Consider the following 144,179-nt stretch of genomic DNA (forward strand, 5'->3'; position numbering starts at 1 on the left):
TGAGGCTCAACCAAATATGAGCTCACCCTGATAACTGCAAAACATATGTCCGGAATCCAACTCCCTCTTACTTCTGCAAAGGAGAGGGTCTGCACCTGTCAGAAATAGTTCGTTCGCATAAGGTGCTAGTATGAGAGGTCTATCATCCACAACCTTCGGGTAATGGTTTGGATTGGTTTCATTCCTAATGAATCTCAGCTTCATCAAACAACTATCAATCCTCTCATACTATGCCCGGGGTGTTTTGCTTCAAGCCATAGAGGGCTTTCTTCCACCTATATACATGAGATTCCTGTTCATGAATCTCAAACTCCACGGGTTGTTCCAAACCTGTGGATCTGCTACATGAGGGGAATGGTCCCCTTGTAAGATTTTCCTTCGGTACATCTCAGACATGTACCTTCATGCTTTTTTTGAATTCAGGCATCCTTGTCACTATCTGACTCACAGACCTCCGGTGCTGTGTTAATGGACATGGTCCCCAGTGGACTTGATACAACCCTGAACTCTAAAACATCTTTGAAAAATCTATTTTCAAACATGTACCTTTCCATCGATGAGTGCCACCCTGAAACGTTAAACTTCCATTTCCGAGATGGACACCAGGTTCTTCTTGCGATCAGGTACATAAAAGAGATTCTGGGGTTCCTTGCTTTCTTTGAAGAGTCGTCCATTTCCTTGATGACCTGCATTACTTATCATTCCTCTTGATCATTGAAGATGTCCCTAGAATGATTATTATCTCATCAAGAGATGTGTCCTTGTCCTTCGGACACTCCTTTGCATGATGGCCGAACTTATTGCAACCAAGGCATCTGCCTTTCCTTCCACCCTTAGATCCGAACTTCCCAATGAAGTGATCTTTAGGTAGGCCATCAGAACCTTCCGCCGCGCCATTCTGATAATATTCTCTGCTTTGACTTCACCCTGGGTGAATTATGAAGAGGGATGAGGAACCCATTGGTCCTTTTGTCTTGACCCAACTGTCTTTGGTGATTGCTCTTTCACTCTTGCTTGGGCATTGTCTTCACCTCAGCTCTGATCCCATGTTAATTTTAGGTATGTTTTATGCTAGAGCAATTTATTTAATTTTTCACGGTTAGCAATCACATCATCATTAACGTAGACTGCAGATAGAACATAAATATAAATCGCAGAAGACAAACCAAGACGAGAGGACATAAGATGTGGCGCTAGCCAGGCACAAACCCCACAATGTGGGGAAATCCTTGATCAATTCTTCTTTTATGTTCTTCAAAGTTCAACAGAAAAAGTGAGAGAGATAGTACATTTACAACAAAAGTCAACCCTTTGACTTATCTAGATCAAAGCATAGATCATCTCCTATAACGATGTTACATGAGATCAGTTGAAGACATTCTGCTTCAACTGATTCTCCAAGGTGACGGCTTCACCTATCGTAGCGTTGCATTTCATCCATTTGCTGCACCTTACCGTGTAGCACCATCATGCTGCGTCATGCATCATCATGCTGCTCATGATCACTATGCTGCCCATACATCATGCTGCTCATGATCTCATTATGCTGCTCATGCATATGCAGTCTCATAGATCATGCTGATATACATATATATGATGATTACCTATAATTAACGTGATCCTTGTCACTGTTCTTTGAAACATGATGAGACTGCTGTATGCCAGGACTGTAACTTCTAACATAGTCTTTATTGAGCCCAGAGAATAGATCCATCATGCTGATCATTGTGCTGCTACAGGTATGCCACCGAGGTTTATATACCAAGACAATATCACTGCTGTTCATTGTGTTAGGGCTGCGTAATAGTGACACCTTCATACTGCGTAAGGTATTCCTTTTGGCAGCTACAGGCCTCCCTTTTAACTGCGGCCAGATCTCTTTGACTTGCTGCGTATTTACCCTCATGTATTGTGACTAAGAGCAATCTTAAATGCTACGGTTATGACCTGCATATAAATGATTCCATGGACTGCGAAGTGTCCCTCATACCAGTGTAATAGAGTTTCTATGACTGCGTTAAGGTGTCATCATTGACTGCGTATCTGCTCCTCTCATTGACTGCGTTAACCTCTAAGAACAACGTATATCATCCAGCGTATTTGTACAACATATTAAGGTATCCATTGACTGTGTTTTAATATTACAACGGCTACCTTCATGTGGCTACCTTCACATTACTGCGGTTACCCTTCATATTACCTACACTACCAGATCCGCATTCATTGATTTGCTGCGTGCCATGACTGCACCATACCCTACTGTGCATTCCTTCATATGATCTACGCTGCTAGGTCCGCATACATCAATAGTGCAACGATTGCTGCGTGCCATGACTGTGTAGTTACGAAGAACTGCGTAGTTACCATGACTGTGTAGTTACCATGACTGTGTAGTTACCATATGTAATTGTGGGTTCCATATATGACTGCATTCCATATAGCTGCGGGTTCTATATATAGATAGGGCATCATGTTGACTGTAATTCATCACAGCGTTTAGGGCTTCACATGCCTGGGATCTTCTCCCCTCATCTGCGTCTAGACTTCTTCATGACCGTTGCTCTTGCGTTTTAGATCTAGGGCATCATTTGTACATAGGCTAGCGTATCCTCTATGTGTTTTTCCTTCTCCAAAAACCCAAGACGTGGAGAGGAGATCACACATGAAGAGGATATGTCTGAAATGACTTCACATCCTCTTCTATTTATACTAAAACATGGATGATGAATAGACACGTCTATTTGGCTTCTGGGCCTACTCAAGTTGCTGGTTGGCTTGATAATAATTTCATAATCAAAATAAATTCATATCTCCATAAATACTTATCGGAATTGGATTATCTTTAGATCAATCCTACACCTCTCGATGAAAGGGATCTAATAAAGATATCAGCTGCCATAAATCAGCTGACACACATGGAGTTTGGCCCTAGTTGCCAATTTTAACACATTTGAATACAGAATCCTATATGAAGCAATATTAATCTCTATTAGAGCCAAGATGATATATCATATGCCCTAGGGTGCTTGTTCTTTTTTCCTCCATAATTGATTTGCTTAACCCTTTGTCAATAATCAAGTTTAAAAGTGATAGAGGTTATCTTTGCCTGAAGCTCTCTAGGAATTAAGACCGGAACCATCAATTAAAACAACAAATGGGATAAAATATGCTCCTTGAAATCCAAGCGACCATTTGAACACAGAATCCTATATGCGGCAATACTAATCTCAAATAGAGCCAAGGTGATCTGTCATATGCCTAAGATAAATCTAACTTAATGACCATTGCATTTACCCTCTGAGTTTTGATTGTGTAAACCCTCCTGGCCTTTCTCAATAACTTCATGAACCTGTCTACCATGCCAGAGGTAAAACTGTTTTCAGAATGGACTGATAAGATCTTCTTCACCCTGACAGAGATAATTTATCTACTATCTTATTGATGCAATTGCATAAGGAAAGAGGCCTAGAGTCATCAAATGATTCAGGACTATCCTTCTTAGGGATTAAGGAAAGAAAGGTGGAATTAAATGTCCCAAGCACTTTTCTAGTTCTTCCAGTATCTTCCACAACCCTCAACAACTCCTCTTTCAATAAGTCATAGAACCTTATAAAAAGCCAATGTCCACCTATTAAGCCTAGGGTTCATATTTCTCTAGAAGGAAGCCACAACAACTTTTAATTCTTCCTCGTCACTTCCTATATTAGGAATTCATTTTCTTCTGCTCTACAAAACTAGGGAACAAGGAGGTAATCTGCACTATTTCAGCAATGTTGATCTGATTTGGCTCTATATAATTTTTAAAATGGGAGACCCCCATATATACCAATTCCTTGAAAGGCTTGGCCTTAATTCCATTAGAATTTAGGCTTTTGCATTTCCTAGATAGCCTTGATGTTTTCCTTTGGCTTGCATAATTATGGAAGGTGCTTGTATATTCATCCCCATTGGCTAACCAAAGAGCCCTTGTTATATGATCCATGCATTAAAAAATGATAAGAACCCATAACTATAGTCTACTTCGAGGGGGAACTCCTTTTACAATGAATACAATGTATAAGACAAGGTTTGATGATCCTAATACTAGCTCTCCTTGGAATATATATAGAAGACAAAGGGTACAATTAAAATCAAAAACTAATAATGAATGCTTATTAGGGCCTTAGTATAGGGGCTCAAGGGCCTTAACATAACCTCGCTCTTTAAATAAAACTTTTCCCTCAAAGCTTGTAATTGACGACGTTTCTTCATCAACTGCTCATTTTCCCATGTAGCTTCTTCTAGAGGCATATTCTTTCACTTGATTAGGTAACTCTATCATGGTTCTGTTATGAACAGATAGAGAACACTAATCCATACATTTTTCTCATTCAAGAATCAACTTTCCTTTTTCATCTAATTCTGGAAGTTCTATTTGCACTAGCATAGTTTGTCCCACAACTTTTTTAGGCAAGATACATGAAAAACACTATGAATGGGAGAAGGCAAATCTAACTCATAAGCCACCTGTCCAATTCTACGAATAATCTTGTAGGGTCCATACAATTTTAGAGCTAATCTCTGATTCTTATTTTGCTTGAGAGTAGATTGCTTATAAGGTTGCAGTCTTAGAAATACTCAATCACCCTCCACAAACTATCTTCAACTTCGATGTTGATTTGCATACTGCTTCATCCTATTTTGCGCCATTTGAAGGTTTTCCTTAACAGCTGTCAAAATTTCTTTAGTCTTTTCCATATGTGACTCTATTGTCTGTACTTTGGATTTATCTTGTAAAAGTTTGGAATGCTAGGAATTGGGTATACATAAAGAGCCTCAAATGGGGTCATTTTAGTAGATGTATGGTGGGTAGTATTATACCACCATTATGCTAGAGGAATCCACTTCATCCATTGAGATTGCTTATCTGAAGAATAACTTGTTATGCTCTTGACCTGCGAGAAGATACCAGAATACCAAATATGCGAAGAAATATACCTAGAACACAGAACAATAAGAAATAACAACATGTATTTTATTATTCAGAAAGGAAAGCAATGTTCACTTGCCTCTTCGAGGGGGCAACCTCTAATAGAGCTGGGCTCAATTACAAAATAAGACACGACCCTCCTCAAGGGGAGTCTCTATCCTTTATATAGGATTCATACATGCAATACCATGGGTCAGTACCATGGTTCTTATTGATACCATCTATCTAATACCATGGCCCATTTGCAACTAACTGTGGTCCCTTTTTTAAATGCGGGTCAACCACTTACAATTATTAATATGGGCTTTATTGACTCTTTAACTAAATATAACTATGACTCGACCCTATTACATAAATAAGGCGTTTAGGGTTGGACCCTAACATGCCCTCCCCCATAAAAATAGCCTTGTCCTCAAGGTTGAAGCTGCAGAAACTGCTGAAGAACAGTGGCTAGTTCCCAGGTCGCATCTTCTGGAGAGGTGTCTTTCCACTTGACGAGGACTTCCTTGATCGTGCGGCCGCGCAGGTGTTGTTCTCGCGTGTTAAGAACCTGTTTAGGTTGGAGCCAGATTGAACCTTCTTCATCCAATTCCGGTAGACTGGTTTGAATTCTGCAATGGTTCCCAACCACTTTCTTGAGGCATGAGACATGGAAGACGGGATGGATTTTTGCAGTGGGTGGCAAGGCTAGCTTGTAGGCTACTTCTCTGATGCGCTGAAGTATTTGATACAGTCTGTAGAATTTTGGAGATAATTTCTGACAACCCTTGTCTTTGAGTGATGTTTGCTTATATGGTTGCAGCCTCAAGAATACTTGATCCCCTTCTTGAAATTTGCGCTCTGAACGATGTTGGTCTGCCTGTTGCTTCATGCGATTTTGAGCTTGATGGAGATTCTCTTTGAGGTGGGCCAGCATGGTTGCACGGTTCTGTAGGAGTTGATCCACTGCTTGTACCTTCGAGCATCCCTGGATATAAGAAGTAGGTGAAGGAGGGAGTTGACCATAAACTGCTTCATATGGAGTCATTTTGGTGGTGGCATGATAGTTAGTATTATACCACCATTCGGCTAGAGGTAACCACTGTACCCATAGATGTTGCTTTTTTGAAGTGAAACACCTGAGGTAGGTCTCCAGACATTTGTTGACTGCTTCAGTTTGACCATCAGTTTGGGGATGATAAGAAGTATTGAGTTGTAGTTGGGTACCTTGTAGTCTGAAGAGTTCCTGCCAAAAGTTACTGGTGAAGATTGGGTCACAATCAGACACAATGGAAGTGCGCATGCCTTGCAATTTGAAGATTTGGTCCATGAAAGATTAAGCCACCAAAGCTAGTGTAAAAGGGTGGGGTAGGGCGCAAAAATGAGCATACTTAGAAAGTTTGTCCACAACCACCATGATGACTGACTTGTTGCCTGACTTCGGAAGACCCGTAATGAAATCCATAGAAACCTCCATCCAGATTGAGGCAAGGATGGGCAATGGCTGTAATGTGCCTAGGGATTTGACTGTTTCTCCTTTGTGGCGCTAACACACATCACACTCAGCTACAAAAGTAAGAATGTCCTTTTTCATGCCTGTCCAAAAGAATGAACATCGAGTGCGAGCATAAGTCTTCTGAAAGCCTGAATGGCCTACAGTGGGAGATGAGTGCAACTCTGCCAAAATGCGACTTTTGAGGGTGGATGTTGGTGATATCACTACTTTGTCCTTGTAGCGAAGAATCTCATCCTGCCAAGAGTAGCCCGCTGTGGAATTTGGATCTGCCTGCAATTTATTAATGAGTTGGGAGAGCAAAGGATGTGAAAACCATTCCTTGTGAGCCTCTTCAATCCACTTTGGAATGGGAAGAGAGATTGCTAGTAGGGTGCTTTCCTCCTCAAATTGGTGTGATAAAGCATCCGCTACGACATTTTCGCGCCCTTTCTTGTAAATTATCTCATAATCATATCCCAACATTTTGGCTAGCCATTTATTTTGTTGTGGTGAGGATAGGCGTTGCTCCAAAAAATATTTAAGGCTTTGATGGTCTATGCGGATTTGGAAACGCCACCCCAATAAGTATGGTCGCCAGGTATCCACTGCATGTAAGATGGCCATCATCTCCTTCTCATAGGTAGATTGTCCCAGATTTGTCCCACTTAGTTGTTGGCTAGTGAAGGCCAAGGGTCGACCTTCCTGCATTAAGACAGCCCCAATACCCGTACCTGAAGCATCACATTCAATCACAAAAGATTTGGTGAAGTCGGGTAGTGCCAATACGGGAGTGGAACACATGGCATGTTTGAGAGCTATAAATGTCTGTTGCGTTTCATCATTCCAGAGGAATGAATTTTTCTTGAGAAGGTGAGTGAGGGGTCTAGCAATGCGACCATAATTGCAGACAAATTTGCAATAGTAGTTGGTGAGACCCAAAAATCCTCTCAAGCTCTTCAAGGTCTTTGGTTGAGGCCAATCCTACATTGCCTGGATCTTTTTGGGATCCACCTTGACACCTTCACGCCCCACAATGTGGCCCAAATACTCAACTTCTTCCATGCCAAAAGAGCACTTGGACAATTTGACAAATAATTTATGCTTCTGGAGCAGTTGCAAGAGCAGATCTACATGCTGAAGATGTTTTTCCCAGGTGAGGCTATAGATGAGGATGTCATCAAAGAAAACAAGGACAAATTTTCTGAGATATGGTTTGAGCAGGTGATTCATGAGGCTCTGAAAAGTGGATGGGGCATTACAGAGACCAAATGGCATGACCAGGAATTCATAATGGCCTTCATGAGTTCGGAAAGCAGTCTTTGGAATGTCTACTTCTTTCATGCGAATTTGGTGATAGCCCGAGCGAAGGTCAAGCTTAGTAAAGAATTGAGCCCCATTTAGTTCATCCAGCGAATCATCAACAACCGGGATGAGAAATTTATCTCTGATCGTCAGCTTGTTGAGGGCTCTGAAGTCTGGACACATATGCCATTCCCCATCTTTCTTGAGCACCATGACCATAGGCGATGAATAAGGACTAATGCTAGGATGAATGACACCGGCTTCCAGGAGTTCCTTGATGATTTTTTCAATTTCATTCTTTTGGGCGAAAGGATATCTATATGGGCACACATTTGGTGGTTGTGCCCCTGAGACCAAAGTAATGCTATGATCATGTTCCCCTCTCGAGGGTGGAAGCTCATGAGGCTTGTCAAAGACCTGCAGATGGTTGTTTAAGACCTATTGCATCTCAGGATGAATATGAAGAGAAGTGGGTTCAAAGGCCTGAATGGCATTAAATTGGGCTATAACTCCATGGTGGCCCTTTTTTAACAGTTTTTCCATCCTATGCGAGCTGGAGCACCTGCCTGGAGTCCGCGGAGGGTATGTGTGTGGTTATTCTGCTTAAAGCTCATATATAACTCCTGGAAATCCATTGTGATTGGGCCGAGTGTGCAGAGCCATTCAACACCCAAGACAATGTCACACCCACCCATGTTGATGGCAAACATGTGGGTCTTTAGGTGATAATCCCCCATTTGAAGTTTGACATTTTCACAGCGGCCTTCACATTTCATTGCCCCCCCATCAGCAATCTGGACCTGGAAATTAGAGACTGCTCTGACAAAACAATGCACTGCTTCAGCGACTCTTTGATGGATAAAGTTATGCGTACTGCCACTATCAATCAAGACTACTACAGGGCGATGCTTAATAAAACCTCTGATTTTGAGAGTTTGGGGAGAAGAAATTCCTGCCAAAGCATGAAGCGAGATAACTGGTTCTCCAGGTGTAGGTGGGAGCTCATTGTCCCGCTAGTTGTCCTCATCTTCCTCCTCTGGTCCCTCAAATGGTGGGGCTTCCTCAGAGGAACTATGATTAGTAGCATCAATTTGAAAGAATTTGGGTTCCTTGCATTTATGCTCAGGGGAGTATTTCTCGTCACAGTCGTAACACAATCCTTGCTTTCTTCTTTCCACCATTTCCGCTGGTGACACCTTTTGAACCTTAAGTGTTTGGGTAGTGCTCGGAGCCTGGGTGGGGTGTCCCTTGGCTATGAAATTTGGACGAGTCGACTGGGCCGCTAACGCACGTTCTACTTCACGAGCTATCTTGCAAGCTGCCAGCCATGAGACTGGGTATTGCAGTCGGACGTGGGCTTGTATGGCGTCTTTGAGACCATTGACAAAACATTCCAAGTAGAATTCATCTGCTAGACCTCTTGTGTGGAAGGCTAATGCTTCAAAGGCTTTAATATATTCTTGCACTGTGCCTGTCTGTCGGAGCTTAGTAAGACGACCCAAAAAGTTAGATTCATGGTCAAAGCGATCAGAAAGGAATTTTGAGAATATCTGCCAAGTCATTGGCCTTGCATAGTAGCGTTGATGTCACTGCCACCATTGCCATCTTTCTTGGTCCAAGTACAGGCTTCCCACACTTAGCTTAGTTGCATCATCTCTGATGTGATTCAATGTGAAATATTGCTCCATTTATGCTAGCCATATGGCCGGATGAGAGCCATCAAATTTATACATGTCCAGCTTGGGTGGTCGAGGCTGGGACTGTTGGTGGTTTCCATAGAAGTGAAGAGAATGGCTAGACTCGCCCTCAAGGTTTTCATTAAAATCATATGCCTCCGATTGTTCTCCCGACTTGCCTTTTGTGATTGTGTCATTTAAGGTCTGGATTTGCTTCGTTAATGCCTCCAACTTTTGTTCAAGGGTGTCTATCTTCTCATTGGCCATAGCTTGAGTTGTGGTTTGTACCATGCACAGATTCGGTGCACTTGTCGTTACTGTGAAAAAAATTTAGGACCACCCGAAATTTTGACGCTGACAAGTGAATGGTACCACCTTGCTCAGCGCATCGACCTGATTCTTATGGGCTAAGTCTCCTATAAGCATCCCGTGAGGGTCTCAGATTTTTTGTTTGTTTGTTATATTGTACTTTGAAAGGAGTTTTACTCCTCGCTTAAGAATACTGCAGTAGCCGATTCCCAGAAAAGTTAATTATGCCCAATGTCCTGCGAGAATCACGCCCAGGTATAGGAGCCACACAAATAGTCAGATTTGTCGGCGAAACCCTCAACTGCAGAGTATGAGTAGGAATGTGGCAGTGATCGAACCCTTGCTGCTAGATCTGAATGGCGGATCTGATTGTTGCGACTGCTACAGAACCCAAACTGCTGGATTTGAATGGCGGATCTGATAGATCTGATTGGCGGATTTGATAGATTTGAATGGTGGATTTGATAGATCTGAATGGCGGAACTGATTGTTGCGGCTGCGACAGAACCCAACCTGCTAGATCTGATCTGGCAAAGATGATGCGTGATCTAGAGAGAGACAAGGGAACTATGGTCTCAAGGAGTGTCAGGTGCTACAGATCGCAATATACATAAGGGTCCGACAGTAGTACTCGGCCCAATCTTTCAGGGCACTAACCAAGGAGGATCAACCGTACCCTTAGCCGTACAACTCGACTACCCTATCGTATGCGCGAGTAATCTCCCCGAGTGCTGTTCTCGGTGTACTGTAGCAGCAAGATTGCCAACGGTTTATCTATGGCGAGGTTTCAAGCACTGTTGATAATATTGGCGATATATCGGCGATATTCGAAAATATCGCGATATTTTCGGCAAAACGATATATCGCCGAGAAAATATCGCGATATTTTCTGTTTTGATAATATCGCGATATTTTCAAAATATCGGCAAATATCGGCAAAATATCGGCAAAATATCGGCTATATTTAAAAATTTGAAAAAATTATTTTTTATGCTTGCCAATATTTGCCGATATTTTCGCCGATATTGCCGATAAGATATTTTCTGGACCCTCGCCGATATTTTGCCGATACCGATATTTTCAACACTGGTTTCAAGAGAGCCTAGGGGGCATCCGATATACCCAGAGGGTACTTGGAAGACAGTCCGTGCACGGTTTTGTCTAATGCACTACTACTCGAAGGGGTACCCACAGGGGTTATAAGGGAGTCCAACAAGCGTGACCACCTCTTGTATTTCTTGCGTGCATGCCTCCCCAAATCCGCAGGTTTATGCGCTCAATGATAGATCCCGTGGTTTAAAGATGCCGAAACACATCTCTAGCCAAAAAAGAATTCTGCTAAAAATGGAGATCCCACCGGCCCTGGAAAGTGCTCTGATACCACTTGTTATGCTCTTGACCTACGAGAAGATACCAGAATACCAAATATGCGAAGAAATATACCCAGAACACAGAACAATAAGAAATAACAACGTGTATTTTATTATTCAGAAAGGAAAGCAATGTTCACTTGCCTTTTCGACGGGGCAACCTCCAATAGAGCTGGGCTCAATTACAAAATAAGACACGACCCTCCTCAAGGGGAGTCTCTATCCTTTATATAGGATTCATACATGCAATACCATGGTTCTTATTGATACCATCTATCTAATACCATGGCCCATTTGCAACTAACTATGGTCCCTTCTTTAAGTGCGGGTCAACCACTTACAATTATTAATATGGGCTTTATTGACTCTTTAACTAACTATAACTATGACTCGACCCTATTACATAAATAAGGGGGTTAGGGTTGAACCCTAACATAACTTCATAGATAACCCTCTAAAGATTTGCTAACTATTTATGTCTGACTATTTGTTTGTGGATGAGATTTTGAACTCATTGCTAGTGTTGTTCCTCTCATTTTCCGTAACTCTTTCCAAAAATTACTTGTGAATTTTGGATCTTTATCACTCAGGAAGATCATGAAGTCTATGAATTTTCTTCATGAACATTTCTGCCACTTGGCTTACTATATATGTACTTTGAATTGCACAAAAATGTGCATACTTTGTGAGTCTATCAACAACCACAGAAATGGAATCTTTACGTCCAGATTTCGGTAACCCTCTAATGAAGTCCATTGTTATTTCTTGCCATCGTTGATTATGTATGTGTAATAGCCGAAGTAACCCTAGAGATCTAATTGTCTCTCCTTTATTTCTTTGGCCAACTCGATATTCACTTACAAAATTTTGAATATCTTTCTTCATTCCTTACCTAGAGAAAATATTTTTTGATCCTCTAATATGTCTTGCCATCGGAGAGTCCCAAGACTCCCTTAATATTTGTTGCTTCAACTTTGATTGAGGGTATAAAAATATTCTACCCTTGTACCAAAGTATATCTCCTTTCCACTCCCAATGTTCCATAGAGTTCATTCCTTCCTTTATACATTGCATTTTTTGTTTAGTATTGTTGTCATTTTTCCATTCATGGCGAGCTTCTTCTAGCCATACTGGAATAGAAGATGTAATAGAATATAAACTTGAGGCTTCTTCTATTCTAGAAAGAGCATCTGCTACCACATTGTCCTTCCCCTTCTTGTAGATTATTTCAAAATCAAACCCTTGCATTTGTTTTGCTCTTATGATGACAACCTTTGTTCCAAAAAGTACTTAAGGTTATCATAGTTAGTCTTGACTTTAATGTGTCTCCCAATGAGATACTGTTGCCATTTTTTATTGTGTGTAGAATTGCTTCCGTTTGTTTTTCATACATTGATTTCACCAAATCTTTTCCCTTGAATTGTTTGCTTTCAAAAGTCGTTGGTCTCCCTTCTTGCATCAACGTTGCTCCAATTCCTTGTCTTGATGCATGAAATTCTACTATGAATGCTTTGCCAAAATTTGGTGTTGCCATTATTGGTGTAGAAGACATGGCATCCTTTATGAGAGAGAATGCTAAAGTAGCTTCATCATTCTATACGAATGAATTTTTCTTCAAGAGAGATTTCAGTGGGGCTACAATGTGTGCATAATTCTTAACAAATTTCCAAGAATATCTTGTAAATCCCAAATATATTGAATTCCTTTCAATTCAAATCTCATGAATAATTCATTATAGTTTGTAGAAATTGTATCCAATGTTTTTCAACCATTGAATCGCTAGACTGATATCTACACCTTCAATTGGAATGGCATACATTAACCTTTCCAAATTATATTCTCCCATACTCATTTTAGCGTTGTGGCATTTTCCCACACAATTAATACTCCCTCCATTGGTAACTAAAACTTGAAAATTTGTCACTAGATATATAAAACAATTGAGATGCTCTACTAATCTTTTCTCAATGAAGTTCTGGGCACTACTTGAGTCAATACACATTATGACCATTTGCTTCTTAATGTGACCAACAATCTTCGAGGTTTGAGGAGTTGAAGAATCTGCCAATGCATGAACATATATATCACACCTATCTAAATCAATGTTGTGCACAATTTCTGTATCTATTTCCTATTCTTTTAAGTTGACAAGTTCTTTCTCACTTTTTATGTAGATGCCTCCATTTCCTCTTCATCATTATTTTCCAAGGTGAACAATTTTGTTTTTTGACATTTATGCCCTTTAACCATTTGTTTTTACAGCCAAAGCACAATCCTTTTGCTTTTCTTTCTGCCATTTCCTCTTGTGATATTCGAATAGGTTGAGGTAGGGTTATCTTATGACCCCAAAATAATCTTTGCTTCCTGTGTATGCTCGCATGGAAAACTTGTGTGTAACCTTATTCTTGGCTTGAATATAATGAGAAAATTGCATAGTTTCCATAACATTTTTTAGATGTTTTAGGAAAAGCTCATGTTTAATTCCTTTTTCTAATCTACCTATGTAAGATTCCAACAAATGTTCATCACTTATGTTATCCACTGTTAGATTCTGGTAGCATTAGACATGTGTTCTAGTCTTGATTTGTGTCTAAGAGACTAAGGAACACAAGATCTCCAAAACCCAGAAAAGGTTTCACGAGATAAGCTTGCGAAACACCTTAATTAAATTAATTAGCCATCATTTAAATTTTCCTAAGTCTAACTTAGGAAATCTGGTTAATTAATGGGAATTAATTAAGGATGATCAAGAATGCTCTAGAGACTCACATGGATTGAGTCTAGATGATCTTCGCCGTTGACGAGGATCTAATCATGGCTATTGAAGCTCTAGCGAGAGGTTACAAGAGCAAGTTGATGGGATGGAGAGAGAGACAGTTTGACATAGTTGACACAAGAAGGGAGTGAGTTCCTTTGCAGATCGAGCTATCCAGTTGCATAGATTCAACAAGGAAGAGAGTTCAAGCTAGAGAAGGAGAGCATCAATGATTGAGGGAGCAACAAAGAGTGTTACGGAGAGCCAACAGAAGGGAGGCCGGAATATTCTTCATAGAAAGCTATCCAGGTGGTGCGAGTTAGCCAGTCTAGTTGAGCGAATCGCTGGGAAGGGTTTGGATCAGTTATCAGAGGTCAGAAAGACATTCTGGAAGGCAACATGAATTTTGCCAGAGGCAGGAGGAGGCTAGACTACTCAGTTTGAGGTTGATTTAGGGGTCATACTACTTGCATCAGGCCAACACTGTGAGTAGCTAGAGAGGCAGTGTGAGTAGGCCAGAGGGAGGCAAATTTATTTTGCAGAGGGAGAAATTTCTCCAAATTATTTTGGTGAGATTATTTGCTAGAGGATTGCTAGTTGGGTAACTAGATATTGTACTCAGCTTTTTACTAAATAATAATAAAATAAACCCTCATTTGATGCATTGGATTTCCCTTTGGGGTTTTTTCGGGGACTATTAGTCCTAAAATATTGGTGTCTATTTTATTGTGTGTGCATGATTTTCTCAGCTTCCAGTTTATTTTCCGCAGCATATTTTATTTTTGGCGAAGATTGCCATTATGAGTTTATCGATATTTATCGTAATAACAAATAAACTGCAGAACAATTAGGAGACAAATTTCCATTAATTGCATGTTGAAATATGTAACTAGGTTCGATCTTCATAATGACATATGTAATCATGATTTTATGTATTTAATGAAAAGAGAAATAAATTTATTATTGTTATTCTTGAGGCATGGGTTTCCTGCTCAAGGGAGATTTATTTTTAAGTCAAGCACCCATTGAGTGCTTCTAGGGCTTGTCATAAAGTCTACAAGTCAATTGAGTCATTGTCATGTATGAAAGACCCTTTTGGGCATGTTACATATTGTAAAGAAAATTTATTTGAGTCAAAAGAAAGTCAAAATACCCTCCAAGACCTCGTCATGGTGCAAAGATCAAGTCGGCATAAATGAAGGCACAAGTCGGCGTAAAGATAACAATTCGTACCTCTCAAGAACCTATAAATGAGAAGCAACTCGACCCCATTTGGACACACTCTCAAGCAAGTTTGATCTCCTCAAGATAGAAGCTGGAAAAGGACAAAGAAGAAGAAGAAAAAGATCGAAGTTTTGGGCCTCTCTCTCTCTCTCTTTTTGTTAGGGTTTCTACAATTATTGGGCAAGATGAAATTCTGAAGCTGCATCAAAGCTGTGAAGTTGCATCGAAGTTGTGAAGCTGCATTGAAGCTGTATCAAAGTTGTGAAGCTACATTGAAGTTGTGAAGTTGCATCGAAGCTATGAAGCTACAGCTAGGTCGAAGCTGTGAAAGGTCGAAACTATGAATTTGCTGGAGAGGTTGAAGTTGCAGTAGAATCTACTAGTCAAAGTTGCAGAAGAATTTGTTGGGCAAAAGAATTTGCTGGAGGTCGAAATTGCAGTAGTTGCTAAGGAACTGCTAGAAGGAAAGCTCGTCAAGGGACTTGGTCTTGGAGGGTCTTGGTCAAGGGTCATAGGTCTTGGAATTTTTCAATTGAAGATTCTATAAGAAGAGAAGAATTCTTGTGGGTTTTCCTCTCAAGTGGAGAGGTTTTGGCCTTGGATGATTGCCTATATCTTGTGTCCTTTTGTCTCACTGTTCTTTATGGTTTGGTAGTTGTTTGATGAAAAGAACACAATAATAATTAAGGTGAAAAAGAATCTAATCAAGATAAGCAAAAATACATCACAAGCAGTTATCAAAGTAAGAGAAATCACATAATCTAGCTGCCCCTAGATTTCTCAACATGGTATCAGAGCTAAGGTGACAAGACAAGGAAAGGCAACTAAAAGGACACTCAAACGCTGAAGCAATAGAAGGACTATCAAAAGGAGCATCAAGAAAGATCAAAACATTGACATCGTACCATCAAGAAGACATTCACAATGACCAAGTACAAGCAAAGGTTTCTCACTTGAAGCATTGTTTGGAAGCTCGCACATCATCATCAAAGAAGATCCCAAGGACTCTACCTAGAAGGACTACACATTGAAGCATATTGAAGTCTCTACATTCAAGGGAAGCAAGAAGAGGTGTTGTCATCATCATCAAGGAATCAAGGTGATCTCCCTCTTTTTGAAGGATCACTTTTGAAGGAAGACATCTTCATCAAGAGGACATCTTCTATTATCAACATCATCATCAAATCAAGAAGGCACCAAGTTGAAGATATTGTCATCAAGGAACATCTGCACTTGACAAGTAAGTACCTTTATATTTATGACTAAATCGGCTATCAAAATGAATTCATTTTGAAAGGAAAGCAACAAATTGGTTGGATTATCAAACTTTCTTGCATGGAAGAAGAGGACAGATTTGATCCTCATAGAAAATGAAGTTGTTGAACATGTCAAGGAATCAATTACCAAGCCTCCAAAGGAAGAAGCTCAACCTCTAGCAAAGTATATGAAAGGGGAAGTAAGGGCTCAAAGGATTCTCATTGAATCCATCAAGGATCCCCTCATACCTTATGTATCAAAGTTGGAGACATCAAAAGAAATATATGACAAGTTAATAGAATTGTTCTCCATAAGTACTGCAGGAGAAGTGATATCTTTGAGGAACGAGCTGTACAAAATGAAGATCTCAAAGGAAGATGGAATAGCCCCATATTTTATGAAGGTATCAAAAATAAGAGACCAACTACAAGAGTTGGGAGAAATAATGTCCGATAAAGAAATGACCACCATAGTGCTCAATGCACTTCCAGAGGAATGGGGCAACTTCACATCTAGCATCTTTGGAAAGAAGGAAGCCACCCCATTCAGTGAACTTTGGTCATTGTGTAAAATTGAAGAAACCAGGTTGAAAGCAAAGAGCGATGTGGGACCAGGTGAACAAGTTCAAGCATTTGCTACCATGGCTAAGAGAAAAGGAAAGTTTGGGAAATCTGGTTCTCATAAAAAGAAGAAGAATATGTCAAAAGTCCAATGCTATGGCTGTCAGGAATATGGGCACTACAAGAGAGATTGTCCGAAGTTCAAGAAGGACAACAAGAGGAAAGAAAGAAATGAAGCTCATATCACCAAAGAAGTGGAAGAACTTGATGAGAAGAAATCCAAAGGGATAGATCTTCACTATTAGGGTTTCTCCACTGCATAGCAAGGAGAAGTAGGAGGTGAAAAGATATCCACCATGGTAGTCAAGATGAGAAGTATTATGACAAGATGCATCTTTTAGTAGAAGATGTCATCACATTAGAAGCATACTGTTAAAGCAAGAGCTCATGACATCATTAGAGAAGCTTGAAAAAATAGCTGAAGTAGAAGTCGACAAAGATGTAGCAGTTATCATATAAAGGAAGTAGCTCTTGGCAGCCTCATTAAAATCATATATAGTACATATGATAGAAGGAATTCATCATACATCATCATCATGAGAAAGGAGCATTTGCTGGATGAGGATAATCAAGATCCTCTGTTGGAATCTTCACTAGAAGGTTCACCTCTACTTGGAAGAAGCAAGTGTCTCGCTGATCATTCCACCTTGTGTGGGATACATTGTTTAGAAGGATGATGGTATGGTGACAAAGGAGTGCAGCAGGTCAAGATGATTGAAGTACTCTCAATCAAGGAAAGGAAGTTGCTGAAGGAAGTCTAGATGACCAAAAGGAGAAAAGAGGTATGTATATATTTGATAGATTAAGTCATGTCATCATATAGTTGCAGATACATGGGTAAATGTTTTACCTCGTGAGCATGATCACGTGTCTCTTCTTTTGAAAAGATGCATGAAGGCATGGTTCACATATTGATAGATGGAATCAACATAATATGTCCTCATATGGAATATGAGGTAGTTGACAAAGATGAAGGAACTATGTATGGAAAGTTCCTGGGAAGCAATATGTGAAGAAAGAAAGAAGAGATTGTGAAAGATGCAACTACGGACACATGAAATCAACATCTGACGACTAGAAGAATTGATCATGACATCTCCATATAGAAGAAGGCTGTGATAAGGTTTGTAAAGAAAGGAGACCCTTGACATATGAAGTCTTGGAGGTGTGTTTATGAATGTGCAGGATGTTGTAGGCAAGCAAGATGTCATGATGAAAGGCCATCACAAAAGGTAACTTTGATTTGATGTTCATTTTTATTTTTATTTTTGAGCAACATCTGGATGGGTTGATACAGGGCTATTAAAAAGAGAGTTGTGGATGTCACCTACAACTAGCTTTCATGTGGTTGGATGAAAGGTCCTGGAGGAAACATGACTTGAAAGAGGTAGCTGTATGAGGAAGAAGTTAGATGGGGACTAGAGGATCACTTTCTGACAGAAAGAAGGATGACATGACTGATGTGGGTCGTGAAGGAAAGTGATGGATGAATGATGCCATGCAAAGAAGTCCCAAAAGATGAAGGCTACACAATGTTAAAGATGAACTTCATCACATCAAAAGAAGGATCCCCACAAGCAGCTGATAGTCCCATGATCTCCACTTAGAGCAGAAAGCTGCTAGAAGCAAGTCCCTGGTTAAGAGGGAGCTTGGACAAGCCCCTGGATAAGAGGGAGCTTGGATACATTCCTTTTATAGGAGTGGGTATATAATATCCTCCATAGTTGAGAGGGAGAGATAGACACATCATTCTTATCTTCACTTTGGAAGAAAGAATGGAGGGTTGGGTAAGCATCTAGCATCTGATACTCTTTAAGGATGAGAAAGGGCATCCAAGATAAGAGTAGTCGTAGAGGATTGATATTCTTTGAGGATTGGGAATCCAAGATAAGAATAGTTCTGGAAGGACATACTCTGTGAACACCCGGGGGGGTATGTGCCTTGAGAGACAATGATGATGGTGTCTATAAGTCATTGGTCTCACCAACATTGTGCTTTGATCTTATGGAGAGATAGAGTTGTTAGTCAAGGGCTTGCTTTGTGACAATGCTGGATGATATGATGCTAAACAAATGTGTTACCAATCCGACTCATCTTATGAGAATTTTGAGAATGTCCAAGTACCTTGTATGGATTATAAATACCTCCCTAGTTAAGAGGGAGTGTTGAAATATGTAACTAGGTTCGGTCTTCATAATGACATGTAATCATGATTTTATGTATTTAATGAAAAGAGAAAAATATATTTATTATTGTTATTCTTGAGGCGTGGGTTTCATGCTCAAGGGAGATTTATTTTTAGGTCAAGTACCCATTGAGTGCTTCTAGGGCTTGTCATTGAGTATACAAGTCAATTGGGTCATTCTCATGTACGAAAGACCCTTTTGGGCATGTTACATATTGTAAAAAAAATTTATTTGAGTCAAAAGAAAGTCAAAATACCCTCCAAGGCCTCGTCATGGTGCAAAGATCAAGTCGGCCTACATGAAGGGACAAGTTCGCCTAAAGATAACAATTCGTACCCCTCAAAAGACTATAAATAAGAAGGAACTCAATCTCATTTGGACACACTTTCAAGCAAGTTTGATTTCCTCAAGATAGAAGATGGAAAAGGACGAAGAAGAAGAAGAAAAACAAGATTGAAGTTTTGGGCCTCTCTCTCTTTCTCTTTTGTTAAGGTTTCTACAGTTTTGGGCAAGACGAAATTCTGAAGCTGCATTGAAGTTGTGAAGCTACATCGAAGCTGCAAAGTTGCATCAAAACTGTGAAGCTACATCAAAGCTGTGAAGCTGCATCGAAGCTGTAGATAGGTCGAAGCTGTGAAAGGTCAAAACTGTGAATTTGCTGGAGAGGTTGAAGTTCCAGTAGAATCTGTTGGTCGAAGTTATAGAAGAATTTGCTGGAGGTCAGAATTGCAGTAGTTGCTAAGGAACTACTAGAAGGAAAGCTTGTCAAGGGACTTGGTCTTTGAGGGTCTTGGTCAAGGGTCATAGGTCTTGGAATTCATCAATTGAAGATTCTATAAGAAGAGAAGAATTCTTGTGGGTTTTCCTCTAAAGTGGAGAGGTTTTGGCTCTAGATGATCATCTATATCTTGTGCCCTTTTGTCTCACTGTTCTTTATGGTTTGGTAGTTGTTTGATGAAAAGAACACAATAATAATTAAGGTGAAAAAGAATCTAATCAAGATAAGCAAAAATACATCACAAGCAATTATCAAAGTAAGAGAAATCACATAATCTAGTTGCCCCTAGATTTCTCAACGTTGCAGTCAAGGAATTTTCACATCCACCCTCATGGCCAAAACTTGAAATTCTAAATTATAATTTGCAATATCACCAAATTGCTCGATTCTTGTCAATTGACTGTAGAAGTCTTGTTCCTAAGCTTTTCCATATTTTGCTTCTAAGTCTCTTGTAAATAAGCCTTGAGTATAATGATAAGAATGAGGCTTCCTTTTAACTACCCATTGATACCATTGATAGGGTTTTATCTCAAAGTTCAAAGTTTCTATGTGAATCCTTTGCTTATCATCTATAATATTATGCAATTCAAAATATTGTTTTATTTGGTGCACCCAGGTAAAGACCTTTATTCCATCAAACTTATTTAATTCAACCTTGGGAAGGTTCACTCCTTTAGGAAACCATCCATGAGTAGCTCCACAATTGGAGTTAAATCCACTTGAAAAATTCTTATTATTGGCAAGTTGTTCAACTTGAATATTACCTTTATTTTCATGAGTTCCTTTAAACACATTATCAATTTTAAGGAGCCTCTCATTTACAGCTTCTATAATCTTTTGTTATATTTGTTTCATTTTGTGATCCATTTCTTCCTTATTTTCATCCATATCTCTTTTAACCGATTCTTGCATTTGTGACAACCGACTTTCCAACTTGGATACCCGGTATTGGACATCTTCTATTTCTTCATGAGTTATGGATGAGCCTCCAGGAGTTTTGATTGGTGTAGTAACTTTTCGATCTTTCTTTGGAGGCATGTGAGAAAATAATAACAACACTCTTTATCACAATTTGCAGTCACTAAAAGAATGGATCTTCCATCAAAAGTTACATCACTTGTAAATTATGTACCTTTAAAACCTTATGTTGGAGACTTTTTGAATCTTTGACCTTTGTCTTGATATACCTTTGAGATTTGAGCCCTTCTGAATTTGAAAGTTTGTATTATAGTACTCTGGTATATCTTCATCGCAGTTCCACAAGTTTAACCAAAATTTGATGTGGCAAGTGAAAGTCATGGTAACCTTCCCAAAACTTGTTGCTTTTTGACCTCTTCCCAAGAGTGAACTTGTAAAGTGTGGCATGTGTCCAATTTTTCAAATTAGATTCTAAATTTTTTACTTGAAGTACTTTGGTATGTCTTTATAAATCTCTGAAGAATTCAGCTTGAGGTGTCCCAGAAAAAAGTTATAGTGAAATTGCTAAGATCACTTGTGTGAAATTGAATTAAAGACCATTCACAAACCCTAACTTCCATAGGGTTTAGTTCTAAAAGTATAGCAAACCAAAACATGAAAATTTTACTAGATGTACACTGATTTGTTTCCTTAATATGCTCAAAATTACACGGCCTAAACCATCATAGAAAAAATTATAGCGAAAATTCCAATATTACTCGATTGAAACTTATTTCAGGACCATTCACAAACCTTAACTTCCACATGGTATATCTCCAAAAATATAGCGAATCTGAGTTTGCAATTTTTCCCAGATATTCTCAATATCTCATATAAATATGCTCAAAATTCTAATGTCTGAAACTTCCCTGGAAAAAAGCTATAGCGAAAATTTCAAGATGACTATTTTGAAGCAGCAAAAGCCTATGTTCATTATGAACCATGCACCTTAAAAATGATAAGACACCAATTATTATGGTCCACTTCGAGGGGGAAACCTCCTTTTACGATGAATGCAATGCATTAGATAATATTTGATGATTCTAAGACTAGTGGTACAATTAAAATGAAAGAGTAGAATGAAAGGTACTAGGCGACCTCCTAATATAAAAGTAAAATAATAATGAATGCTTATTAGGGTATTAATATAGGGGCCCAAGGGCCTCAACAAGCCCGCTCTTTAGTCTCCACTAGGCCCCCGTTTTTTCTAGCAATTTCCTCTTAACATTTTCTAGATTCCTCATTTAAAGTCTATCATTATTGTCAAAAATTGTAGTGTAATCTTGGGAATAGATTTGAGGACTTCCCTTCTCAACTAAAACTTGTGTTTGCGCGCTACTCCTCTTGTCATAAGCCCATTTTGTTACAACAATTTTAACATTTTTGAGATTAGTTGCCTGCTGAAGGCTAGTTGACTCCCTTGAGGAGGGATGAAATTTCACCCTTTCCAAGTTGACAAAGTTTAAAGGCCCATCATCCTTTAACTATTGGGCATTATATTTAAAAGAGCTCGAAGGTTCTTTTGTCTTCTTTCTCTATTTTAATTGTAATTGGAAGTTGATATGAATCTTCCCCTCCCCTCTACTTGGGACCTAATTCTTTCAGGGTCATTTACAATTGATTTAGACACCAGAAAGTTGTCTAGCCTTTTCCAAATTTCTCATCCCAAGTTCTTGGATTCCTCCAAGCTGGGGACTTTGTAGGTTCCACATTTACTTAGAACAACATTTTGAACTTTTTTAGAAGAAAAATTTGCCAATGGGTGTCCTAGATGTTAGATCTTTTTGTCATGAGATTGAGTTCCCTCCTATAGTTAGCATTTCACTTTTTACAAACTCTCGATTTAACATATCCTCAAGGATCCTCTCCTCGTATGGCCCATATACATTGACTATATTGAAGGCTTTCTTGAGTTCCAGAGAATAGAAAGTAGCTCTGATCCTTGAATTCAAAAACACAATGTGTCAATTTGAGTGATTTTTTCCTCCACCTAGTCAACAAGGCATCAAATGACCTAAAAAGTCTAATCCTAAAAATTGCTGCTCCTTCCATGACATTAAAAGATCATTGATAAACTTTTACCCCTACCCCATAGTTTCTTGTATCGGAATAACATTAGGCTTGTGCTGATCCACAAGTCTACTCAAGGCAAATTTCTTAAAAGATCTGCCCAAACTCTCGATATTTAGGGAGGAATTAATCATTGTGGTACCTTCCCAGGGGCATGCCCTACTCTAAGGGCCCTTTTCAATTTTTGTTTTATCCTCTCAATAACTTCCGTGATGCCTTATTTTTGGCAAGAGATATATGTGATTTCTAGTCCCTGCCATTAGGTTCCTTACTCCATCTTTGCTTATTCCTCTTGCTACTCTCTAAAAAACTTCTCTTTGAACCCTTTCCTAGATCTAAAAGGACATCTGAAGGGATCACTATCAACTACTCCTCTCCAACATGCTTAGTTATACTAGATCCTACAACCCATTTAAAATTGTACCTAGGTCACAGGGATAAGATTCTCGCCCTTCTAAGGATAAGTCCAAAGGTATATCCAATCCCAAGCCCAAAGGAGAACCTTCTTTCAGGCCCAATACTTCCTTGCCGGGTTTCTTGTGCCTTGTCCTCAACATTGTTCTATCTTCATAACTATCCAAGGAAGGCCACTCATCTAAAGAAAAATTCATAACAGAATTTTCAATATGATCTAAAATGGACAGCTCAAAGAAAAACTTATCAGTGAAATGCATAAACCTTAACTGGGTATGGCTCCGAGGGTTGTACCTACCATTCTTCGTTGACTAGATACATATTTTGCTAATCCACCAATGGTGGGCTGTCTTCCATTAGCATAACCCCTTTCATCACCTTCACTACCTTCACCTTGTCTTTTTCCTCTTCACTAGAGACCACAATTGAACAAACACCCTCTTTGATAAAATATGATCATCCCCCGACCCTTGCATGCATGCCCATGCCCCTACTAGCATCAATGTTTTACCCATTTCTATAGAGAGGTATGGATTCAGATCCATACCTTCCTTAAAATCCTCCTAAACTTCATCACTATGTTATGGACATTCATTGAATGCAGGACTAAACTATCTGTCGAGCTTTGTGGCTCTCCTGCCACTATGTTCATATCCATATCTATCGAATTTATTGATGGTAGACTGTCTTTCAGAGGAGAGAACCCCTCAACAAAATCCACAGACATCCCCTTGTGATTATCTCCACTGCTTGCACGGGATCCAGCACTACTCCCTTCCTTGATGACCCTGAGATCCTCCCCAGTGCTTTGTTCTTCCTCTTCACTCCCATCCAAAACCAAATCCTTATGTAATTCCATTAGAACCTCAACAGCTGAACACCCTATCCTCCTTAAAGTTAAAAGTATTCCTTTCCAACAACTTTGGAATAGAAAAATCCTTACTATGTTCTTTGAAGGAACCCTCTCCATAAGACGAAATTACATGAAAAATTTCAGCATACACTACTCGGGGAAGCAAAACTCAACTTACCCGAAGTTGTAGAGTCCAACAAATAGTCTTCAATTTTTGTGGCTCCCCTACCTTGACAACTTGTTGCAGATTGGTCACGTTTACCAACAAATGATGGATTATCTCCCATCAGACAAATCCCTTCGACAACCTTCATAGATTTCCATCAACTGCCCCCCTCCCCTCCCTCACTTGAAGCCATTTCTTTACACATCCCTTCTTTCACAATCTTCTACTCATCCCCACTCTTCCTATGGGCTTTCCTATCCTCTTTGAATAAACAACCTCAAAGCTTACTTTTGATTTGCAGAATCTGGTTGCTATCATTGTAGTTCCTCCTCCTCCACGCTTTGTTATGAAACTTTAGTATACAATCACTAACCAGATACCCCACAGTTGTAACAACAGATACATTGAAATGGTATACCAACATGATCTAAGCTTTAGACAAAAGCTCTATTCTCCACCACTAGCTCAATATCCTCTGATAGCTCCTTTTTTGAATCCAATTCTACTGGTATGTGAGCTACTGAGCATGAAGTTTCAGATTTAAATTGTTCACGAGCTTCTAGAAAAGTCCTAAGTGTGTCCCCTGTGGCCCTGAAGATCTCAACAATCCAAAACTTCAGAGACAAACTAGGCATCTTCACCCAATCAGGATGCAATGAGGTCCTCACCGATCAAGGGTCAAAACCTAGCTCCCATTTCCTTAAGATTAATGCTGTCAATCCAAAAACCATCATGACTTCAAAATAACTACAACATCATACTCAGCCTTAAGTGAAAGGGTAACTAAGCCCGCACTAGATTATGGAAACCTGAGACATACCCTAGAATCAATGGCCATACTTTCTCCATCCAAATCCCAAGATCAGTCTTAGAGATGAACTGACTATAAAACCTCCATCTAGGGTTTTAAACAACAAATCCACTATGCGCCCCATGGAAATATCTTGCCCTTAGACAAGTTGTGTTCTCCACTTCACCAACTTTATACATTTCTTCCTGTTTGACTATGGTTCACCTCAAGGCTACCTCTCTCTTCGTCTTCACCACATCTAGAAACTGAGTCTACTGCTTTCTCCACTAAAATGGCAGACTTTCCAATAGAGCTGTTATCAAGGCCCAACCCTAAGATTGGAGAATGATTATCCACTAACTTAGAACTTTGCCTCCCTACCTCGGGGGCTAGCTTATTGCCCACAGGTTGTTATGGGATTGGGACATTAAAGGTTTTACCTGACATGCCCTCACCTATTTATAATATTAATGAGGAATCCATACCTCTATCAGTATTTCCAATTGAGTCAGACTCCTTTGTGCCCCCATTAGTATTCAAAGTTTTTGCTAAGGGTGGAGACAAGATCATAGTCCCCTCCTACTTGGTGTTTCCTGTGTAAACCTAGGTACCCAACTGAACTCTAAGCAGTCTTATCCAACCCCGAACCACCATCGAACAAAGATAGGACAGCCTTCAATTGGGTCTTCTTAGTAGTTGGCTTGGAGTGTCTCTATCCCTAGCTTCGTCAACACCCTAAACCTCCAAGCTAGCTCCTCCATCTCTTCGTAAGTTATTATTTTAATATGATTAAAATTATGGTATCAATAAACAAGCATGAACATAGCTTCTTCTCCTTACCATTAAAAGAAAAGAATGTATTTTCTGTTTACGGCATCTTTATTAATTTCAGTGTATTTCCTCTCACACAATGGTATATTTAGGTGACTTGTGCCTCAGTGAACTGCTTTAAAAATTTCGATGATGGTAATGATTTCCTTTGAATAGTTTCCATACAAAGTACTCTTAATACACAAAACTAGTAGGCTAACAACTGTGAAATTGATAGCACACGACTCCTATCTGGTCCAATTGTTTGGCTGTGTTTTCTTCAAACTCTTCAGCCTCTGAAGTTTGGTATTTTGAAGTTTGAACTGCTGTTGGCTGGAGAGAGTCTATTTGGCAGTCACTGAAGTGCCTCATATATGCTGTGGTTCCATGCATGTGTTTTTTTGAAGTTGTACCATGGAAGCTGAGCATATTGTTTCATCTGGTTCTGAAGATGCCTTTCTCATAAATATGCTTTGAAGCTCCTAAATGGTTTTGATATCTTCCAGTTCTGGTAAAATCACTTTTCTTAAGAATCGCTGATATGTGTCATCTACCGTGTCAATATTTGATATCCATTGTTGAATCTGACCACGAAATTGAACTTTCTTTCAACGTCAGTCTCTGCTTTCAAGTTGTCACATCTTTGCTGGGTCTGCTGCTACTCTGGCTTCATCTAGTTTGGTTCTATGTTTCCATTCCTTTCCTGAATGCTTTTACCATGGAACTCGCCCTCTGCTCTAGAGGTTTAATACAATGAATCTATGGGCCTGAAACCTTTGCCAAAGATTTTCATTTGCAGAGACTCCATATTTTAAGAGGGCATTTGTCAAAATTTTGGCTGAACATCCGATGCATTCTACCTATGGCTTATTGGTGCTAGCATTAAAAAATTAAACATTAATTTGTTTCATACTTACGCAGCTAAAATATTTGCCAAAATATTATTGATTTTCACGATTGACAGCTTGCAGAATTCTTAAAGGGATTTTGTGATCATTGATCCTTAATTGGCATTCCCTATTGCTTGCTGAATATGAGGACGATGTTATCTCCAACCATGTTTCATGGGACATCCTACACAGCCGATCCCTTTGCTTGAAGGTTGTGATGAGAATTGTTCTCAATTCACTACATGTCAGTTGATTTGCAGGTGGTTATTTAGAATCGGTTAAAACCACAAACAGATCTTCTACATTCATAACAGACAAGTAAATTTAATCACTTATTCTGTTGAGACAACCGAGGAGGTAAATGCGATGACAATAAAGTTGGCTATGCTCAGCATTCTATTCTGTGGAGATGGAGGACGCTAGGTTAGATTGGTCAGTTTGAAGCTGGATTTGGTTTTAGTGTGTTGATACCATTTTCATGGACATCTACTTTGAAGGACAGGGAATGAAGCACTACAGTGCTAGAGCTTATTCCTACCATGGTAGTTTTGTAATTTTGAAGGAACATTTTGAATCCAATGTTTTCAAAATAATGACCTTCACATGAATTGCCTGAGTTCATGACTTAAATGGAATTTGGAACAGAATTTGGAGTTTCACCATTCATAATGTGCTAGTACTCATGTTACATGTTGCAAGTGAGATATTCATGAATGTGTAACCCCCCAAAATTCAAATAATGACACATTCAGACATGCGGAGTGTAAAAAGCCTAACTTAACCCCAGGAGTGTAGTAATAAGTGGGCCTGCTAATTTTTGAAGCGTGACATGAATATGGCTCCTATAGATTTGTTTCTTTAGTCTATACATTTTGTCTGGTCTATTATAAACCGAAGGCTAGAAATAGACCTTTTAAAAATTACTTACAGTGTGACTTTAGAGAAAGCTATGTTGTTTTTACCTTTAGCGATTTAAGTTATTTTGAAAACTCCCAACAAATAGTAGGTGCATCCACTTCCACTCATCTAATTATAAATTATATGATGGGGTATAGTCATTCATGCCATTTGATGCAATCTCCTATATAGCCGTCTTGTCTAAGACTGCTCTAAAGGCAGTTTTGGAATATTTCGTTCTCTGAAGGATGTTGTTGGACGCTGATCTATCCTGCAGGTTCTATGATTTTGTCTACACTTTGCTTCACTAGATGTCTATGATTGCATTGTATATTCCCTCAATCTATTGCTATTTTTGGTTTTGTGCCCATCTAGTTGCTTATTCTAGAGCTTCAGAGTTGTATTCTTAAATTAAAGCACAGATTGACTAAAGCATGATTCAGTGTCGTTAGAGCTACACATTGCAGTTTAGGAATTGCTATAGTTTTGAATATTGTCACACATGGCAGTTTAGGAATTGCTATAGTTTTGAATATTATCATACATCGCAGGGTTTACATTGCTATTGCAATGGCAGAGCATTTTAATGATATTTAGGCTGTTGTTTTCAGTTCTCTACTTTGCTGGCTTTTCAAATAAATTTACATTTCAGTGGTCCCATACTTATGTCTTTCCTACTTTGATTTTGGCTGACCACAAAAGTTCTTATTGCTGCACTAAAACTCACCACGATCTTATTAAACTTTAATAGCAAGTTTTATGAACAATTCAATAATTTCACATCAGGAAAGGAAAGAGAGACATAAGAATATATGGAGGGTATTGAAATATATCCGGTATATTCCACCATATGATCAAAGTATAATGCACGAACAGATAGTCCCGGGAACTTAAGAGGTAGGATTCATTGAAGTGGTTCCATGGATCCGGTAAGTTGGTTTACATGCATTCTAACATCTCTCCTTAAACATGATTGGGAGGGACTAAGAAAGTGGCATTACCACAACATTCCCTGCTTAACGATAGCATCGTGGGCCATAAGCATAGACTAGAGTTTGGCAAACTTTGCCTTTGTTAGCAGTTTGTGAAAATATAAACATGTTCATCTATCTTGCAATACTCAAAGGATACTGCACCTTCCTGTATCGGCTATGTGAGGTAGTGTTCATGAACCTCAATATGCTTGGTCTTGCTATATTCAACTGATTTATGAGCCACTATTGTATTCTAATTTTCACAATACATCGTAGATGACTTCTAACGAGGAAATCCAAGCTCATCCATAATGTTATAGACCCAAATTTCTTTCATGGTTGAATTCACTATTCCTTTATACTTGGCCTCATTGGTGAATAGAACAACAACCTATTGCTTTTTAAATGACCAAACAATGAAACTCAACCCAAGATGAAACACACAGTGAGAGGTAGATATCCATTATCAACATCACTAGTGTAGTGGGACTCTATATATACCACCATTTTTTTTTTAAATCTGCATAATGTATTTTTGTGGGAAACCTATCATGTACTTGCCCTCATTTTGTGGATGGTACCTAGGGTAAACTAGATTCTTTAGGGCTCAAAGCCAGGGCGATAGTCAATAATTGATTCACAAAGAGAAGAAGCATATCACAAAGTGAGATTTGAACCTGAGGGGAGGATACCAACTTTTCTTTTCAGCCACTTGAACTACACTCAATTGATATATCCCACCAACTTAGTATCCTACTTGTTGGAATACTTGATTCCCAATGGATAAGTACCTTTATGCTCCACTCAATCTTCTTTGTTGTGCATGTGTCTCCTTCGAGGTCTCCAGGACTCTCGATACCAAGCTAACAACAAATGCAATGTCAAGTCTGCCATTAGTTTAAACAAATAAAGATCCCAACAAGTTGCCTATACAAAGTAACATCAACCTTTGGAAAGTAACAATCCTTTGCCAACTTGACTCATTGATGTAGGGTAGAACGAGCCCTATAATCTTTCATTTTAAACCTCTTCAATGACTGAAGATCATCCTTAGGTTGAGAAATGAAACCATTATCCAAATATAAAATTTGGACGCCAAGAAAGAAATGAAGCAAACTTGAGTTTGTAATGTCAAATGTATCCTTTGACTTGGCCTTCAAACCAAGAATCAAAATCACCACTATTATTCAGAATCAAACCGTCCATGAATAAAACGGTCAAGAGAATCTCACCATCTACATTCTTAACATAAAATACGATGATTTAATTCACAATGCCTAAAACCACAATGAAGAACGTATCGATTTTCTCCTACAATCCTTGGGCACCTATTTTAAACCATATGAAGATTTCCCCAATTTGCACACAAGTGGAGGGTTACCATATTGCACAAAACCTGGTCATGGATCTATATATTCTCTTCAAGAAGATCCTCATGTAATAATGCACTCTTCACATCCATTTGAAGTAATCCCAACCAAAACTAGCAATAAGAGAGATCAACCTAGATAGAATTCATCTTAATCACGGGGGAAAATATCTCAGCGTAGTCAATGTTCTACTGTTATGAGAGGCCCTCTGCTACCAACTAATCCTTGTATAAAATTAGATAATTGTAAGTAGATTTTTCTCTCAAGAATTTAATCTAAAATTCTAGATAGCTAAAAGCCAAAAACAACAATCAAAATAATGACGAGCACATCAACCTTTAATGCATATTGTTGATAGTATGAATAAAAACACACAAATATGAACCCTTACAACATCATTATTTTAATATTAAATATGAAAATAATGAACTAAAAAATGTTATAGCTCTAAAAGCTCAAATGCTTGAACCACCACATCAATGTGCCCTACTTCTCTTTATAGACTAGGAAGAAGAAAAGGTACAATGAATTTTGATACATGCAATTGAAAATATTAAACCCTATTCTTAATGTGCTTTCCTTGCATGGATAGATGAGTCGATTGAAGTGCGTCTCTATTGGAGATGAATTGAGGCACACAAGCATGCATCCTCTTAAAGATATGCATCCTAACTAAGATTGGGAATCTACAAGCATGTGTGTCTAGTCTAACTGGTAATTGTAACAACCCTGGTTACCCAATTAGGTGATGCCACTCATGACCATATATACACACCATGAAAGCACGATACCATGTGCATATAAAATAACTCACGAATACATAATAACAATCATGAAATCATAAACTAGAAACAACATAAGTGTGTTAGCCATTTATTTGGTAAAATTCACCAACCCACTGCACGACTTAGGTGTACCACCTAGCCATAGACTGCATTGCTCCATCTCTCTTAGCAATCGGTCACCCACGAGTTGGGGCTGTGACTGTACTTTGGCAATGGCTTCTCAAGTCTGACACATATCCAATATCGAATATAACAAGGCCAAGGTACCAAATCTTGACAACCTTCAACCACCAAACTCACATCCCCCATCAACGCCACACCTAAGTAGTGTACCACCTTCTATGCACTCGTAGTCCCTTAGGTTGTGCCACTGCCTCCAAGGTGACCAACTCATCGGACTAAGGATGTTTAGAGTATTGTGGCTCCAAGAATACCTGCTACCCTCAAGGGTTTTCAAGTACCCTCCAGGCCCTCACACAAGGACACTTGTCCCTATTGATTCATATCCAACTAAATAGGGGAACCACCCTTTTATAGGCAAGGTGCCCTTTTCTTTATATTTCAACAATGTTATAATATTAGAATATATTTTCATATCAAGATGCTTTTCTAGTTAAGTCCAAGCCCCCCGCATTCTTTTTGTCCCTCGATTTGCAACAAATAATGTCTTGCTAGGCTCACTGGCTTTTACCATATAGTGAAGACAGTTTGGATGAGACAACACAGAAGCACAGATTCCTCTGAAATTTCGGTGATGAAGTACAGTCAATAGTTCGGTTACATCTCTGAGATTTTTGGATGGGTAAGGGAGGGACAACAAGTTTGTGTTTAAGGCTAATCGCAGCAAGTAAGGCTTAGACCTCTCTAAGATTCAGATCATAGTCACAACAAAAGGAAGAGATAAAAGTCAAATGCAAAGAAGGAACTCAAATAATCGATGGAGGAGCAACAAGGGTCCTTTTAGGGCTCAACAAAAGTTCTGTTTCATAAGATAAGGGTCTCAAGGTTACAACAAAGGAAGAGCACTGTGTGGTGCTTTGAAGAAGCTATTGTTCTGGGATCTATCACAATATTTCGGTGTTGCTACAGTGGTCACATTTTGGTGACACTACATTGACATGTCTCGGTGCCATCTCTAGTGTATCTACAACTCGTTGAGGAGATGATCTCAGGATTAAGAAGGTCGAAGAGGAAGAGGAGTCAAGAAGGAGAAAATAACAGAATACAAAGAACACGTGTCTTGGTCTTGGAGTGGCTAATAGGTCAAGGGTCTTGGTCTTGGTATTCGTAAATTGAAATCTCTATAAGAAGAATTTGTGCAGGTTTTCCTCTTAAAGAGTGACAGGTTTTGGCCCTGGATGATAGCCTACATTTTGTGTCTCGTCTATTTATGTTCATGCATTGGTTACTGTTTGATGAAGAAGAACACTAATAAACTAAGAAGAATATCCTAATATAAAGAAGTAAAAATCATTCACAAGCAGTGACTAATTGAAGAAAAATCACCTAATGCTAATGCCCTAGATTTCTCAACACTCGTAGTCCCTCAGGTTTACATTTGGATATGTGTACCCCCTTATATGCACTTGTAGTCCCTCGGGTTGTGCCACTGCCTCCAAGGTGACCAACTCATCCAACTAAGGACGTTTATAGTATTGTGGCTCCAAGAGTACTTGCTACCCTCAAGGGTCTTCAGGTACCCTCCAGGCCCTCACACAAGGACACTTGTCCCCACTGATCCCTATAAAACTAAATAGTGGAACCACCTTTTTATAGGCAAGGTTCCTCTTTCTTTATATTTCAACAATCTTATAATATTATAATATATTTTCATAACAAGATGCTTTTCTAGTTGAGTTATAGCCCCCACAGTCTTTTTGTCCCTCGGTCTGCAACAAATAATGTCTTGCTAGGCTCATTGGCCTTTAACCATACAAACTTGATGGCTTGATCATGCTAGCACTTTGGCCTTACAACTCGTATGTACTTTGTCGACTTACACATTATACATAACATATGCACACAAGCCTCAATGGAACTTAGCTTATCAACCCAATAATACAAGTTCTTTGACCCAAATACATAGGCACGCCAATCTTAAAACATATTTGTACACATAGAGGCATGAAAACCTTGATAGAACATGACCCACCAACCTAGCTATCATATGCACAATCATTTTTACAATTGGGGGTCTAACCAAGGGTATTACATTCACTGTGCCTTCTAACTAATTGTGCATGCTACTATTATCTAAAGAAAAACTTAGAAATAGATTTGAATGTCTAAATATGGAAAAACATCTAAACTAGAATTGAATTAAGAATGGCGTATGCATGTGCCCCCTATCTCTCTCTTCTCCATAAATGCCCTTTTTTCCTCATTAGCTACTATGTTGAAGCATAGAAGGATGATGTACTGCTATTTGTGTTAGTGCTATTGGAAAAAGGAAGGTCCTACAATAAGAACACAATCCAAGCTACACATAGCTAAAAAGCTAACACTCCCCTTAGTGAAGACAATGTTTTCCACCACTCCATACCTTTCTTTGAACAGCTTGAACTATTCCTTTTCTGGGGGCTTGGTTAAGATTAATGTGACTTGCTACTTTTAGCAAGAATGCATTGAAGAACAACTACTCCCTCGTGGGCCACATCTTTGATGAAGTGTGGCTAGATCTCAATATGCTTGCACTAATCATGAAACATTGTAGTCTCAGAGAGTTGAATATTTCTAGATGGCTTCACAACTTGTAGAGTTAGTGCCATGTACTCTCTGCCTCTGTTGATCTATGTGTCATTGAAGCCTGCCCTTGTTGAACTAGGAACCTAGACTTAAAATTGAAACTAAAGCACCACGTTGGAGTGCTCCTTTTTTCATTAGCACTACTTGCTCAATTAGAATCTATAAACCCATGCAACACACTCCATCATCCATGACAAACACACCTAAGACCAAAATGCACTATGCACTTCAAGTATTAGAGCACATGTTTTGGAGTGACCTAGTGAACCTACCTAAGCTCTACCATATACTAGTTCAAGGTGTTGATGTAATGTCCCTTACCACTTAGGAAGCTTATGACGGAGTCCGCTAGTCTAACATGGTTCCTGTAGGCTAAGGCGGGAAAAATTTAATGAGGGGACTTGATTTGCTTAATAAAACATTATAAAAGTCTAAGGGGTGAAAAGGGGGACACTTCCTAGGCAAGTGGAAAATCACTTGATTTTATAAAGTGAAAAAATTATAAAGTGACTTTATAAAAGTTAAAAGGGTAAAATGGTGTCAAAAGTGGTTACAAGTTTATAAAAGAGAAAAGTGAGGAGACTCTCCTAATTATTTCACTTGCATTTTGGAGAAAAGAACTCTTGAAGAGTTTTTTGGAGAAAAACTTAAGGTTTGAGAAACCTTAGGCACCATATCTAGTTTTAGTGTTGAAACTAGACACCCTAGTTGTTTCTAAGAGTGAAATAACTCAGATTTCACCATTGTGCTTTCATGGAGAAAAATATTGGTAGTAGATATTGAGCTTGAAGAGGTTTTATTAGTTGATTTTATTTTCCGAGATTGTAATTTCTATATTTCTTTTCACAATTGGGGATTCAAGCCAAATCCAAGGGTGTCATTTCCAAAGAAGAGGTCTAAGTTATGCCGTGTCACCATGGGTTGAAGTTCAGATATTCAAGGCCGAGTTTCTACAATCAGGTTATTTTCCTTTCTCATGGCTAAGTTTAGTCTAAATAAGAGGTCGAGTTTGCTATTGTAGCAGGCCATACTCTTTTTGTGTGTGGTTGGTGTGAGTAAAACACAAAAAGAGGACCTCCTTGAGGATTGTGCGAGTTGTAGTGAGAAAGATGTTGAAGGTGATGCATTTGTGACATATTTCTTCTAGATAGGGCCACACTCTCCCTTATCTTACTGGACGTGTGATTGTGGGTATATTGAAGGCCTTCCATATATATTTATGTGCCATGAAGCTGAATATGTTGCGTACATTATCACTGTAAGGATTTCTTTGCAATGTTGGAGGTTTTCTTGATATTATAATGTCCATTTATAGCCATTAATCTTCCGATCATTCACTGGTATATTCTACTTCAGATCTCTATCATTGTTAAAGAAATATATCAGAGGTATGTGTGTGTTCCTATTTTCAATGCAAGAATAAATATCAATTATTCTTAAATCTTCCTATCATGTGCACTTGGCATTTTTAATATTATTCTTAATGTAAATTGTTAAAAAACACCTACAACACAATGTTTACAAACTGTTTGTGAAAATGTTTCAGTGAACTAAACCACATGATTTCACAAAAAGCTCAATAGTATTTGGGTTTTTTCTAAAGGGGAATCTTACAGTTGACTATGAAACAAGCATCATGCCTAATATTTACCATATTCCACATGGAAACTTATCAACTACTTGTACATAGATGGATCAATCAAATCTAAAATGTAAATCAACAAATGACTTCAGATTTGCTACCATAGTAGTCATGGGCTTACGATCCATCATCTAAAATCTCTTTAGAATTGCCACTACATACTTACCCTATTTGAGGAAGACCTCATTGAGATTCCACCATACTCTAAACCTAAGAAATAGTGCATCAAATGAATGTACTTAGTATCAAATTTCCTAGCCAAATTTCCTTGCACCATGTGGTGAGTTTCTTTGAACTTCTGATAAGTATAAGATTGTCTACATACATGATCAAAAAAAGCATATTACAATCATTGAACAAATAATAAAAGATCGGAATATGCATATGTTTTAGAGAAACCCAAACCCAAAAGATACTTTTCCCTTTTGGAGTATAATGCACATGGTTCTTGCTTCAACCCATAAAGATCCTTCCTCAACCTATAAACATGGATCTCATGCCCATGTACCTTAAAGGTTCTTTGTTGATTTATATACATCTCTTCTATGAGACCATTAAGAAACACAGTCTTTACATCCACTTGATATAAGTGCCAACCAAGGATTAATGCTAAGGACATAATGAATATGATGTAAATATACCCAACAATAGGGAAAAAAGTCTGTTCATAGTCAACACCCTCTTTTTGGAAGAAATCTCTAGCCACAAATTGAGCCTTGAACTTCTTGGCACTACCATTCATTGCATGCTTAACTTCATACAACCACTTGGAGTCAACCGTTGACTTCCCCTCTAGTTTAAGCACACAATCACTCAAACACCATTATTCATGATGGAGTTGTACTCCATCTTGGCATCTTGTAAAGCCTACCATCTTTTTGCCTCCTCAAAAATAGAAGGCTTTGCATCGATGATGGGAGACAATAGTGCCACATAATTCAAGAACTTATTAATAGGATGACTTACATGAAAGTAGGTCCTAGGAGCTCCAACTTGATTAGGTGAAACCTATAATGTAACCACCTAGGCTTTGTCACTAAACTAGAGGGTAAAGAGGCATTCCATGCAACTCAAGGAGCTTGCTAATTAATCTATATGATTTCTATGGAGTCTATGGATCAACATTTGGGTTAACAAGCATTTCTACCTCCTTAATCTTTGTTGAAGGTTCTTATGACTTGGAGGACCATGCAACCTTGTGAAAATTGACATATTTGCTCTCAATTTTCTTTCACTTAGATGGATGTAGACACTATAAGCTTTAGAGGTCTCACAATAAACCACAAAAATACCCTTCAAACTAGAAGGTTCCAAATTTGTTATTTTCCCATTAGGGTATGAATATAGACATGGCAATAAAAAATGGAAGTGTGCTACTTGAGGCTTCTCATTTGTGAATGGCTCCTTTGGTGTCTTGTCCTTTAAAACTATATGAAAACACTTGTTCGAAATATATATATTTGTAAGACATGCTTTTGCCTAAAGACACATATACATATCTAGATTGCCAATCATAGATTTAATTATCTTTATGATGGATCTATTTTCCCTATTTGTAACCCCATTATGCTAAGGGTTGTAGGGCATTGTTAGCTCCTCGATTCCTACTTGCCTATAAAAGGTGTCAAACTCCTTGGAAGTATACTCTCCTCCATTGTCAAATCTCAACACCTTGATCTTCTTTCTTATTGATTTTCCTCATTTGAAATTTCTTGAAGGCCTCATACTTGGTCTTCATGAAGTAAATCTAGGACTTCCTAGAGGAATCATAAACAAATGAAACATAATAAACATCACCTGATAAATAAAGCTGAAGTCATGTGTCCACATACATGTAAGTATATCATGTCAAGAATCTCTCTTGAAATATGCTCATTACTTGACATGCTTGGTGAGTCCATAATCCTTGTGTGCTCCTTCCTTCTCAACCTTGAAATCTGACAACCCCTACACCATGTCCCATGAGATTGACAATGCTCCATATTGCAAGTGACTAAGCCATGCGCCAAAGCTTGCACAAGTTGACACTTCCATGCATTAGGTCTCCCATAGGATCTCCCTAGAACTTGTATAAACCACCTGTCTTGTGTATCTCTACCTAAAATCCAACTAGAATCCATGTGTCTCTTTTGGATGAGGATTTGCTGAGCGTCAAACTTAACAATGCATCCTAGGTATGTCATTATTGAAAATGAAGGAAGATTCTTAACTAACTTGGGCATGTCATTAAAACACCATTGATCCTAAAGATATCGCATTATGGTGTCTAGAATGAGATAAGATCCCACTAATCATTATTGGATACATGGCATCATCACCAAGCTCCATTTGTATGCTTTCCCCTTGCTCATAAAGTTGGCTAAATGCCTTATTGTGAGTCATATGTTTGGATGCTCTACTATCCACATACATTCCGACACCATACACGGTGTTGCATGAAAGGCATAAGACAATGGAGAGGTGTGTCTCCAACGTGGATGAAAGCTTATCCTCTCCATTAGATGCTTTTGTACTCGCAATTTATTTTTGCTATTCAACTTTCCCTTCCCCTTCTCATGACTGTGAGAAGCATAATGGCCAAACTATTGACACTTGAAACATTTGATATGGATCAAATCCTTCCTACCTTGATTAGAAGAACTGGAAACCTATTTCTTTCCTTTTTGACCCTTTTCGGGTCCTTCATTTTATTGATGAAGGTTAGATTCTTCTCTTCCTTTATACCTATAACACTCTCTGTTGTTGTTCCCTCTTGTATGAAATCCTTCCATAGTTTCTTAAAGGTGGCAAGTTTATCTCAGGCACAAACAACTTAGACAAAAGGCTACCAAGAAGGTGAGAACTCCTTCAAGGCTATGTGTATTAACTCTTCACTATCAACCTCTTCTCCAATCACTACATGTTGATCACGAAGTTTTGTAATTTGCAGGTGGCTATAATGTTTTCCAGATGTTCTCTCCTTGATATAGAGTGGTTAGAGCATAAAACATCTCCATATCTATGATATTCATGCAATGTGGGGGATCAAGTGATCGTTCATGGAGTTGAGGATGATTTTCTTTGTCTTGACAATGTTCATTTTATACTCTGCTAGTTGCATAGGATTGGTAGGCTCTACATCCTTGGCCTCCACGAAATCCCAAATGTCATGCTCCCCTAAGAACATAACTTGATACTTCCATAAAATGAAGTTGCAGGGACCTTACAATCCATATTAATATTTAAGATTAAAGGTAGTCATGTCATATGTGTGTTCCTTGCATGGATAGATGAGCCAAGTAAAGTACACCTACATTGGAGATGAACTAAGGCATGCAAGCATCCATCCTCCTATTGAGTTGTGTCCTAAATATTACTAGGAATGCACATACATGAGTGCCTAGTCTAACTAGGGAACTAGGCCTTCCAGCTAACTTTGCATGCAACTTTTAATTAAAGATAAACTCAGAAATAGAATTGAACCACTAAATATGGAAAAACATCCAAACAAGAATTGAACTAAGAATGGCACATGTATGCATTCAACATGCATGTGATTTCTTTCTATCCTTCATAAATTCCCATATGCATTCAAGAAATGTTTTAGAAAAATGGTGAAGGAGGGAATAATGATGATCCAATGTACACTATTGGAAGAGGAAGGTGCCATAGATGGAAGATAATTTGAACTACACAAGGTAAAAATTAATGCTTGTGTCTCTTCACAATGTCATCTGAAGTGAACTTGGTATCGTAGACCCTTTTATATTCTTCTTCATCAAGAGTTATACTCTTCATCTATGGTAATCTCCCATTCTATCTTGCAACAAACATCCTCATATTTTTGAGGATCACTACATCCATCGTTGTAATCATCAATGCGAAATTCATCTGTTGTTTCTAGTTTTGAGTCCTTTTGAAATCATTTATGTCATCTACATTTACACCAATAGCCTCTATGGTTTCCGTACTTGGGATAGTGAGCCTCATTTGCAAACAATATCTTTGTAATACTCTCATTATGGACATGATAAACCACATCATAAAAAATTTCAGCATGAGTAGCTTTAGTAGTCTCTAATTCCTCCTATGAGTTTGAACTCAATAGGGAATCAAGTGGAATAGTACAAGAAAAAGAAGAAAGAAACAATTGAACCTTAAGTCTTCTCATTGTAAATAACATATCTTCAAATGATCACCTCATGTTTACTCATATCATCCAATCAATAAGCCTTGGATTCTTCAACATATTAATCCATCATGATGGATGGATGACTCTTGGGATCTAATTTATTTCCAATTTTCATACAAAATATGAGCCCAAGTAGATGCCAAAAAGTGGGTCTATTCTCATTCCATTTCTCAAGAGGTGTCATGTCTCTCACAAATTTAGTGGGACCCCTATTCATAGTGTAATTCAAGTAAGCAATGATTTATTCCCAAAACTCGTGTGACAACCAATTTTTTGAAGCATATGTCTAGCTATCACAACTAATCTTTTGTTATTTGGTGTAACAAGACCATTATGTTAAGGAATATATACCATGATTGGTTCCATTTTGGACCATCTCTTAAATGCATGACTCACGTAATTTTTCCTCTATCAGATCTCAAACATTTCATGGGTTGTTCTTATTGCTTTTCAAAGAATGCCCCAAACTCGATTTTAAAGAAATACACCTTTGTATGCATGGAGAAATCATCAACAAAATTTAGGATATACCTACTTACTAGGGAAGGATATGCAAATCTCAATATGCACACTCTCCAACTATGAATTTTCCCTCTAAGCTTTGTCTTTCTCAAACTTTTCTAGGCGATTCTTTTAAGAACACATCCCTCACACTCACACCATTACAAGGAATCACTATAGACAGGTCATGAATCATACTCTACCGAATTATCAACTGCATACCCCTAAAATTCAAGTGATCTAGTCTCTCATGCCAAACCATGTTCTCATCATCTACTTTGACCAAAAGTGAAAATGGAATTCTTTACTTCTTTAGACTTTGAAAGCCATTTTTTTTTACAATTTCTCCTTTCAGTCAAGGGCCCTTAAATCAACAATAGAAATTGTGGTTAATCCTTCTTTGCAAATTTGTTAAAATTTTCTTTTTCTATCCAATTTGCGTGATTTGAATTATGCATGAAAATATGGCACTAAGTTGTGGCTCACGATAAACATCATTAATTGCCCCATTCTCACAATTAATATTTACCACTGGAAAGAAGAGTAAGTGCATAATCTTCTACACTAAATATATATTCTTCCTTACCCTCATTCAAAGAAAAAAAACATATGCATCCTTGGCCATGTGATGAACAACTAGAATCCATGATCCATTCCTTCCTAGAGGTGTGGGCATGTAATGCTTGGAAAGTGCTAACAGAAAAGACATGAACAATGTTACCATTACCTCCTTGATGGCTGTTGTTGATGGGATTCAAGCTTCTAAACCTTCTTCTCAATATCTTAGATCTTCTTGTATAGATTCTTCTCAATGTGCCCTAGCTTGCAAACAATAATAGCAACCTTTATTCCCTTTGATTTGCCATCATCGTTACTAGTTGGGAATACTATGTTGTTTCCTATCATCATGGTCTATGAATCTCATGATCATTACCATGATTCCCTCCGGTTTTCTCTATGATTTCATACTTGATCTTCCCCGGGATGGCCTTGATTTTTTAAAATTTGCTTGCCCTTTCCTTTGGTAAATTGTGCATATTCCTTTTTGCCAAGCTTTGCTTCTATGATAAACTTATCTTTCTCCTTGATAAGGTTTTCTTGTTCTTCAATCCTTAATGTACAAAAGGAATCGAAAGTGAAATCTTGACCATCTTCTTTCCTTGCAACCTCAATTGCTTAGAGTGTGAAACTAATGACATCATAAGGTGCCTTCAAATCACAAGAATAAATTCTATTAATTGTCCTTTCTTCATCTTGTATATTTTGTCCCACTCCCTTGGTCTCAGTTGCAACTCCTTCACACACACACACATACACACACATATTTTTCAATTTTTTCAAAGTGCAAGTGGATCAAGAGTGGCTAGATTTTTTTCAAGCAACTAATCTTGGTTCCCTGAATGTGTTATTCATAACCAACATGACATCGTGTCAACATGATTGTTGGAAAAATATTTAAATGACTTTGCCACTTGGTTGAATCCAATTGGTTGTTAGGAAACTTGTAACAATTCCCATTCTACTTCATGCCCATGATTTCAAAAATATTCTCTAAAATCTTGCTGCAATTACTAAGAAGAACAAAGAAATAGATAAAAAAATTCTCTCACATTGGTTAGGATTTAGCAAAGTGATAAACTAGCTAAAATAAAAGTACAAATTCACCTTCGATTTGTTTTTGAATATCTCTCTAGAAGTATGTGAAGCTTTATTCAAGGTTTTCTTCCATTTCTCAATGAATTTGACGATGAGCTACTAAATCCTCGTGCCAAATGCAACAACCAAGTTATACAATGAAATCGTAGCAGTATGAGGGCAAATGATAGTGACTAAAACCAAGAAATGATCACAGTGAGGATGAAAATCAACCTTTCAGGTAAAGTATTGGCTATCTTTCCTCATTAACCTTGGGAAATGGAAGCATCATGTTAGTATGCTACAAATCCTTTGCAAACAAAATAATTTTTAATTAGAAAGCACAAAACAAAGGGAGGAAAACCCTTGCTGAAATATTAACAAAAAATTATAACCCTATGAAATATTAAATTGGCAATGTCAAAACCCTTATTGCATGTTGTTTTACTACAATCACCTATAATGAATAACCAAAAGTTACAATGGCAATGAAACACTAAAATCGAATTTCACAACCTTCTAATGTTCATTCATAATTAAATTATAATTCTTACTCCAATGGCTTAGAAAGCCTCTTGACCTTTATCCTAGGACAAATAAAGCACATCCATCCTTTTGTCCCTCATAATTGGCAAACCTGGCACGATTACCATTCACTCAACAACATTGGTAGTAATTACATCATCATCATAGCATCATCACATAAGAAATCATATTGACAACATTTTATGCACTATCATGGGTTTTCCTAAACATTGCTAGCTCCATTTTTTGTGAACATCACACAAGATTGTGATTAGAAGCCATAATGCTTAAGGATCATGGTGGAGAGTAAAGGCGATGGACCCATAAATGTAGGGATAGTTGGATGGATTTTTTAGTAGTGTGAAAGAGTAATGAGCCAACTCAATCAGTGGATTAATGCCCCAACCATGATATATGACACATGAGTAATGCATTAATTCAATCAACATAGTTAACCAACTAAGAAAACGCATGGTTGGTGCGGTAGTTGGTGGAGTAGACTAGTGGCATAGTTGGTTTAAGTTTTGGTTGAGGAACGTGGCGGAGTAGGAATATTTTGTTATGTGCTTTTTATAAGAGAGAAATTTTATATGTAATCATGTTTGGCCACTTCCTTATAAAGGTCATTAATGTAATGTACAGTGAATTTAAAATAAATGAATAATCCCCATGTTGTCTCATGTTTTTTGTATTTCCATGAAGTGAATTGTGTATGATGTGATTGTGTAATGTTTCAATGGTTTACATGCCTAATTAAGTTCTTTCTATTTGTTTGTCTGTGACTTACTTGTAATAATATACTTACAAATAATAATAATGGCTTACTAGTATTAGACATGGATGTTCTATGTTCATACAAGTCCCCTCTTTATCATTAAGTCTTGACAATGCTTTGGGTGATATCTTCTTTCTATGGAGATTGAATATGCCCACACACTAGACTATGATGGACTCCCTTTTTGGACACCTTTTTAAAACCATAGTTTCCATTTTACAACAAAAAATGGTTTTGTTTTTGGGACCGTGCTTCATAAGAGGATATTTGTAGGATGAGGGAATGGTATTTTAAGTGCATTATTCGAGATTGGTTTGAGAATCTGGGTGAAAGCTTCATTTCTCATGTAGCATAGTTACGTGGATAGAAACTTAAGCAATGTAGAGAGAGAGAGAGATTTATGTATGAACACTTAAGTAGGGATGACTATGAGGTGTTATAATGTAAGTTGTTAATGACCCTACATAAGTGGTTGAAGAAGTTAGAGAAATCCCACAAATTTGAGAAGAGGTAGAAGAAGGTATTCAACTAGGCTATCCTCAACCTAGTTGCACTCCATTGAGTGGAACACCAAATTACCCATGCTATTGATTCTGGGTGGAGAACTACATAGAAGGGTACCTTATAGAGTTTACCACAATACTTTGTGGATTTTTTCAAAAGATGAAGAAGATATTTTGAGGGGATCCTCTTGAATATTGTTGAATAAATCCCTTGATGCATTAATATATTGCTAGTTGAGTGAGGGATGCTAACCTTCGAACCTGTTGATATGGGAAAGTAAACACCTTGCACTAGAGTTGGCGAGGATGGTGCTAGTGATGTGGTGGAGCTATGGTTCTAAAGGATGGAGGGGAAGATAATAGCACAAGGGATCAAAGAATTCTAAGCAGGGAAATAATTACATATTAGTGGTGGATGAACTAGATGAATGTGGTTAAGGAAATAAGTGAACAATTGGAGTAGAAGATTAATAGTGAATATTGCACTAAGAGTACAAGTTGGAAGAGTTGTGGGAGTTGAAGAGATGGAGAGAGTTGGGAAACTCATGGTTAAGGGAGGGAGATTTGCTTGGGTAAGGAACTATTGGGATCTTGGTGAGAAGAGGTTGATAACATATGAAGCATGGACAAAAAATGGACTACATATTGATGTTGGGAACCGGATCGATCATAGTGACCTACCCCTAGAAGGAGTTGTAGCATTGTTCAAATCTAGAGACCTATACGATAATGATACCAAAGAACACGTGTTTATATACATAACACAAATATTTAATGATAGAATACCGCCCATCTAAAAGCAACATCACCCTATATTAATGGAGCCAAACTACTCCTCACCCAATCCTTATTGTTGTTAACAGATAAAGGACCAATTGTCCCTTTTGTCGTTTTTAATTCATATCCCAGTAATAACCAAATAGGAATAGGTGGTGGTGATAATAGTGGATTATATTCTAGATTCAACTAGAGAGGATTAGTTTGTCTCAACCTTAAGTCAAATTATTGTAGTGCAACAAAAATATTGTTTTAGTAGGATTTCCATTTGGTAGAATGGTCAAAACTTAAGGAGGATCTCCTTTAAGGTTACTTAAATTTTGAGATAAAGGTGAAGAATATGTGGAACAATATTGGTTTCTATATGAAGCAAGTTGGTTACATAAGGGAACCATTGATCCTAATAAGATTGTGGAATCCCATACTACCTTCAAGGTTAGGGCCTTGTAGTGGAATTTGAAGTTTATAAACCATCTGTAGGGTAGGGTGCCCCTCGCTTTAGATGAGGTGAAATAGTAGTTTGTGACAAAATCCCAGTGGCCCAAGTTGGAATGACAAAGTATATGGGAGTTGAAAGGGATCAAACAAATGATGGGTGAAATAGAGAGGGAGTATGTGCAAATATTTAGTGATTTGACAAAGAGATTCACATTTATGTGATGTGATTGGTTCCTTAGGGGATTGTTACCTTTATCCTAGATTCCCTTGATGCAATAGAAAACTTCCACTCTTAAATAATCTTTGGAGTAGACCATGCAGATTAAATCCATGGTAGGATGTCCAATAAATACTAAAATTGGGGCAATTGGTTCAACTTCTGTCCTGAATCAATTTCAATCATAGATTGTAGTCCTAATTGAATAGATTTAGGAACTCACTAAGGCTAAGGTTTGTTGAGAAAATGTATGGTGCAATACTTTCAAGATTAAAGGACATCATGCAAATGAGTGTCCCCCATTTTTAAGAGGAAGTGTACTAGGACCATTGATTGGTCCCTATCAAGTTGACTTGCAAGAGGAGTTGTGAAAATGGCCACTACGACATCCTTTTGGCATGATACCCATTTTCATATGTTACCTCCTTTCTAGGGTGGTTAGCTAGGTAATTACAATGAGATTTTTACTTATGTCCATCTTGTGTAACACTGTCCCCTTTTGGATAAATATTAGTTAGTCCCTAATGTTGGAAAATGTAACTAGTTTCGGCCTTCATAATTGTCATTATACTCATGTTATTATGTATATATTATGTTATAAGAAAAATAAGAAAGAAAAATATCATTTTCTAGCATGAGTTTTATGCTCCATTTAAATAATCATCTACGTCGAGCATGAATTTCATGCTCCTAGGGTTTGTCAAGTCAAGAAAATATTTAAATTGAGTCAAGAGGGTCATTATATTTTGTATAAGACCCGATTGGGCAAGTTGTAACATGTAAATAATCTATTTTTTGAGTCTAAGAAAGTAAAAAAGACCTCCAATACCAAGTTGGCCCAGTCAAGAACTAGTTGGCGTAAAAGAGGCCTATTCGACCACATGAAAAAAGTATATAGGGGAAGGGAGCTCGATCACTTGGACACACTTTTGTAGTTCAATAACAAGAAAGAAAGAAGAAGAAAATGGGACCGAAGGTCTAAGAGAAGGAAGTATCTCAAGAAAAGAACACAAATTTGAATTTTGCAATTATTTTCTCTCACATAGGCAAAGAATCTAGGGTTTCTACATTTGTTGTAGGCCCAAAAGTTGTAGGCTGAAGTTGCAGACGTGATTGGAGGGCCGAAAATTTCATTGAAGTTGATCTTGAAGGAGTTGAATTTTGTTGACTTTGGTGGACCTTGTCTTGTCTTGAAGGATCGTTTGGAGGGCTGACTTGGTGCTTAGAGGAGGTTTGAATTTGGTCTTTGGGTATTGGTTTTCTCATTTGAATTGGTTCTATAAGAAATGGGACATTCTTACTGGGTTTTCCCCTGGCTTGGAGCCTACTTCTGGTGTCTTTTGTCTCTATTGATTATGCTCTTGATACTTTTTTGATGAAAGAATCTAATGAAGAAGAATAAGAAGCTAACTAAAGCTCACAAGAAATTATTAAGGATAAGGAGAATTGTTTAAATAACCGCCCTACTAGATTCTCTAACACCTAACACCTTGCACTGTGATATTTGTGGTAATAACTCTCACAATGTTGATAAATGCCAAGGTTTGGATGCTTTTTCCAAGTGAATGGAGAAGACCTTTTTCGAAGTTGTAGATAATTATGAGTTTCAAGCTAATGCAGGTTGAGGTCAAGGAAGAGGATATGGAGGGAGAAATAGTCTAGTCCATTGCTAGAATCATGATGAGTTAGGACATATTGTTGGAGATTTCCCTTTGCCCTAGAGGCATAGGTGTAAGCATTATATGATAGCTATTAATGCTACTAAATATTTCCTCGATCTCATCGAGTGATGGGAGACTTAAAATAGGTAATGGAACATAAACCTAGTGAAATATGAACCCATGTTAAATAGTGAAGAACTAAACCTCACCATTAATGCACTCACTAAGGAGGCACATGGAATGGTGCAGATGTTGATGGTGTGGAATCTAGAGAAATTAATAATGTTGCTCCTTGTGCCCCAAATTTTAACATTGAGAAACATAAAGCTTTTCTTCAAGTAGCTATTGAGATGTTCAGAAAAATATTCCCACCAAATGCCCTAGGATCTATACAAAACACTATAGTACCCATGTCACAATATGAAATTGGTGCTTATGCTAGGAGAATGAAAAAATTATTAGATCTTGTATTGTTATGGTTTTTATTATTGTTAGATATATTGGGTGATGATTACTGAGTTAGGAAATTGCATGTTTCTCTAGAAGGGGTGGTAGTAGAAGAAGAGGGCTTTGCTCATATTTTAGTTAATCTATTATAAAATAATTAAAGAAGAATTAAAAGGAAGAATAAAATAACAATAAAAGAGTTCCTGTTAGATGCTCAAGTGGATGGTTATGACATCAAAGTTGTGATTCTAGATTTGCGGTCTAGATGTAAACACTTTGCCAAAGAAATATTGGGAAGCTATGAGAAAGCCCGCGTTAGTTTACTCCCCTATTTAATTTCGGATGGAAAATCAATATATAATTTTTCACATTAGTAGGTTGGAGAAGGTGGAAGTTAAATTAGTAGAGGTCAAAACAATTATGGATTTGAAGTAATTGAAACTATGGGCTATTAGGATCATTATCCTACTTTCCTTGGCATTGAGTGGGCCTATGTTAACAATACATTGATTGACTAAAAAAGGGAGACCATGAATTTTTAGGTCGATGATACTCAAGTGACCAACCATTGGATCCCTACTGGGGACCATATACCAAGCCCATGGAGATGCACTTGAAGTTAACATATTGGAGAATATTTACATCTTGGTCTTAAGTAGGAGGGAGGACTATGTCAATTTGACAATAGATGGGTTGGTAAACTGGGAGAACATCCATTCCTTCAACATTGATTTAGAAGAAGCTATGTACCAATGACAAGGTCATCTTCATGAATTTTCTACGAGGAGGTATTCCTTGGTTAAAATTATGCATTGGATTATAATTAAATGTGGGAACCCCCTACTTATAATGGGATAGGGAATGCATATAATTTTCTGGCTAAAATGGAATATGGAATTGTGGATGAGCAATGTGTTATAGATTTGGGCATCATGTTGAAAGCTATTCCTACTCACTAATGAATTACACTCAAGGATGAGTTAACTACTTGGGATGCAGTTCAACTAGCAATGATACATAGGTTTGTTCCTCCTCTTGAGTTGGAATGCCAATATTTATCTTGGGACAAGGGAAAATATATTAAATTCTTAGATATGTATGAATGAAAGTAAAAATCTCTCTACCCATGTGGAAAATTGCATAGAGATATGGGAATGGGAAGGTCCGTGGCTTAAATTTTGGTTTCATAAGTTTCTACACACTTTAGGGCTCATCCCTAAAGGCTAGTATTTGTGTGAGGAAACTTGGAAGTAGAACAAGGATTGGGTAGTTACTCATAATTACTTTTTCACTATGTTTTCTTATGTTGGAAAGATCCTTGATATCATTGCAGATGTAAAGGAAATTAAGAAGGTGGTGTTCAACAATCCATTGTGCAATTTGTCCTCTGTTATTGTTTGTTCAAAGCACCACAAAATGCCCCCCCACCTAAGCAACTAGAGAGAAAATTGGACAAGTCATGTTTCCTAAATATAGAACAAAGAGATGAGGAAAGGGGAGATCTAGAGGAATTATGCCACCTTTTGTTTTAGGAGTCTGAAGGGTCTTAGGATATTAAATATGATAATTAACACACATAATGTGGGAAAAATCTGTGGTCAACCTTTGAAACATTGCAAAATCAATATAGGGAGTGAAGGGTTTCCAAAGTTTGCTTTAAATAGATAAGTAGATCATGCATGAAGTTGTTTCTTGTTAAGATAATAAATAAATTGTTTCCACAAAAAATTATAAAAAGAAAGGCATAAAGGGACAACTAGGTGAAATGAATATTGAATCATTCAAGGTTTCTAAACATTTGAAACATTGACCCTCTCACCTAAATCCACAAGTGTAGGACAAAGAAAGGAAATGATTTGATGTTGGAGGTGGGATTTGTCTTTACTACAAATGAGTTGGAATGGATCAATGCAATTATTATATAAAGTAAGAAAGAAATGGAAGATATCAAAGCTCATGTATATTTATATAGTCTTAATGTATCTTGCTAGCATGATCCTTTTCCAACTACATTTATAGATGATATATTGGATCAAGTTGCGGGGAAGGAGGCCTCTTCATGCACAAATGAATTATTGAGGTATCATTTGGTTAGGATAGAAAAAGAAGAAAAAAATAAGACCACTTTCACCACATAATGGGGATCCTTCACATACAATGTAAATACATTTGGACTTAAAAATACCCATATAGTTTTCTCACATGTGATGATCACTACTTTTAGATGTTATATCCATAAGTTTCTTGAATTTTACTTAGATGATTTGACAATTTATAACCTATTGAAGGAATACTTTTCCATGTTACGATTGATGTTTGAGTAGTGTAAATAACAATTTTTTTTTTTGAATTTAAAGGAGTGCATCTTCTACACACCCTTTCATAATTTTCTTAGGCACATTAACTGTTGGTAAGGAGTCTTGGTCGATCTGACAAAGATTGCCATAATTGTGAACTTATTAGCCCTGACCAATGCTAAGATTTTGTGTTCCACTCAAGGATGTAATAGGCATTATCGAAGGTTAGTTCACAATTATGTTGCAAGTACAAAAACCATAGAAAGGCCATTGAAGTAGTTTGAAGAATTTTGTTGGTCTTGAGTGTGATATCCCATGGCTTAATGTTTTATGTAATTAATTGTGCATAAGTGTGTTTACTTTTTGGAATGTTTTTAAGGCTGAAAGATATTTGAAGAATTTATTTATCAATAATTTATTACTAATAATGTTTGAATGTAAATTTGTAATTATGATGTTCTATTTTATAATTAAAGAAATTTGGAAAATTGATTTTTTGAGTACCTATGGCTGAAAGAGATGAGGTTGTAAAATTATTGGTGAAATCAATTACCCATTAATAAGTCCTAGGCATCTAATCTGGATGATTAGATTTATTGACGAATTATGAAATTGACCAATTAATTGTTTCCCTTAAAGACAAGGAGTTGTCTTTAGGAGTGGGAAACAAAAACTCATTAATGAGATGATAACTAACTGCCACTTGTTGGTGAGGTTGAGTTAGTTACTAACCCTCAAAAGAGTGGTAGATGGGAATTCATAATTTTTTTTGTATGCTTGCTTTTGTCTATTATGAAAAAATACAAGAGACTGAAGAGAAGCAAGTGTGAAGGAAATAAGAAAGAAATTTGCAATCTTGTTATGTTAAAGGGAATACTAGCTAATTTGCAGTATCAAGGCTAGGAGGAGCCAAGTACTTAATTATTAATTTTCCAAATAACTATTTCAATTCAGTATCTCTACCTACATTATCTGTTTGCTTTGACAAAATAAAATAATTAGCTATGTTTTATTTATAGATTTTACATAGTCAAAATGAAAAGAGAACCAATTATGTTTTTATTTGCAAATTTCGAAGTGTGAAATGTGTTGGACATTGGATAAACCAACGCTCCCTGTGTGTTTCACAACATGGACTAACCGCCTCTCATGGATCCTTATCTCTGGTGACGTGATCGTTTACTAATATTTGCGGGTTTTGGTCTAACGACAATCATGATTCCAAACAAGTGGTATTAGAGTGTAGGTCACGAGTTTGATACACACCTGACTTGCGTTGGGGGGCCAATTGTTGGACATTGGATAAACCAACGCTCCTCGTGTGTTTCACGACATGGACTATCTGCTTCTCGTGGATCCTTATCTATGGCGATGCGATCACTGAATAATACCTGCAGGTTTTGGTCTAACAACAATCATGATTCCCAACAAAATGAATGATCTAGCTGTATTTTAATTACGAATTTTGTAAAGTGAAGAGAAAAAGAATAGATTATTTATGCTTTGATTTATAAAATTTGTACATTGAAAAGAAAGAGAAGATTTATGTTTACACAATTAATCAAAACATATGAGTTTACATTGAAAAGAAAGAGAATATTTATGTTTACACAATTACTCAGAACACGAGTTTATTCATACTTGAGTTTGTATATATATATATATATATAGTATAACTTTGATTTAAAACATAAGTATTTACAAAGAGGATTTAAGATTATGAGTCAGAACACATCATCTTTAAGATGTAAGCCATGAATTATATATATATATATATATATATAATAGGAAACAAATTAATGCAAGAGTATATAAGTATACAATGGAAAGTGGTACTATATATATATCTATATATATATATATATATATATATATATATATATATATATATATATATATATATATATATATATAACAATTTTATGTATAGATTAATTACATAGAGAATATAAATAACAAAGAAAATTGTACAATTCGTAGGAAGCGTTTCCTTTTTGGTGGTACTAGTTTGAAACTAGTAATAAATAAAGAAATGTCATTTCTTTTAGAAATATAAAGGTTTAGAATATAAACAACATTATATTCACAATTGAAATGAGGAACAAATACTCGAAGACTTGGAACACAAATTTATAAAATGCCATATTTATAAATCTTTAAAGTACTTTGGAAAGGTACAGAGTTGAAGATTCATATTTTTTATAGAACAAAATGTCTGTAGGTTTTAACCCCGTACAGAAATTACCTGCATATGAATTCTAAAAACAGAAAATAAACAATGACGAGATCATAAAACATAAAACAAATATACACAAAGATTTTCCCCTAGATCCCAAAACTGGGACTACCAGATTGATTTTTCATTATACTCCTTTCAATGTTACAATACATATACATACATGTCGAAGCATCTATAAACCCCAATCCATTAACCCTGGATTAGAACATAACCGTAGTTCCCTTGACGAAATCTACAAAATACCATGGACAGAAAACCATCATGCCCAAAACCATGTGCGAAATCCATGCACAAAACCATAGGTAGGTCCACCACCAAATATAGGGTCCAATTTCTTTTTCTTGGGGCCCTGCCCCGGACCTATGTAGGGGGCTACCACCTCCCTACATACCCACCGTCAAGGGAGGCATCCGCCCCCCCTGTGAACCCCCGACAACGCCCTGCACAATGTATAGGGGTCGCTGTCACCCCCCTTGTGCCCCCCCTCGTGCATGGGGTAGTCGTGGAAAGAATATAACACAACCCAACATTCTCCCACTTGTTGTTTTATTTTCATAGGGGGCCACAATAGAGCTTAGATATTGATCCATCCCTGCAATGCCCATTGTTTCTCTACACCAAGAGAACTTCTCAGTGCTCACAATCTTTGTCAATGCATTTGCAATATTCTTCAAAGTGTCCACCATTACCAACAACACCTTTTTTTCCTCAGCCATATCCCTCACAAAGTGATACTGAACATCAATGTGCTTTGTCTTTGAATGATAAGCAGGGTTCTTTACCAAGAAAATTACACTTTGGCTGTCACAACATATCCTTATAGCTCGTTGTACTAACCCCATACTTGAACACAATCTATGCAACCAAACTGCTTCCTTGCTTGCATGAGTGGCTTCCATGTATTCTGCCTCTGTAGTTGAAAGTGCCACTATAGACTGTCTCTTACTCATCCAACTGACCGCACCTCCAAATAGGTTAAACACATACCCACTTATAGATCTTCTCTAATCTAGATCTCCAGCCCAATCTGCATCAACAAAGCCACGAATCTCCAAAAATCTGTCCAATCCTAGCCTTCCTTGGTAGCACAAACCATAATCACTAGTGCCACGCAAATACCTGAAAAATCGGTCAATGTTGTCCAATGCCCCTTTCCTGGTTTTGATATAAACCTGCTCAATACTCCCTCTACATGTGCAATGTCTGGTTTCGTACAAACCATTGCATACATCATGCTATCGACTGCACTTGCATATGGAACACAAGACATGTCCTCTTCCTCTTCTTGTGTCTTGGAACACTGTTCAACATATAACTTTACACCTACAAGAATAGGAACCTTCATCGGTTTACTATTCTGCATATTAAACCTCTGTAGTATTGTCTCGACATGCTTCCTCTGGTTTAACCAGAGCTTCCTCTTTGCTCGATCTCGTTTAATTTCCATGCCAAAAATGTAGTTTGTAGCACCAAGATCTTTCATGTCGAATTTGGAGGACAATTGGTTCTTCAAATCCTAGATAATTTCTTTGTCATTTCCAACCAGAATCATATCATCCACATACAAGACCAGATAAATAAGACGATCACCAATTAATTTAAAATACACATAGTGATTTAATTTGATTTTGGTGAAGCCAAGTCCCCGTATAAATGTATCAAATTTCTGATACCACATCCTTGGTGACTGTTTTAACCCATAGAGAGACTTTTTAATTTGCATACTAGTTCTTTCTTACCCTTCACTGCAAAGCCTTCAAGTTGCTTCATGTAGATCTCTTCTTCCAGATCCCTGTGAAGAAATGTTGTCTTCACATCCATCTGTTCTACCTCAAAATAAAAAGTAGCAAAAACAAATAAAAGTAATATAATAGAAGTTACCTTGGCAACAAGAGAAAAAATATCACCAAAATCAATTCTCGGCACCTGGGAATAACCTTTTTCTACCGAACAATCTTTGTCTTTCTCCACCTTGCCTTTTGCATTCATCTTCTTCTTAAACACCCATTTTCTGCCAATGTGTTTCCCTCCAGCTGACAACTCCACCAGATCCCAAGCCTCATTTTTGTGAAAAGATGCCATTTCATCAACCATGGCCTCTTTCTAGAGTTTTCCATCCTCTGAATCCACTGCTTCCCTCACAGTTCTGGGATCATCATCAGTAATAGATAGAGAAAATTTTGAACAGAAAGAAGATGGACTATACCTTTCTGGCTGCCTTCTTTCTCAAACTGATCTTCTCACAATTGAAGTTTGTGGCTCTTCATCTTCGATCCCTCTTCTACTGTAGAGTCTGATTCTTCCTCCTTTAGCTCAAACTCTATCTTCTCAGGTTCCTTTGGTAGGACTTCATGTTTAATAACATATTTCACCTCTCTAAACACCACATCTCAGCTATACACACTACAACAAAATCCTGTTATTAGCGTCCCTTTTTCTTCCTTTTTTGCATATAAAGCCCATTTTTGGTGCTATTTGTGTCCATTTATCAAATATGGTGCAAAATGTGATGCAAAGTTTGCACCGAGTTTTGCACCAAGTCTTATACCAAGTTTAGCACCAAGTATTGTAATAGGTTTTTCACCATATTTTTCACCATGTTTTACGCCAGATTTTATGCCAAGTTTTGTGCCATCCTTTGCACCATGTTTTGCATCAATTTTGGCACCTAATTTTGTTTCACCAAAATTTGCATCCTCTATTGCATCCACTTTTTGCGCCTACACTTGTGTCAACTTTTTCATAATCTCTTGCATCCTCTTTTGCATCATGTTTTAAATCCATTTTTGCATCATTTTTTGCATCCCCTTTGCGCCAAGTTTAGCATCGAGGTTTGTGTATAGTTTTGCATCTAATTTTGCATTTACTTTTTTGGCATCCACTTTTACATCTTGTTTTGCATCCATATTTATATCCTCTTTTTCATCTGTTATTGTGTCCACTATTGCATCCAATTTTCTTGTGCCATAATTTGCACCTAGTTTGGCACCTCCCTTTCCACCCATTTATTCTTCTAAATTTGTATCCACGATTGCATCCTCATATACATCTAGGTTTTCATCGACTTTAACATCTATTTTGCATCCCTTTTTGTATCCACTTTTGCGTCAAGATTTGCATAAGGTTTTGTGTTGCATATTGCATCTACTTTTGCATTGAATTTTGTTGCATCAACTTTTGCGTCCTATTTTGCATCCGTTGTTGCACCCATGTTTACGTCCACTTTTGCATCCCTTTTTGCATATTATTTTGCATCTTCATTTGCTTATTTTTTTGCATCTATCATTACATCCACTTTTTTTGTGACACAATTTGTGCCATGTTTTGTACTTACTGTTGTACCCACATTTGATTCCAATTTTGCATCCATCTTCACATCCTCTTTTGCATCTATTTTTGCATCCAATTTAGAGTTGGGTTTTGCGTCTCATTTTGTATCTTCTTTTGCATCTACTTCCATTGCATCCAATTTTGTTTCTCCTATTGCACCCATGTTTGAATCCACTTTTACATCCCTTATTGCATCTTGTCTTGCATCTAAGTTTGCATCTTTTTTTTGCATATGTTATTAGATCCACTTTCTCATCCAGTTTTGTTGTGCCATATCTTTTGCCTATCATTTCCACCCACACTTTCTTCCACTTTTGCATCTACATTTGCATCCTGTTTTGTGTCGAAGTTTTCATCAACTATTGTTTATGTTTTTCGCATCCCATTTTGTATCTACTTTTACATCCACTTTTGATGCGTCCAATTTTTCATCTAATTTGTGTCCACTATTTCACCCATGTTTGGTTCATGTTTACATCCCTTTTTGCATCCAAGTTTGCCTCCTTTTTCAACCAAGTTTGTGTCCTTTTTTGCGTTCGTTGTTGTATCCACATTTGTTTCACCACAATTCTTGCTAAGTTTTATGCCTACTATTGCACCCATGTTTTCTTCCACTTTTTTATCCATGTTTGCATCCTATTTTTTGTCCAAGTTTGCATCAACTATTACGTCTACTTTTTCATCCACTTTTGTGTCAATTTTTCTATCTAGTTTTGCATCTACTTATCTTGTGTCCACTGTTCATCCAAGTTTACGTCTATTGTTGCCCCATTTTTTTTGTTCAGTTTTGCATCCCTTTTCCAACACTCATCATATTTTTTGAATTGATGATATTTATTATGACATTGGCAACTATGAACAACTTATGACAATGTAAATAATTATGACGATGATGATAATGAAGATGATGACGATGACATGAGTTGTGATTATTATGATAATGACAATGGTGATAAAGACGACGGGGGTTACAATGACAATGATGATGCCGATGCTAATGACCTTGTCCAATCTTCCAAATTTTTAAATGTTTTCATGGTCATAATCATAATCATTATCTTTGGCGTCATCTTCCAAGTCATCATCATCTAATTATCATTATCATTATTTTCATCTTGGTCATCATCAACAACAATAATGGCATGAATGATGATTATGATGTTCATGACGAAGTTGACAACAATGATGATAGAAATTACATTAATTATGATGACGGGGATGATGAAAATTATAATGACGATGATAATGGTAGTGATGATGATGATCATCAGTCATCTCTCAAAAATAAAGTTGTTATTTCTCTTGCATATATCATGTGTCCTAACAACCCTTTTCGAGCACTCATAACATTTTTTGGGTTGATGATATTTCTTACAACACCTATAATTATGAATAATTGACGACAATGTCCATAATCATGATAATGATGACGACGACATGAATGGTGATTATGACAATAATGATGAAGATGATGGTGGCGATGATGAAAATAATGAAAATGATGACAGTCCCTCTAAACTAGGGAGGTACTCATAACGAGACAAAAAAGTACTCTCAAGTTGAAATATTCATATAAGAATGGATTGGGATTGATAAGCATCAATGATGATTTACATCATCATAGCCAACATTGTCAAAATAGTAAGGCCTTGAATAACAAGTTATATCTCTCCATTAGATCATAACACAATGTTGGGAGGCATAAATTTAGACACCACTGCCTCTCTAGGCACTTACCCCACCAGGATGTTCACCAGGTATGTCCTCACATGATCATTTCCTAATCCACTGTCATAATATTTGACACCAAGAAATGTTGATCCTCATGACTATTATTATCTTGGATTAATGTGCTTGACTTATGGAGGTTAGTCCTAGTCAAAGTACACATTCTCAAAGAATATTGGTCCCTGATGTTTATCCAATCCACCATTCTCCCTACTGTTGCCTTTACTAGGCTTACGAACGTTAGTCCTCGCCATAATACATGACACATGGATAATATGGTGTCCACCCTCACTCCCTCTCAATCAAGGAGGAGACATCCACAAGCATAAGATTTTCTCAAGAATACCCATCATTTTCATAGAGAATAACACCATTAATTTGTTTTCATCACATGATGCCTTTATGATTAAGCATTCATAGATTTGTGGCAAAATATTTCCCCTTTTGTCATTTGTGATGAAATAAAATCAAAAAGTGAAATCCAAAATCATTAAAGATACACTATAATGATTTATCTAAGTCTAAACTCTAAGGTTGAAGTGAAAATTCATGTAAATGTTATATCTATGAGTTGTGCGAAACTTATGAAAACCTTATTCCGTAAGTCCTATATAAAAGAAAAATAAAAAGAAAGAAAAATAAGGCCCAATGAATGGTAACTCATGTATTCACTCCCTCTTTGGGAAACATATGAATATATATGCTCCTAGTCACGCTTGATCACATGTTTGTTATTGTTAAATCATTAAGTCCTCTTTTCCACTTGCATTTTCACTTCATCATTTAAGCGCCTAATTGAGCATCTAGGGAAGGGTTTTTGCTTAAGGGTTTCATGTCTACTCTTGGTTTACTTATGTTACACTACGGTCAATTTGTGCGATGGAGTGAAATCATTAAGTTTGTGGAGTTATTAGAATAGTGTAGTAAGTTAGTCACCACACACACATGTATTACATCTCATTGATCCACATGTGTGGGTTGGAGACTCATTGCTTGAGAAATTTAATGGAGACTACTTTAGGGCCTTGATGGTATAACTTATAAAATCTCTTGGTAAACATTGTGATTCATCATTTCTTTTCCTCAAGACACTTGATAATATTGAAGTCACTCCCAATAATCTATGGAGATGGGGAGTATAAATTACTTGTGCTGGAAATAGAATTGAGAAATAGAGGTTTTCCATTTGCGATATTGGAGTCATAGACATTAGATACATGGTAGTAGTCCTCGATGTTAATTAAATAAAATTGTATTTTCATAATGCGAAAAGAGGTAAACATATTGGTAACCTTGATGTCCTAATCATTCCAAATAATAGCCATTCCACCCATGTATCTCTAAGCATCAATCGCTACTACTTGGAAATTCCTCCCCCATTTGCTAATTATATGAGGTAGAACCTCACTTAATATTTTTGTTTCTTACAACAACATTATTGATGGGTGCTTTGCGTGCCATTTTTCTTTTAGGAGTCTTTCTTTTCCTTTACAATTGAGGCCCCTCATGTTCCATGAGACTATTTTCATGGAGAATTTACATAGAAAGGAAGTATAATGTGACTAAAAAAAACATGTTTCAAGGTTTAAGTGCTTGGACAATGCCACTTCATGACTCTTATATTTCCTTAACCTGGGACCAAATGGTGAACTTGATGGCCTTAAGGGAAATTGACCAATGAAAATCTAAAAAAGATGTGACTTTTGACTTTATCACATACAAGTTAATATACTAAAACAAATATCCATAACAATTGCATCAATCAATGAATCATTAAAAAAAATATCCAAAACAATTTCATCAAGCAATGAATCATTACATTATAAAATACAATCTATAAACATTATGGGAACTTTTTGCTAAACCACGCTCAAAACCAAAATACTTAATATTAATATTTAACAATAATATGGACAATAACACATTTTCATAAATTAAATAACATGTTATCAAGCCGAAGAAATGTCACTAACAGAAAACTAAAAAGCATGCAACTAATGGGAGTGACCACTAAAGGCCACCATAAGACAATTAATCCATTAAGACCAAGATTAATGGGGACAAAGATCTACAAAGGACAAAGGCAAACCTATTTTAACTTTATTGTTTTATTAGGTACAAGTTGAACATCTCAAGATATAATGAAGAGAAGAATTAATTTTATTGAATTAAAAAAACTGAAGCACATTCTATAACTTAGCAAGAAAGAGATGTATAATACCCATTTCAGCGACACAACACATGGCATTAAGTTACCTTTTTTATATAGTTTAAACCTCTATCATAAAATCACAAATTTAGCATGAATGGAATGTTTAAAATCCATTTTTCTAAAAAAAATGCCAAAAACTAAATATATATTAAAAAAAAACTAAAACATAAGTGTGTGTGTGTGTATATATATATATATATATTTTAAACACTTCCCTCCATTCTAAGAAGCAAAAATAATAATAGAAATAAGGACAGACCAAAAATCTTCCTTTCCCTGGTAAGTGTTTCCCACCATTCATTCCGCTCACTTGAGTCATTTCATAAAACGGAGATAAGTGTTATTTCACTTTTTTGGAAAAGCCTATTGAGCTTCACGTGTGATATATCTATTCCTTGATGGAGTCCTTGATATATTTCTCAAGTTTTGATTCCTTGGAGATTAATTAGAGAAAAGAAAACACGAGTACTCTTAATTCCAAGTTCAATGCCTCTAATGGTGGACATGAGGCAAGAGAGTGGTTGCTATTGTGGTCATAACTCCAAGTTCATTGCCTCTGATGGTGGACGAGGCAACGGAGGGGGTTGTGGTCGTGGTCGTGGTCGTGGAGTTTTCTCTTTTACATTATATTTAGGGAGTTCAAAACAATTTGAATGGAATCATTGTCCCCACTAGGTATAATGGATTAAGTGTGATAATGGATAAAATGAAGTAATTGTTTGTGAGCATTTATTCTTGAATGAACATTAGGACCCATTTTACCAAACTGAAAAGTACATGCATTAAAAAAACTCAATATTTCATGTGACATTCATATTGTATGCGACTTTTTTTTCATTAAAAACAATTTACTTTTTTCATATGACATTCTTTTTTTATTAATTTTTTTTCTATATCTAATGTGAATTACAATTGTAATTTGAAATAAAGCTTCCAGTAACTCTTAATTTACCAATCGTGCATGGACATCATAAGAAACATTCATAATATAATATGAAGAACAAGTGGGTACCTACTTCATATGCATTAAAAAATGCTTCTCTACTTAATGTGAATTACAAGTGTAATCTTAGTTGGATTTTCAATATATCTTAAACCATATTTTCATTTTATTTTTTAGTACTATTAAACGTTATTATGTCCTACCTCATTTTATGGTTAGCATTGTAATAAAAATATGCATTGTGCCATATAATTAGTACTAACATGTAATATCGATTTTTTTTTTCTAGAACGCCACAGGTAATGACCATGAAGATGATGATACAACTATGTTTAGATTACATCATATATCAAAGCCGATGATGATGAGGATTGTGATGGCATTGGTGATGATTATGTGGATGATATTATCAGGATGGTCAGGATGATGATGATGGAAATGATCATGAGGATGATCTTGACTATGATTTTCGTGATCCTAGCTAGCCATGTGTTATCACTCAGGTTGTCCCTTGGCTCCTTAAGGGATACGGCCGAGGTAACCACAAACCAATCTTTGGGCTGCAGGTCCTAGCCTACCTGCAGTCAGAGAGGGCTCTCTCTTTAAAATTTAGCTTTGTTTTGGGTTGATTTTAGGCTAGTTATGGTTTATATGGGTTTTGTTTTGATTTTGGTGGGAAGGATGATGTTTTCAAGCAGAGTTGGGATGCATTCTCAGAACAGTCTAAACTATTGGGAAATGGAGTCATCGGTGGTGTACTGCTGTAAGTGTTTCACAGGAAAATGTGATGCTACAGAGCCAGACAGGCATCTATGGAACAATCCTTGAAATTTGAGATATGATGGCATGAAATCAGGGAATGAAAGGCAGTCAAGAATCTTTCACTATGCTGATAGAGGGAAAGTGTGAGAATATTATCTAGGAGCAATTAAGAATTCCTAAACAAGATTCATAATGAGAGAATTAGTGCAAACATGAGCAATTAAGAATTCATATTTATGACCAATTCCGAAGAAAACATAATTAGAAACATGGATTGAGCAGAGGGTGTATTTAAACAAGTCCTGAGCTATTCTTCTTCCCTGCTTCTGAGATTATGAGACATATGCGTGAATTTTGTAAACAAAGAAAAGACAAAACATGGTTTAGGAAGACTTGTTGTTCCGTTAAACGACACAGGAATTCTATAGCATAACACAGATCATCACTTTCACATCCAAACAGTGCAGAGACCATGAACTTTCCCAGCCATTTGTATTAGACAGTCTGAAAATTTACAACGCAGTGTCTTAGAGAGAAAATCACCAACGACCAACCCCAAATATGTTTTGTGGGGCGGTATATATACAAAAAATGAGTTACAAAATATCTAGTTGATGAGTTAATAACTCATAACTTCTTTACCAACTCTTGAGGAATAGTATATGAAAGAGTAAATGATGCAGTAGATATTTAGGGTATTAGCTATCCGTTCTGTCAGAGAATTTAGATTTTTGGGATCAACTGAGTCGGCTGAGGCTGTGCTTTTAATTTGCGTTTTTTGGGCCTGCTGCCCTGGTGCTTTGCTGAGTCACGACTTTGTTATCCTGCTTTCGCTATGCATACTTGGCTTTTTTATAAAAATTTCGTAGTCATATCTTGACTCCTTCTGCCTGCTGTCTTTTCTTAGTTCTCTGTTTCCAGTGTTGCCTCTTGCAAATTTTTGGGTTTTGTAGGTAGCCGAGCAATAGGAAGCTCTCCTTTTTGAGTAATTTTTCTTAGCGATGCACGATTAGCACTAATCGCGCATCGAAAACTGCCTCTGTTTCTCGTTTCAGGCATTCTTTGACGCGATTCTCGCCCTTTGCGCCTTTTCTGTGATGATGTCAGCATGACGTCATCGACGGGTCCCGGGTACGGCAGGGTGACATGGCAGTGACGTCAGCGGAGGACAAGTGGCAGATGACATGGCAGTACGGCAGGGTGACGTGGCAGTGACGTCAGTGAGACGACGTGGCACAGGACAGAAGGCGGTGTAGGGACGCTGACAGATGAGCTGGCGGTGACACGGAGCAGCGGCGGGTTGACGCGGAGGTGATGTGAGCGGCGACGTGGCGCTGATGTCAAGGGCGGAGAGACAGAAGGCGGTTTGTGGTTTTATCGGACCGCCTTCTATATGGGGGCGGTATTTGTCAGAGCCTGCCCGATATAATCAAAACGGGACACCTGTCTTCTGTACGGCGGAGAAATCGCTACGCTAACACAAGCTAACTGTCGAATGTCGGGGGCGCCTCGAAATCCACCGAGGGCCGTCGGATGGGGAGGGCCCGATCCGACGGTGGACGGAACTGCGAGCTGGTGGGCTGTTAACATACGGAACCCGCCCGAATATTCGAATATTTATACAATGCTGCGGGGGTTTAGACTTTGGGTAATATGGGTTTTATGGGTTTGTAAGTGGGCGCCGGTGGTTATTAATTTAACCAAATGCTAAATCAATCCCAGGTTTGAACGCGGAAAGGCTAATGCCAAGCCCCAAATGAACTTAGCATTTCCCCAAACTGATGTTATAGGGCTATAGTGCCAGGGGATGGGAATATGTATTATTTTTGGGTTTTTATATAATTTTTTGTATAATAGGGGATAAGGAAATGATCTAGGGAGCTAGATAATAGAGTTAGGAGTTAATATGACCTTGTGAAGTGAAAGTGTAGGGGCATGAAGCTAAGTTTACGAAATGAAACTTAGGCATAGTACTGAATGGAATATGGAGAAATGATCTTTACACAAGAAATGTGGCTTCTTTTCATTGAAGAAAGTCAAAGCTTGACTTAGTATTTTACAAAAAATGAAGTGATAACAAGACTGGTTGGGCGGATCCCAAGGTCTTTCAGGGGATATTAGTAAGAAACTTTGGGGGGGGGGGGTGAAAGGGAGTTAGACATGCTTCCATAATTCTGCCATCAAACAACTGCTTTGGAATTTCTTTCATTGATGAGACAAGCTGTAATAGACAATACATCAGGTGAACAAAACCTTGCCTTCTGCAACATCAAACTACCTACCCAGCCTAATGCACCTAACATTTTTTATCCTTCTGAATGGGTGCACTTACACTTGAAAACCCTGATTATCCTCTTTTCTTTTGACTGCCCTCCTATCTAAATGTACCCTTATCTCTTCCAAGGGGCCAGATTAAGTAGTTGGGCTCCTTCATTTCTCTACCTAACTACTCATCTGCCAAGCTTAAGCTGTTTGGACAGATATTCATTCTCTATCTTCTAAAACAAGCAATTTAAACCTTGGGGAGCCAAGATTACGCTGTTTGGCTTTCCCTTAGTTGTAAAACTCTTCAAAAATTGTATGATTCTTCAAAATGGAACTTCTTGGAAATATGGAACCTTGCAGCATGAAAAGATGACATATTTGGCATGTAAAACAGTCAATCATGAAATATGAAACCTATTGCAATAGGAGGCTAACAGTGGCTCCACTTGGGGATGGTTTTTCAAGATGAAAAGCCAAGAACAGCAGGTCAGAATGCCTTGATCTTCAATTGTTGTTGTAAACTGAAATTATCCTTCTTCTCAATGCCTTTGACTGAATTCTTATAAGCTGATATGCAGTATCCTTTTGAGCTGAATTGCAGAAAAATTACAGCTCTACTTCTTGCCTTTTGGGTGCTTGTAAACATATTGAAATCTGCTTGAGCACTTCTTTGGAATTATTTCAAAAAACAGAGATCTGAAATAGAGCTTTCTTTGATCTTTCCTTCAAAATTTGCTGCGTTGTTCCCTCTTATTGGCCTGCTATAAGAAAAAGTGCTGAAAATACAAATATTAATGTACAGATAGTATACAGAGCTGTGTTGCGTTCAACAAAAGGGATCATGATAGTGCTTTAGCATTCGGCCATTGACAGGGCCTTCTTCAGCTGTGCTGCCATCCAAACTCTTCAGAAAATATGTGTTGTTGCCTTGAACAACAGAAATAATAAAGGGGCCTTTCCACAGGAAATCAAACTTGCCATGCTTTCCTTTGTCCTCTCTTCTTGAATCCCATCTTAAGACTTTGTTGCCTATGTAGAAATCTTCAGCCTTGGTTCTTTTGTCAAACATTTTCTTGAGCTTCTCTTGTAAAATCTGAGCTCTATCGTACACTTGCTCTCTTGTTTGCTGCAAATGGATGGTTTGGTTTATTCTTCTTTGGATATCATTTGGCTCTGCCTGAATCTCTTGCAGCAATTTGATAACAGGGATTCCCAAAGAAGAGGGGAACTTGGCCTCCATGCCATAGACTAACTCATATGGGCTCATCCCAATGGATCTCTTGGTTGACAATCTGTCTGCCCATAGGGCATTTACAAGCTTTTTGTGCCAATTCTTCTTGTTCTTCTCCAAGACTTTCTTAATGATGTTAATCAGACTCTTGTTGGATGATTCGGCCAAGCCATTACCTTGAGGGTAATAGGCTGTGGAGTGACCTAAGGTAATGTGGAATTTGTGGCAAAAACTGATCATTTTCTTGGATTTGAAGGCAGCAGCGTTATCTGTAATGATCTTCTAAGGACAGCCAAATCTGGACAAAATGTTGGTTTCAAGGAATTGGATGATGGTGGAGTCATTGGCTTGCCTACATGGGATGGCTTCAATCCACTTGGTAAAGTAATCTGTGGCTGTTAGAATCCACTTATGCTGGCCAGAAGAGGATGGATGGATTTCTCCAATGAAGTCAAGACCCCATTGTTGAAAGGGCTTCTCGGTTGAAATGGGCTTAAGGGGCAAGGGCATAAGCTTTCTTTTGCCTTCAAAGATTTGGCATTTGTGGCATGAAACAACAAACTTTCTCACATCAGCAAACAAAGAGGGCCAATAGAAACTAGCACTTAGTATCTTATCAGCAGTGGACTTCCAATATAAGTGCCCTCCACAATCCCCTGCATGAAATTATTTCATGACACTGTCAGTTTCATTCATAGTTAGACAATTCAGCAATATTCCTTCATGATTTTTGCAAAACAGGGCACTATCTAAGACACAAAACTTTGATGCTTTCATCTTCAAAAATCTCTTTTTGGTTCTGGACAACCCTGGAGTAGCACACAGGTTTAACAATATAAAACATATATCAACATACCATGGGGATTGCAAAAAAGCTTCACTGATCTGTGGAGTCGCCAACTCCTGTTCATTGTCCAATTGATTAATGTCTAAGGCTTGAAAATTGGTTTCGGACTTTAGTTTGGATAAACCTTGTCCCTTTATCAGCTTGGTGGGTTTTATCTCAATGTCATATTCAAGGATATTGGCAATCCATTTGCCTCTTTTGCCTTCTATGCCCTCTTGATTTAATATGTCTTTTGCAACAACATTTGGCACATAAGCAATCACATGTGAATATAAAATGTAAATTCTGAAATCTTTGATTGCTTTAACAAGGGCATATGCTTGTTTCTCCATGATTTGGTACTTCAAGGGTGCATCTCTAAGGGCTCGGCTGAAAAATGCAATTGGCTTTTCATTTCCCTAATCATCTTTCTGCAAAAGGACAACAGCAATGGTGTGTTCAGATGCAAATGAGAAAATGATGAAATCCTTATCAAATTGAGGACTTGTGAGGACTGGGGCTTGGGTTAAGGCAGATTTTATGCCCTCAAAGGCTTGCTTGGCCTCTAAAGTCCATTTAACCTTGGAATCCTTCTTTAACATGTTATTTAGCATTCTTATCAGCTCGGCCAAGTTTGGGATAAATCTCCTTAGGAAATTGATCTTTCCTAGGAATGCTTGCAATTCTTTGATGTTTCTCGGATAAGGGATTTGCTAAATGGCTTGGATTCTTTCCGGATCTATTCTAATTCCATCTTTTGAAATGATATGGCCTAGCAATTTGCCTTCTTCTAGGCCGAAGAGAGATTTCTTAGGATTTAAGGAAATGCCATATTTCCTACAGGTTAGGAACACTTGCCTTAGGTGTTTAAGGTGCTCTTAATCAGATTTTGAGAAAGGAGTAAGGTCATCAAGGTAAACCACTAGGAAATCGTGGATTTCCTTGGCAAATGCAATGTCCATGGCCCTTTGAAAGGTAGCCCCTGCATTCTTTAGTCCAAAAGGCATTTTCACATATGTAAAGGTTCCCCACGACGTTGTAAAGGCTGTCTTGTCTTGGTCATCCGAGTGAACAAGTATTTGATTAAAACCTGAAAAGCCATCTAGCAAAGAAATTCTTGAAGACCCCACTACTCTTTGTAGAATGTGGCCCATTTTGGCAGTGGGTAGTGATCTTTAAGGGAGACTTGGTTAAGATTTCTTAAGTCCACAAATAGTCTAATCTCCCCTGTTTTCTTCCTTGTGGGAACAATATTGGATACCCATTCTGAAAATCTAATGGGTGCTATGATACTAGCCTCAAACATTCTTTTCACTTCTTTCTCAATCAAAGGGAGAAGCACAGGATTGATTCTCCTTAGTTTCTGTTTGAAGGGCTTTTGATTTGGCTTTAATGGAATGGTATGTTGAATAACAGAGGTGTCATAGGACTTAAGGTCCTCATAACTCCAGGCAAATACATCTTGAAACTCTTTAAATAAATCAACATATTTTGGTTTTTGATCGGGAGGCAAAGACTTGGAAAATTTAATCATTTTGGGCTTCTCTGCTGTCCCAATATTACAGTCTTCCACAGCAGCGTTTAAGGGTTGCATCTTTGGATTTTTGGGGACATCGTTTGAATTAAATATGTCTTCTAATGGAGTGAGGCCAGCAGGTAGAAAATTGTCTTTTAAATCAATCACTTCGGCCTCTGCTTCAGCTATTTCATCTAAATGCATTTGCTTCAGCGCTTGCATGTTTTTCTCATAAAAAATGTTTGGGTGCAGCATTTGATTTGCTGCTTCAGCTGTTATAGTTTGCTCATTTTGGCTCATTTGCTGTTATGGGTCATCCATGGCATCTTCATCAATGTTTAAGCTTGAGAATTCTTGTTGTAAGGTAAGAAAATTGTTGATTTGAGCATCATCCTCAAATACTTGCCAATCTTTGATATTGTTAGGGATAGCAGGGCTGTGCTTTATCTCAGTAGTAAAGTGGTGATTGGGCTCAAAGGGAAGCTTGCAAGTGCTAGCAAAAGTAGCTAGATTATGAGCATGCATGTTATGGCTTATAGAAATCTTAGCAAGCTTGGATTCGGTGAAGGAATTGAGTATTTCTGTGGCAGCAAACCTATAAGCTCTTAGCCCATTTTCATTAGTAAAAAAGTTACCTTTCATTTGTTGAATGATCAAATTGGAGTCACCTAGAATGGACACTTTTGCAGCTCCTAGAGCTTTGAGCAGTTTAAGGCCTAAAAGGAGAGCCTCATACTCTGCCATGTTGTTGGTGCATTTGAAGTTTAGTTTGTAAGCATGACCCTCTGCATGGCTGTTATGTGTATTGTGAATCCATATTCCTACCCCTGCTCCTAGCTTATTAATAGAACCATCAAACTCTAAATACCATGTGATTTCTTGCTTGTGGTTAGTATTAAGAGTTTCAGTCATTTTAGGATTGGGTGGACCTAGGTTTTGTGCTTCATTTTGTTCTTCTTGTATGCTGGTTGCACTAATTGTTTTAACAGTTTCACGGGTATAGGCAACCGACTCTTGATTGATGCATGTTTCTTCTTCTAAAGGCAAAGGCTTCTCATCAGTGGGAGGGCAGCTATCATCATTGAACAATATAAAGGAATCCATATCAGAATGGATCGAGTAAATGGGAAAGTTTTGGGGTTTTTCCTCACTACTTACCACATACTTCATCAGTGTTTCTCTATACAGTCTCTTTGGTTGCCCAAAGACTGAAATAGTGGCATAGGAGAGGTCTAGTTGGAGAGATCCTTGGAGTTTTGCTCCCCAAGATCTTGATAAGAGCATGCCATACTTTGGTGGAATGTCAGCAACCACCATGTCCATTAGGATCGTTTTGTTGGAATAATGGACTAAAGACACACAAAGGTCTTTGATTAAGCCTAAACACTTGACCTGACTAGAATCAAATGAGAATAAGTCTTTGTAGGGTCTAGTGACATCAAGGTTTAGCTTCTCCATTATAGCTTTGGGCATTAGATTGTGTGAAGCACCTAAATCAAACATAGCATTGTGCAACACTTTATCATGAATGTGAAAACTGACATAAAAGGGTAGAACAACTCCATGTCCTGATTTACCATTGACTTCAAGACCAAAAAGTAATTCAGGTTGATCATCTAAGACATTAACATCATCCCTGTTCTCTGGCATTTGTAATGATCTTTTGATTTGCTGTCTGTACACATCATGTTTGGCAAGGTCAGAGAGAGGAATAGATATCTTTAATTTACCAATTTCTGCTTCTAAATCAAAAGGTTTTTCTGACTGCGTTTTAGTATTGTGACTGGCAGATTTTCCCTTTTCAATTGTATCTTCAGTGATCTTCTCCTTATTATCAGTGATTTCTTGAGATTGTTCTGTTTTGGGAAGGCTTTGAGGAGTGCTATTTACATTGTATTTTGAGGGAAAGGATACAAAAGGCTGGTTATTAGAGGGCTGCATGTCAGATACATCCTCTATGGTCACTTCTTTTAATTTTGGGTTTGTTTTATCAGCAGGTTCTGTGATAGCGGCCTTGTCTTTTACTTTCTTAGGCTGCTTGGCATCCTTTGGCTTGATGGGATCAGACACATCAATGGTTCTTGTTCTCAATTTGTATTGTTTATGGACTTCGTAGATAGTTGAATCATAGCCTTGTTTGAAGTCAAATGACTCTCCAGACTTGGTTTGAAATTGATTTATATCATGGTCATCTTGGTCTTCTTGGGTTAGAAATACTTGTTGTTCACTCTTCAAACCCATCAAGTTTATGTGAGTGTCCTCTATCTGCTCACTAGATGTGGATGCTTCAGCATAGTTTTCATGAAAATGAGGTCTTATATCATGGTCAGGACTTGCCCTTCCAACGTTTGGGTTCTGATTTTTTCTAAAGTTTGGATTTCTGATAGGATTGTTTTGTTGTCCTTCCCATGAGGCTTTTCTTTCAATAGTTCCCATTCTATTTTCAAAGTTGTCCATACCTTTGATGATTATGTCCAATTTTTGCTCAAAGGCTGAAGGTTCATCTTTAAAAGTGGTTCTTCTCTTAGCTCTTGCTTTATTTCGCTTGGCAATCAGATTTGCCTCCACACTAACAGCTACATTCTGCATGTCTGCTAAGGTTTGAGGGGCTCTTTCCCTTAACTGATAAGCCATGTCTGAATCAAATCCATCAGGGAATTTGTATAAAGCAAGATCAGGTGGAGGTCTAAGGTTTTGTGGAATAGCATTGTGAACATTGTTAAACCTGGCACAATAGTCTAAGACAGCTTCTTGAGGGCCTCTTTTGATAGTGTCATATTCGGATAATATGTGCAGAGGGTCCTTCTTCTTCTCCCATCTATTAAGAAATGTTTGGTAAAGGGCCTCTGGGTCAGCTATGGAATTTGCAGGAAGAGCTCTAAACCAGGGCCTTACATCTCCTGTTAAACTTTGGACAAAAATCTTCATTCTTACACTATCATCATCTATTTCATAACTCTCAAAATAGTCCTGAATTTTCTTGGTATGTTGCAGGGCTGTACCAGAACCAGTGCCATCAAAATATGTGATTTTGGTTTGATAATCCTGAGGCATAGCCCCTGGATTTGGAGGTAACTGTAAAGGTGCATATCTGTTAGCCATATTTACAGGGATAAGTGGAACGACTGGAACAGCTAGAATGACTGTAATAACAGTGGTGGTAGTGGTAGTATGCACAGTGAATGGAGGTGTGGAAAAGGTGCTTGGAGAGGTGGATGACGAACAATGGGAAGTAGGGGTTGAACGAAACAAAACTTTAACAGGGATTGGAAAACAGCTTGGCTGAACTGTTTCAGGACTAGAATCAGCAAACTCTTCTTGTTTTTGTTTGCTAAGGTTTCTAGAGATTAAATTGGGATTTTCAAAAACAGCTGGCGGATTATGGTTTGGATTTGACCTAGTATTACGTGTTTTCTTCTTAGGAGCCAGCTTCTAACTTGTTTTTTGGAATTTTCTAAATAAGGTCCCCAGTGGAGTCGCCAACGATGTTATCACTCAGGTTGTCCCTTGGCTCCTTAAGGGATACAGCCGAGGTAACCACAAACCAATCTTTGGGCTGCAGGTCCTAGCCTACCTGCAGTCAGAGAGGGCTCTCTCTTTAAAATTTAGCTTTGTTTTGGGTTGATTTTAGGCTAGTTATGGTGTATATGGGTTTTGTTTTGATTTTGGTGGGAAGGATGATGTTTTCAAGCAGAGTTGGGATGCATTCTTAGAACAGTCTAAACTATTGGGAAATGGAGTCAATGGTGGTGTACTGCTGTAAGTGTTTCATGGGAAAATGTGATGCTACAGAGCCAGACAGGCATCTATGGAACAATCCTTGAAATTTGAGATATGATGGCATGAAATTAGGGAATGAAAGGCAGTCAAGAATCTTTCACTATGCTAATAGAGGGAAAGTGTGAGAATATTATCTAGGAGCAATTAAGAATTCCTAAACAGCATTCATAATGAGAGAATTAGTGCAAACATGAGCAATTAAGAATTCATATTTATGACCAATTCCGAAGAAAACATAATTAGAAACAGGGATTGAGCAGAGGGTGTATTTAAACAAGTCCTGAGCTATTATTCTTCTCTGCTTCTGAGATTATGCGACATATACGTGAATTTTGTAAACAAAGAAAAGACAAAACATGGTTTAGGAAAACTTATTGTTCCGTTAAACAACACAGGAATTCTGTAGCATAACACAGATCATCACTTTCACATCCAAACAGTGCAGAGACCATGAACTTTCCCAGCCATTTGTATTAGAGAGTCTGAAAATTTACAACGCAGTGTCTTAGAGAGAAAATCACCAACGACCAACCCCAAATATGTTATGTGGGGCGGTATATATACAAAAAATGAGTTACAAAATATCTAGTTGATGAGTTAATAACTCATAACTTCTTTACCAACTCTTGAGGAATAGTAGATGAAAGTGTAAATGATGCAGTAGATATTTAGGGTATTAGCTATCCGTTCTATCAGAGAATTTAGACTTTTGGGATCAACTGAGTCGGCTCAGGCTGTGCTTTTAATTTGCGTTTTTTGGGCCTGCTGCCCTGGTTCTTTGCTGAGTCATGGCTTTGTTATCCTGCTTTCGGTATTCATACTTGGCTTTTTTATAAAATTGCCGCAGTCATATCTTGACTCCTTCTGCCTGTTGTCTTTTCTTAGTTCTTTGTTTCCAGTGTTGCCTCTTGCAAATTTTTGGGTTTTGCAGGTAGTCGAGCAATAGGAACATCTCCTTTTTGAGTAATTTTTCTTAGCGATGCGCGATTAGCACTAATCGCGCATCAAAAACTGCCTCTGTTTCTCGTTTCAGGCATTCTTTGACGCGATTCTCACCCTTTGCACCTTTTCTGTGATGACGTCAGCATGACGTCATCAGTGGGTCCCGGGTACGGCAGGGTGATGTGGCAGTGACGTCAGTGGAGGACAGGTGGCGGATGACATGGCAGTATGGCAGGGTGATGTGGCAGTGACGTCAGTGAGACGACGTGGCACAGGACAGAAGGCGGTGTAGGGACGCTGACAGATGAGCTGGCGGTGACACGGAGCAGCAGCGGGTTGACGTGAGCGGTGACGTGGCGCTGACGTCAGGGACGGAGAGACAGAAGGCGGTTTGTGGTTTTATCGGACCGCCTTCTGTACGGGGGCGGTATTTGTCCGAGCCCGCCCGATACAATAAAAACGGGACACCTGTCTTTTGTACGGCGGAGAAACCGCTACGCTATCAGAAGCTAACTGTCGAACGTCGGGGGCGCCCCGGAATCCACCGAGGGCCATCGGATGGGGAGGGCCCGATCCGAGGGTGGACGGAACTGCGAGCTGGTGGGCTGTTAACATACGAAACTTGCCCAAATATTCGAATATTTATACAATGCTGCGGGGGTTTAGACTTTGGGTAATATGGGTTTTATGGGTTTGTAAGTGGGCGCCGGTGGTTATTAATTTAACCAAATGCTAAATCAATCCTAGGTTTGAACGCGGAAAGGCTAATGCCAAGCCGCAAATGAACTTAGAATTTCCCCAAACTGATGTTATAAGGCTATAGTTCCAGGGGATGGGAATATGTATTATTTTTGGATTTTTATATAATTTTTTGTATAATAGGGGATAAGGAAATGATCTAGGGAGCTAGATAATAGAGTTAGGAGTTAATATGACCTTGTGAAGTGAAAGTGTAGGGGCATGAAGCTAAGTTTACGAAATGAAACTTAGGCATAGTACTGAATGGAATATGGAGAAATGATCTTTACATAAGAAATGTGGCTTCTTTTCATTGAAGAAAGTCAAAGCTTGACTTAGTATTTTACAAAAAATGAAGTGATAACAAGACTGGTTGGGCGGAACCCAAGGTCTTTCAGGGGATATTAGGAAGAAACTTTGGGGGGGGGGTGAAAGGGAGTTAGACATGCTTCCATAATTCTGCCATCAAACAACTGCTTTGGCATTTCTTTCATTGATGAGACAAGCTGTAATTGACAATACATCAGGTGAACAAAACCTTGCCTTCTGCAACCTCAAACTACCTACCCAACCTAATCCACCTAACATTTTTTATCCTTCTGAATGGGTGCACTTAGACTTGCAAACCCTGATTATCCTCTTTTCTTTTGACTGCCCTCCTATCTAAATGTACCCTTATCTCTTGCAAGGGCCCAGATTAAGTAGTTGGGCTCCTTCATTTCTCTACCTAGCTACTCATCTGCCAAGCTTAAGCTGTTTGGACAGATATTCATTCTCTATCTTCTAAAACAAGCAATTTAAACCTAAGGGAGCCAAGATTAAGCTGTTTGGCTTTCCCTTAACTGTAAAACTCTTCAAAAATGGTATGATTATTCAAAATGGAACTTCTTGGAAATATGGAACCTTGCAGCATGAAAATATGACATATTTGGCATGCAAAACAGTCAATCATGAAATATGAAACCTATTGCAATAGGAGGCTAACAGTGGCTCCACTTGGGGATGGTTTTTCAAGATGAAAAGCCAAGAACAGCAAGTCAGAATGCTTTGATCTTCAATTGTTGCTGTAAACTGAAATTCTCCTTCTTCTCAATGCCTTTGACTGAATTCTTATAAGCTGATATGCAGTATCCTTTTGAGCTGAATTGCAGAAAAATTATAGCTCTGCTTCTTGCCTTTTGGGTGCTTGTAAACATATTGAAATCTGCTTGAGCACTTCTTTGGAATTATTTCAAAAAACAGAGATCTGAAATAGAGCTTTCTTTGATCTTTCCTTCAAAATTTGCTGCGTTGTTCCCTCTTATTGGCCTGCTATAAGAAAAAGTGTTGAAAATACAAATATTAATGTACAGATAGTATACAGAGCTGTGTTGCGTTCAACAAAAGGGATCATGATAGTGCTTTAGCATTCGGCCATTGACAGGGCCTTCTTCAGCTGTGCTGCCATCCAAACTCTTCAGAAAATATGTGTTGTTGCCTTGAACAACAGAAATAATAAAGGGGCCTTTCCACAGGAAATCAAACTTGCCATGCTTTCCTTTGTCCTCTCTTCTTGAATCCCATCTTAAGACTTTGTTGCCTATGTAGAAATCTTCAGCCTTGGTTCTTTTGTCAAACATTTTCTTGAGCTTCTCTTGTAAAATCTGAGCTCTGTCGTACACTTGCTCTCTTGTTTGCTGCAAATGGATGGTTTGGTTTATTCTTCTTTGGATATCATTTGGCTCTGCCTGAATCTCTTTCAGCAATTTGATAATAGGGATTCCCAAAGAAGAGGGAAACCTGGCCTCCATGCCATAGACTAACTCATATGGGCTCATCCCAATGGATCTCTTGGTTGAAAATCTGTCCACCCATAGGGCATTTACAAGCTTTTTGTGCCAGTTCTTCTTGTTCTCCTCCAAGACTTTCTTAATGATGTTAATCAGACTCTTGTTGGATGATTCGGCCAAGCCATTACCTTGAGGGTAATAGGCTGTGGAGTGACCTAAGGTAATGTGGAATTTGTGGCAAAAACTGATCATTTTCTTGGATTTGAAGGCAACAACGTTATCTGTAATGATCTTCTCAGGACAGCCAAATCTGGACAAAATGTTGGTTTCAAGGAATTGGATGATGGTGGAGTCATTGGCTTGCCTACATGGAATGTCTTCAATCCACTTGGTAAAGTAATCTGTGGCTGTTAGAATCCACTTATGCTGGCCAGAAGAGGATGGATGAATTTCTCCAATGAAGTCAAGACCCCATTGTTGAAAGGGCTTCTCGGTTGAAATGGGCTTAAGGGGCAAGGGCATAAGCTTTCTTTTGCCTTCAAAGATTTGGCATTTGTGGCATGAAACAACAAAGTTTTCACATCAGCAAACGAAGAGGGCCAATAGAAACCAGCCCTTAGTATCTTATCAGCAATGGACTTCCAATATAAGCGCCCTCCACAGTCCCCTGCATGAAATTATTTCATGACACTGTCAATTTCATTCATAGTTAGACAATTCAACAATATTCCTTCATGATTTTTCCAAAACAAGGCACTATCTAAGACACAAAACTTTGATGCTTTCATCTTTAAAAATCTCTTTTTGGTTCTGGAAAACCCTGGAGGAGCACACAGGTTTAACAATATAAAACATATATCAGCATACCATGGGGATTGCAAAAAAGCTTCACTGATCTGTGGAGTTGCCAGCTCCTGTTCATTGTCCAGTTGTTTAATGTCTAAGGCTTGAAAATTTGTTTCGGACATCAGTTTGGCTAAACCTTGTCCCTTTATCAGCTTGGTGGGTTTTATCTCAATGTCATACTCAAGGATATTGGCAATCCATTTGCCTCTTTTGCCTTCTATGCCCTCTTGAGTTAATATGTCTTTTACAACAACATTTGGCACATAAGCAATCACATGTGAATATAAAATGTAATTCTGAAATCTTTGATTGCTTTAACAAGGGCATATGCTTACTTCTCCATGATTTGGTACTTCAAGGGTGCATCTCTAAGGGCTCGGCTGAAAAATGCAATTGGCTTTTCATTTCCCTGATCATCTTTCTACAAAAGGACAACAACAATGGTGTTTTTAGATGCAAATGAGAAAATGATGAAATCGTTATCAAATTGAGGACTTGTGAGGACTGGGGCTTGGGTTAAGGCAGATTTTATGCCCTCAAAGGCTTGCTTGGCCTCTAAAGTCCATTTTACCTTGGAATCCTTCTTTAACATGTTATTTAGCATTCTTATCAGCTCGGCCAAGTTTGGGATAAATCTCCTTAGGAAATTGATCTTTCCTAGGAATGCTTGCAATTCTTTGATGTTTCTCGGATAAGGGATTTGCAAAATGGCTTGGATTCTTTCCGGATCTATTCTAATTCCATCTTTTGAAATGATATGGCCTAGCAATTTGCCTTCTTCTAGGCCGAAGAGAGATTTCTTAGGATTTAAGGAAATGCCATATTTCCTACAGGTTAGGAACACTTGCCTTAGGTGTTTAAGGTGCTCTTGATCAGATTTTGAGAAAGGAGTAAGGTCATCAAGGTAAACCACTAGGAAATCGTGGATTTCCTTGGCAAATGCAATGTCCATGGCCCTTTGAAAGGTAGCCCCTGCATTCTTTAGTCCAAAAGGCATTTTCACATATTTAAAGGTTCCCCACGACGTTGTAAAGGTTGTCTTATCTTGGTCATCCAGGTGAACAAGTATTTGATTAAAACCTGAAAAGCCATCTAGCAAAGAAATTCTTGAAGACCCCACTACTCTTTGTAGAATGTGGTCCATTTTGACAGTGGGTAGTGATCTTTAAGGGAGACTTGGTTTAGATTTCTTAAGTCCACACATAGTCTAATCTCCCCTGTTTTCTTCCTTGTGGGAACAAGATTGGATACCCATTCTGAAAATCTAATGGGTGCTATGATACCAGCCTCAAACATTCTTTTCACTTCTTTCTCAATCAAAGGGAGAAGCACAGGATTGATTCTCCTTAGTTTCTGTTTGAAGGGCTTTTGATTTGGCTTTAATGGAATGGTATGTTGAATAACAGAGGTGTCATAGGACTTAAGGTCCTCATAACTCCAGGAAAATACATCTTGAAACTCTTTAAATAAATCAACATATTTTGGTTTTTGATTGGGAGGCAAAGACTTGGGCAGTTTAATCATTTTGGGCTTCTCTGCTGTCCCAATATTATAGTCTTCCACAACAGCGTTTAAGGGCTGCATCTTTGGATTTTTGGGGACATCGTTTGAATTAAATATGTCTTCTAATTGAGTGAGGCCAGCAAGTAGAAAATTGTCTTTTAAATCAATCACTTCGGCCTCTGCTTCAACTATTTCATCTAAATGCATTTGCTTCAGCTCTTGCATGTTTTTCTCATCAAAAATGGTTAGGTGCAGCATTTGATTTGCTGCTTCAGCTGTTATAGTTTGCTCATTTTGGCTCATTTGCTGTTGTGGGTCATCCATGGCATCTTCATCAATGTTTAAGCTTGAGAATTCTTGCTGTAAGGTAAGAAAATTGTTGATTTGAGCATCATCCTCAAATACTTGCCAATCATTGATATTGTTAGGGACAGCAGGCCTGTGCTTTATCTCAGTAGTAAAGTGGTGATTGGGCTCAAAGGGAAGCTTGCAAGTGCTAGCAAAAGTAGCTAGATTATGAGCATACATGTTATTGCTTCTAGAAATCTTAGCAAGCTTGGATTCGGTGAAGGAATTGAGTATTTCTGTGGTAGCAGACCTATAAGCTCTTAGCCGATTTTCATTAGTAACAAAGTTACCTTTCATCTGTTGAATGATCAAATTGGAGTCACCTAGAATGGACACTTTTGCAGCTCCTAGAGCTATGAGAAGTTTAAGGCCTAAAAGGAGAGCCTCATACTCTGCCATGTTGTTGGTGCATTTGAAGTTTAGTCTGTAAGCATGAACCTCTGCATGGCTGTTATGTGTATTGTGAATCCATATTCCTGCCCCTGCTCCTAGCTTATTAACAGAACCATCAAACTCTAAATACCATGTGATTTCTTGCTTGTGGTTAGTATTAAGAGTTTCAGTCATTTTAGGATTGGGCGGACCTAGGTTTTGTGCTTCATGTGGTTCTTCTTGTATGCTGGTTGTACTAATTGTTTTAACAGTTTCACGGGTATAGGCAACCGACTCTTGATTGATGCATGTTTCTTGTTCTAAAGGCAAAGGCTTCTCATCAGTGGGAGGGCAGCTATCATCATTGAACAATATAAAGGAATCCATATCAGAATGGATCGAGTAAATGGGAAAGTTTTGGGGTTTTTCCTCACTACTTACCACATACTTCATCAGTGTTTCTCTATACAGTCTCTTTGGTTGCCCAAAGACTGAAATAGTGGCATAGGAGAGGTCTAGTTGGAGAGATCCTTGGAGTTTTGCTCCCCAAGATCTTGATAAGAGCATGCCATACTTTGGTGGAATGTCAGCAACCACCATGTCCATTAGGATCGTTTTGTTGGGATAATGGACTAAAGACACACAAAGGTCTTTGATTAAGCCTAAACACTTGACCTGACTAGAATCAAATGAGAATAAGTCTTTGTAGGGTCTAGTGACATCAAGGTTTAGCTTCTCCATTACAACTTTGGGCATTAGATTGTGTGAAGCACCTGAATCAAACATAGCATTGTGCAACACTTTATCATGAATGTGCAAACTGACATAAAAGGGTAGAACAATTCCATGTCTTGATTTACCATTGACTTCAGGACCAAAAAGTAATTCAGGTTGATCATCTAAGACATTAACATCATCCATGTTCTCTGGCATTTGCAGTGATCTTTTGATTTGCTGTCTGTACACATCATGTTTGGCAAGCTCAGAGAGAGGAATAGATATCTTTAATTTACCAATTTCTGCTTCTAAATCAAAAGGTTTTTCTGACTGTGTTTTAGTATTGTGACTGGCAGATTTTCCCTTTTCAATTGTATCTTCAGTGATCTTCTCTTCGTTATCAGTGATTTCTTGAGATTGTTCTGTTTTGGGAAGGCTTTGAGGAGTGCTATTTACATTGTCTTTTGAGGGAAAGGATACAAAAGGCTGGTTATTAGAGGGCTGCATGTCAGATACATCCTCTATGGTCACTTCTTTTAATTTTGGGTTTGTTTTATCAGCAGGTTCTGTGATAGCGGCCTTGTCTTTTACTTTCTTAGGCTGCTTGGCATCCTTTGGCTTGATGGGATCAGACACATCAATGGTTCTTGTTCTCAATTTGTATTGTTTATGGACTTCGTAGACAACTGAATCATAGCCTTGTTTGAAGTCAAATGACTCTCCAGACTTGGTTTGAAATTGATTTATATCATGGTCATCTTGGTCTTCTTGGGTTAGAAATACTTGTTGTTCACTCTTCAAGCCCATCAAGTTTATGTGAGGGTCCCCTATCTGCTCACTAGATGTGGATGCTACAACATAGTTTTCATGAAAAGGAGGTCTTATATCATGGTCAGGACTTGCCCTTCCAACGTTTGGGTTCTGATTTTTTCTAAAGTTTGGATTTCTGATAGGATTGTTTTGTTGTCCTTCCCATGAGGCTTTTCTTTCAATAGTTCCCATTCTATTTTCAAAGTTGTCCATACCTTTGATGATTATGTCCAATTTTTGCTCAAGGGTTGAAGGTTCATCTTTAAAAGTGGTTCTTCTCTCAGCTCTTGCTCTATTTCGCTTGGAAATCAGATTTGCCTCCACACTAACAGCTACATTCTGCATGTCTACTAAGGTTTGAGGGGTTCTTTCCCTTAACTGATAAGCCATGTCTGAATCAAATCCATCAGGGAATTTGTATAAAGCAAGATCAGGTGGAGGTCTAAGGTTTTGTGGAATAGCGTTGTAAACATTGTTAAACCTGGCACAATAGTCTAAGACAACTTCTTGAGGGCCTCTTTTGATAGTGTCATACTCGGATAATATGTGCAGAGGGTCCTTCTTCTTCTCCCATTTGTTAAGAAATGTTTGGTAAAGGGCCTCTGGGTCAGCTATGGAATTTGCAGGAAGAGCTCTAAGCCAGGGCCTTACATCTCCTGTTAAACTTTGGACAAAAATCTTCATTCTGACACTATCATCATCTATTTCATAACTCTCAAAATAGTCCTGCATTTTCTTGGTATGTTGCAGGGCTGTGCCAGAACCAGTACTATCAAAATATGTGATTTTGGTTTGATAATCCTGAGGCATAGCCCCTGGATTTGCAGGTAACTATAAAGGTGCATATCTGTTAGCCATATTTACAGGGATAAGTGGAACGACTGGAACAACTGTAATAACAATGGTGGTAGTGGTAGTATGCGCAGTGAATGGAGGTGTGGAAAAGGTGCTTGGAGAGGTGGATGACGAACAAGGGGAAGTAGGGGTTGAATGAAACAAAACTTTAACAGGGGTTGGAAAACAGCTTGGCTGAACTGTTTCAGGACTAGAATCAGCAAACTCTTCTTGTTTTTGTTTGCTAAGGTTTCTAGAGATTAAATTGGGATTTTCAAAAACAGCTGGTGGATTTGGGTCTGGATTTGACCTAGTATTACGTGTTTTCTTCTTGGGAGCCAGCTTCTAACTTGTTTTTTTGGAATTTTCTGAATAAGGTCCCCAGTGGAGTCGCCAATGATGTTATCACTCAGGTTGTCCCTTGGCTCCTTAAGGGATACGGCCGAGGTAACCACAAACCAATCTTTGGGCTGCAGGTCCTAGCCTACCTGCAGTCAGAGAGGGCTCTCTCTTTAAAATTTAGCTTTGTTTTGGGTTGATTTTAGGCTAGTTATGGTGTATATGGGTTTTGTTTTTATTTTAGTGGGAAGGATGATGTTTTCAAGCAGAGTTGGGATGCATTCTCAGAACAGTCTAAACTATTGGGAAATGGAGTCAATGGTGGTGTACTGCTGTAAGTGTTTCATGGGAAAATGTAATGCTACAGAGCCAGACAGGCATCTATGGAACAATCCTTGAAATTTGAGATATGATGGCATGAAATCAGGGAATGAAAGGCAGTCAAGAATCTTTCACTATGCTGATAGAGGGAAAGTGTGAGAATATTATCTAGGAGCAATTAAGAATTCCTAAATAGCATTCATAATGAGAGGATTAGTGCAAACATGAGCAATTAAGAATTCATATTTATGACCAATTCCGAAGAAAACATAAGTAGAAACGGGGATTGAGCAGAGGGTGTATTTAAACAAGTCCTGAGCTATTCTTCTTCTCTGCTTTTGAGATTATGAGACATATACATGAATTTTGTAAACAAAGAAAAGACAAAACATGGTTTAGGAAAACTTATTGTTCCGTTAAACGACACAGGAATTCTGTAGCATAACACAGATCATCACTTTCACATCCAAACAGTGTAGAGGCCATGAACTTTCCCAGCCATTTGTATTAGACAGTCTGAAAATTTACAACACAGTGTCTTAGAGAGAAAATCACTAACGACCAACCCCAAATATGTTCTTTGGGGCGGTATATATACAAAAAATGAGTTACAAAATATCTAGTTGATGAGTTAATAACTCATAACTTCTTTACCAACTCTTGAGGAATAGTAGATGAAAGAGTAAATGATGTAGTAGATATTTAGGGTATTAGCTATCCGTTCTGTCAGAGAATTTAGACTTTTGGGATCAACTGAGTCGGCTGAGGCTGTGCTTTTAATTTGCGTTTTTTGGGCCTGCTGCCCTGGTGCTTTGCTGAGTCACGACTTTGTTATCCTGCTTTCGGTATGCATACTTGGCCTTTTTATAAAATTGTCGTAGTCATATCTTGACTCCCTCTGCCTGCTGTCTTTTCTTAGTTCTCTGTTTCCAGCGTTGCCTCTTGCAAATTTTTGGGTTTTGCAGGTAGCCGAGCAATAGGAAGCTCTCCTTTTTGAGTAATTTTTCTTAGCGATGCGCGATTAGCGCTAATCGCGCATTGAAAACTGCCTCTGTTTCTCGTTTCAGGCATTCTTTGACGTGATTCTCGCCCTTTGCACCTTTTCTGTGATGACGTCAGCATGACGTCATCGGTGGGTCCCGGGTACGGCAGGGTGATGTGGCAGTGACGTCAGCGGAGGACAGGTGGCGGATGACATGGCAGTACGGCAGGGTGATGTGGCAGTGACGTCAGTGAGACGATGTGGCACAGGACATAAGGCGGTGTAGGGACACTAACTGATGAGTTGGCGGTGACACGGAGCAGCAGCGGGTTGACGCGGAGGTGACGTGAGCGACGACGTGGCGCTGACGTCAAGGGCGGAGAGACAGAAGGTGGTTTGTGGTTTTATCGGACTGCCTTCTGTACGGGGGCGGTATTTGTCAGAGCTCGCCCGATACAATCAAAACGGGACACCTGTCTTCTGTACGGCGGAGAAACCGCTACGCTATCAGAAGCTAACTGTCGAATGTCGGGGGCGCCCCGAAATCCACCGAGGGCCATCGGATGGGGAGGGTCCGATCCGACGGTGGACGGAACTGCGAGCTGGTGGGCTGTTAACATATGGAACCCGCCTGAATATTCGAATATTTATACAATGCTGCGGGGGTTTAGACTTTGGGTAATATGGGTTTTATGGGTTTGTAAGTGGGCACCGGTGGTTATTAATTTAACCAAATGCTAAATCAATCCCAGTTTTGAACGCAGAAAGGCTAATGCCAAGCCCCAAATGAACTTAGCATTTCCCCAAACTGATGTTATAGGGCTATAGTTCCAGGGGATGGGAATATGTATTATTTTTGGGTTTTATATAATTTTTTGTATAATCGGGGATAAGGAAATGATCTAGGGAGCTAGATAATAGAGTTAGGAGTTAATATGACCTTGTGAAGTGAAAGTGTAGGGGCATGAAGCTAAGTTTACGAAATGAAACTTAGGCATAGTACTGAATGGAATATGGAGAAATGATCTTTACACAAGAAATGTGGCTTCTTTTCATTGAAGAAAGTCAAAGCTTGACTTAGTATTTTACAAAAAATGAAGTGATAAAAAGACTGGTTGGGCGGATCCCAAGGTCTTTCAGGGGATATTAGTGAGAAACTTTGTGTGGGGGGGGGGTGAAAGGGAGTTAGACATGCTTCCATAATTCTGCCATCAAACAACTGCTTTGGCATTTCTTTCATTGATGAGACAAGCTGTAATTGACAGTACATCATGTGAACAAAACCTTGCCTTCTGCAACCTCAAACTACCTACCCAGCCTAATACACCTAACATTTTTTATGCTTCTGAATGGGTGCACTTAGACTTGCAAACCCTGATTATCCTCTTTTCTTTTGACTGCCCTCCTATCTAAATGTACCCTTATCTCTTCCAAAGGCCCAGATTAAGCAGTTGGGCTCCTTCATTTCTCTACCTAGCTACTCATCTGCCAAGCTTAAGTTGTTTGGACAGATATTCATTCTCTATCTTCTAAAACAAGCAATTTAAACCTAGGGGAGCCAAGATTAAGCTGTTTGGCTTTCCCTTAACTGTAAAACTCTTCAAAAATGGTATGATTCTTCAAAATGGAACTTCTTGGAAATATGGAACCTTGAGCATGAAAAGATGACATATTTGGCATGTAAAATAGTCAATCATGAAATATGAAACCTATTGCAATAGGAGGCTAACACCATGCGTTATTTTTTATATTTAGCTGGGATGTCTTAATATGGTAATCATACATTTGAATTTTAGTTGATTCAAATAATGACGATGATACTATTGGTACTATGTTATTACCTTATGAATATGTTGAAAAATGTTTACATTTTTTTAATGAAGAATTATTGTGTATGATGAGATTCCTATTTTTTTTATGGATGTTGTGAATTTACCTTAGAATAATGATATCTATGAAACATTTTTATTTGGTAATCAAACATTGACTTTTAGTTGATTTGATTAAATATGATGATGATATTATCATTTTTATCTTGTTATTTTATCTATAGATTGAAAATTATCAACATTATTTTGATAGAGAATTATTATGGATGATGATATTACTATCTTTTAATGGATGTTGTGAATTTACCTTAGAATAATGGTGTTCACGAAATATATTGATCTGATAATCAAACATTTGAATTTTAGTTGATTTGATTAAGGATGATGAGGATATTATTGTATTATCTTGTTACTTTAGATATGTGTTGAAAACTGTCAATGGTTTTTAATGGAGAATCATTATGTATGATGATATTACTATTTTTGGATGTAATGTTGTGAATTTACCTTGGAATAATGATATCTTCGATAAGTGTTGATTTAGTAATTATATATGTATATTGAAAATTGTCATTTTTTTATTATGGAGAATTGTTATATATGAGGATATTACTATCTTTTTGATGATTGTTGTCAATTACCCTTGTATTTGTTTGCAAATATTAAGTTATCAATTTGAATTGTGATATCTTCTTAAATGTGTTATACATGAAAATACCTCCTCATCATCTTGGAGGAGAACACTATGTTGTTGGTTGAAATACCCCTTACTCATAGACTATATAAGACTATAATACAAGGTATGTACTATGAAGACCACATTATCCTAGTCTATAACAAGTTGTCCCCTTCATCTAAATTTTGTTACCAAAATTCTCACTTAGTCATGAGGAAAAAAACTCGAGGTAACTAGAATTTGAAACCCTTGTTCACTTTTGGAAACTCATATGGTGGAATGTGATCTATTTATCCTCGTATTTAGCTTTTTCCTAAAAAAGAAAAGCATACAAAATCAGGAAAGAGCCATAAAGCATGGGGAAGCTTTTTCCTAAGCATAAAAGCATCTAAAAAGCAGAAAATGCTATTTTTATGAGGAATCATTATTCACCCAGAATCTTTTGCCCAAATTGAACTAATGAAGAATTTGGGAAATATTCATAGCCTTCACTTTCCTATATATTGGAGGATTGGCCATTGAGAAAAGGATGTGAATTCTTGTATTGTCATGCTGCTGAGATCTATCTTGAGATGAATATTTTTGGAGCTAGGAGTTGGGGGAGGTTTTGCTGCAACTGCATCTGATGGTTGTAACTTTCCTCCAACTCCTTTATTAATATAGATCAATTTTTCTTCCTTCCATATGCTGCTATTCATTGTTTACTTATTCTATTTAACTAATGAATGTATGGAATTTTGGTTTATGTTTATTTATTCAGTAATATTTATATGTTTCTGATAGTTTCGATTATCAAGATATTATGTTGTGAAAGTTGCTTTATTCTCTATCTTATGTGTAGGACCAAGCTTTGGAGCTAGCTAGGAGTGCTTCCCAACTACACTAAAAACTCCAACAAGACTTGCATGCAAGAACTCACAAGAATTCCTTCTCTTTTCCTTAATATATACTCCACAACTTGATCTACTAAGAATCCTAATCCTTAGAACAACCTTTCTCTTAATCGGTCTGTCCTAGGTTTTTGGGATAAACTGAGAGGGTTTTATGTTCATCTAACAGTGCATTAAATCCTACAACAAAATGATATTTAGAAATTGTAGTTTTATGTTCATCTAACCGTGCATTAAATCCTACAACAAAATGATATTTAGAAACTGTAATATATTTCACTATGTAATTGAAATTAGTAAAATGAACCCATCAAGGGGGTCATAAATGGAAATCGCAGTAAAACTGTAAACAAGAAGCCAAAATTGGATGTAACCATGGATGCAAAATGGGGAGTAGAATTAGATGTTAAACTAGCCATCAAAAAAAGATGCAAACAATGAGACAAAAAGGGTTTTAAAGTAGAATTAAAAAAGGGTGCAACACTAGACACAAAGAAGGGAAAACAATAGGGCACATAAAAGGATACCAAATTGGGTGCAAACAAGGATGAAAAAATGGAAACCAAAATGAGGATGCAAAGAATGGTGTAAAATTTGGATGAAAAATTGGGTGCAAAAATGATGTAAGAAAAGACGCAAAACAAGATGCAAAATGGGACTAAAACAGGGTGAAACCAAGGATGCCAAAAATGATGCATAAATAGATGAAAATTCAAACTAAAATCTAGGTGCAAAATGAGATGCAAATGTGGACACAAAATGTGGCAGGAAAAATGATGCAAATTTGGATGCCAAAAAGGATGCAAAATTAGACACCAAAAAGGATGCAAAATTGGACATAAAAAATGGTGCGAAATTGGATACAAAAGTAGAAAAAATGGTGCAAAAATGGGCATAAAAATGGATCAAATTTGGATGCAAATTGAGATGCAACATTGGATGCAAAATGAAGTGCAATAAATGATTCCAAACTTGGTGCAAAAACAAATGAAAAAGTAGACGGAAAAAATGGTTCAAAATTGAACGTAACATTAGACACAAAATGGGATGAAAAGGTGGACACAACACATGGTTAAACATAGGATGCAAATTTAGATGCTCAAAAGGATGCAAAATTGGAAGTAAGAAATGGTGTTAAAAATGATGCTAAATTGGATGCAACAAATGATGCAAAATATGGTGCAAAATAGGATGCAAAAAATGGATACAAATAAAATGCAAAAGTGGATGCAAAATGGTGCAAAAATGGATGCAAAAGATGCTGTAAAAAAGGCAGAAAAACTGGCACAAAAATAGATGTAAAAATAAGTACAAAATTAGAAGCAAAAAATGGCATAAGACTAGATGCAAAAACTGGCACAAACTGGATACAAAAAAGGCACTAAATCAGATGCAAAAGATGGTGTAAAACTCGATGCAAATTACGACACAAAACTAGAAGCAAAGAATGGCACAAAACAGGAAGTAAAAATAGATGCAAAAAATGGCACAAAACTAGAAGCAAAACCTGTTGTAATACCAAATGCAAATGTTGGTGCAAAATATGATGCAAAATTTGGCATAAAAAAGGATGCAAAATTTGGTGCAAAAAAGGACGCTTTAAAAATTGTACAATAGAGCTAGATTTAGCGCTAGACTACTCATCCTAATTGAGAAAAAAATGCACTAAAATTTGGTGCTAAATTTGGCACAAATTTCCTGTTTTGTTGTAGTGACACAACCTTCCTTGTTTCTGGGTTCCAAAGCTTATAACATTTTAAACCATCCCTATACCCAATAAAGATGAATTTTTCAGATTGACTATCCAACTTTGTTCTTTTATCCTTTGGAACATGTACATATGCATCACATCCAAATACCCTCAGAAGTGAAAGAGAAGATTTCTTACCAGTCCATACCTCTTGTGAAGTCTTATCCTCCAACGTTGATGAAGGTGATATGTTGACCAGGTAACATGCGGTCTCCACCACCTCTGTCCAGAATTCTTGTCCTAACCTGACACCACTGCGCATGCTTCTTGCCCTTTCCATCAATGTCTTGTTCGTTCTTTCTGCAACTCATTTTTTCTCAAGTGTGTATGGAGTAGTCTTCTTTCGTGCTATACCACACCTTACAAAACTCTTCAAATTTCTTCTTGCAAAACTCTCCACTGTTCTCTGTCCTCAACACCTTTGTCTTCTTCTCTGTCTGGTTTTCCACGAGAGCCTTAGATTCTTTAAACCTGTCAAAGACTTCAGATTTCTTCCTGAGGAAATATATCCATGCATTTCTTGAGAATTCATCTATAAATGATACATAGTAAACAGACTTTCCCAGTGATGGAACCGACATAGGTCCAAACACATCACTATGCACAAGCTCTAATATCTGTTTCACCCTCTTACCACCAGAGGGGAAACTCACCTGATTCTTCTTCCCATATACAAAATTTCATAGAAATAAAAATCCAGAGAGTTATTAGACATACCTTCTACCATGAATTATTCAAAGGCCCTTCTCTCCAATATGTCCAAGCCTTTGATGCCATAACATGGTCTTTTCTCTAGAGACCATTAGATTTTTCTGCTCCACTTTCAGAAACCCCAGAACCATTGCACCCATCAATAAGAGTGCTACCTTGAAGCTTGTACAAAGTTCCAATCCGAACTCCCCGCATCAATACCAATGCTCCCCAAACCATCTTGCAAGTATCTTTCTCAAACACTGTTTTTACACCCGTCTCATCCAGGTTGCTTACAGAAATAAGATTTCTGGCCAATGCAAGAATATGCAGAAGACTCGGAAGTGTTCTAATCCTTCCATCTCGCAACTTCAACTTGAATTTTCTGCGACCAATGATTCTAGCCTTCCTGTCATCCGCTAAGAAGACCACCACCATAATATTTCTCATACTCGTGGAACTACTCTCTATGGGGAGTGAAGTGAAAGGATGCACTTAAGTCAATCAATCATGCCTCATGATCTACATGTGTACTTGAAGAAGAAGCCAAGTACACATCCCCACCTTCATCTGAGGTGGCTTTCGCCTTTGCAGAAGGAGCATCATCAGATCCCTTTCCTTTCTCAGGAGCTTTAGATTTACAGTACCTTTTGAAGTGCCCTTCCTTTTCGCATTTCCAACACACCTTTACAGGTTTTCTTGGAGATTAGATCCCCCTCTAGATTTATATCTCCCACTCGAGGACATATTTTTGTTTCTGTTCTAGTACTGTCCTCATACAAAAAAGGCATCACCATTTTGGCCCTCCATATTTTTCCATCTCATCTCCTCCAATAACAAGGATGAGACTATTTCATCAAACTGCAAGGCAGTTGCATTGCTACATATTGCAACAAGCAGACTATCCCACGAATCTGGTAGAGAACATAACAAACTGATGCATTTATCTTCATATGAAATTTTAATATTAATAGATAATAACTGACTTACCATAGCGTTAAATGTGTTCAGATGCTCTGTCACTGAGTCTCCATCTCTCATCCTCAGGTTATGCAACTTTTTCCGTAGGAATAGTTTATTCACTAGAGACTTAGATTAGTACAAAGTCCCTAAATTTTCCCACAAATCCTTCATCGAAGCTTCCCCTGATACATTCAGCAATACTGAATCTGAGACACACAATCATATTGTGCTCTTTTCCTTTTGATCCAACTTCGCCCAATCTTCAGCTGACATTACTGTTGGTTTATTACTCGGATCTACCGCGATCCATTGATCTTTATCCACTGGCAAATCCTCCATCTTCATTTTCACAACTCAAAACTATGACCATTAAATTTATCGATCTCTATCTTTCCATTGGTCGCCATCTTCTTTCACCACAAGAATTGATCCCGCAGATATCCCACTGAAAAGGGTCTACCACAGGCCCGAGCAAAAACCCCTCAGCAGCAAAGGCATCCCCTTGAAGCCAAAACAACTCTGATACCAAATGTAGGTTTTAATCTCATACAAAAATTACCTGCATATGAATTCTAAAAACAGAAAATAAACAATGGTAGAGCATAAAACATAAAACATATATACACAACGATTTTCCCCTAGATTCCAAAACCGGGACTACCAGATTGATTTTTCATTATATTCCTTTCAATGTTACAATACATATATATACACTCCGAAGCATACATAAACCCCAATCCATTAACCCTGGATTATAACATAACCATAGTTCCCTTGACCGGATCTACAAAATACCATGGACAAAAAACCATCATGCCCAAAACCATGTGCGAAATCCATGTACAAAACCATAGGTAGGTTCGCCCACCTAATATAGGGTCCAAATATTTTTTTCCGAGGGCGTTGTCCCAGACCTCGTGCAGGGGGGCTACTGCCCCTCTACATACCCCCCAACAGGGAGGGTAACCAGCCCCCTGTGACCCCCTGGCAACGCCTGCCGCAACGTATGGGGGGGTTGCTGCCCCCCATGACCCCCCGCACATGGGGTAGTCGTGGAAAGAAGATAACACAACCCAACAATGTCAAAGGGTCATTAATAACCCTTAACAAGACAACAGTTAAACAAATATTTTTTTTTATTACAATAGAGACTTTAAGCCTTTGAATGACTTCCAATTTAGGAAGAAATTATATATAACTTAATAAAAATAAATTATACATCAGAGTTAAGAAGTCTCGTAGAGGAATCACGAACACATGAACCAGGAGCAAGATGTCTGACTTTGTGGAGTGAACAAACTCTGTGTGAGTTGAAGAATCCGAACACCTTAGAAACATAAAAGGAAAAACACTTTGTTTGAAAGTGGAACCAGTACCTGGAGTAAACATATACGAGACTAATGGTTAGTAACCATAAATTGGATAGAAGGTACAAAGGAAATTTAGTAATAATAAAACAAATGCGAAGAGGGTTATAAAAGTAACCTAAGAATAATTTATAGAAATCCAATTTCTCCTTCCACCTATAGAAGAGTAAAATGAATAAGTTATTATGTATAGAAAGAGATTATTTTTCTAAAGAAAAACAGTAGGGTTACATGCAAAACAAAATTGAACCCATACTATTATGATTCAAGTGGAAATTATTGTAAAACCAATAATTACAAGGTTATAATTTATGCAAAGAGAATGAGTTAAACTCTGTACGTAACAGAGAAGGAAAATGCAAGCAAAAAAAAATCCTATATAGACAATAAAACAAGTCGAGTACGTTTTTTGTTATCTAACTTAACTAAACTAACATTAGAGTAAAAAGGGTATAAACCCTGACCATTAGCATTTAAAATATAATTACAAAAAAGAATGCAACATAGGATTACCCTTGTGTAACTATACTAAGTTATAAATAAAATAGCTGAAACCCACTATTATTAATTGGAATCTAGGGTTTGAGAAACCCCAAACCTTGATAAAAACCAAAGAAATACAACATAACCATTTTCGTGGTTGAATATAAGACTAAAACCTAGATGGGTTACAAAGGAAACCAAGGAATAGAGGTTCCAATACCCTCATAGTTTCCTTCCTTTCCACAAAGATAGTAATCTTACTCTAAAAGGAAGAACTGTGAACTGGTTCTGAATCACCATTATTCGAACCAACACAAATAGAATAAATAACTCATATAAGAAATCAATGGATGTGATAAAATTTAAGGGGTTTTCACATGAGGTTGTTAGCGTACAAAAAGAAAAGGGCCACTTTGTATAACAAGGGTTAGACATTGGTCTAATCACTGTAGTCGATAACTAACCGAATTGGAGCAAATTATTACCAAAGGAACACTAAAGTAACTGTAGAAAGAATAATAGTTATCTTCTTCTCCTTCCTTAAACAAGGAAGCAATAGTGATCTTTTCTGTAGCCTCTGATTCTGAAGATGTGGCTACTTCTTTTGGGAACAGTGCTGGAAACCTGTTTACTGGCTTAACAGGATCCTGAATCTTTATATTTCTTTTGTACAAAAAGGAAGTAGGAACTGGTTTTTCTGTTTTTGACAAACTGATTTTTTCAACTTTATCAGCTAAACCAGATATGAGAGTTTTAGTAGTATCAAGATGATCTACTAATTTATCTTCTACTCCTTCTATCTTAGATAAAGATTCTTTAGCATATGAACGAACTACTGAAGAGGCATACTGTACATCATTGAGGTTTCTATTGACCTCATTTATTGACACTTGAATAGTATCAAACTGTTCTTTGATTTCTGTTGATTTTGCAACATTTATTTCCAGACCCTTAATAGCTGTATTGGTCCAGTTAAGTTGTTCACTTGCCTTCTGGATTCTCCCATCAATGCCTAAAGAATTATCATCCTTTTGCACTAAAGGAATAACTTTGGCTGCATTATGATTTTCTCCAATAATAATTCCATTGTATGGAGGAAAAGTAGATGGGGTTTCTATTATGCTGCCATCTAAAGCAGTCCATGCATGTTTGACAGATGAAGAAGAAGATGAACCAGTTAATACCATTGTCGGGGAAACATCATTTTTCCATTCATAAAAAGAAATCCATGAATTATTGATTTCCATGTAATGTTTCCAATATTTAGCCAACTTTTTCTTTTCTTCAGGAGTATAACTTCTATCAAACTGCTCTGCTTTTGGATAAGTAAATAAATCCCAATTTATCACGGCTTTCATCCATTTGGCAGGCACTTCTGTTTTTAGACATCCAGACCTAAGAGTGAAGAATTTATGCATTTCCATGATTGAAGGTTTCTTGCAGTCACTCGGAATAGGACCAAATCTGCAAGCTGGTGTTAGAGTCGGTCTAGTAGCCCTCCATCAGCGATCAAAGCTCTTTGCATTTGCATAAGTAGGTGTCTCATCAATGTCATCTTATTGCATTCCATTAGGCATGCCATAACCCTGATGGAGGAGCTGGTGTCTTTATTCCCCTCTTGGCACTGCTGGATCAAGTTGTTTCAGTCATTAAACTTTTTCAAGGTTATTTGTCTTGTCTTGAGGTCAAAATTTCTAGGTCTAGGGTTTAGGTCAAATTTATCTTCAAGGTCATGTCTCTGAAGGTCAATAAGTGCCCAGCAAGCCAGAGGGATGATTTTCAAAATGTTTCTTCGAAAAATTTCATCTTGTACAGTTAATTTTCACCTTGGATTTAAAAGCCCTGTTTTTAAAGCCAAGATCATTTCTCAAAATTTGCCAAGGTCATTTCTCAAAATTTTGTAAAAATTGTAAAAATTCAAAATGATTCAAAGGACAGCATGTAACCCTGGCTCCCTTGTCAAGATCCCTCAGATGCTATCCCTGCAAAAATTATCAAAGAAAAGCATCAAATCAATCAATTTCAGGACAAAAGGAAACCAAAAAAGTCAAGTTTATAAAGTGTCATGGAAAAACATTATAAAGTGGGTTATGACATGAAATTAATTCAAACAAGGCTATAAAAGCCCTAATCTCCCTCCATCAAGCCTCATTGTGCATTCAAGTGATAGAGCAATTGTTTCCAAGAGAGTTTGAGCGAATTGTGTGAGTTGGGAAGGCGCGCGACCCGTTGAACCAGGCGCGTGACCCGTTGGAGGCGCGCGACCCGTCAGGCGCGCGACCCGTCAGGCGCCCTGTGCCAGTGTTAAGTTATAACGCGCGCGACCCATTGGAGGCGCGCGACCCGTCAGGCGCGCGACCCGTCAGGCGCCCTGTGCCAGTGTTAAGTTATAACGCGCGCGACCCATTGAAGGCGCATGATCGTTGGGTGAGGCGCGCGACCCATCAGCACTCTCTCTGCCAAAACCGCCAGCAAACTTGCCAAGGAACCACAAATTGCCAAATTTTGCAAGGTAGGCCCTCCATCATAAAAAATTATTGCTTGCTACAGTTCAAGAAGGTCATGATTGTATTTGTAAAGGTCTTCATTTGCAAGTAAAAGTCTCCATTGTGCTTTTGGGCTTGAAGTTGTCAAAATTGCTAGGGTTTATTATGTTGTTTTGAGTTATCCCTTTTCTTTCCTATTGTCCACCTCCCATTACATATTCCTTATCATTTTATTTAAATTTCCCTTCCAAATTTGCTAAGAGCCTTAAACCCTACCCCTCTCCCTAAGAAATCAAAAAATTAAAACCCTAACCCTACCTCCCATAACATCCTTGTAAGTAAAATTGTATAATGATGTATATGCAATGATTTTTCCCCTAAAACTCCCTGTTTCATTATTATTCCCAATTTCCCTTTAAAGTATCCCTTCCCTAACATTTCCCTCGTGCTCCTTGTCCCCTTGAAACAACATTTTAATCAGCAGTTTTCAAAGCAGAAACAGCAGTACATTTCAGCCACTTTGCTCTTGAAACCATGTCAGAAACCGAAACCGACCATGAGCAAAGTGATGACCGTGAGCTTCTCCAGGTCAATGCTCATTTGGAGAGGTTGCTGGCCAAGGCCAACCAAGATAAGGACTTGCTCAGGAATATGAAAAATCACTATTGGGCACGAATGCACGTATGCAAGGCAAAAATGAAGGTGATCTAAGGGCGGTTAACCAAAGCACTAAAACAAAGGAAAGGGCCCGATCCCCTCCACATCTTGGCCGAGGCTTCCTTGAAGGAGCATGGCACTAAATAGCTCAGCCCCAGCACAGATTCCAAGAAATTTTGAGCATTTTGGGTGATTTTTGGTTTTTAAGGCAAAAAACAGGTTTTTCCGCTTGACGGGTCTCACCCCCTGCGCGACCCTTTCACTTGGAAACTCTATTTTCAAAAAACTCAGCATTTCTGGATTTTTCATGAAAATTTACACATGCTCACCCATTGCCAAGAGATTTTATGAAGTTTTGGGCCTCCAGAAAGTCAAAAAACAAGCAAAAAATGACTTTCTGCCACATTTTTGACACACAGAAAACAGTCTTGGGAGATTGCAATTTTGGAGGGGTAAATGACCACAAAATTCAGAAATTCCACTTGGGTTGGAAATTAGACATCCAGACCTTTCCAACAAGCCTACTCTTGCCCCATTTGGACACCTGGAAGTGCCCCAAAAGTGCTCTCAAAGGCGCGTGACCCGTTCAGGAATGGCGCGCGACCCATCAGGCAAATTGCTCAGGATTTCAGCCTACAGCTCATCAAAACGCAGTTTTGACTATGTTTGACTTTTTGGCGTTGATTTTTATCCTCCTTGTTGTAAATGATGTAATTTTATGACACTTTTACACTTATGTATCTCTTCTAGAAGATTCATTCATGAGATAGGTGAAAATTAAATGAATGAACTGGTTTCCTAGCTTATAGAGGCAAGTTGTTTTGACTGCCTAGTTTTCAGTGCTTAGTTTAGAATTGGTTGAAACAGCTCCTAGGATAGTGAGGTCGACCCCTAGAGGCAGGGAAATATGTTAGATGATCTATATTATGTACTCTCTTGCTCATTTTCATGGTTGGACTCTTGAGGGAGAAGCTCTTATTGTATTATTCACTGTATCTCTGCAATTTTTGGCAAAGGAAGACCAGGGTTTTGCAGTCCTTTTTGGGATTCTTGTGGTCACATGTATTGATGGTGTGTTTCTATTTGTACTTGTAAGTGTGTTATGTGAATCATTTCCTTACTTTTCCTTCTGCAAATTAGGCAAATGAAGTGTTAAAGTAGAACTCATGACTGTCATGCTCTGCTTTTAAGTTTGCTTAATATCAATGTTTTCAACTGTTTAAGGGGAATTCAAGGTTATTGCTTGCTCTCCTTAACTCCTCATCGGTCATTCTCATCCATCCATCTCTATCAAAGGCATCAATACTGTTTCCTACCTCGCCCCAAAGAACTCCCTGCGAAAACTGTGTCCAATCCCTGCACCCGAAATTGCCATTCCCCAATTTTCCACCAAAACTTTAAAAATCCCAAATTAAACCTCTTGATCAGTTTACTAGCCTAAAATCAGTGTTTCCCTATTGGTCATCTCGCCCATTGAAGATCTTTACTGAGATAGACCGGAGAGAGCCCTCTCCTGCCCCGTAGGGCTAGCTACGAGGCTAAGTGGTTTGATGTTGCCTTGGAGTTTACCTTTCTCAGCCTGAGGTGAAATTTCAAGCGCTAATAGCTGGAATGACACCTTTTTCTTGCTCAAGATATCCTAAACCATATCTCGCTTTAGTAGGTCTCATTAGACACATCATTTTTGTCAGTCTAGGATCTTCTCCTTCAAGAGTTATGATCTCATGCATCATGAGGACATGGTCAGAGTCTGACTCATGTGGGAACGGGATATCAACACATTTTGGATTAGGGCATGGATTAACAGAAGTAGAAGGAGGAGCTTCACCAGTTCTGGGATGGTGATTTATATGAATGACAGACTCAGCAAGTGATGATAAATTTACAACGTCTTTACATTCTGGACATGTTACTTCTAAAGAATGGAAATTAACTATCTGGGCAAACTCAAACAATGAGATATGTTTACAAGAAGTGGAGCTGGAAGATGCAGTATCAACAATGGAAGGATCTTTATAGTATTTGGAACTATTACAGGCTTTTTCAATACCTCTATAATCAATGGTAGATCTTCTGGGAAATGACAAAATTGCAGAAGACTGATTTTCTTTTATGTCTGCAGAGGTTATTCTTTTTGGAATATGAGGCTTGGGATTAGCCACTACCCAGTGCTCAGGGAAGTTGAGGTCTTCCCACATGATAGTCTGGTGTTCTATTTTTTGATTCTTCAGATCAGTAAGAATAACAACACTAGACTTTGAATGACGGCTGGGAGCATGCTTGATGGCTGGCCATAATGTATTTGTATGTCTGAAGCATCCTTTAAACTGTATTGCAATGTTATGTCTTTTCTGTTTCATATCAAACCCTGAGGTCTGAATTTGCAACTGTAGGATATCACTGATAGTCTCATCAAAGACATAAACATAAAAGTTTGGATAACAGTCAAACTGGATAGGGCCATGCGACAAAGGAGCACAGTTGCCAACACAAAAGTATTTAACCCTTGGTGAGTTAAGGGGTTGATTCCAATTCTAATACATCCTAGATGTAAATATTAGGTGTTTAGTATTTTAGCCTTAGCCTGTAGGACTTTGGGATTCAATAACAGGATGGACTGAATACTATCAGCATTTTCTTGGATCTGACTAGTGGACTCTTTAATACTTATTCTAGTAACAACTTTTACATGAAACATAGACAAATCACTATAGACTTCTGGTGCAGAGATTGTAGGTAATTGCCAGCGAGCAGAGGGCTGGGGTTCTTCATACTCAAGTTCAACTTGGTTAAGGACTCTACTGGAAATTGAAGCAAACATATCCCTAAGGGGATTCTCTTCTGCAGATGACTCTCTGTCTTATAGTTCTCGGAAGGAAACATAATTCCTGAATGAATCCATCTTTATATGAGTATTAGTTTAGAATACCGACCTTATGAACCAGACGTTACTGGCTTTGATACCAATTTTAGCAGCAGGGGCTTCTGTCACAAGCTTGCTTTGACTCTTGGCCTTACTGTGTCTATTCGATTGTTTTTGCGAACCAACTCCTGGTGAACCAGTGGTGAACTCAGTGTGAACCTACTCAAATCTCTCACGCTCTGCGACCTCAACAAAACGGCTAGCTCGCCTAACAATGGTTTGGCGTCCCTTCGATTCTTTGGCGAACCCATGATGAACTTCGAATGAAGATTGCAAGACAACTACTACCACAGCAGACAATAGAAATGCGCAGAGGTATTCATATGCAGAATTGTATACTCATATTATTAATTCAGAAACAAGGATGGATTACATACTATGGATTATAGAGAGTATTACTTATCAGAGATTGACTATCGTTGCATTTATCGGAATTTATGCTATTCACAGAGGAACAAGAAACACCGAAGGCTACCTGGCAACAAATAGACTCTGCCTCAGAATATACAGACACAACTCATATACAGACTTGACTTACTGCTAACAGATCTGGCCACTTTATGTTCTTACTAGTGCCGAGCACACTGATACGCAGGCTTCTCAGATCTCTAGGACTCTTTAAGACTCTAAAACACTCCAACTCCGAATGCCCCAAGAATGAGCCTTACCCTCAATTTATAACAAATGAGAGGGGACAAACATTCCTGTAGCAGACAACTGGATGGAATCATTGCTTTTGGGTAACACCGAAGTGACATCCACACAAAGATTCCAGTTCGGAAAAGTAAATCTTACGGAAAATATGATGTCTATACTTATTTACAAAGTGGATGCTTTCATGTGATAAAGCCCACAAGAAATTATTAGCTAAGATCTACAATGTGGATGCTTTTTGTACAGCAAAGCTCACAGGAAAAGCTGGCCACAATTAAGTCCTTGTGACTGGACAACATGATTACACTATGGATACTTTTATGGATAAGCCCATGAGAACCGTCAGAATACTTTGATTTCTGGGAATCTATCTCTCTTATACATTAATTCGTCCCAAGCTTTAGTAAAGATTCGCCGGACAATCATAGGTTTTCCCAGTATTATTTGATGTTTAATCTTGGTTAAGATTAACCATTCATAATGACTGCTCATATATTCTTTTAAGGAATTATTTATATCATGGAATGGTGTCCATTCTCCAACGGTCATTTCCTTAATAGTTTTGTACGGAGTGTGAAAACATTCTACAATGTTTTGTTCAAAGCATATGTCACAATGCCTTCTACAATAGTTTTCATGATAAATTGGGTCCATGGCTGTTCTGTTGACCCCATAATCAATCCACCATTGTTTAAACCAATCAGCTTGCTAGTTTCTCTAGAATGATGCGATTGTACTAAACTTAACTTTAGTATAATGCATTTCTTCTTTGTCGTCTACATTAAGAAAGTCCCACCACATCTTTTTATATCCTGCAAAATCATAAACAGTGTCAGGAAAAATAATCTTTGGATCTCCTTTTGGCCATGTGGCTGCATTGTGGGTAGGCCATGACCATGATAGATTTCTGGTACGATGTATGCAAAAATATTTCTCATATATTCCACTACGGGCTCCTCCATGGTACCAGATGCCAGATATATCATGGAAATCTTGCTGTAAAGCTACTTCTGCATATCTGGCTTCTCTTTTTGCATGTTCATATATCATATCATGTATCCATCTGCTGCCTTTTGGATACACTTTTCTTTTGGGTACGAGATGCTGGATATCTGTATGCGGCTGTAGATTGGCATCTAGTACTTTTGTGTTTCTTAGCTGCCAAGTGGGCTTCCAATTTTTCTTTTATTCCTCCCAATCTTGGTTGTCAGGAATAGTCCGAAGGACTTCTTACTTTTGGGCCTGGTCCCACTCAGTGATTATAATCATGATATGATCTTGGGGCTGGATGTACTCCCTGCTGAGAAAATCCAGAAGACTGTTATGTTCTCCTTTTATATGTTCGACCCGGAAGTCGAAATTAGCAAAGAGTGCTTGCCATCTGGCAAACTTTGCTTCTCCAGGCTTTTTGATGTCCTTTGTTAAAACTTTATGAAGTGCTGAAGCATCAGTTCTTAATAAGAACTATTTATTTATCAGGTAGACATCAAATTTTCTGATGCAGTTCCACACAACCTTGACTTCTTTTTCTATAGTGGAGTAATTCTGCTCAACTAGATTCCAAGTCCCAGATGCATACTGAACAACTTGTTCAATGTCACCAATCTTTTGCTTTAAGACTCCTCCCCATCCAATATTACTTGCATCCATTTCAACAATCTTAAATGCCTGGTCATCTGCGACATATAATATGGGAGGAGTTTTTACCTCTGCTTTAATATTTTGGACAACCTTGGTATGATCTTCTGTCCATTCTGGAGGATTCTTCCTGAGCATCTTATTTAACAAGCTCCTGTCATTGGCACAATCTTGATAAAAATTGCTAACATAATTCAAACATCCTAAGAATCTTTGCAACTGATTCTTGTCTGTGATAATATCAGGGAATTTGTCAGCAAATTCCAGGGCATGTTTCTGTAGAGATATTTGGCCATTGGAAATAGTATGGCCAAGAAACTTGATAGTAGTCTAGAAGACTTCTATCTTCTTTTTGCTCAAAACAAGACCATTATGTTTCACCAATTGTTTGAATGTATAAACATGTTTGAAATGGTCCTGAATGTTCTTTGAAAATATGAGAACATCATCAATATAAACTATAAGCCAATCAAAATATGGCTTGAAAATCTTGTCCATTACCTTTTGAAACTTTGATGGAGCATTTTTTAACCCAAAAGGCATGACATTCCACTCGTAGTGGCCTGCTGGAATGCTGAAAGCAGTTTTAAACTTGTCTTTTTCTGCAATAGCAACTTGCCAGAAACCTGCTTTCAAATCAAACTTAGAAAAAATCTTAGCTCCAGCAATCCTGCTGATTAAATCTCCTTTATGAGGAATGGGATATGTATCATCAGCAAGAACAGAGTTCAGAGGTTTGAAGTTTATTACCAGTCTGGGTATGCCTCTGATTTGTTCGGCCCTTTTGTTCACATAGAATCCATAACAGTTCCAAGGACTGTTGGATTCTCTGATGAGCTTTCTATCCAAAAGCTGTTTGATCTCTTTTTCACAGAGATCTCTGTATTCTTTGTTCATGGGGATGGCTTTGCTTTTTCAAGGCTTACCTGTGTAGCCTTCTTTGTATGGAAGCTCTATTGTATGCTGCTTTCTGTGCCAAAATGCATTTGGTTCTTCAGAACAACATTCATATTCGATCTGCTTCTTCAATTTCTCAATTTTTCTTCTTACTTGAGGATTTTTCAACTGATCTTCCACTTTGAGTGTGCATTTCAGATCTTTTAGATCTGTCAATCTAGCTTCTGCTTTGTCCAAGTTTTGGACAGTCTGCACCATTGTAGAAATTCGAGGATTTGAGATGTATGGTAACTCAACCCTCTTTGTCGTTCCTGTGGAAGTGGGAACATATATGAAATAACCAGCTTTATTACCTTTCAATCTTGTTGATCCATGGGGTTCAATAGCTGCTAGGAATATGTTTCCTAGGATGCAGTCTACTGGAATATCTGCAACGGCAAATTTCAGATGCTCAAAACAGATAGAAGCTTTGGGAACTTCATAATTGAGCGTTTTCTTGCCCAATCCTACAACTTTTCTTTCTGTAGAGATCCAAAATTTTGCTGGTATGATTTTTTTGTTCAGAATATTCACATCAGCTCCTGAATCAAGGAGTTCTGTGAGCTCAAACATTTGTCCTTTGATACAAATGTTTATTTTAACATGATGTTGCTGGTAGGAGATGGCTAGCAACCTCATTTCCTGGAATCCATAAACTGGATCCTTCTTTCCTTCAATAATCTCAACATTTGAATTTCTAGAATGTTCTGTAGTATTCCAGTGATGAGATTCTTCTTCTTCTTCTATAACTCTTTTTCCCTTCTTAATTTCAGAAATCTGGGTCTTGAGAGTAGAAATTTCAAATTACTATAATGAATTTCTCTACTCACTTCCCCTAAGGTGAGGGAACACACCTTATCAAGCTTCTCTTGGTGTTTATGAAAAGATCTAGTATTTCTTTCAAAAGAAGCATTAATAAACAATGGCTTCCTACCTGAGTTCCTGGAAGAGTTGGGTCTGAGTTGATCCATAAATGCTTCAGTCAATCTGTTCTTCATTTTCCCGTCTTTCATTGCTATTTGAGATAATACCTTTATCTCATCTTCTTCAGTTGCAACCATTAAAATTTTTTCTTTATGAGGTTTGAAGAATATTTCCTCAGAACTTGAATCACTGTATGACTCTGAATTAGAATCATAATTCATCTGACATGCGCATTCTTCAGATTCACCACAAGAACAATATGTATCTTCTGAATCTGAACAATTTTGCATATATGCTTGTAATTCCTCTTGAGATGATGAATCAAAAGAATCAAAGGATGATTCTTCAAGCTGTTGCTGCTGCAAGTGATCTTTGATTACAACATTCTGGCATCGTTCTGTTGTATGAGAATGAGAGACACATTTCATACATTTGATTTGTCCTTCTTGCTTGACCTGTTTACCTCTCTGGACAGCAACTTGGGATTTCTTTTGTCTGTTATGTTTAGATTCTTCTCCCTTTGGACATCTTGAGGATGTATGTCCAGTTTTTCCACACAGCCAACAGGTGAGTTTGTTCCATTTCTCCTACTTTGAAGTGTGGAGGTGAATGTCAGAAGGTTTATAATATTGTGTTCTAGGCACATACCTGTAATAACCTTTTCTGACCTTGGAGGATTGGCCTTTAGATCGCTGAGGAAGTTTCTTACGATCTTTATAGCTTTTGAATTTCTGCTTATACTCTTTCTTGGCCCTTTTCTTTGCTTTCCTTCGCTTGACCAAGGGGTCGTCGATTGTAAGTCCATATCTACTACAGATGGACTTCTTATTTGGGAATCTTGAGAGCTTTTCCAAAGATTTGTTAACTTTGGAACTTGTACAGAGGCTTACCAGGGTCTTGGTAATATGTGCATAAATCTCATCCCATGTGTAAGATTGAAATGGTAATTGGAAGATTTCTTGCAGTCTGATGTAGTCCACAAACCGGGATGGAAGGGCTGCAAGATAAACTTGTTTCTATAGCAGATTCTTCGAAAACAATGTAAGCACTAAACAATCTTCACCAAAGAATAAATTTGAATAAGAAAGAATCACAAAAAAAAAATGTAGAATTACCTCTGATATAGATTCAAAAAAATTCGAACTTAATGAGCAACTAACAATTCAAGGAACTCGGCAGTTCGATAATGGCGGAAATACTCACTAAAACTCTTCCATATCGAAACAAACACAGTGTTAACAAAGTTTGCAAGGTAACCAATTTTCTGAACACTGTAAGGGTTACAAATGAATTGAAAACGATGTCGGAATAGATTTTGTGTCACCGTGAAACCATAAGACTTATCACAACTATTGATTTAGAGAGATTATTTTACCATCGCTGATGCGGTAGGTCAAAAAGGACCTATCATGGAGATATCATAGGATAAAACGCTTACACATGGAAAACTCTAGAAGATGTTGCACACACAACATTATGTAATTTATAATAAAATTCCATGCCAATGAACTATGTTTTCAACATATAAATAATACCACATTCATATAACAAACTCGAAATATATGACTGTATAAAGGTTCAGTAAAACGTTCTAGATATCTACAACAAGTCATAGATATATAATAATATTCATAAGTTAAAGGTCATGAAGTCCATATATGTTTGTGTATTGAAACCCTTTAAAGGTCAAAACAATATTCTTATAATTAGAATTGGAAATGATTTCCAATGAGGTATTGAAACCCTTTAAAGGTTAAAACAATATTCTTATAATTAGAATGGGAAACGATTTCCAATGAGCAATGAGTGCGTCTATATATATAGAGTACAATGAAATATGAGGATATACATAAATAATATTCTTATAATTAGAATTGGAAACGATTTCCAATGAGCAATGAGATAAGAATTGGAAACGATTTCCAATGAGCAATGAGTGCGTCTATATATAGAGTACAATGAAACATGAGGATATACATAAATATAATGATGGATCAAAGTCAAAGACTATAGACTATACACATTGTTAATAGGCTCAATCCACTTTTATTAGAACAATACCAAACGTACACAAGGATCCAATAAATAAAGTATACATGTTGTAAAAATAAGAAATTACATTCACAAGGATCCAATAAATAAAGTATACATGGTTGTAAAAATAAGAAATTACAACCCAAACATGTTAGGGAGCAAGAGAATAACTAGATAGAAAGCTTTAGTACAATGAAATATGAGGATATACATAAATAATATTCTTATAATTAGAATTGGAAACGATTTCCAATGAGCAATGAGTGCGTCTATATATATAGAGTACAATGAAACATGAGGATATACATAAATATAATGATGGATCAAAGTCAAAGACTATAGACTATACACATTGTTAATAGGCTCAAGCCACTTTTATTAGAACAATACCAAACGTACACAAGGATCCCATAAATAAAGTATACATGTTGTAAAAATAAGAAATTACATTCACAAGGATCCAATAAATAAAGTATACATGATTGTAAAAATAAGAAATTACAACCCAAACATGTTAGGGAGGAAGAGAATAACTAGATAGAAAGCTTTAGTATTCCTTTGGTGCATAGAACAATCAATATAAAAGAGATAAAATAATTTAATTTTAGAAAAGAATTTTGTATTTTTAAAGAAGGGAATTTGAAGAAAATTACAACACAATAAGAGAAAGGTTTCTAGTATTGATTTAAAAACATTTATATCAATAGAATGAAGGAAAATGATTGCAAAGAGAAGAGTATGGATATATTTATATAAAATTTACAATAGTTAAAAAAGATTGGTGTTAGAAATTAGGTACATTATATTGAGAAGGTGATGTTACCATTGCTACCTTAAATCATAAATTGGTAATGCTCTTATCTTAGTGTTCCCAAATTAAAATGTTAAATTTCATGTGCATGTGGATGCCTTTGGTATAGCCTCGAAAGTAGTGGTTGTACAACCAAGAGAAAGTAGTGTAGATATCCCAGCTTACTTTGCTGGTAGGATGTTATCATAGGCTGAATGCAATTACACCACTATGGAGAGAGAAGGTTTAGTCACGGTCTATCCTTGTAGAAGTTCCACCACTACCTACTAGGAAGGTATTTCAATTTTGATATAGACCATTCTACCCTCAAGTATCTAGTTAATACATTTGTTCTAGAAGGAAGGATTTGCATGTGGATACTACTATTTCAAGAATTTTCTTTTGATGTAGTGAAGCATGATAAAGATAATGTTGGTCATAATCACCTATCATGGATTGAGTCAAATGAATTAGGAGATACAATTGAAGATTAAATTTCGGATGCTAATTGTTTCACATAAAAGTTATCATGGATTGAGTCAAATGAATTAGGAGATACAATTGATGATTAAATTTCTGATGCTAATTGTTTCACATAAAAGCTATCATGGATTATTTAATTGAGAATGCATTTTTCCCATCCACAAGCTCGGCTCCTCCAAAGTATTCTCCAATATAGAAGCACCATGCAAGTTCCATAATATCAGTTAATTGTGGGGCAATTTTATAAAATGAAAGTGATGAGATACTTCAACGCTATATATTGGACCATGAGAGAGAGAATATTAGCTATGAGTTCCATCAAGGAGTTTTGGGTGGTTAATGTGGTGGTAAGGTGACTGCATGTACAATGCTACAAGCTAGTCTTTGGTGGGCCACTTTGTTTATGGATGAAAAGGAGCATGTTAAAGGATTTTGTGTGCATCAATGCATGGGAAAGTCATTCAAGAGAGATAAGTTGTTCCAACACCCAATCAAGGCACTCTAGATATTTAAGAAGTGGGTTGTGGACCCCTAGTATATTATCACTGTAGTAGACGACCTCACCAGATGGGCATAAGTCACACCTATGAAATAATACTCTATTGACATTGTAGCCATGTTTATTTTTGAGAACATCATCACATGGTTTGGTCATCTTTGAAGTCTAAGCAATGAAACATGTCACCATTTGTTAACTACACAATTGGGACTCTCACCCAAGAGTCTTTGACCTTGCATCACAAGAGTAGCTCATACTACCCACAAGCCAACAAAACAACAGAAGCTTTTAATAAAACACTCATAGGGGTTAAATAAATTTTGTTTAGTCAAATGTGATGATTTGGATGAGAAAGTTCTTGTTGTACTATGGGCTTACAAAAAAATAATAAAGATAGTGCACAAGCAAACATCATTCTAGTCAGTGTATTGATGTGAAGATATGGTTCCAATAGTATGCGTTTATTCATTGTGTATGCCACTCAAAGGATAGATGCAAATTTGATTGTAGAGATGTTTGTTTCAATGATGCAATTTAAAGAATCTAGGTTTTTGGTTGATTTTCATTAGCTCGTGGAAAAGGGTAGAAAAAAAATTGGATTGCAATCTTAAATCCAAGATGTTGAAAGAATGGGATATGGTTTTGTTTGTTAGAATAATGACCATTTGTTAGATTCTAGTAATTTTTGTTGTTGTCTCAAAAGTTTTATTCTAGATAGAGAATTATTAGTTGACAAACTTGTGGTGAGATTGTAGAAAATTGTTGAGATATGATAAGAAATGATTGAATCAAGCATTTGCTGATAAACATAAACATGTATAAATATTGACTTTCCTTATAAACATGTATAAATATTGACTTTCCTAAGGAAAAAGTTTGAGCTCGTCGTATTATTGCTAAATTAATGCATTGCTCCATAAATTGTGTAATATTCCTCAATTCAATTTATTATTAGAGGTTGATTATGATGTGACTTAAGTGAGTGAGTGAGAATGATTTATGTCTGTTTTGTAAGCTGTGTGGAAGTATGAGGCTATGAAGGAAAACTGCATGTGCTAGAAGGCAACTGTATGTGGAGGAGTGAGAGAAATATGCGTGGCAAACGATTGTGTGAGAAACCTTGCGGAGAATTGCGTATATAGCATTGCTGTGAATCAAAACTAGATGGTTACTGTGCGTAGCCTTTTCGCGGACCAGCTTTGAAGAACACAATTTATTTGGCCAAGCTACAACCACAGAGATCCTTTCTGTTCGGCAAGCTATAACCACGTCCTGATATTCTATAAGTGTGCTATGTGGAGTAAATTTGTGCGTGAATATTAGATTCAATAAGGCGAACGTATATGGTTTAGAACAGGTAAAGTCTTGGTTATCCAGATTTGATCATGCTAGCCCTAAATCATAATGCTATTTGGTTGGTTTTACAGATAAATATTAGTGGATAATTGGTAAACATTGAGTTTGAGATTACATTATCTCTTAGTTTTTGAATTATCCCGGTACAAAATATTTGTAAAAAGGGCTTAAAGGGATTTGTAATAGAATTATTTTTAAGGAAAAATAGCGGTTAATACTTTATTGTAGTTGTAATTTTTTTTTTTTTTTCCGAAGGTGGTAAAACCTATCAACTCAGGTGTCAAACCAACAGTGAGGACAGCCATCTCTGGCTGCTATCCGCGAATGCTGGGTTGACTCATCACTGTTAAATAGGAAAACCACGCCACCTGGCATAACCCTGCTGGTGGTCCGTAATCGGGAGCAGGCTCTCACTCCTGCCAGATGCCTCTGGGTCTTGGGCCGTTAACCTGTTTCCTTACGTCCGAGGAAGACGAGCTCTTAGCCAAGCAGAAGCAGTTTTACGGCATACTCCAGGCCGAGCTTATTGTAGTTGTAATTGCTCATATGAGGCATTTTTTTACTTGATAATTTATCTATTTATTTATTTAATTGATGGATATGATATGTCTTGAGAAGTCTCGGTTCTCCTGAGCAAGTAAAATATGGCTCTGAGCTTCGCAAAAATAACTGGTGGCTCACCCGTCTCTGAAGGGCAATCTCCTGCCCATATCGTGAGTGAAGCCCCAGCTCCCACTATCCAAGTGGTCCAGGACTCACTCGATGAAGCTTTGAAGTTCTCCGAAAGTGCCCTAATTTGCCGGTTCAATGGTTTTTGGCCGCGGCTGATAGCACTCCACAATTGGATCTCGGAGGTATGGAAGCCTATCATTTCTGATGAAATTAATATCTACCCCTGTGCTAGAGGTTTCTTTATAGTAGATTTTGAAAATCTTGAAAGCAGACAATGTATTCTAGACTCCGGCCCTTGGTTTTGGGAAAAATCAGGCCTATTCATGAAGCCATGGAACCCATCATTCGATCCCTCTACAGCAGTGATAACCTCAGCACCAGTTTGGGTGAGATTGCCAAGCCTACCCTTGCATCTCTGGAATCTCTCCTCGCTAAAAGCCATCGGAAATGCAATTGGGAAATTTTACTGCAGGTGCCCAGAAACAGAGGAATATGCTAGAACCACCTATGCACGCATCTGCGTGGAAATGGATTTCAGCGCCGGATTCCCAGCTGAAATAAACCTAACAAGTAAAGACTATGTGTGGAACCAGAAGCTTGATTATGAAAGTGTCCTCTTCAGATGTCGATCGTGCTTTGAGACGGGGCATCTAGCCAAAAATTGCCCAAAAGCCTCTGAGAAAAATTTTGCTAGAAAAAACCACCACAGATCTACATGGTGGGAAGGAGCACAAAAAGAACACTACACTGTCATCAAAGAAGAAGAATATTCTAGAGAAAATGAGTCACAAGAAATCAAGGAAGAAGGAAGCAACTCTCAAAACAAGCAAGGAGAAAGCCCGCCCCTACAAATCAACAGTTATGAGGATTTGAATACCGCAGAAAATAAATCTTCATCTCCGACTATTTTCAAAAGAACGAACACAATAGATCGCGAAGCTAAGACACCAATGTCCCAAGAACCAAACAAGATGAAGGAGATGCAAGACAAAGGAAGTTGGAAGACCGTAGAGAAAAGAAAGAAAGCTACAACACCAATCTCGCCAAGAAAGACGAGGAGCCAGACAAGTAAAAATTAAGAAAATTGTAGGTCCGATAGACCAATTTGGTCTGAGTGGACGTTAACCATCATCATCATCATCATCATCACAAAGTACTAGATACTCATGAAAAACAAAAATTAAAGGAAATTATGAAGAAAATGAAACACTTTCTTTTATTGGAAATGCAAGTGATGAATAAGTTTTTCCGAGATTTAGCGAAACACAAACATCTAATAATATGAATTGTAGTAAAAACACATATAAAGGAGCAATAGTTGCTAAAATACAAACATTAAGGACTAAATTTGAAAATTCAAAGATGCAAAGTAATGAATAAATGAATAATTATATCACAAAAAATTGGGATCTTGTGAATTAGATGAGGATGTTGGGTGAAGAAGTTCCAAAAAGAAGAATGATTGAGAAGATATTAAGGAGTTTAGTACCAAAATTTGAAATGGTCACCACAAGTATCATGGTTTCTAAAGATCTCAATGTAATGAGGATTGATGAATTAAGTGGATATTTGTTAGTTGTTGAAGAGAGTTCTTCAAGTGAGCACATGGAAAATGAATTCTCCACAAAATATAGAGGTAGAGGAAGAAGTTGAAAACAATTTCATAATCAAGTTTTTTCAGAATACATACAGAATTCAGGATTAATTTACAAGGGAATGTATTATCTTAAAGAGGTAGAGGAAGAAGTTGAAGTTAGTTCAAAGGTAGAAGTAGAGATGGATATCAAAAAAGACAAGGACCAAAATATTTTATTGTCACAAATTTGGTCACCTTGAAAAATATTGTTATGCAAAATTAAGAGATAATGTATGAAAAAGTCCCAATACTGTTATTGAACAAACCAAAAATGATTAATTACCCATATCAAGTTTGATGGCACATAATGAAGAAATTGATGCATGATATATTGATTCGGATGTTCAACTCATATGGCATCTCAAGAAGAGTTGTTTACTTGAATAAATGATTATTATTTTGGTAAAGTTTTATTTGGTGATGACAGTGCATTAGAGGGGAAAATGAAAGGTATAGTTGCAATTCTAGCATTGCAATGGGAAAAAAAAGCTTATTGCTGACACATTGCTAACATCGACACCGAGGAAGAATCTACTTTCTATAGGACATATTATGGAGAAAAACTATAAGCTATTATTCAACAATAAATAATGCTTAATCATGAATAAGTTGAATAAAAATAGAGTTATAGCAAGATGAGAAATGACTAAAAATAGAATTTGCAAGCTCTCTTTTGATTCAAGAAACTCACATTGTTTGAATGCTACAGAGGAAGTGAATAGAAAGCTTTGGCATTTAAGGTTGGGACACTTGAATTTTCAAAGTTTTATTTTGTTAAGGAAGAATAATACAGTGAATGGTCTTCCTTATATCGAAGTGGATGATGCAGTATGTGAAGGATGCATATTTGGGAAGCAACATAGTGAAATTTTTTCAAATAGAACATGGAAGGATAGAGAAAACATAGAATTGATACATTCAGATTTATGTTTCTCAATGGAGACAATGTATTCTTATTTCATTAATGATTATTCCAAGAAGATTGGTGTTGAGAAACCAAGCATAAAGTAGATTAGGCTTGATTTCTCTTCTTGATAATTACCTGTGAATGTTATCTTCTTTCTTATTACTTGTTATGTTCTCTTCATCAAGCAACTATACAAATGTTCAAAAGATAAAGATCACAAAGAGACAAGAGACACCATAAATTAGGCTCTAAGCAAGGGAAAAACACCACAAGGGGGAAAACCCAACAACAATCCTTCTCTTATAGAATCAGATCAAAATGAGATATTTAAGACCAAGACTAAGGAAACCACAAAGATCCCAAGTCAATCCTCCTTAAAGTCTCCTTCGATTATGTCAAAGTCAATGAAAGTCAACACTGGTCAAACCCTCTGAAATATGGATAAATCACAGAAAATTCTAGCCCTGCAGTAGAGGTAAAATTTCAACCCTATAATGACCTAAGAGAACCACATAAAATTTGCACATGTGAGAAAAACTAGGGAAAAAAACTTGTCTTCTCTCTTGACTTCAACTATCTTTTCTTCTTGATTAAGCGCATAAATGATGATGATGTGGTGATGAACGAATGGTCTTCCAAGAGGTTGAGTTGACTTGTATATATAGCTATCCAAGATGGTCGAGTAGATGCCACATAGGCCGACTTTTGTAAGGAGGGTCAACTTGGACTTTGTTTGACTCTTTGACTCAAAATAATTTTTTTTTCTTTTCTTTCAAATGTCCAAATCGAACAAAATCAATTACAAATTCTTTTATTCTTTTGACTCTTTGAGCATGGAGAACATGCTTTGACCAAAACAAAAATAATGATAATAATGAATATGATAAATACATTGATGATAAAATTACATTACATTATGAAGACCAACATTAGTTACAATTTCAACACTTGGATGTACTTTTTGTAGGGGAAATCTGAAGTGTTTTCTTATTTCCTTAAGTTTAAGGAAATGGTAGAAAAGTAGAGTGGCTTGAAAAATATTACCCTAAGAAAAAATAACAGGGGAGAATACAAATAAGATGGTTTTTTAAACTATTTCAGAAGAAATGGAATAAAGCAAGAATTTAGAAATTCATGCTCTCCTAAACAAAATGGAGTTGCTGAAAGAAAAAATAGGAACATAATTGAAAGGCTTGAAGCATGTTAAAAAGGAAGATTCTTAGAAATGTATTTTGGGTTGAAGCAGTGCACGTAACAATTTACACTCTCAATAGATGTTTTACAAGAGCAATGTTGAATTTCACTCCAGAAGATTGGTTAGGATATAAATCAAGTGTTGCACATATGAAAGTATTTGGTTTCATAACATCTGTACATGTGCATAAGGAAAATAGGAGAAAATTGGATGATAAAGTGTGAAAGTGTATTTTTATTGGGTATAGTATTGAAACAAAAAGTTACATGTTATTTGATCCTCAAGTGAAACAAATTATAATAAATCGAGTTGTTGTCTTTGATGAATGACTTTATCAGCCATAATATGTAGAGATAGAATTAAATAAACAAGAGGTAGAAATTGGTAATGGATCCAATGTTAAATGATGATAAAAAGAAACCTAACTGGCTAATGAGAGGTCATTCTGAAAGTGGTATGTTGGATAGAAAATTTGGAAAAGGTTGCTAGATCACACAATTCAATTGTAAATTTTTCACTTATGGCTAAAGTGATGAAGATGGATGATCCATATAATTATGTAGAAGCATCAAATAAGAAAGAATGGAATGAAGCCATGCAAGCAGAGTTCAATGCTTTGGTAAAGAATGATACTTGCAACTTGGTCAAATTATTAAAAGGAAAATATGTAATTGGTACTAAATGGGTCAATAAGACTAAGTATAAATCAAATGGTTCAATTGATAAACATAAAACACGTTTAGTTTCCAAAGGTTATGCTAAAAAAAAAGGAATTAATTATATATATACATTTGCTTCAGTAACCAAAATGAACTCAATTAGGATGGATCTTGCATCAGATGCATAATATGATTAGATAATTTATTAGATGGATGTTAAATTAAAATTCTGGAAGGTTTTGAAATTCCAATAAAAGAATATCGTGTGTACAAGTTAAAGAAATACGGGTTGAAGGCAAGCACCAAGGGCTTTGTTTGTGGAAATTATTGGAAGGTGCACCAAAAATACTTCACTTAAGTCACTAGGTAATAGGTGACCCTAAAAACAAGTTGATGGCTCTTGTCGTCTTAGATCTGAAACATAAATAGAAAACCTGCAGTAAAAGAAGATATAACCCAAAACAAAAATCAACAATAGAAAGAATCCAGTATAATAACCCAATTGGAAAGACATTTTTAAATGAAATAATATTTTATTGATAACACCTTGTGAAACAGATCTACATATTGGTCTATAAGTCCCTCTCCATGGATGGGCCTTTGATATCCTTGACGCTTCAGAAAATTGATCTTCTCTCTCAATAAGAAAAACCCAAACAAAAGTGAAGAACTCAAAATGAGAACTGAAGAAAAATGACGATAATGTTGACGATGATAATGATCATGGTGAAGAATGAATGAAAAGCCCTCCTTTATATAGCAAAGTATGGAGTTAATTTAGAAAATAGAGAATAATAAAATATTATTAACCAAATTTAGATCTAACTACTTGGAATACTTTAGTATATTTATTGGAGAGGGAAACTGAATTTAAAATGGTTAAATACCTTTATTTAGAAATAATTAACAAATAAAATGATTTATTAATTATTTTGTGAGAAACAAGAAAGGTGTGAAATCAAAATAATTATTAAATAATGATTAAATAATTATTCTAATAAAAAAAATAAGGAAATTCAAATAAATAAATGATTTATTTAAATATTCATAAGAGATTTAGTCAAAATGTGACAAGGAATAATTATTAAATAATGATTTAATAATCATTCATAGAGAAAATTAAATAAATAATGATTTATCTAATTATTTTCATGGGGTTTTTTAATTTAAATCAGAAAATAATTTAATAAAAGTGGTTTACTAAATTATTTTCCACAGTGAAAGTGATTTTACTATGGTAAAATTAAATTTACATGGTGTATTTCGATCCACCTAGTTAGAAATGGCTAGGTGATCATTTTTTGGTGATAACAAGTTTGGTGTTAAAGAATTGATAAATATTTCCAGGATAATGGTTTATTCAAGAGTTCACATTTACCTAATCTTTATATACTTAAGTTAGGACATGAAATTCTTATTGTTGCACTTAAGTTGATGATATGATATATATATAGGGAACAATTTTGAACTATTTCAAAGATTTAAGTCACATATGATTGCAGAATTTGAAATGACAAATCTAGGTGAGTTGCATTATTTCCTGAGCATTGCAGTATGGTAGAAGGAAGATGGTATTTTTATGTCACAAGCCAAGTATACTTGGGATATTCTAAAGAAGTTCAACATGTTGAGTTGCAAATGAGATTCAATGCCTTTGGAAGTTGGGTTGAAATTATAGATAAATGTCGACTCAATTCTAATTAATGGCACTCTATATCGTCAATTTGTTGGAAGTATGATCTACCTAAATACAACTTAACTAGATATATCTTTTGTAGTCAATATGGTATCTAGATTTATGTCAGAATCTAAGGAATTGCATTGGAAGGAAACTATGAGGATTTTGAAATATCTACATGGTTCAATTGTCTATGGATTAGTATACAAATTTACACAGGTTTCCAGGCTGATTGGTTATATAGATTTAGATTGGGTAGGTTGCATGGATGATAAGAAATCAACTTCAAGATATTCATTCAACATGGGTTCAATATTAGTTGCTTGGAGTATTCAAAGAAACCTATATTTTCTCTCTCCATGGCTGAAGCAAAGTATAAATTAGTAGCAAAAACATCATGTGAAGAAATATCATTAAGAAGGATTTTTGAAGATCCACATGAGCAGCAAGAGGAACCTACTTGGTTGATTTGTGACAATCAAAGTTCTATTAAAATGACCAAGAATCCAATTTTTCACAAGAAGACCAAACATATTAATATTCAATATTAATTTATTTGAGACTTGGTTTAACAAGGTGTGTTTGAGCTCATGTATTACAGAATATAATATCAGGTTGCATATATCTTTGCGAAATAAATACCAAATGAAAAGTTCTAAAAGTTTAGAGACAATCTCAGTATTTCTCCAAATGATCATTATGAGGGAGAAATGTTAAAATAATGATCATTTTTTATATTCTAGAATTATTATTGCTATGACTCGAAGGTTTTATTTTAGATCGAGAATTATGATATATTTATGGAGAGATTGTAGAAAATTATTGAGAGATTATTGGAAATGATTGAATCGAGCATTTTCTCATATGCATGTATAAATTTTGGCTTTCATAATGGAAAGGTTTGAGCTTTTCTTATTGTTTCTAAACTAATGCATTGCTCCATAACTTGGAGTAATATTCTTCATTGTTCTATGATATTAAGTATTTGAATCACTGAAAGAAACTATATATGGGTTGGTTGGGACCATATCTAATTGAAGAAATTCAAGAATCTAGTGTAGTCCATCTAACTCAATTAGATGATATCCTTTGATAGGTATGGGTGAATGACACTTGATTGAAACCCTATACCCCAACTCCTTGGTTCATATATTTAATATTTCTCATGTAGAGGAGCTCAATTAGGGTTAGGATAGTGTATGTAGTCATAGTTTACTTTCAATATTGGTTCCTTTTGCATAAGGTTGTCAATTTCATTTATCTCTTAAGAAAATTGAGTCATGGGTTCAATATTTTTTTCCTCTTTAGTACCTATCATAACCTTGTGGTTGGGGTGGAGTACTAGTTAGTCTAGTCTTTGAAAAGTTGTGGCCACACCTTTGTGGTCAATGAAAGAGGGGATTAAGTCAATAGAATCTTATCACGTGTGACCATTGAAGTGATAATTGTGGGTATAAAGGGAGTCCATGCTATCACTCTTATGCATATAAGGGAGTTAGTTGCACCAAGTTCTTGTTAATGTCATATTCTAAAGTGACAATTGAATAACATGGGATTATATAGGATTAATGGCATGGGTTTTGATTTGAACCAGAATGGGAAATTAATGTTAGTCCTATTGTGTTTTGGTAACAATGTCATGCAATATTTTCACACATGTAATTTATTTGTTGGCATCACATCACATATATGATAAAAAATGTTGTTATAAACCCCCTCTTATGGTACTATCCCTCAATTTATTTTTTATGCTAAGATACAACACTAAGTTGTCCCCATTGAAGCTATCAGGTCCACTCAATCATTTTCATTGCCATTCATTTGAGTATAAAAAATAACTACTATTTGAACTTGCTATCATGGGAAATTTTTTTGTTGCTAATTTGATGTGGGGAAAGGAAATTATTGTTAAAGAAATTGTGGACCCGTGAGTTGAAATAATAGGTGACTTGTATTGCAAGGTTGAGTAGATGAGAACTATGGACCATGATTTCTTTGATCGCGATCTCCTTATTGACCTCCAACCTTTATTATACGTGAACTTAGTGCCATTGGAGATTGGAAACATCATGTAAGTGTTGAAGCCAGAGTTCAAACCCCTTCATGCATCATTTTTTGATGAAGTTGCTTGATTTATTGACATTTGGGAATATAGTGAAGGTTTCTTGATGTAAAAAAATATTATCAAATGAGTACATCATAATTTCTTATGGTTGAACTAAAAATACTTGATTCACACCTAGAATATTAATTTATGGATTGGGTTATTATTTGAGGGTTAGTATGTGAGCATGACATTCCAGGGCACATGCAAGCATGGAAACTAGGTGGTTTATTTTACTCTATGTGACAAGTATGGCACTCAATGAGGTGGAAAAGGTTCCGTTATCAACATGATTAATGATCCGTAGACGTAGTAGGATTTCCAATTGATGAACCACAATATTAAGAGCAAGTCCTCGGAAAGGGATTGCTCCTTTTATGCCATGATAAGGGTTGAATTAATGCCCAAGGAATCTTGGTTGAATTCACATTTCTACTGCATGAGTTATGGCTTCTTGCATTGGAACATATTATTTAGGTTCACCTTTTATTTTTGGATATTTTCTATTTAGTTTTTCTATGTATAAATGAATGATGCCATAATAATGGAAACTTCAGTCAACCAAAGGTCAAGGTACCTTAGATATTTAGTATGATCCATAAAGGATTTTCGAGGATAATCAAAATCAAGCCTTCTAATGAACCTCACTATTGCAACAAGAATGCTACATCTCCCAAGGCTACCAATTTTAATTATCAACTTGGGGTTCGTACAAACTTAAGAGGTATCAACACTATATGTGCATCATACAATGTGCCCTTCCTTCGCTGTCATGATGTAATGGATTAAATGTAATGAAATCAAATCCTAAACTAATTGCATCAATGGAAATGTTACTTTAAAAATAAATTAATCATAGGCAATAACAACAAATTGTAATTGAAATCCTAAGATCATGAATTCAAATAAATATGCCTAATCTACTTTTTAAAAAGTCGTGTCCTATTTGGTGTTTATTCTTCTTCAATCATGGATTTAGACCCCAGGGGTCATGTTTCAACCCTAAGGGACAAAAACCAAGATTTTTTAGCAAATCTGGGCAAGTATATAGGTGCTATAAGAAGTGCTACAGGAAGTTATAGGTGTTGCTACAAGAAGTGTTGATAGGATGCTATAGGAAGTTATAGGATTTGCTACAGGAAGATATAATTCACCGAATGACTAAGAAAATAAAATCAAAATTGGATGAGAATTTTTTATTTATTGAATAGGATGTCTTAGGTCTCCATTTCAAGTGGAATTACTAAAAAATACCCCTGTTAACACATGCTAAAAAAAAAAGAAAATTACTAGTTAAAATCTAGAAATTTGAGAACTAGTGAGCTAGTTATTCTATCAAATTCCTAGCCTAATCAAGTGCAAGAGAAATGGGGTAAAATTTGTTATTAGATTGAATGTTTTTATGATCTAATGTGACTAGAATCAACTCAATTGAAGCTCATTAGCATGTTCTAAAAAATAGCAGAAAATTACTACTATTTGCCACAAGGGACTTCCAAAAATTTAGATTTGGCAATAAGAAAGCTAAACCAAGTAGCTCAATGATTAATGTAACCTTCCAAAGTTTTTCCAAGGATGAAATCATGTTTGTGATCCTGCAAAAGAACTTACTTAAACCATGTAACCCAATCCTACAACAAGAAATCATCAATACTAAATGCAGAAATAGAAAAAAAATAAGAACACGAGATGCATGTGAATAAGACACAAAAAGAAGAAAAGTAAATTATAAAAAAGGGATTTGAGGCTCCTGGGATGACCAAGACCAAGGAAACTCAGATTCCTATGAAGGAGACCAAAATTTAGAAGTTGAAAATAGTACCAAACTTCATTATTTCCATCAATGCAATTACATCCCTGCAAGAAATGAAAGTGGAGCTGCAAAAATACAAGTTTTCTCCACAAGAGGAATAAGAAAAATCAACCCCAATAGGAAAATTCGAATTGGTACTTATACAAAATGATTATGAAGCATTATACATGAAAGAAGGAATATTTCCCCTCTAAAATCCCTCAAATAGTTGATCTCGTTCCCAACACTAGGAATCTGCATTAAATGACAAGGAACACATTTCTAGATTTTATCAATCATTAGAACTCCATAATTTGTGCATAATTTCATGATATCTTGTTGATTTATTATCCAATATTGGTCCTCCTGTAGTAGGGAGCAAGTCCCTAAATTATCTCCTCCTCCAAATATTCATAATCTTCCCAATATTCTCACAATATTCTACAAAAATAATAATATTAGGCACAAATAAGCGATTATCCATAAACGTTCCTAATGAACATATTAAAGCTAAAAAACATTATTAAGTGTAGAAGGAGAGGTTTAATATAGCCTTAATGTACCTAAGAAATGTTAGATGGGCCTTAATTGTTTTTCTAAATTGAATGGCCACTTGGATCATGTAGATTGACTGCAAACTCAAGTGCAAGCTCGTCATCATATCCCATTACCTTTTGTTTGCACCCTTGCCATTTCCTTTGAATATTTCCTTGCTTCCCAAGGCTCTAGTGACTGTTCTGAGTGAAATTTTCCTTCTTGTAGCACTCTATTATCTTCCTGTAGCAGTTTCTTTGCCTTCCTGTAGTACTACAAGATCTTCCTGTAACAACTACAATCTTCTTGTAGCAATCCAGAGAGGGGCTGAAATTTAATTTGGGAGCTACTAGGATGATGGAGAGTGGTGAGTACATGACCTACACACGACCTGAATCCTATAGAAACTAAATTTTTCATGCCAAGAGGTGATGGGTCCACCTTTTATTTCTTTTATTTTTTTTCCCTTTTTATTTTTTGTTGATTTTTCCATTATTTTTCCTTTTTTTTTCCCAACTTTTCTCTATTTTTTTCATTGCATGAAAAATAAAATCAAAGTGCTTTGAGTTAACTAATTTTTCCCTCACCTACCCCTTCGCACTCCTTGCCTTCCATCATGACTAAATGATTACATCCCACTTTCTCAAGCCCTCTTCACTTTTGTCTCATCCTCTCCCCCATGTGCGGGTGTCTTGGTGGAAAAGTGAAGTTAATTGCGAGATAAGGCCAATACAATGGGTTGTTAGTATTAGGCATGGATGTTCTGTTTTCTGACAAGTCCCCTCTTTATCATTAAGTATTACCTTTTGTTTACACTGTTGGCAATTCCTTTGAATATTTTCTTGCTTCCCAAGGCTCTTGTGGCTGTTCTAGGCGAAATTTTCCTTCATGTAGCAGTTTCTCAGCCAACCTGTAATGCTACAAGATCTTCTTGTAACAATTATAGTCTTCCTGTAACAATCCAAAGAGGGGATGAAATTTAATTTGGGAGCTACTGGGATGATGAAGAGTGGTGAGTACATGAGCTGCACACAACCTGAATCCTGTAGAAACTAAATTTTGGATGCCAAGAGGTGGTGGGTCCACCTCTTATTTCTTTTTATTTTTCACTTTCTTTCTTTCTTTTTTGTTGATTTTTCCATTATTTTTTCCTTTTTTTTGCAATTTTTCTCTATTTTTTTCATTGCATTCAAAATAAACTTAAGTGCTTTGAGTTAACTAAGTTGGCCCCCACCTACCCCTTCGCACTCCTTGTCTTCCATCATGACTAAATGATTACATCCCACTTTCTCACGTCCTCCACTTTTGTCTTGTCCTCTCCCCCATGTGCGGGTGTCTTGGTGGAAAAGTGAAGTTAATTGCGAGATAAGGCCAAGGCTTCTCTGCTACTAAGTTTGGCTATAAAAAGGAACCTTTTCCTTCATACACTCACAAAATTTTTTGAACTAAAATGAGTTTGTAGGGGAGGTTTTGAGGATTGCATACCTGGGCCTTACCCTTGATGTGTTTTTGCAGTTGATATTGAGGTTGTTGATATGACTATTGAAGATGCCTTTGGTGATTGAATTTCTCCATTGTCCTCTTGGTAAACTTCCTTCAACCTTGGTAATGATGGGAAATATTTAACAACATGTGATTCTGCATGGACAACACAAGTATCAACATCTTCTTTTTCCTCATCTTGCATTCTTAACATTTCTACTTGTTCGCTTAGATAACTAAGAATTTTTGTTTTAAAGTCATGAAACAAATTCCCAGGTTTAGCTTGACTTACTGATCTTGATGCTGATTTACTTACTCTTTCCCTTCCTCTTGATATGTGTTTGCATGTTTCACAATTTTCTTCAAATGATAATTGGTATACATCACCTCTACTCATGGGATCAACAATATCAATCCACTCATCCCTAATTGTTCTAAGTAAGAGGGCTTTTAGTGTGTCAGATCTTAAATGATTTAATTTTCCCCTCTTAACATTATACATGAACATCTCTATTAGATCCTCAAGGTTCTCATCTTCTTTTTGATTCATTTTAAAGGTTTCTTCTTTAAGATCACGATCTTTATATTTTTCTAGAAATATCTTTTGCATATCACTCCATGATCTTATTGAATTAGTCCCTAAACTCATGAACCATTTAAGAGCTCTATCTTTCGATGTTTTCAGAAAAAATCTCAATTTTTGAGTGTTTAATAAATAACCATAAGATTTCAAATTCAAAGAGAAAGGTTTTCAAATCCTCTAACCTTAGACCATGAAGGTTTGGAAGAAAATATGGAGGGATGTTCTTCATGTGCACACTAACATCTATATCTTGAATGGGAAATCCAAGAGGATCTTCCTCATTGTCATCATCTCCATCCATTTCTTCTACATTCTCTACCACCTTTTCTTCTTCTACATGCAAAAGTGGATGATGATGTGGCTCTTACTGCACCACGTGATCAAGTGGGGGGTTTGGTGTTGGAGAAGTATTTAATTTTTTTTTTTTAATAAGAATGATAATGCAATGCAATTTTATGTTTTTGAAATGAAATATGCCTAATGCAAATATTTTTTGTTTTTGCAGAAAGTAAAAGAAATTAATCAACTATGGAAGAAAACAATGCATACTTTGACACCTCCCTAGCAACGGTGCCAAAAAGTGACGAGCCTCAGTATTACAACAAGAATGTTGCAACTCCCAAGGCTACCAACTTTAATTATCAACTGGGAGTTCGTACAAACTTGAGAGGTATTAGCACTATATGTGCATCATACAATGTGCCCTTCCTCCGCCCTCATGATGTAATGGATTGAATGTAATGAAATCAAATCCTAAAATAATTGCATAAATGCAAATGTTACTTAAAAAAAAAAAAAAAAATCCTAGGCAAGAAAAACAATTTGTATTTGAAATCCTAAGATCATGAATTCAAATAAATCGGCCTAATCTAATTTTTAAAAAGGCATGTCCTAATTGGTGTTTATTCTTCCTTAATCATGGATTTAGAGCCTAGGGGTCATGATTCAACCATAAGGGACAAAAACCAAGATTTTTGAGCAAATTTGGGCAAGTATATACGTGCTAGAAGAGTGCTACAGGAAGTTACATGTGCTGCTACAGGAAGTTACATGATGCTATAGGAAGTTATAGGAATTGCTACATGAAGATATAATTCACCGAATGACTAAGCAAATCAAATACAAATTGGATGAGACAATGCTTTTTTATTGAATATGATGTCTTAGGTCTCCATTCCAAGTGGAATCACTCAAAATAACCACTATTAACACATGCTAAAAATAGCAGAAAATTACTAGTCTAAAATCTAGAAATTTGAGAACTAGTGAGCTAGTTAATCTATAAAATTCCTAACCTAATCAAGTGAAAATGAAATGGGGTAAATTTTTTTATTAACTCGAATATTTTTATGATCTAATGCAATTGGAATCAACTCAATTTAAGCTCATTAGCATGTTCTTAAAAATAGCATAAAATTACTACTATTTGCCACAAGGAACTTCCAGAAATTTAGATTTGGGAATAAGCAAACTAATCCAAGTAGCTCAATGATTATTGTAACATTCCAAAGTTGTTCCAAGGATGAAATCATGTTTTTGATCCTGTAAAAGAACTTACTTCAACCATTATCCCAATCCTACAACAAGAAATCATCAATACTAAATGCATAAATAGGAAAAACAAGAACAAGAGATGCATGTGAATAAGAAGCAAAAAGAAGAAAATTAAATTATACAAAAGGGCTCTGAGGATCCTGGGATGGCCAAGACAAAGGGAATTCAGATTCATATGAAGGAGACCAAGATTTATAAGCTGAAAATGGTACCAAACTTCATTATTTACATCAATGCAATTACATCCCTATAAGAAATGAAAGTGGAACTGCAAAAATACAATTTTTCTCCACAAGAGGACTAAGAAAAATCAATACCTAGAGGAAAATTTGAATTGGTACTTATACAAAATGATTAGGAAATATTCTCCATGAAAGGATGAAGCTTTCCCCTCCAAAATACCTCAAATATTGGACTTGGTTCCCAACACTACTAATCTGCATTAAATGACAGGAACACATTCCTAGATTTTCTCAATTATTGGAGCTCCAAAATTTGTGCACGATTTCATGATATCTTGTTGATTTATTATCCAATATTGATCCTCCTATAGTAGGGAGCAAGTACCTAAATTATATGTTCCTCTAAATCTTCATAATCTTCCCAATATTCTCACATTATTCTACAAAAATAAATAATATTAGGCACAAATATACAATTATCCATAAACCTTCATAATGAACATATTAAAGCTAAAAAACATTATTAAGTGTAGAAGGAGAGGTTTAATATAACCTTCATGTGCCTAAGAATGGTTATATGGGCCATAATTTTTGTCTAATTTGGAGGCCCATCATACCCACCTACTGAAATTGTCTCTCATCCTCTGAGCAACCTATCCATCCTCCTTTCCCTTTTGTTCTTCATGTATGCTGACATGTTTCATGCATTGTTTTCTGGTTTATTTGGTGCTCTTTTTTATGCTCTTCTTGCTACTGCATTTTTTCCCTATCTCAGTTTCCCAAGGGAGCCCTAATGTAGGTTTAGGTTGCTTCTTTCTCTCAGGTGATTCTTCAACTATAATGAGTTTTATTTTTGAGGGCAACACCTTGCTTTTGGTTCATCTTCTTGGCCACTTGGATAACATAAATTGACTGCAAACTCAAGTGCAAGCCCATCATCACACCCCCTTACCTTTTGTTTGCACCCTTTCCATTTCCTTGAATATTTCCTTGCTTCCCAAGGCTCTAGTGACTGTTCTGAGTGAAATTTTCCTTCATGTAGCACTCTATTATCTTCCTATAGCAGTTTCTTTGCCTTCCTGTAGTGCTACAAGATCTTCTTGTAACAATTACAATCTTCTTGTAGCAATCCAGAGAGGGGTTGAAATTTAATTTGGGAGCTACTAGGATGATGGAGAGTGGTGAGTACATGACCTGCACACAACCTGAATCCTGTAGAAACTAAATTTTTCATGCCAAGAGGTGATGGGTCCACCTTTTATTTCTTTTCTTTATTTTCCCTTTTTTATTTTTTGTTGATTTTTCCATTATTTTTCCTTCTTCTTTTTTTTCCAACTTTTCTCTATTTTTTTCATTACATGAAAAATAAACTCAAAATGATTTGAGTTAACTGATTTTTCCCTCACCTACCCCTTCACACTCCTTGCCTTCCATCATGACTAAATGATTACATCCCACTTTCTCAAGCCCTCTTCACTTTTGTCTCGTCCTCTCCCCCATGTGCGAGTGTCTTGGTGGAAAAGTGAAGTTAATTGCGAGATAAGGCCAATACAATGGGTTGTTAGTATTAGGCATGGATGTTCTATTTTCTGACAAGTCCCCTCTTTATCATTAAGTATTGAAAGTTCTTTGTGTGATTCTTTGTCCAATGGAGATTGAATGTTCCATCATTCTAGACTATGGCATACCCTCTTGTTGGACGTATTTCAAGAAAAGTGGCCTCCATTTTACATCAAATTCTATGAATTTAATTTCTCATATCAAGATAACGATAATACAAAGCCCATGCGTATGTGCTCATACACATCTCTATATACATAAATCATGCGCATAATTTATTAAATCCAAGTAACCAATAATATCAGTTAAAAAACAAAGGATAACAATTCTAGTCATATATAAAGTCAAGTTAGATAAAATGGGGCTAGTAAATACAACCCCTCTTTGGACAAAAAAATGTCCTCAAGTTGTCTTGTGAACACAAATACCTTGTGCTAAATTTGATCTAAAATAGGATTTCATCCAAATATGCATCATGATAAATACCATATGAATTTCAATACATGGCATAGAGTTAAAGTTAAAACATAAACTTCATCTCACATAAGTACATATCATTGCAACATCTAGATGATAATGAATTAAAACATCAATTACATGGATTTATATAGGTTCTATACTTGAGCAGTGAGTACTTATAACTTGCTTCATATACCATGATTTATATGTGGTAAATAATGCAACGCCATACAAAACATGTTTTAACCAACACTTGAATTACTTCAAGTTGTAAATAATCTAATTCACCTTATCTATATCTTACTTGTCATTTAGACCTCATATACGAGAGCATACCAATGGAAAGTATAATCATCAAATAGTTTTATAGGCGTCATGCTTACCATTATCTTCTCACATGTATCAACTATTAGCCCATGATCTCAAGATATGCTAGTTATTACAATCTTAACCTATCCTCCCACAATCACAATGATTACAAAGTTCTATGGGCTGAAGGTCAAATCTATTTTCACAACCAATTATCCATGTCCAATCCTACATTATCAATCACTCAATGAGAATGAATGGTTCAATAATGTCGTTTTTTTCCAATTCAACTAACAACCATCACTTTTTAATTCAATGCGAAAAGTATGAAATAAGGTACTTATCCAAATACCACTTCCATAAAACAAACTTTCATCCTTACCTTAATTATAGCCATTATGCACATCCACATATATTTTCTATCCGATTTGCATTTTTGTGTGACTATTTGCAATGAAATTCTTATATTTACACCTTTATTATATAAAAGGATTGCAACAACAGTGATTCCACCAACTTACAAGAGTTTAAAAGAGTTAACTAACCATTAAGGAACATGGAAGTGAACCCATATTCCTCTTTACCTCTTTGACAATGATTATTCATATTTGAATATCCTATCTCCTTCAAGCTTATATGCCAAAAAAATACAAAAAATTTCAAAAATAATATTATCATCCACATCTGTTGACGGTGTTGGACCTGCCAACATGTAAGGGGATCTCCCCAGTAAGAAGTACCAATTAGACCTCAGACTGTTTGGTGTAGGGGTCCCAGCAATGGGTCATAAAGCAATGCCTTGATCGCGATGTCACACAGAGGAAAGTAAGATAACTCTGTCAGTAGCAAGGGTGTGGCTGCTACAGTGAGTCAAGGAAGGTGTATGAGAGGTTCTAACACAGGTGGGGTGAGATGAGGGTGAAGGTGAGTTCTAGGTTGAAGGGGATCAGTCCCAACTCGGCTAGGAACACACAACACACAGGACATACACAGCTTCCGATGGAGCAGTCCACTTAGATGCGGTAGTCACAACATAAAAGGTAAGATAACACGTACAACACTCACGAATCAATCCAAATGAGTGCAATAATTGTTACAACAAGGTTCATGTGAAAGGTTTGTCTGACGTCTAGAAGTGTAGTCGACATAGACGAGACAACATTAACAACATATACAACACATTTCCATTAATAGATTAAGCATTACAACAAATGAATCAGTTTAGATATAGAACACAGGTTAAAGCAACATGCATTACAAGTGTTAAAGATCAGTCTTACAACAGATACAATATGTGTGAAAACGTGTTGGCCCTTATTATATGAAGAAGTGCAAGTTCCAATCATACAATACATCCATGTAAACCCGCTAGCCCCAACAGTGGAACGTTACAGCCACATCCGCTTGCTCCTCCAAAGAGATGAACTAGCTCCATGCAGTGGAGAAGCCAAGGCGCGTTACAATACTATCCAAGCCCTTTCGAAGATAGTCTTATCAGAAGCTTGACTGACCAAAAGCATTTACAATGAGTTATGAGGGACTATTTATAACAAAGGGTGGGGCGACCCTTTATATTCCCCTTTGTGATAGTTCAACTACTCTCATGACTCTTCACCTACTCTATGACTATTACATCCAACTATTGACACTTGACTTACACTTGACATGACTTAACATTACAATGCACATGTACTCATGTGAGACAAAACGGATTGAGCAAGCCATGCAAGACATCACTGACACTTGGTTCGTTGTGATGAGACCAATTCTTTGACATGCTTGTTATGGTGAAGGTGGCGAGTTGATGCCAAGCTTGGTCATCCGTGATGGTGTGCATGCACCCCATGGTGACATCTTGTTGAAGCGAACCCTTGCCTCTCTTGTATCCGGTGCATTGGTTCGGTTCCTTCATCCAACTTGTCTGCTAAAATGTGCATGGTCTTCTTGGGTGCAGCTGAACCGACACACACTAATGCATAGTATCTATGCTGATCTTCAAGTGTGTGCTGGTGGTCATGTGCATCAACTTGCCGAAGTACATGTTTAGCTCTAGTTGGACTTTCTTCTTGTCTTCACCTTGGTGAGTGTGCTGAATGGGTTGGATTGCATGTGTGCACACATTGACATCCATGTTGTTGAATCCCTTGCATGCGATCAACAACATTGCTCACCATGTCTGCTCTGTGTTCGCTGCTGGGGTGGATCTTTAACTTGTACGGACGCAATTTCATCTGTGATTGAACATTGTGCTCACTGATGTTCCTGTTCCTACTGCAACTCATTCGTCTATCTATGCAGCTTCATGTCCTTCCTGAGTTGGTGCTTCAGCACATGCAACTCCTTCTTTGTTCCATTCTTTGTCTTCACGCGATCTTCATGTTGTGCCGTCACCTCATAGCTAGAGTCTCCAAAGTTGCCTTCATTATCAGTGGATCTGCTTGATCTTGCAACTTTGTTCTACCTCTGTATTGTCAACAACCTTCCTCTTGCATTCATTGCATCCGCTCCATTCGCTGCGTTCGGTATGCTTCCTTCAGCTGCTATTCATGATGTTTTTTATTGTGATATCTTGATGTTCTTGTCTATGAACAACTTGACATCTTCGTGAGTAGGCAAGCTCATCGACTGCATCTCCAGTTGTGCTCTAAACAGTGTCTTCGACTTCGCTCTCTTGGAAACCATTGTACCTATACTTCTAAGGGGCAGATGAACACCAATAATACCTAGATACATGGCAACACTCATGGCAAGAAATCTTTTAGTTGAAAACCAAAATGAACTTGAGAACTAACTTGCAACATACCTGTGTGACTGATCATGAAGGTCACACAATTTTGGTCGAGAGGTCGGGAGACCGATTGCCAAGACTGCACAAGGCACAGTCTGGGCTGCTGGGAGACTACTCGCTGCTGGAACTGTGCAATGCATAGTCTAGTTTGGCTGCTGACTGCTGGAATTGCGCAATGTGCAATATCAGTTGGAAATGGCTTGCAGGCTCAGTGACTGCATTGTGTAATTTTCTTGGCCAAGTGTCACTGTCCCTCAGGATTTCGCAAAGAAGGCATGGGGAATAGATGTTGGGTAGAAATACGCATTTCTAGAGAGGAAGGCAGAGCCTTCCCTCTAAGAATTGTGCAATGCTGTCTTGGTGAGGCTCTTGGTGGGGCAGAATCCGGGCCGAGGTTCGCCAAACTCGCCGACGGGCAACTGCAAGTGAATGTGAGTATGAATGCATGTTGATACTGGGTGTAAGAATAAGTGAATGATCATGCATGCAAATGGTAAGTGACAGATGACAGATTCAAAAAATGGAACAAGATGCATGTGGGTGAGGTGAGTCGCCGAATCGGCGACTGTTCGCGAAAAACAATTTCATGCATGTGACAGTAGTGAGATGTTGACAAAAAATGAAACGGTACTAGGACAAGTTAATATACATTTAAACGACAACAAGCATTCAAAAAAATCAAGCAAACAATACTCATAAAAGTGAAAACACAAAAAGCGACAGAAATGTAACACAAGGCATGGGAAGCGGGCTTACCCAAAAATAGCTGAGCTAAATGTGCCAACTGCACCTATATGTGAAGTGGGATGTCAGAGATGCAAGGTTGATGTGAGGAATGAGCTCTGCAACGTCTGGTTGATGAGTTTTGATAACATCGAGGTTGTGACGCGCATGCCACAAATCTAGGGAAAGAGACACTTGGTGGGAGGTTTCTGTAATGATCCTTGCATGTAACCTCCAACTGCTAAACATAGATCCCTGAAAGAAGGGATTCCTTTGCATGCTTCCTTGGGAGAAGCAACCCATTCATGAAAGTTTGTTTTGCTCGATCCCGTAGGGAATTGGTCAACTCAGCTCCATATGCAAGAGGTTGTTTGACTGCTTGAAGGAAATGCACATTTATGGCTGGGAGCTGGGCTGACTGCCCAGGAGATTTACACAATTTCTGGTAGATCAGCTGATTGCTGCCCAAATTTTCACAAATTTTGGGCTGAGCAGCCCTGTTGGGGAAATTGTACAATTGCTAGGAGCGTTGACTGACAGGATTGCGCAATCCTGGAGCCCAGTGGGCTGCCAGATAGGATTGCACAATTTCTGGAGGGAAGCCTAGTTGCCCTCTAGAAATGCACAATTTTCTAGGGGAAGTTGTTCAACCCACAGATGGACCAAGTCTAGGTGAACAGCTTTTGAGGGGAATGCATCAAGATATGATCGACATGCTACCTTTGTGAAAGCAGAATAGTGAAGCTGGTGAACTTGACGAAGTGAGGCAAGTTGCTATGAAGGTTGAAACGGAGGCTCCAAAACGAAGCTAAGGCAAAATTTTGGAGGGTGGTTGTAGTCGCTACAACACTTGGTGACACATTGGTAGAACTCTAGCTCTCTGAATGGAACTTGTTCATGAAAAGAAATTCTAACACCTCCAGAAGTATTGTTCAGTTCTTAGCTCCTCTTGGTTTCCACACTAGTTTGATTGTAAGATGTAGCATCTGCCAAGCTCTTGGTCGATTACACACATTCCAAGCCAAGGAAACATAGTTGTTTTGATTGGGGTTGAGGGGCATATTGATGCACAAGCAATATAGTCGTCAGAGTCTTAGTTTCATCTCTGGTGTTGCTTCGCTACTAGCAGGTCTGGAGAGTACCCCGATGGAGTCACATAGGAACACAAGCATGGCTTCGCTGCCAGTGAGCCTGGTCAGTACCCTAGCAGAGTTACTTGTATCACCTCCCTGCGTAGGAATCCTTTCTCTTCTTTCGTCTTATTCATTTTTCATTTTTTTTTTACTTTCCTTTTTTTCATTTTTTAACTGTGCATAGCACTTATTCATTTCATAGGTGGAAGAGGGATCTCGACTTATTGAGAGCAGAAAAGGTTTTTCCTGTGGAGAAGTAGTTTATTATACCTTTGATTTGCCTATTAAGGTTTTTCCCCTCACCTTACTCTTGACTAAGCTGACAAGGGTTAACCTAAAAACAACCGACTAGAATAGGTGACACTACTTAGCATGCAAGCATTGTGTTTTCACCAAGGTTCACTTTGAACAGTACGTATTTTCCATCGACGTATCATGGGCTAAAAGTAACAAGTTCTTAATAGCAGGATGACAGATAACCAAGTAGTGATAGCAGCATAAGGCCTCTTGTACTTTACCCAGCTTGCTTCAAGAGTCATACATGGTTTCATGCGAAACTATCCTATGAAACGAAAACAAAACAAGTGAACTAACAAACAACAAAGTAAAGCAAAAGAAGAAGCAAAAGCGAAAGCAAAGCAAGTAAGAAAACAAGCAAGAAGACAAACAAACAAATAAAGAAAGTAAGAAAACAAGCATGCAAGTAAACAACTCAAAAGCAAACACTACTCCTACTCCTAAGCTAACAGTGCATGGGTCATCTCACGTGAAGTGATACTTCCAATGCAGCCACCGGCGAATTGGTTAACCCATGTTGGTGAAGGCAAGGTTCACAAACAAGACAACTGTGCTAAACAACAAGAAAGATGTAACAGTGAAGACAAACACACTTCGAGCTTACAAGTGACCACAGAACAAAGATGAGTGATAATGCATGACATTCATTTTGTGGTGCTGCCATGATGTTGTGCTACACTGCATGCAGATGTTGAGTGTATGCATTCTCTTGACTGTGACATGCAAGCAAACGTGAGAAAGGTAGACCGCTTGTGTTGTGCATGTGTGCTTGCTATGTAAGATTCCTCCAAAGTGTGAGCGATGGGATCGTTTTGTTCGAGTGGAGGAAGTGAAATCTGGGTGTTTGGTTGATCTTCTATGCAAAGCATAGAGTGATGAGGAGCCTTGGGTGTTTCAACAATTTCCTAACCAGAAGTGAAACCAACCTCAGGACAACGAGGGCCTGAAATAACCATCAGCTCAGGCTGAAGTGCCTCAACAGTCTAGGGGGTTTCGACCTCATGGACAGATAGATCATCGTAGACCAGTGTCTTGGATAGATTGACAATGGTTGAATCAACATTATGATCAGATGAGGAAGTGAATAGATCACGACAACCAGGATCAAAAAATTCAGGATGTTTATCGGCATCCTCATGATTTGATGAATTGGGTAGAGGGGTAGATGAGAAGCAAGGATGTTCACCCTCTGTGTTTTCAAGAAATATAGATGACAGACTGGATGGATGTTCTGAGGAAGATGTGTCCTCTACGCACTGTAATGCCAGACTAACATCCAACGTGTCCTGTGAATGATAGGAAGTAGAAGCATCCGGAAAGGAGTTTTCACAGGGGAAATCAGCAGTGGAAGAATCACACGGGATTTCAAGATGATTTGGATGAGGCACGGCTGGAAGGGACTCATCCTTCATCGCAGGCTTTTCTTTAGATTCTCGCACACACTCATCATGAATGATGGCACAAGTTGGTTGCATAACACCAACTCTGTCAACAGTTTGATCCTTGTTCACAGCAGGTGAGGAGTCTGGAATGGGAGAACATAAGACAATACAATCTGGTGGATCAACAGAATGTGAGGACGGAGGTCGAGGGAAAAATTCCACGTGACAACCAATAGGCTTGCTAGCCAAGTTTGCGCAAATCTCAAGAGCAGGTGGGGTGGGAGAGTGTGACAATTCAACAAAGGCGTGTGCATGATCTCCAAGATCACTTCGCGGTGGTGGAGTTGTTTGATGAGGTGAAGGCAGACAGCCACTTGTGACAGCGACCGTGCCTTCCTGTAATTGCGCAGCTCCATCACCAAAGTGTGTTGATCTGAGTTCGGATATGTGAAGAAGATACTCAAATCTTCCATCAAGAAATTCCCAATCAATATCATCTTCGGGGAATTGGTATGCAAGATTACAAAAGCGTGTGTGAAACTGTTCAACGGATTCATCGGGTGCTTTTCATAATTTCATAATTTCAGAATTTCTGTGTTGAGTGCTTTACGGTCATAGTGATTTAAAGCATGTTCTATCTCTGCAACCAAATGAGCAAGATAATGAATATATTTTTCGGGCAGCGTGGGACACTAGTGCATTGGGTTCCCTCGAAGCGTGGAGATGAACAATGCGCAGCTCATGTATTCCTCAAAGAGTCCATGTCTTTTGCATGAGCCTACAACGCTGACCGTGTGCCTTACCAAGGCTACATAGCCTCCACCATCAAATGCTTTATGAGACAAGTTATCCGAGATCCTTTTCGGAATGATGAAATCGTTTCCATAAGACATGCATTCCAGAAGAGCAACTCGGTAGTTAGTCATGATAGATGTGAAGAGATTCAAAACAGATGTGAGGACTCAGCTTGTCATCTGGCCCTCCTTCTAGTGCCAAAATGTTGACGGTGCTGGGCCCACCAACATGTAAGGGGATCTCCCCAGTAACAAGTCCCAATTAGACCTCAGAATGTTTGGTGTAGGATTCCCAACAGTGGGTCGTAAAGAAATGCCTTGACCGTGATGTCACACAGAGGAAAGTAAGATAACTCTGTCAGTAGCAAGGGTGTGACCACTGCAGTGAGTCAAGGAAGGTGTATGAGAGGTTCTAACACAGGTGGGTTGAGTTGAGGGTGAAGGTGAGTTCCAGGTTGAAACGGGCCAGTCCCAACTTGGCTAGGAACCCACAACACATAGGACATACACAATTTCCAGCAGAGCAGTCTACTCGGATGCGGTATTCACAACATACAAGGTAAGATAACACGTACAACACTCATGAATCAGTCCGAACGAGTGCAACGGTTGTTACATCAAGGTTCATGTGAAAGGTTTGTCTAATTTCCGGTAGAGTAGTCGACATGAATGAGACACCATTAATAGCATACACAACACATTTCCATTAATAGATTAATCATTACAACAAAAGAATCAATTCAGATGTAGAACACAGGTTAAAGCAACATGCATTACAAGTGTTAAAGATCAGTCTTACAACATACACAATACATGTGTGAAAACGTGTTGGCTCTTATTATATGAAGAAGTGCAAGTTCCAATCATACAATACATCCATGTAAGACCGCTAGCCCCAACAGTGGAATGTTACATCCATATCTGCCTGCTCCTCTAAAGAGATGAACTAGCTCCATGCAGTGGAGAAGCCAAGGCGCGTTACAATATCGTCCAAGCCCTTTCCAAGATAGTATTATCAGAAGCTTGGCTGACCAAAAGCCTTTAAAATGAGTTATGAGGGATAGTATTTATAGAAAAGGGTGGGGTGACCCTTGACATTCCCCTTTGCAACAGTTCAACTACCCTCATGAATCTTCACCTACTCTTTGACTATTACATCCAACTATTGACACTTGACTTACACTTGAAATGACTCAACAGTACAATGCAAATGTACTCATGTGAGACAAAATGGCTTGAGCAAGCCATGCAAGACATCACTGACACTCAGTCCGTTGTGATGAGACCAACTCTTTAACATGCTTGAACAAGAGCTCAAGACAAAGTGTCGTAAAATGGTCAAAAATGAAAGTGCTCAGAACTAGTTTGAACCTGAACGACTGGATAGAGCTCGTCTTCTTGATTCCGGTGTCGTGAACGGTTCGGAAAACGGTCACCGTATGAGAAAGTTATGCCAAAAAAAGGAATTACCCAATCACATTGAAATTTTGAATTTTTTCAAAAAAAATTAAAATAGAATATTCTTTGGAATATTCTGTTTTGGGCAATGAATGGCAAGCTCGGAGGCTGCCACGTGGCCTGGATGACGTCAGCAAGAATGTTGGGTGCGTATTAAAATTTTGGGAGGCACGGAGGATCGAACCCGCGACCTCCTTACCACAAGCCATACGTCTTACCACTAGAGCGCAGTGGAAAGACCTAGCATGAGAGTTTATTTGGGCGGGGCCCGAACGATGCCAACCCCTAAGGGCCAGCCCCCCATGCCATACGACCCAGCCCCGGAACCGTGGGCCCAAGCCTACCCGCCAGCGCTTAACAACAGATAAGTTTGAAAGTGGTCACATGCCCTTGAAACGCGGCCTCAACACGTAGTTCCAAACTAACCGTTGGGCCCAGAATCCGATACAAACCTCCAACCACTTATCCGGTCACATGCACGTTGAATGCGGAGTTAACTAACAGTCAAGTTGGCAGATTTTTGGTGGAGCGCTCCAAAAATGGCCGAATTTCCTATTTGTCGGGGTTATCTGGCAGTTAGCCAGTTTTATCTGGAGTGATTCTAGGCCAAACTGGAGGAAATCTTCAATGAGCCATAACTTTGGCTAGGAAAGTCCTTTTTGGACGAATTTTTTTTTGATTTTGGGTCTCTTCGACCTTATGAAGCCATTGGAACAGTTTTCACAGCCATCTGAGGTCGTTTGCAGGTGATATTTCTTCGTGGAAGTTCCAGGAGCCACTAGGGCCAAATCAGTTTGGGAGTTGCATTGGGAATTGTGCAGCCAGTGAATGTGGAACGAAGGTCATTCCTGAAGGTTTTCAGCATTCTGAATCCATTTATATAGCTCGTTTTTCTTGTTGAGGCATTCTTCTCACTGTTTAGTTTCAAGGAAGCTTTCAGGGCCACCAGGGCCATTTCTGTGCTTGAGCTGTTTGGGGGCTATGTTCATCCATTTTTGGTGATTCAAAAGCCTATGTATGTTATTTTCGACCTTCTGAGTCTAATGGAAGAGGTTTCAAAACCAATTGAGGTCATCTTCACCTCGAAATTCTCCATGCAAGTTTAAAGGGTCACTAGGGCCAATTGGGGAAAGTACTGTATAAGGTACAATTTCACTATTTAGTGTTTTGGAAAGCACATGTTTAGCTAATTCCTATCTTCTGATTCTATATTTACAGTCAGATATGTCTTTAGAGACACTCATATTCTTGTATTAGCCTTTGTAGCATTTTTAATACAAGAGGACAAGCCTAGTTTGAGAGGCTTGGTCCAGCAGATGTAGCCTAGAAGGGGTGAACTGATTTACCATTTTGATGTCTTTATTTGTTGAAGATGATATGCTAAACAAAACTGATATAAAGTGTTAAACAACAAATATACATAACTTGCATACACACATAATCACCTATTCAGCTGCAGAAAGTTATTTGTCTTATTCCGCAAGACATCAAACTTCAAGTATGTGTATGTCAAAGACTTCTAAGTGTTTACTTCGTTATTTCTTTAGGCAGAGCCTGTAGAGGGCCAGGTAGCCTCTGGAACTCATCCTCTCTTTAGAGGTGACATGTCCGGTGAATGACCCTACAGTCTATCTCTGTATAAGAAATAAAAAGTTTTCACATTTTCAGAGGTCACTTGGAGTGTATAGCTCACATTTGCAATTATGGGAAATGGATACCTTGCACCCTTAAACAAGTACATTCCATTTTCAGATCAAGATGGTATCAGAGCACTAGGTTTGCTTGACTGACATCACTAGTTTGATTGTGTAGCTTGAAAGGTGTCTTAAGCAGTGTTGAAGATTGATTGCTTTATTATTCTGCAAACTACTTGTTGTTTGAGTTTGCTGAAGCTCTTTTGTTCATTTTTATAATGACAACTTCCATAAGTGAGTTCTCAAAATCATCCTCCTTCACAAGATTCTTTGATGAAGGCTTGAAGCAAGAATTTTTCATCATGATGAATATGGTGAGAGAAATGTATGAGGATGAAAAAAATAGCTCTAAACTTCAAGAGCAGTTGAATTCCATGAGGGAAGAGAAGCAGTTGCTTTCTGACCAATTGCGGGAAATGGAAGGCCAACTTCATATTGCAAACATGAATATGGAAAGGATGCATGAGTTGGAGACACAACTCCTTGTTGCCAAAGAAGCCTTAGCCAAGTATCAGCTTGAAGAAGAGGTAAACAATTCTAGTTTGTCTTCAAATTCTTATAAGAATGTTTATGTTGGTTCTTTTGAGAAACATACTAGAGGCATAGGGTCCAAGTTGATGTCCAAAATGGGATATGAAGGAAAATGATTGGGCAAACATGCACAGGGTATAGTTGAGCCAATAATGGTTGAGGTAAGGCCTAAGTATTTGGGTCTTGGCTATGGACAATCTTATGGAGAAAGTTCCAAAGTAGCCATGAAGGAAATTGAAACAGTTCCGAGAAGGAGTTTCATTTCAGGTTCTTTATCTCAAGGTTGTAAAGGTTGTATCCTTGAGGAATGCAATAGTTTGAAACATGCTTTGTAGGAAGAAGGTGTGCATAAGAATGCACTTGAACAAGAGAAATGTGAAAGCTCTAAAACCACTGAAGGGCTTGATAGTGTTCCAAAGGGAGCTTCTTCGTCTTTCGATTCACCTCCTCATGAAGGTAATGAAGGTCAAAGAGAAAGGTATAAATCTGATTTCAATCATATTTCCTTTGATCATGTAAAGCATGGAAAATTTCCACATAAGCATTGGAAAAGAATTGCATGTTCTTTTTGTGGTTTGGTTAACCATAGTGTTTCTAGATGTTGGAAAAGAATGGCAACATACAGGAAACTTTTGAAGGAAAGGAGGCAAGAAGCCAAAGTTCCATTGAAAAATTCAAATCATGTTGTCAAGAAGATGAACATGTGTTGCACTTATTGCCATAAGCATGGACATGCTGCTGAAAGGTGTTGGACTCTGAATCCAACAATGCTTCCACGAAAGTTGAAGAAATTGGAGAAAGAGTATGGCAAGAATGGGAAGGAAGTTTCTATCATTGATATGTGTCAGGATGATACACATGTTGATATCGATGTGCAGTTAAAGGAAGCACCTTTGAAATGGATTGGTAAGAAATGGTTAGAATTCTTATCCATTTAAAGTTGCATGTCTTTTGATTGAATGCATTTCTTTGTTAAGGGAATGCAAGTTGCAGGATGGAAACGTTGAGTATGAGACTCACTTTATCGCAACGAAAGTTATATTCATTTCAGCTTTGAAAGTACATGTACATGTGATCGAGGATCTCGTAATTATGATTGTACTTAAGAGAAAGTTGAAGGATAAACTGCATGCATGAGAATGATATGCATGAGCACAGGGATCATGATGATTTCCTTGTATTTTAAACATGTATGTGTGATTAACTTGAAGGGTTGATTACTTTGTTTTAACCATGCATGTAATGTAATATTGACTTGGAAAAAGTTAATTTGGTCTCCAAGATTGTAAAGAGGAGAAGTGATGAAGTGTTTCATCTTTGTAAAAGCCTTCTCATTTGGGAGGCAACTCTTCTTCTGGAACGGAGGTGCCATGCATGGGCATCATGACAGTTGATAAGGCAGGACATTTTGGCATTAGTATGCTCTTTTGGCTGACCAGAAGAGGATATTTCTGTTCCTCCAGTGCTGTACAGTTCAGTTCAGAGATTCAGTAAGCTTTTGGGGACCAAAAGCCTTCTCATTTGGGAGGTGTGATCAGGAGCTCAAGACAAAGTGTCGTAAAATGGTCAAAAATGAAAGTGCTTAGAACTAGCTTGAACCTGAACGACTGGATAGAACTCGCCTTTCTAATTCTGGTGCCATGAACGGTTCGGAAAACGGTCGCTGTATGAGAAAGTTATGCCAAAAAAAAAGAATTGCCCAATAACATTGAAATTTTGAATTTTTTCAAAAAAAATTAAAATAGAATATTCTGTTTTGGGCAATGAATGGCAAGCTCAGAGACCGCCACGTGGCCTGGATGACGTCAGCAAGAATGTTGGGTGCGTATTAAAATTTTTGGAGGCACGGAGGATCGAACCCACGACCTCCTTACTACAAGCCATACGTCTTACCATTGGAGCGCGGCGGAAATACCTAGCATGAGAGCGGCGGAATTTATTTATGAAGTTTAAACTTCATTTGGGCGGGGCCCGAACGGCGCCAGCCCCCCATGCCATACGACCCAACCCTGGAACCGTGGGCCCAAGCCTACCCGCCAGCGCTTCACAACGGATAAGTTTGAGCGTGGTCACATGCCCTTGAAACGCGGCCTCAACACGTAGTTCCAAACTAACCGTTGGGCCCGGAATCCGACACAAACCTCCAGCCACTTATCCCAGTCACATGCGCGCTAAATGCGGAGTTAACTAACAGTCAAGTTGGTGGATTTTTGGCGGAGCGCTCCAAAAATGGCGGAATTACCTATTTGTCGGGGTTATCTGGCAGTTAGCCAGTTTTATCTGGAGTGATTCTAGGCCAAACTGGAGGAAATCTTCAATGAGCCATAACTTTGGCTAGGAAAGTCTTTTTTGGATGATTTTTTTATTTTTATTTTTTATTTTGGGTCTCTTCGACCTTCTGATGCCATTGGCACTGGTTTCACAGACATATGAGGTTGTTTGCGGGTGATTTTTCTTCGTGGAAGATCCAGGAGCCACTAGGGCCAAATCAGTTTGGGAGTTGCATTGGGAATTGTGCAGCCAGTGAATGTAGAACGAAGGTCATTCCTGAAGGTTTTCAGCATTCTGAATCCATTTATACAGCTCTTTTTTCCTGTTGAGGCATTCTTCTCATTGTTTAGCTTCAGGGAAGCTTTCAGGGCCACTAGGGCCATTTCTGTGCTTGAGCTGTTTGGGAGCTATGTTCATCCATTTTTGGTGATTCAAAAGCCAATGTATGCTATTTTCGACCTTTTGAGTCTAATGGCATAGGTTTCAGAACCAATTGAGGTCATCTTCACCTCGAAATTCTCCATGCAAGTTTAAAGGGCCACTAGGGCCAATTGGGGAAAGTACTGTATAAGGTATAATTTCACTATTTAGTGTTTGGGAAAGGGCATGTTTAGCTAATTCCTATCTTCTGATTCTGTATTTACAGTTAGATATGTCTTTAGAGACACTCATATTCTTGTATTAGCCTTTGTAGCATTTTTAATACAAGAGGACAAGCCTAGTTTGAGAGGCTTGGTCCAGCAGATGTAGCCCAGAAGGGGTGAACTGCTTTATCATTTTGATGTCTTTATTTGTTGAAGATGATATGCTAAACAAAACTGATATAAAGTGTTAAACAAGAAATATACATAACTTTCATACACACATAATCACCTATTCAGCTGCAGAAAGTTATTTGTCTTATTCCGCAAGACATCAAACTTAAAGTATGTGTATGTCAAAGACTTCTAAGTGTTTACTTCGTTATTTCTTTAGGCAGAGCCTGTAGAGGGCCAGGTAGCCTCTGGAACTCATCCTCTCTTTAGAGGTGACATGTCCGGTGAATTCCCCTACAGTCTATCTCTGTATAAGAAATAAGAAGTTTTCACATTTTCAGAGGTCACTTGGAGTGTATAGCTCACATTTTCAATTATGGGAAATGGATACCTTGCACCCTTAAACAAGTACATTCCATTTTCAGATCAATGCTTGTGATGGTGAAGGTGGCAAGCTGATGCCAAGATTGGTCGTCCGTGATGGTGTGCATGCACCCCATGGTGACATCTTGTTGTAGTGAATGTTGTATCTAGTGCATTGGTTAGGTTCCTTCATCCAACTCATCTGCTAACATGTGCATGGTATTCTTAGGTGTGATTGAACTGGCACACACTGGTGCATAGTGACTGTGTTGATATTCAAGTGTGTGATGGTGGTCATGCACATCAACTTTCCGAAGTACATGTTCAGCTCCAGCTGGACTTTCTTCTTGTCTTCACCTTGGTGAGTGTGCTGAATGGGTTGGATTGCATGCATGCGCACAATGACATGCATGCTATTGAATCCCTTGCATGCGATCAACAACACTGCTCACCATGTTTGCTCCGTGTCAAATACTAGGGTGGATCTTTAACTTGTACAGGCGTAGTTTCATCAGTGAGTGAATGTTGTGCCCACTGTTGTTCCTGTTCATGCTGCAACTCTTTTGTCTGTCTGTGCAACTTCATGTTCTTCCTGAGTTGTTGCTTCAGCACATGCAACTCTTTCTCTGTTCCATTCTCTGTCCTCGCGCGATCTTCATGTTGCATCGTCACCTCATAACCAAAGTCTCCAAAGTTTCTTTCATTATCAGTAGATCTGCTTGATCTTGAAACTCTATTCTACCTCTGTGTTGTCAACGACCTTCCTATTGCGTTCACTGCATTCGGTATGTTGCCTTCAACTATTGTTCATGATTTTGTTTGTTGTGATATCTTGATGTTCTTGTCTGTGAACAACTTGACACCTTCATGAGTAGGCAAGCTCATAGAAATTTGATCGACTACATCTCCAGGTGTGCTCTAAATGGTGTCTTCGACTTCACTCTCTTGGAAACCATTGTACCTGCACTACTAAGAGGCAAATGAAAACCTAAAATACCTGGAGACATGGGAACACTCATGGCAAGAAATATTTCAGTCGAAAACCAAAATGAACTTGAGAAATAACTTGCAACATACCTGTGTGACTTATCATGAAGGTTGCACAATTTTGGCCGGGATGTTGGGAGACCGACTGCCAAGGCTGCACAAGGCACAGTCTTGGTTGCTAGGAAACTGACTAACTGCTGGAACTGCGCAATGCACAGTCCAATCTAGCTGCTTACTGCTGGAATTGTGCAATGTGCAATCTTAGCTAGCAATGGCTTGCAGGCTCAGTGACTGCATTGCGCAATTTTCTTGGCCAACATTCAGTCTCCCTCAGGATTGCGCAAAGCAGGCCTAGGGAACAGTTGCTGGATAGAAATGCACATTTCTAGAGAGGAATGCATAGCCTTCCCTCTCAGGATTGTGCAATGTTGTCTTCATGAGGTTCTTGGTGGGGCAGAGCCCAGGCTGAGGTTGGCTAGACTTGCCAACAGGGAACTGCAAGTGAATGTGAGTATGAATGCATGTTGATACTAAGTGTAAGCATAAGTGAATGGTCATGCATACAAATGGTAGATGACAGATTCAAAAAATGGAACAACATGCATGTGGGTGAGGCGAGTCACCGAATCGGTGGCCGTTCACGAAAAATAGTTTCATGCATGTGACAACAGTGAGATGTTGATGAAAACTGAAATGGTGCTAGGACAAGCTAATATACATGTAAATGATAGCAAGCGTTCAAATAAATCAAGCAAACAGTACTCATACAAGCGAAAAGACAAAAAGTGACAGAAATGCAACATAAGGCATGGGAAGCGGGTTTACCCCAAAATAGCTGAGCTGAATGTGCCGACTGCACCTATATGTGATGTGGGATGTCAGAGTTGCAAGGTTGATGTGAGGAATGAGCTCTGCAATATTTGGTTGTTGAGTTTTGATAACATCGAGGTTATGACGCGCATGCCACAAATCTAGGGAAAGCGACACTGGGTGGGAAGTTTCTAAAATGATCCCTGCATGTAACCTCCAACTGCTAAACATAGATCCCTGAAACAAGGGATGCCTTTGCATGCTGCCTTGGGAGAAGCAGCCCATGCATTCAAGTCCGTTTTGCTCAGTCCCGGAGGGAACCGGTCAACTCAGTTGTACATGCACAAGGTTGTTCAATTGCTTGAAGGAAATGTGCATTTCTGGCTGGGAGCTGGGCTGACTGCCTAGGAGTTGCACAATTTCTTGTTAGAGTAGCTGACTGCTGCCCAGATTTGCAAAAATTATGGGTTGAGCAGCCTTGCTAGGGAAAATTGGGCAATTCCCGTTGGGAGTGTTGACTGGCAGGATTGCGCAATCCTAGAGCCCAGCAGGTTGTTAGACAGGATTGCACAATTTCTGGGGGGAAGGCTGGTTTCCCTCAAGAAATGCACAATTTTCTAGGGGAAGCTACTTAGCTTGCAACTGGACCAAGTCCAGGTGAACAACCTGTGAGGGGAATGCATCAAGTTGTGATCGACAAGCTGCCTTTGTGTAAGCAAAACACTGAAGCTAATGAAATTGACGAAGCGAGGCAAGCTGCTATGAAGGTTGGAAGGGAGGCTCCAAAATGAAGCTAAGGTAAAATTTTGGAGGGTGGTTGTAACCGCTACAACAACATCACAACATTTTAAACCCTTATAGCTGCATAGGACAACCATAAATCCACATTGATGACCATCATGTTAATTAGTGATTTATTAGTCTTACAAATTAGAATTGTCACCTTGGTTTTTAGTATCTTGATACATAAGCTCACATACATATCTTCCAATTAACTCTTATACTTGCATAGGTCAACCATAAATCCATAATCACGACCATCATTTTAATTGGTGAATTCTTAATCTTAATAATTAAACTTTTCACAATAGATTTTAGTATCCCAATACATAAGCTCACAAACATATCTTCCAATTAAGGAATTGAACACTAATACCATAACTACACAACTTTTTCCTTCTTATAAAAAATTATGAGTCTTTAACTTCAAGATATTTATTTTGACACATTTAACCTTTGTATCCATTTCTAAATTATGCAAGGAAACACTATCTCCATAACATAACAATGTTCAATATCATTCAAATACCTAATTCATTCACCAAAAAGATGAAAAATTAAAAAAATATACCAATTTATTTAAGAGAAAACTATTATTTTTATTATTTATTATCTTATCCTAGAGAAGTTGTCTCAACTTTAATAAATCTCTTAAAGTAATTTTGTGCCATGCCAAAACCATATACAACACTAGGACAGGTCACAACTACATCAACAAGAGCATAAACCACTGGTCTTTAGCAAATTTAGTGTGATGTACAACCAACATACTTCGAAGTATCATCATACTCAAGAATTAATTCACATTCTAAGCCATTGTATTACTTTTTGCATGCAATTTTGTCTCTTTTATTTGATGTGAAGAGTAAGGTTCATTGGGATATTAACTCTGCATTTAGTTCTTATAAGAAGTGTTCATACTCACTGATGAATTCATATGCTTGATGAAATCATGTGCTCGATGACATCATGTGCTGACCTATAACAATTGATATGGTTTCCATAACCATACATCAATGTTACAAAAATAGTATTTCATTTCTCATAATTATGTGTTTTTTCACCGCAAAACATATATAATAATGCCAAACAATTCCACCAATAACATTATCTCTTAAAATAACTTTTACATTAATTTCTAGTCATGGGTTCATTTCGCATGAAATCTTTCCCTTAGAGGCTACTATTTCATTCATATCACCAAACTCTAGTCAACATCTTGATCATTGGTCCAAATTGTTTGCATTATTTTTTTAAACACATATATCATTTTATAGCACTCTTTCTATTTGACATCAACCAATGGATGGAAAAATTCCAAATTAACAAAAGCTCTGTACCACTATATACTCATCAAAAGTTCATCTTAATGATTATGGATTAGATCAAAGTTTTATGAGTGCTACGTACATCAATCAAGAAAGTAAAATTATAACTAGTTATAATTCCTCTATTTTGAAACAAATCTTCCTAGTAATATACTTATTAGTCATCCAATTATACATAAAGCTTACTACTATTTCCACTATATATTTGATCCCCATGTGATTAACAATTCCTATCATCATGTTGTCTTTCAAGGGTATTATTGATGTACCTTGTGCAACATGTTTCCACATTAGAAACACTCGATTCTAAAATTGTTGGGATCTAGATTTCTTTGAGGTCCTTTATCCTTTATATACTCTTGATAACATGTGCAATTGAAGTTTATTTGGTTTAATTTTATTTGCATAGTCTTCTTGTTATGTTTCCCACTTAAATAATTTCTTCTCCTCATTCCATCCACACAAAATTGAGTTCTCATCATAGACTTGTTAGGGCCTTCAATAAGGTCATAGCCATTAACTGATAAACATAAAGAGTATTCCATTAATAGTTATTTAATCCATAGGAGTAGTGGGTAATGATAAATTACTTGTGAGATGAAGAACCTGACCGACGTATGAATTTGTGAACACCAAGCTATGGTGCATTAGTATCTAATCCAACTGACCCCATTCAATGTGTTGGGGATGAATCTCCACCCAACATTATGCTCAATTACACCATATATTTCTACAACTAGCCACCCTTGAGCCCTTAATCTATTGCTTATGAAATTGGCTAATCCTTCCTTTTCCAATAATTATATAGGAGAAAATATACCTCACATCCTTCTCCTCATCCATTAAATAAAACCCCTTCATCCAAAAATTGAAGGAAAAAAATCCATGCACATAATATACTTGTCATTATGCATTTTTACTTTTGTTTTAAGCTTTTCCTTAATTTTAAATTTTCCATAAATTTACCTTTACTAATTTTTACTGTTTTACTTTTATTAATAAAATAGTTTCTTTTATTTATTTGTTATGATATTCACCTTTCTTTTTTTTAGAGAAAAAATTTGTAATTTTTATTACGATAGTCAAGGAATATAAATTACACTTTGTAGACACATTGAGTGTTTATGCAGCCTGGGAAAATGTGTCTATTACAAAACTAAACTATCAAGTGGGAGTTGGAAAGAATCCATATAACAAAACCCCAAAGCAATATTCGAACACTGGCACATAGACCTGCGAATCTGGCACATAGGCCACAGGAAAACAACAAGCCAATCAATCTAAGATCTGGCACACAGGCCACGATCATTCAAAAAAAAAAGAGTGGCACGTAGGCCCTCCAGAGTCCCTAAGAGGGAGAAAATAAAAAGCAACCCACCAACAACTAGAGATTGCAAAAAATTGGGCCTGAGATAAACAAAGAAGGCCACGAAGACCTAAAATGCAAACCATGAACCTTGGAGCATGGTCAGAAGCCACCTAGAGAATGTGAAGAGGCATGAAAGGGGGTTTATAATCATATACCCTCTGTTATCACCAAAATAGGACCTTGATAGGCTGCTGATCAGACTATCTTGGTGTAACTATTTCAAACCAATCTTTTAGCTAAGGCTTAGCCTCCTCAGCCTGAGAGGGCTCTCTCAAAGGGTTAATGATTTAGATTAAAGATATGAATAGATGGCTAACTCTATGGTTTGTAATTGTATATGTTTATAGGTTGAAAGATGAAGGCTGGCTACCATTGGGCTATGGAGTCAAAGTATGTTTCAGTACCACATCAAGATCAGCTTAACATGAAGTCAGGGCATAGAGAGTTTTTATGCATCAACAAGACAAAGATACAATGTAAGGAAACACAGTTTATAAATACATGAAGGAAGTTAGAGCATGATTGATGAGTTCTAAGTAACATGTATTCATACCACTGCAAGTAAGTGAAAGAGGAAAGCCATGAGACAATATGACATTAAAATCTCTCTTTGAATCCTGAATAGTGAAGCCAAAGCATTCTACCTAGCATGGAAGTCAAGGCATTATAGAGTTCAAGTGCAGAAATGAAAATACAAAACAGTGAAACATAGTTAGTTTATCTATGAAGGAAGTCAGAGCATCATTGATGAGTTCTGAGTATCATAACTAAACACCACTGCAATGTAAGTATTGGAAAATTCCATCATAACAAGAACATACAAGAACTCTTCATGAATCTTGAGTTGTCTAAGTAGAAATCTGCATTAGGTTAAAAATATACACAGCCTGCACATAGAGCAGCAGCTGAGCCAAAAAGTCTCCAACCCCTTTTCTAATTCGACCTCTTGCTCTATATAAAGCATTTTCAATTAGGATTCCATCATCCCTCATAAAGAGAATTCGAATTTGCCATCAGTGACACTTATTCTAACCATAAAACAAACCATTAATTAGAACTAGTTGTTAACTAGGAGTGTAACTCCTTATCATGATTACAACAACCTTATCTAAGAATTTAAAGAATTATTTGACAACTTGAAACCTCAAGAATTCGAATTTGATGAAGCCTCCCACGTGGTCATCTGATTGCTGAAGACAAACCCTAGAAATTAGGGAACATGTTTCCCTGTTTTTAGGTTTAGGATCCTTGAAAATGGCACGTGGGACATAGCCTTTATTTCCTCATCCATGACACATTTTTTGAAACTGAAGGATTTTTTTTTAGTCCATGATGTCTAGAACAAAAACCTTTCTTGGTTTTTTAAAATACTTCTCCAGCTGTCCCGAATCTATCCTTGAAAAACACGTGTCAAACAGGAAAAATTCGTTCTCTGAATTTTGGGTTTCAAAGAAAGCTTATTATCTCCCAACTGAAAACACTTATGAATAAAGTGAGATAGGTTATTTTATCTGGAGAGTTGATGAAGAGAAACCTCCTTCATAATTCCAAAATACCTTTTCATGTGACCAGAAACTAATCTTGAAAAAGACTGCTAAAACCAAAAGACCAAGCTTGACTTTCAGCAGTTTCGTAGCGCAAGTTTAACCATAAATTCCTCCCACCTCAGAATGAATTTAAGAAACTGAAGGAGGTTTATGTAGTTCAGCATGTTATAAATAAAATCCTCTTTCAGTTTTCAAAATTGAGTTCTCAGCTGCTCAGGAAACCTTCTGGAAGTTAACTAGTAAAAACAGTTTTTCTGCTGAAACAGGTTGCTTCAGGGGTTTCGTAGCATGCTACGAAAACTCCTAGTTCAGTGATTTCGTAACGCAAAACTTGTTTTTTACACTGTCTGCGCTACGAAAACACCTAGAGTGAGTTTTTCACTATGAAAACCTTGACACAAGTTTGACACATGGGATTTTAGGTGATGTGGGACCAGTGATGGGCAAGAATGGAGTGTTGACCCTATTTGACCATACCAACAAGACTCTTTTATAGATCTGAAACACGAAAACAACCATGGAAAGTCTAGACCAAGGCTAACATGAATCATTTGGAATCAAACTGATGTCAAAACACATGGTCAGGCTTTTAGTACATGGAATGAGGCTATGAAACTTTTTGGAAAAGAGAATGACACTTGTTGAGATGAGATGACTCAAAACCTATAAGACTATGACTAGAAACAAGGCAAACTTTCCAAAGCTTAGAAACAAAAATTTTAGGGTGATAACACCCTTAATGCTTCATTGAGGAGGATGTCGTAGAAGATGACCCCATCCCACAACACACCTCTTACGAACCTGGAAAAAAAAAAAAAAAAAAAAAAAAAAAAACATTTGTAGCGGCAGGAAGGCCATGAAGGTTAGCAAAAGGAACCATGAGAAACCTCCTAATGATGAGAAGGGCCCCAAAGAATAGATACGACCGGAGAAGGCATGAAAAATATCCCTAATGAGCTCCATCCCCTCTGAAACTCCATCAAATTACTGAACCTGGAGAGCAACTTGTCAACCGCAAAGGAAAACTCACGGTTGGAGAAGAAAACATGAAGGAAACAAGGGCTAAAAAACTAGGGTTAGTCGCTCGCCCCTATTCACCCTCATGTTATTTCTTCTGCCCTTGACTATTGTTCTTTGTTTCTTAACATTATTGTCATTATGATCTTCACTTTATTATTATTATTTATTTAATTTAAAATTTTATTTTTATTATTTTAATAATTGGAGCATTACATACTCCCTTCTTCAAGGA

This window comes from Pinus tabuliformis, chromosome 9 (assembly GCF_031772625.1).
Source record: "Pinus tabuliformis cultivar Carrire ecotype Pingquan chromosome 9, CPIR1, whole genome shotgun sequence".
In the NCBI taxonomy this organism is placed as follows: Eukaryota; Viridiplantae; Streptophyta; class Pinopsida; order Pinales; family Pinaceae; genus Pinus; species Pinus tabuliformis.